At 46.2% G+C, this 124,646-nt stretch overlaps 5 protein-coding genes, 2 long non-coding RNA genes and 1 other non-coding gene across 21 annotated transcripts; 3 read left to right on the forward strand and 5 right to left on the reverse strand.

The window, feature by feature from the left end:
- Positions 1-18,723: 18,723 nt before the first annotated feature.
- LOC123034602 (histone H2A-like) lies at positions 18,724-20,304 on the forward strand. The gene has a single exon (XM_044452069.1). It carries the CDS (start codon positions 18,754-18,756, stop codon positions 19,225-19,227), a length of 474 nt encoding a protein of 157 aa, XP_044308004.1. The 5' UTR covers positions 18,724-18,753; the 3' UTR covers positions 19,228-20,304.
- Positions 20,305-27,800: 7,496 nt separating this feature from the next.
- Positions 27,801-33,164, reverse strand: LOC123034509 (protein ANTAGONIST OF LIKE HETEROCHROMATIN PROTEIN 1-like). 2 transcript variants are annotated; one of them, XM_044451904.1, is made up of 3 exons: positions 32,787-33,164; positions 31,948-32,032; positions 27,801-29,974 (listed from the first exon to the last, which is right to left on the reverse strand). In XM_044451904.1, exons 1-3 carry the CDS (start codon positions 32,868-32,870, stop codon positions 28,596-28,598), a joined length of 1,548 nt encoding a protein of 515 aa, XP_044307839.1. In that variant the 5' UTR covers positions 32,871-33,164; the 3' UTR covers positions 27,801-28,595. The 2 variants fall into 2 exon arrangements, with proteins under 2 accessions (XP_044307839.1, XP_044307840.1); XM_044451905.1 differs by having other exon boundaries at positions 31,948-32,055; positions 32,787-32,840.
- Positions 33,165-38,869: 5,705 nt separating this feature from the next.
- On the reverse strand, positions 38,870-60,070 carry LOC123034436. 4 transcript variants are annotated; one of them, XM_044451781.1, is made up of 6 exons: positions 59,930-60,070; positions 48,957-49,132; positions 48,707-48,820; positions 44,927-45,514; positions 41,730-41,801; positions 38,870-39,518 (listed from the first exon to the last, which is right to left on the reverse strand). In XM_044451781.1, the coding sequence occupies exons 2-6, from the start codon at positions 48,988-48,990 to the stop codon at positions 39,076-39,078; spliced, it is 1,251 nt and encodes a 416-aa protein (XP_044307716.1). In that variant the 5' UTR covers positions 48,991-49,132; positions 59,930-60,070; the 3' UTR covers positions 38,870-39,075. The 4 variants fall into 4 exon arrangements, with proteins under 4 accessions (XP_044307716.1, XP_044307713.1, XP_044307714.1 ...); XM_044451778.1 differs by lacking the exon at positions 59,930-60,070 and adding an exon at positions 52,127-52,472; XM_044451779.1 differs by lacking the exon at positions 59,930-60,070 and adding an exon at positions 51,850-52,012.
- Positions 59,602-59,690, reverse strand: TRNAY-GUA. Its single transcript is given in 2 exon segments — positions 59,602-59,637; positions 59,654-59,690. It is a non-coding gene; the product is annotated as a tRNA-Tyr (tRNA).
- Positions 59,974-89,472, forward strand: LOC123034437. The gene is made up of 3 exons (XR_006416753.1): positions 59,974-60,147; positions 63,496-63,627; positions 88,674-89,472. It is a non-coding gene; the product is annotated as an uncharacterized LOC123034437 (long non-coding RNA).
- Positions 64,223-106,911, reverse strand: MGAT1 (alpha-1,3-mannosyl-glycoprotein 2-beta-N-acetylglucosaminyltransferase). 10 transcript variants are annotated; one of them, XM_044451771.1, is made up of 4 exons: positions 106,232-106,469; positions 105,128-105,632; positions 99,175-99,260; positions 64,223-68,901 (listed from the first exon to the last, which is right to left on the reverse strand). In XM_044451771.1, the coding sequence occupies exon 4, from the start codon at positions 68,838-68,840 to the stop codon at positions 67,491-67,493; it is 1,350 nt and encodes a 449-aa protein (XP_044307706.1). In that variant the 5' UTR covers positions 68,841-68,901; positions 99,175-99,260; positions 105,128-105,632; positions 106,232-106,469; the 3' UTR covers positions 64,223-67,490. The 10 variants fall into 10 exon arrangements, 9 of the variants coding, with proteins under 9 accessions (XP_044307706.1, XP_044307708.1, XP_044307705.1 ...); XM_044451773.1 differs by lacking the exons at positions 99,175-99,260; positions 106,232-106,469 and adding an exon at positions 106,838-106,911; XM_044451770.1 differs by lacking the exons at positions 99,175-99,260; positions 106,232-106,469 and adding an exon at positions 106,607-106,690.
- A 4,423-nt stretch (positions 106,912-111,334) lies between these two features.
- On the forward strand, positions 111,335-117,177 carry LOC123034592. Its single transcript, XR_006416798.1, has 2 exons — positions 111,335-111,391; positions 115,994-117,177. It is a non-coding gene; the product is annotated as an uncharacterized LOC123034592 (long non-coding RNA).
- A 2,359-nt stretch (positions 117,178-119,536) lies between these two features.
- On the reverse strand, positions 119,537-120,694 carry LOC123034417 (carbohydrate sulfotransferase 5-like). Its single transcript, XM_044451740.1, has one exon. It carries the CDS (start codon positions 120,692-120,694, stop codon positions 119,537-119,539), a length of 1,158 nt encoding a protein of 385 aa, XP_044307675.1.
- Between the last annotated feature and the right edge of the window lie 3,952 nt (positions 120,695-124,646).

The raw sequence follows: 124,646 nt of genomic DNA on the forward strand, positions 1-124,646 counted from the left end.
GGTTTAAGTTTACCCAAGCACTTCTGGAGGCAGTTCCTCCTGGAGCTGATTCCTCTGTCTTTGCCCCTTTCGTGAGGAGAAGTGCTTCAGGGAGGTTTGGGGAGACCAGAGTGTCTCCATTGCTAGATTAAAGGATGCATAACTGTCTTGGGGTTTTTCCCAAGCTATAAGGACAGAAGCAAAGGGATTTAGGGCAGAATCCTGTGCATGCTTGGATAGATAGCAGTCTCCAGCCAGACTTAGAGGATTGCTGCTGTTTAATTGCAAGTATTTAATGGAAATTGGCTCTAGATTAAGCAATGTGACTGAGAGCCAGTGTGGTGTCCTGGTGAGAGTGTTGGACTGGGATCCAGGAGATTCCCTTTCACTGGCGTGAATTTGGGCCAGTCAGTGACTCTCAACCTAACCTACCTCACAAGGTTGTTGTTTTAAGGATAAAATGGAGTAGAAGAAGGCAATGTGAGATGCACTGAGTTGCTTAAAGGAAAAAAGATGGGATATAAATATAATAAATATGTTGGCTTTGCTAAAGTCTTAACTTCCTTTTCCCCTTTGTTTGTATCTGTCCATGACAGAATGAGACACAAGCTGAGAGACAGAAGATTGTTTTTGAATTCCAACTATTGCAGCAGTATTTGAATGAAAAAGAGCGATGCCAGCTAGACAAGTTGAAAATGTTGGAAAGTGAGATAGAGAAGGCAAGAAAGGCTTATGCAAGTGCATTTGATAATGACATATCTTCCATCAATGATTTGATTCACGAGATTAAAGAGAAGGCTGGCCAATCCGTGAATGAATTTCTGGAGGTAAGGCTAAGATTCAGATTCAAAATGTATCCAAGCATAATTTAGGATGCAGTACATTTCATCTACTCAGTGCATTGTCCCAAAGCTGGTAAGTAGTTGTTTAAGTTGAAAACACCCATTGGTAAGTGATTTCTAGCAAGAAACAATGAAATCATATACTCAGAAGTAATCTTCTTGAATTGGGTGGGGTTTACTTCCAGGTTGCTGCCTGTGATGGCAGCAGTAAGCCAGAGGAGCAAAGGAGTCGGAGCACCATTTTTGATACACCTTATTTCATGTCGTGTAGCACATGGAGGAATGAATGGAATGTCAGATCTCATGGTTTTGAGGACAAGGAAACCAGTACACTTACTACAGTGAATGTTAAAGAAATCCTGATTCCTTGGCAATTAATCATAAGGTTTTAGACTTTATTTCCATCTTCTGCACATGACTATTGATTGCAGATCCAAATGCATAAACAGAAGTAATGGGTGAGTTTAGTCTGTAAACATAGATACGTTTTAAAGCCAGTTTTAAAGCACTCATAGATGGAACCAGCTGTGACTCTCTTTGGAGGAATTCCCTAGGACAAGAGCTGAGAAGGTCTTTTTAGTGTCCCACAAGCAAATGATCTCAGTTGCAGGCCAGTAAGTAAGGACTCTAAAGATGTTCCTGCGCATGGGCAGGTTTGTGCAGGCATTTCACTTACTGTACTGACATTTGCTTTTGTTCCTTTTTAGGACATTGGAAGCTTATTAAACAGGTATGTGACCTTTGTGATTGATCCATTACCTGTGTTGTGTGCAGAGTGTTTGTGTATTTAACTCCATTTTTGTGATGGCCCCATCAACTCTTGTTCTGTAAGGTAGCTATGTTGGCATAAAAAGAGAATGGATGAATGAATGAATGAATGAATGAATGAATACATTCATGGGTGCTTTTTCTTCTATTGCAAGTGATACGTGGAATTGTAACTGCAAGGGGTGTCGCACCTGTGTTGCTCCTTCCATGTCCCATCCCTGCATGACCTAGCTAGGAAAGGATGAGTAGTTATTAAACCTGCCATTTGAGCAGCGCCTTTTGTTTTCTTAAAAAACAAAAACCCAAATGTTTAAATTTCCACTAGCGGAAAGGCAGGTAAGGCAAAGCTTGTCCTGCAGAGGTGGGCCTGAGCACAGAGAGTTGGGTGAGCAGCCTTGTGCCATCCGTTCTCCTGCCTTACTTGTGGAATTTCACCGGGACGCTGGGTGATGCCCTCTTCCGCTTACAACAACCAGCTTGAGTTCCCCATCAATTCTTCCGTCTTTTCTCTTACCTTCAGAAAATTTATTACGGAAAAAAGGTAGAATTGCTGCATGAGACCATCTCATTTCTAAAGCTGAGAAACATCTATTTGATAAGTGTTTGATGATGATGATGATGATGATGATGATGATTACATTTCTATGCCGCCCCTTGCCGAAACCTCGGGGCGGCTTACAACACGATAAAATACATTGAAATACAATAGCACATAATAAATTACCATTAAATACAAAAATACAAAAAATACATTGATTTACAAATATAAGATTAAATTTATCAGTATAAATTAAGTAAATAAAAATATAGGAGGAGAAAGAGAAGGAAGAAGAAGTTGCCCTGGCCAGATCATATGTTTTAACAATTCAGATGATGTTTAAATAAAAAGGTCTTTACCTGGCGCCGAAAAACCAGTAACGACGGTGCCAGGCGGACCTCTTTGGGGAGTGAATTCCATAGGTTGGGCGCCACTGCAGAGAAAGCCCTCCTCCGGGTACTTACTCTCCTAATTTCTTTCATGGAGGGTTCCCGGAGAAGGGACTCTCCCGCAGATCTCAAGGGGCGGTCGGGCATATACGGATGTAAGCGTATATGATGTCGTGGAGAAGTTTTGCAAACAGTGAGTGAGCACACTGTGGCAAGTCCTGGTGTGGAAGCAGCCTTGAGCTTTGGCCACCTCTCTTCCAATGAGGCACTGCTTTTTTAAGTATAAGAAGGTCATCACTATTGAGTGGAAATGTCCTTGGCCAAACTCAGATTGAGCCATTGAAATCAATGGGGCTTAGATGCCATTTATTTTAAAAGTCATTTCTAAATATGGCTAAGCCTGGATCTAACCCTGCCTGATAAGCAAGGAATTGGATTAAAAAAAAAGTGTTGGGAATTTTCTTTCTTTCTGGATCCTCCTTTTTCCTACTAGGTGTAAACAGGGAAATTTTCAGTTTCTGCCCGTACCTGATTCTACAGACATGGACAGAAGGCTCAAGCAACTGTCTGAAGAGAATGGATCTTTGAAAAGTACTTTGAGGAAGTTCAGAGGTAAAAGAAAAACTTAAATTTGATTTCTGGGAGCAAATCTGGTGTGCTAATCTCTAGGTAGGATAACTGCTTTTTGCCTTTAATGGAAATACAGCAGCACAAAGGTTTTCTCATTGCTAAGAAAAAGCCAGTGTGGCATAGTGGTTAGAGTTAGTGGTTAGGACACAGAAAATCCACTTTATGGTCTCACTCAACCATAAAGTTTACTGGGTGACTTCGGGCCAGTCATTGGTTCTCAGGCTAATCTACTTCCTTGAGTTCTTGTGAGACTAAATGGAAAAGAAGATATAAACCACCTTAAGTCCCTTGAAATTCTCCTCCCCTCATCACCATTTATATCCCATCTGGAGTGGAGGAGTGCTATGTAAGCTGCCCTGGGCTCCTTGCAAATGGAGAAGAAAAAAAGGCATGATACAAATGCAATGTAACAACAAGAGGGAGAGAATCTAACACCAAGGAACCCCGACGTCAGATCCCCACTTAGCCACGAAATGCTGGCGATAGTTCTTGGGCATATACCAGCCTGGCTGTGTAGAACTGTGTGATGTACCTTGCTAGCTGTCAGCTTGGACTGCCACCACCTCCAAATTTAATTTTTAAGATTAAGAAGATGCAATCTGAGGCCAAGCAGATAGCAGGAAGGTACTTTGCAAAATCAACTTTAATTGGCGAGGAAGGGGAGACATGACAGAAGTGTACAGAAGTATGCCTGATGTGGAGGAAGTGAAGAAGGCGCATTCCTCATTCTCTCATCATATTAGAACCTGAGGACACCCCGATTCCATCTCTGATTGGGAAAGATTCAGGAGAGCACTTCCTGACACAACACATAGTTAAACTATGGGATTTGCTTCTGCAGGATGGCCACCCAGTTCGGACAGATTTAGAAGGGGATTGGATAAATTTGTGGTGGACGATGCTATCAGTGTGGTGTAGTGGTAGAGCATGGGACTGGGACTCAGACTATCTGGGTTCTAGTCCCCGCTCAGCCATGGAGCCAACTGGGTGACTTTGGGCCAGTCGCAGACTCTCAGCCCAACCTACCTCACAGGGTTGTTGTTGTGGGGATAAGATGGAGGAGGAGAATGATTTAAGCTGCCTTGAGCCCTTTGTAGGAAAAAGGCAGGTTATAGATCAGAAAATAAATAAATAAATATTAGTGGCAACTTGTCCTGACAGTTATATGGTAGCCCAGTGTCAGAGGCAGGGTGCCTGTATGCAGCAGCTGCCGGGAACTTGGGTGGCCAGGTGCAGCTGCAGGTGTGTCCAGCTTGAGGGCTTCCTTTGGGGCAGCTGGTTGGCCACTGTGTGAGCAGGATGCTGGAGCAGCGGGACCCCTGGACTGATCCAGCAGGGCTCTGCTTATGCTCTTATACTCTTCAATTCACTGCCTAGCCAATGCCATGACTCTTGTAAGAAGCATCTCTATACTCACACAACACAGGTGTTAGGTAAACTTGGTATTTTCCTTTTATAAGATTCTCCACATTCCTTTGGTCACTGCTTTTGGCCATCCCAGGTGGCTTAGATTCAATGAATACCATCCTTGGATGGTCAAAGGAAAGAGCATAGGTATTTGGGGATTTTACAAAACAAAGTAAGGAAGGTACCTTATGTTGTCACTTGGGACAGCAATTCTACAAGTAGTAGAAGATGAGTATCTGCCACCTGAAGATGGAACTTCCTTCTTTGAAAATTTCCTTCCCAGCATCTGTTAGGGAGCACCACTCAGTATGGCTTTGGAATCCCAAAGTTAATTACTTTTAATGGCAGAAATGGCTATATTTATCTTCACTTTAGTTCCCTGCCTCTGTTTACTTCTCTGCTATTGGCAAAGTGAAGAAGTCCCAACCTGTGTATTTCACCCAAAGTCAGGTATGAATCTCAGCACTTGCTATATTTAATATTTTTGAGCCATTACATTTTCACTTGTTCCAACAGTCCTCAATGTACCCCCAAACCTGCCTGATTCCTAGTAGAGCAGGGGTGGAAAATATGTGGCCTTCCAGATGTTGTTGGACTGCAAGTCCTGTACATCAACATGGTCAGTGTCCAGGAATGATGAGTGTTGAAATGCAACAACATCTGGAGGTTGAAATGCAACAACATCAGATCCATGCAGGTCTGAAGTTCTTCCTCCATCTTGTCTTAAGACGGATCATGCAGACATCCTTCTTCCCCTCCAGCTCCCAACCTGCTTTCTCTAACCTCTTGTCTCACAAAGATCAGGAAAAGTTTTGAAAGTTTGTTCATAGTGGTAGGTTGGTCCTGTTAAAGATATTGTCTGACCATGAACAGAGGACTCCGAATGGTCATGGAATACTGGAATGGTCAAGGATGACCAGACAACATGGTTTACCAGTTACTGAGTCATCCCAGTGGGACCCCAATAGTCATCTAGGGGTCAGACTAGATGGCCCTGAAGACCCCTTCTAACTCATTCTGTTTCTGTGTTTCTATCCCAGCAGAATCAACAGACCTGTCTATTTGCAGCTTGAAGTTTTACCATTTATTTTTCTCTCTTCCCCTCCTAGAGATCATGTTGAAACCAGAATGGATAAATGGTAAGCCTTGACTCCTGGTTTAGATGTAAAAGCTGCCATTCAACCTGATTTGTCTGTAACAGGAGCAGAGGGAGCAAACTGGACCAGGGCAGCTCTGCTCCACAAGGACGTTTGTCCTTGCCTTTGCTCCCCTAATCCAATTCAGCCCCCTTCCCCAAGTCCCAGGAGCTAAATAGCTCCTTGGGGGAATTAGAGTGGGGAAAATGATGCCTATAGAAGGGGTGAACCATCCCTTTTCCAGCACCACTGACCCAGTCCAGATTAGCGGCTCCTCTCAAGTTTTGAACTACAGGTGGGAGAGGCAATCATGCCTCTTTTACATCTGGTCTGTTTGACCCATCAAATTGACTTTTTAATATGAGGGCAATTCTACATGATTGCTTCCTGGAATGGGTTGCTGTTAGCGACTGTCCAGTTGGCATAACCTGAAGACTCAGGCTTAATTCCCAGGGGAGATCCTGCACAACGTGCCAGGGCTTGGGTTGTGTTGTGTTTGTGTGTGCTCGGATAAGATTCCCAGGTGCGCGCGAGAGATGGGTGGCTTTGGTGGGAGTGATGGCTCAGACTCGGAGGAGGGGGAGTGGAGAGCTGAGCCAGCCGTGGCTCAGATACTGGCTCAGATAGATCCATGTGGTTCGCACTCTGATATTGGAGGTGTTGAGACTAGCGAGGCCCCTGTTGCCCAGACTCTCCTGGCGAGCCAGCCTGAGCCGGCTCTGGAGCAAAGCACTTCAAGGACACCCGCTGAGCCCCTCCCACTCCTGACAGTGGGAAAGAAGCCAGTGGAGAACAGGCTGGGGAAGTGTTCTGGGGAGCAGAACTTGGCTCCCCAGCAGATGTGGACGCCAGGACTGTCGACACACCTGCTGGCTAGCGCGGTCTAATTAGGGGGTCAGGGGGAAGAGCGTCAGCAGGCCCATAGTGCGCCTCCCTCCAGAGACCAGCCCCAAAGGGATAATAAGCAAAGCTCTGGGTGAAGGGGGGCAGAGCAAGGGAGCAACGTCCTAGATGGCATGGGTGCTTTGAGGCTTGTGAATACATTGGCTTCTGTGTGGAATAAAGACTCTTCCAATAATGGCTGAAGTGCCTGTCTCGTTCAGGAGGGGACTCCTAGCTCAGAACAGCTTGACCCCTCACTCGCACTCACTCCCATTTCCACTTGCTAGGTGTGTCCTTCCCCGGCGACGTCATGGACGGGGACGTTCAGGCTATGGCTGCTGAGATCCAAGCATTACGGGACGAGGTGGCGCGCCTCACGGCCGAGAATGCCACCCTCCGAGCGGCTGCGGCCGTCGCTGCTCCTCCTCCTCCACCGCCTGTGCCAGCCCTGCAGCTACGGAGATGCCCCGTCAAGCCTCCGGCTAAGTTCGACGGGAATCGAGACCACTTCGCCGCCTTCCGGGCTCAGTGCGGACTGTACATGCGCATGCGGCCGGAGGATTTTCCCAATGAGCAGGTGCGCGTGGGGTTCGTGATCAACCAGCTGACGGGGCCCGCAGCCCAATGGGCGACCATGCGCCTGCTGGCAGATGATCCTCTGCTGAACGATTGCCAAGCTTTCCTCACCGCGATGGGCAGGTTTTTTGGAGCTGAACTGCGCCAGGAAATGGCAACCCGCGAAGTACGGCGTCTCCGACAAGGCAAGCAATCCGTGGTGGATTATACCATCAAGTTCCAGTTGCTGATGCATGACCTGTGCTGGAACGAGGAGGCCCTCATGGCCCAATATCGGGAAGGGCTGCGCGGCGAGATCCTGGACGCGCTGGCGCGAACGCCTCCTCCCCAGACCCTGGACGATCTCATGCGCACATGCCTGCAAATCGACAGCCGGCTGGAGGAGCGCAAACTGGAGCGCAAGTCAGCTGGCTCCCTGTTCTCGTTGGCGGCCACTCCCGCGACACCACAAGCCGCCTTCTCTCCTCCTCCTGCCAGCTGCTTCCCTGAGCCGGAACCCATGCAGTTGGGAGCAACTAGATTTTACCTCCCAAAAGCTGAAATGGATCGCCGCCGAGCCGCTGGACTGTGCTTCACTTGCGGCCAAAAGGGGCACTTGGCTCAAGCCTGCCCTTGGAACAAGTCGGCGGAAAACTACCAGTCTCGCTGAGCCCCGCAGTGCTGGGACCCGCACAACTACCCACCCAGCCCTCCCCTCCGCAGAATCCGTCCCTACCAAACCGCCTGTTGCTCTGCAAACCCCTCGGCATTTGGAACTACCGACTTCAGCCTTGATAGAAGCAGAGCCTCAGCCTCCTTTAGGAACACGGACTCTGCAGTCCAGGATTCTTTCCCAGCCTTCCCTCTGCCCAATCCCCTTCGAGCTGGTTCCATCCAAAGCTGGCCCTTGCAAGGCGGGCCTCTGACTTTCCACACTGGTAAGCTCCAAGAGCAAATTACCTTCCTTCTAGTGAAAAATTTACAGTACTTGCTGGTACTGGGCTTGGGCTGGCTAGCTAAGCATAATCCACAGATACCGTGGGGGGAGGGCCACGTATCCCTCCCCTCCACCATTTGCATTAAACAATTTTTGTCAGTTTGCAACCCAATGCCTCCCTTAAATGCTTCCCTTAAGGAGGCCTCCTCTCCCCTTCCCCTGAAGCCTTGCCCCCTCAATTCCCAGGATTTGGGGGCTGTTTTTAATCCAGAGGAAGCTGAGCATTTGCTGCCCCATTGCTCTTGCGATCTGGAAATCAATTTGATCCCCAGAGCCCCTCTCCCAGTAGGGAAATTGTACTCTATGCCCTCCACTGAACTGCAAATATTAAAGGAGTTCATCTCCACCAATTTGAAGAAGGTCTTCATCTGCCCCTACTCCTCTCCCATATCTGCTCTCCCCCACCCCAATATTCCTAAAAAGAGCAATGAGAAGTATGTATGCTTGGATTATCGAAAATAGAACACAATTACCATTGCAAATAAGCATCCGATGCTTTTGATCTCAGAGATGCTGAACGCTTTAGCCAGGTGTGCATCTTTACAAAATTGGATTTGCGAGATGCATGCAATCTCTTTCAAATTAAGGAAGGCCAGGAGCACCTGACCACTTTCCGTACAAGATACGGAACGCGTGCATTTCTAGTGATGCCTGTCGGACTCACAGGGACTCCTGCTCAGTTCACCCAGTTTAGGAATGAATTTTTTCATGATTTTCTCGATAACTTTCTGATTGTATATTTAGATGATTTATTAATTTTTTCCTGGGACCCTGCCACATATGTTCAACATGTTCAGTCTGTCCTCCAAAGGATGAGAAAAAACCAGCTCTCAGCTAAACTTGGGAAGTGTGAATTCCACTTCTCCACCTTAAATTACCTGGGGTGTCAGATATCTCTGGCTGGCTTGAAAATGAATCCAGCTAAAGTGCAAGCATTCCTGTCTTGGAAACCATCCCTGCACAACTCGAGTGAGTTGCAAGATTCTTGGGGTTTGCCAATTTCTACGATAAATTCATCCCAAGCTATTCCCCTCTGACTGCCCCTTTGACTGATCTTCTTAAAGGGAAAAAGAAGCGATTTTTCTGGTCTGCTGCGGTGAATGGGGCTTTCCAGGCTTTAAAAAAGCATTTTGCCTCTGAAACACAGTTAAATCCATTCTAACGCAGAATTTCCCTTTGTTATTCAAACAAACACCTTGTGCCATTCATTCCTGGAAATTAATCCCTTCTGAGCAGAATTACACCATTTGGGAGAAGGAACTTTTGGCTATGAAGTCTGCTTTGGAAATCTGGTGTCCCTTGCTGGAAGGAGCTGCCTACCGCCTGCTCATTCCAACTGATCACAAGAACCTTGAGCATTTTAAAAACTGCCAAGCTCCTTTATCAGTGGCAAGCGCAGTGGGCTTTGTTTCTCGCCATTTTTGCTTTAACATTGCCTATATTCCTCTGTCTCAGAACTTGCTGGCAGAGCCTTGTCCTGCAAGCCTGAATATTTTGAGGCTGGAGAGCCTCACCCTGCTCTGGCCCCGATTCTGCGCCCCAAATCCCTGGCTGCGAGTACTGCCTCCTCTTCCTGACTGGACGACCTGGGTAAACTGGGGGAACTCACCCCCAAGAGGCACCTCCACCTCCTGTCCTGGTGTGGGGGTGGAGGGATTTGAAGTTCAGGATGTTTTAGGCTCACGCTTCTGTTGTGGCACTTACAATATTCGGTTGACTGGAAGGGGTTTGGCCTGAGGAGTGGAGTTGGGAGCTCATAGAAAATATCCATGCCCCTACCTTGATCAAATGTTTTCATTCCTGGTTTTCCTGAAAACCTGGGGGAAAACAGCCTTTGAAAGGTGAGTGGTGTTGTGCTTGCACATCCTGTCACACTTCAGGAGTGCTCATGGGACATTCCCCGTGCCAGTGGCACTAATGATTCATCCTCATCCGATTTTGAGGATGAGATTGGAGGATGAGCCTCCAGCTGTGGTTCGAGGTCCTGGGACCCAACAGGAGGTGACAGTGGGAGAGATTAGCCCAAGGGCAGGTGGGGGTACGGATCAATCCCACCCCAGGAATGTTGAGTCACAGCCCAGGAAAGGGGACGTTGACTTGGGGAGCTCCTCCAATGGAGATCCCCCGCCCCTTGAGGAGGGGGACCCGGTGCCTGGCCACCATCACTAGAGGGAAGCCCAGTTAGGGACCCAATGGGAGGAGCAGAGGCGTTTTTACAGTGCACCTCCTCCAGGGTGTGACACAGACGAGCTCATAAGGAGAGCTTTGAGAAATGAACCGTAGATGAGATTCAGTATTCAACTTTGTGTGTGCCCAAATACTTGTCTATGTTTAATAAAGCATACTGTGTGTATGGCTGATAAAGATCATTAAGCAAAGAAATGCTGGTGAGACAGATACTGTTCAGAGGGAGAAATATGGATCATGACAAAGCTTCAAGAAAGACTCTAGATGGCGTGAACTTCTTGGTGAATGAATTGGTTGCTCCTTTCGCCAGTGGCATAATGCAGTCTTTACTAAACAAAACAATTGTGTTGATTTTCAGTGTGTACAGAAGGATGAATGGCTGCATCCAGCCCACATATTGGACCACAATGATATTGGCCATGTGAATTAACATGTATTGGTGTAGTTAGGAAGCCAAAATCAGTGTGTCGAGTATGAGGGCAGCTTGTGGCATGGATTGAAAGGATCTTGCAGTTGCCTTATCAAGTCCTCATCTTGCAACTCAACTTGCAAATCCATTCAACTCACGTTCTTCATATACCAGTTTTTTTTTAAATGTGTATCAGCTTCTATTGTTCCTGTAGTCCCCTTTCTAGAGAAATGCATGCCATTTCAAAACCTGGTGCCTTACCTTACCAATGCAACAGATCCAGTCAAAAGAATATTGTCTTGAATTGTTCTGGATTATGTTTCACCATCACACTTATTTTCTTCGAGAAAATGTAATGCTGGATTGGGAAAAAGCCTATCCCCAGTACATTGTGTCCAAAGATCAGAAAAGTGTAAGCTGGGGAGATGGCTTTAGTTTCCCCTTTAATTCACAACCAAGAAGGGTGGAACTGTCTGCAGAGCTTATTGTGGTGCCATAGAGTAGGGAGTAATAGCAATATAACATTGCATAGAATTGTACCCTTATTTTGCAACCCCTCTGCTGGGGGATTTCCTCCAAAGCGGCTTCAGAGAAGAGCTTTTTCTCTATACCCAGGAAGGCAGGGGAAAGAGTTAAATGCCCCCTTCCTGGCAGCTGTGAGGATGACAATGGTCAGACCTGCTTCTCAGCTGATGCAGTTTGCCTTTTAAAAAACCTTTCCATCTCAAGGCATATTTTCTAGGGATTCCACCCTGGGCCATTGGATAGAATGCAGTACTGCCCCTGTATTTCTGCTGTGCCCATGGGACCAAGTGGTGGCACAATAGGAATCTCGTGGTTCCTAAAGCCACCCCGTTTCAGCTCATCTCTGGATTTGCTTTCACTGGCTTTCTGTCGCAGCAGCAGTGGGATCCTGATGCAGCCCTTAGTTTTCCCATATAACTGTTTTGTACCGCTTGCCAGCAGTGCAACTTCTCATGCTTGTTATTTTATCATACTGCTTATTATGACTTGATATCATTGTGTTTTTCTGTAATTTCATTGTTTCATCAATAAAAATCTTGAATACTCTCTGTTGACTTTAACAATATTGTCACTTGATCTCAGTTCATGTTTGTGTTGAACTAGGCAACCTAGAGAAATTTTACAAACTTGTCCGCTGAAACTGGAGCTCAGGTTGCCTGAGTTGTGATCAGCCAATACTCTGTTTGTTGTATTTAGAAGTTTCTACAGAGTTAGCCTTTTGCTGCTTCTCTTTCCAGGGAAACATTTTCCATGAAAGCTGTCACCTTTTGTCAATTATTTCTTCTAGGAATTCGCAGGTGGACTTGCATGAGTTTAAAGAAATGATGCAGTTGTTTATTAGGCCGTCTGATATTCATCTCCCCTCCCACACACTTAATGCAGGTGGTGCAGTGTTTAGAGCATTTTATTAAATGTAATCAATCTGATTAATTACTTATATGTGCAGTCCCTGCTTGTGAGCTTGAGGGGGGAGATGAAGAGAAGGTGAAGGTGTGAAATTCCAAGACAGGATAGTAGCTAGAGAACTGTTCCCTTCCCCTTGAGTTCTCAGTAGGCTGAATCTTTGTTTCCAGAAGATTCTTTCTCTGAGTGGTGCTAGGTAGCATTTATTGATTAGATTTATATCCCACCTTTTCTCTTACAAAGAAATAAAAGTGGCTTCCATAATTCTTCTCTCAATTTTATGCCTGCAACAACAACCCTGTGAGGTTGATTGGGCTGGAAGTCTGCGACTGGCCCAAAGTCACCCAGTTGGCTCCATGGCAGAGCAGGGACTAAAACCCAGATTGCCAGAGTCCCAGTCCCATGTTCTTAACTACACTGCACTGGCTCTTGGGTACTGATCTGAGGCTCAGGCCTTCCAAATTTTTACAGGCCAATATATGCGCTAAAGTCTCGGTGCATTGGACCCTTTCTCCTAAGGACATCTGCATTTGTAAAAGCAGATATATGGACAAGGGAAAGGAGGGCATGTGAACGCAGGAAAAAAACCTGATACACAGTCTCTTGTGGAACCCCCAGAGACCTTTTGCAGAGCTCCAGGGTCCCCCACTTGGGGGAAGCCTGCTTTTGCTGCTGGCCAAAGTCCCTGGCAGGGGAGAGGGTCAGCCCAAGATAGATGGCTGGGGGGCTGCCTCAAGACTGTGGGCTCCTCCTCTCGCTTCTCCCACGGGTGGCCTCAGGTCTCCAAGCCTTACTTGCCTTCAGAAGCCACAAGACCAAACAGGCTCCCTAACAGCTCTTATCATGACCCAGTCCAGGTCTATTTAATGCTTAGACCTGTTCATACGTACACCGTCTCTCATTTCTTCAGTGGGAGTGGTAGGGTGACCAGATGCAAAGGGAGACAGACATTTGTTGTACCTCAAACGTAGCTTAATATTTAAATACCTCCTGCTGCAGTTTCCTCTTCTACAGAGCTGCACAGTGCAGAGGCACATCCTCAGGGCCACCCTATTAGAAAGTGATCCTCTCTCTCTCTCTCTCTCAGGAAGGCACTGTTCTCTTGCATCCTGCCACTCCTCTGAGAGGCTTGGATGACGGGTGGGATGATGGTGTGGGTTTTAACTTTAACTTGCTTTGAGGTCGGGAGAGGAGCTCTGCCAGGGATTGCAATGCTTGACAGCACCTGTTCTGAAATGAATCTATCTGAGCACTATGGTAACATCCAAGGTCGTCTTCCAAATACCATTGAGAGGGTGGTAACAAGGGAGAAGAGCACCCCTGTCATTGAAGGAATGTTCTGAGGCTGCACCTGGTGCCAACGATTTGGTAACTCCAGTGCCAGAATAAAGTGGTCCTCAGCTCTTTTCATGGTACTTAATGGCATGATGAAGCACTTGCATAAGTCATCTTAATAGGTTTAGCTTGTACTGAAATTATGTTACAGCTATTGTTTTAAAAATGCACATATTTTATCCTGAAAGGAGGGTTAGACAGAGAGTTAGTAATGGGCCCAAAGTGAGCTTCATGGCCAAGTGGAAACTAGAACTCCGATCGCCCAGGTCCCCAGTCCAGCACGCTGGCCCCTGCACCACACTTGCTCTCAGAGCAAATAAAATACCCTTACAAAATTTCAATAAATGAGTAAAGCCTTTGTCAGTACAGAGCAGGTGGGAAACATTTGACTTTATTTGATAGGTTTTTGGAGATCCAGGCTATTCGTTGCAAATTTCTGAGAAAAGGAAGTTGGATTTATAGTCTAAAGTCAACTTAATTTAAATATCACATGGTAAGGTTGCCAGCTACTGGCTGCAAAAGATGAAGAGCAGAAAGAATGCTGGGTCTTTCAGAATGTGTTTAATAGATCTCTCAGTTTTCAACCAGGTCGGATCTCATATTTCACTTTGTCCCCTCCCCACTTTGAGGATACTAATTATTTGGGATACGGATGGTAGAAATCTAAGTGCTTGTAGAAACTGGGAGACATGCAACAAGAAATACATGGAGTACAGGACTGTGCTGAATATGTTCATAGATGGGATGATCAAATAAAAGAGAAGCAGAACTTGCACCTTTAAAAGGTGTATAGAAGAGGACATTTTAGCAGGTATAGCTTGTCATGCAAACAGCAGGTGCTGAAATTCCTCCTGTGCAACTATTAAAAGTGCAAGAGCTCTGCCCATTCTTTTTGAGTCTGCTCTCTTGGTCTTTGTAAAAAAGTGGGCAGTGGCTCCCAACCGGATCACAAGCAAATGGGCTATATTACAGTTCCCTTACCCCTGTTAACCAAATGCTCTGTCCTGGTGTGCTTATGCCCAAAATAAGCAAAAGGGGAAGGTTGGTTTGTTGTAAGATGTATTTTTGAGAATAACCGGCTGCCAACAAATCATTCCAGGTGGCGCACCTGGGCAGTCCCCAGTTGACTCTTTTATACATTGATCATTAAAGGATTACACGTAGCACAGTTAACACTTTCCAATAAGTTACGGAAGTAAAGTTACAATGGCATGATCTACCCTGCCTGCACTCCAAAGAGAAAGAAGATGGCTCAAAGGAGGAGAGGAAAATAGGGTGTTTTTCTGGGGAAGAGGAGGCAGATGGGCTGGGCTGGTGTGAATTGCCCGCTGTTCGAACTGCTGTTATCTGTCAAGTGCCAAGTAGCTTTCTCTGGAATGGTGCCTGGTTAGTGTCAGCTACATTTCAAGAATGCACACGTGCTGATATCTAGAGAAAAAGATTCGTTTTCTGGTCCAGCTATATGTTAATATTTGCATGATTATACCTGTGTAAGTTATCCCTATTGAATTATACATTATTATTATTATAACATTTCTATGCCGCCCCTTGCCGAAGCCTATCACCTAGTAATTTTCAAGCTCTTTCCCTTTTCCTCGGGAGCTGCCGCGTGACGTGGTAAAGAAAAGCAGCCGCTTTTTTCTGCCACGCTTTGCTACCTTTAATAACACGCGTTATTAACGTAAGTACCTCAGGAAAGCTTTTCAAACACGATATTCTAATCCCAGGAAAAGCTACACCGGCTGCTTTTCTGCCTGAACTTGATTAGGCTGAACGAGTGTGGGGCTTCATATTAGGAAAGTGCAGCATAAAATAGGAAAAAACCTATTAGGGCGGAGACGATTTGACAGCACGCGTTAACAACAAATGTCACAAAAAGCCGCCGCCTCCACCAACAAACGTTTCCTCTCCGAGAGGTCGCCAGTCCTTTAATTGGCGGCCTTCTTAAGGAAAGAAGAAAGCAGTTCTACTCTGAAATCTTATGCGCTTAAGGTTAAGCAAAGCGGGCGCTCCTTTCACCCCTACGTAGGTGCGAACAGCGGGCTGCGGCTGCTTGAAGTCTTCTGTCAGGCCCGGCAGGAAAGGGGGCGTGGCCCGAGGAAGTTCGCCCTACAACCAGGCGGTATTGGTGCCTTTCTCATGGGGCTCCGAACAACGACCAATCCCTGACAGCCCTTTGCACCGGGGATTGTCGACCCTCTCGCCGCCAAATCGACGGCCTGTAGAGAGGAATGATTTGCAACGCTAGCCTGCCATGGTATAAGAACGCAGGCTCTGGCTGTGTTGTCGGATCGATTCCCCACCGCTCCACTCGCTTTCGGTTCACAGAGTTCCGTTACTTGTAACAACATGACCCTTGGCAGAGGGAGAGAACAGGGAGTAATCCAGAGTCACCTCTCAGTGCTAAGAACTAACCAAAATAGGTATTGGGCTCAGTAAACCGTGAAGATGTGCTTTGTATGGTGTTACGTATAGCATGGCATGAAATCGTGGACGTTAGCACAAATCCCCCCAATACATTAAAATCAATATACTTGAAATGGGGATTTATCGCAAGGTGTTACAAATTGCAAGGACTGAGAGGGTGAACGAGAAAGAAGTATGGAAGATAATGTATAAGGATTGCTAAACTAAAAAGCTCGCTCCTTAATTTGTGATATTTTAACTGGCCGTGGTCCTAATAAAGAGATTGCCCTACTAGAGAGTATGTACTACCTTAAATTAATATAGCAGGCAAAATTCGTTTCCCTATTTCCAGCCGCTGTCACAAAACAGAATCCCAAGTTTACCAATAAACATCAGGGAAAGAAATGAAAGTAAAATGAGACTTTTACTAGTGGGTATCATCAACTTGGACAGAATCTGCTTGGTCTGTGAGAAGAGATCAATGAGAGGAGTCCAGAGGTAAGTGAATGCAAGCATATACCCCTCCCCGCCCCATGCACATACTTAATTGCTAATCTTGATCAGAGATAGCATCGCAGAATTTTAAGTCCAATCCACGCTTTTCTGGGATGAAACTAATTGAAAACAGTGGGACTTAACTTGTAAAAATGTGCTGCATTTGATTCAACTGAGTTCATAGTTATTAAGAGTCCCGTAGGACTATCAAAGCAGTGCATATGTTCAGATGATGATGATGATGATCTCTGTGGCTTAACTATACAGACACTGTGGTGTTTACATAAGCAGCATTCTTGACTTTGCCCTCATCCCCACAATTCTCCCTCTGTTACATTGGAAATTCAGCTATCTCATCCCACAAAATATTTGTGAGGAAAAGCAGAGACAGTAAGCAGCATCTCCTGGGCATTTAAACTTCTTTCTAAATTGGTCTTTATTATATTTTATTTAAAAGATTCCTGCCACCTTTCTATAGCACAACCTCTGAGTTATGATCGTGCTATAAGTAATAAGAGGCTATTGACACAGCATGTCTGTAGTCAAGCCAGGATTTTCTCCTTAAAGTCAAGGAAGAAATACAGCAGTAAGTGCTAAAGGAATACAAATATTCTGGTACCCAAACCTCATTATTCCGGGCATGAAAGAAGAAGAGAGGAATTGTGCCTGAAGAAATCTTTCAATGGGGGCTGCGGGGAGAGAACGGTGATGTCAAAGAAGAAAAACGAGAAGTTATATAAGAATATAGAATAGGAGATACGAATGTCCATTTGATTTTTAAAAACCCGCCACTCTAGTGTTGGATCTAAGAATATGTGAAAACTGCTGTTCCTGGCTGGTGCAAGGGTGCAGCAGGACAGAGGCGGATGCAGGACCATATTTCAATCGAGTTGTGCAATGAATCCACACTTCCTTACACAGTTGTGAAAATACAGCACCATCATAAGCATAGGATCAGAAGTTTCAGCGGCGCCAGTAAATATTTAGCATTGCAACCTAAATTGCAGCCACTTTCTATACTTATGACTTAAGTATACAATTTAACAGTAGGAATGTTCAGTTTGCCTTCTGACAGACAATCGACACAGGTTAGATTTGAAATCTTCTCAATTTCAGACGCGCAAAGAGCTGCTCAGGAGAATCAAATCAGGCACGTTAGACACCTCCTACGATGCAACCCTGCACGCCATGTTTACTAGGAAATTGACTCCCACGGTATTCAATGGGGCTTATTATTCCCAGGAAAGTGCCTATGCAATCGCAGTCTATAAACGGTATAACTAAAAATGTGATAAAACAAAGGTAATCAAGTTCAAGTTAATTTAACCGACACCACCAGAGCTCAGTTTAACAGAAAGGGAAGAATAACGCTGCGATTCGAAGCACGTTTCCCTGTGAGTCAGTGGGGCTTACTTCTGAGTAGGCAGGCACAGGTTGGTAGTATATGGTACAGAGCATGCCTACTCAGAAGTAAGCCCCGTAACATAATTAACGTTTGATCTCACTGAAGGTACAGCGTCGGATATATTCGCATCTTAGTCACAACTAAGTTTTAAAATGAGGAGTTCTTTTTGTCGGCGCGGTTAATAACCCTCCTTTTATTTCGGCACATTGTGACTGGCTGGGTCTTTGAACCACGAGGACTCAGAATGGCTTCCCGTGCGACGGAACCTCCTTCGGGGCCTATAAACGAGGGGGCCGGAAAGCGAAAAGGCGGGAAGGCGGGAAAGCGAAAAGACGGGAAAGCGAGCGGCGCCTGCTTGCCGTTTCCCGCGCTGCCCGCTGAGCGCGCACTTCGCTTAAGCCCCGCCCCCGCCAGTTTCGCCCACAGCTTGTGTTTCTTCCATCCCAGAAAGCGACGTTCAGAACATATTGCAAGGAATTGTCACCAACAAATTGCACAGCAGTTTTATGGCAGGACCCTTAGTGCTTTCATGCACGGGAGATTCTTAAGGAAATGTTTTGGCTGGAAATTGTATGGGCATGAAAACCATGCAAAGTATTTTCAGGTCTCTCAAGTACAGTAGAGTAGGTGTAAAAACACATGCGAAAATAGATCTTTGTGTTAGAAAAAACAGTGCAAAGTACCCAATACTGGAATCAGTAACTGAACAGAAGGAGTTAGCTTTTGTTCTTCTCCTTTCTTTACAAAAATATATTTTAAATTGCTTCCAAAAAACACGAGGGTCTCTTGGCACTTTTGACAATCACCTTCTCTTATTGGTTAAAACAGGATCTCACTTTCTATTGGTCTATAATGTTCAACCAATCACGGTAAGAGAGGCTCTGTCAAGAAATGTATAAAAGCGGTCCAGTCCAAGCGCGATTTACGTTCTTTTCCTCGGGAGGAGACGCGTGGAGGCTTCGGAGATGTCTGGTCGCGGCAAGACCGGCGGGAAAGCACGAGCGAAGGCGAAGTCCCGCTCTTCCAGAGCAGGCCTGCAATTTCCTGTGGGCCGCGTTCACAGGCTGCTGCGGAAGGGGAACTACGCAGAGCGGATTGGCGGCGGGGCCCCGGTGTACTTGGCTGCGGTGCTGGAGTATCTCAGCGCGGAGATCTTGGAGCTCGCCGGCAACGCCGCCAGAGATAACAAGAAGAGTCGCATTATTCCTCGGCACTTGCAGCTGGCGGTGCGCAACGATGAGGAGCTCAACAAGTTGCTGGGGGGCGTTACCATCGCGCAGGGTGGCGTGTTGCCCAACATCCACGCTGTCCTGCTGCCGAAGAAGACGGAGACGCTGCACGCGGGCGCCAGCACCAAGCCGACCACCAGCATGAGCAAGTCCGCCAAAGTGCCCAAGGTTGCGGTCAAGCCCACGGCCGCTCCCGTTGCCGTTCAGTGAGGAGAGCGAGCAGCCGCCCCGCCCCGGGGGACAATACTGAGACCCAAAGGCTCTTTTCAGAGCCACCGACGCCGCCCTAGAGGAGCTGTTGCGCTGCCTTGGCTCGGACCACGTTCGCTTGGCAAGAGCTGAGGAAGCAAAGTCTTGGTATTGGTTCACTGCAATAGCTCTGCTTGGGTATGTGCACATTTCCCCTTGCGACAAAAAGCTGTGCGTGCGTGCATTCGTGCTCATCAAGGAGTTCCACCCTTGGCTGTCACTAAGTATGAAGCTCTTGATGCACGGAAAAGTAACACTTGCTACACGCTTGGCATGCCATAGGGCCTTCCTCAACACAGGACAGGAGAATGGCTTTACTGGCATGTTAGGTATTTTAACTCACTCAGTACATTGTGCACCTGGCTAAGTGTAAGCACAGCATGCTTTTGAGGGGGGATGCGCATGCTGGATCAAAGCAAAGGCCTCCTGGTATGGTGTCCTGTTCACGGGCTGCATAGGCATCCTAGCCCTGATGCTAGAGGCAGCACATGGCCATCCAGGACCAGCAGTGGTCGCTGGCCTTCTCGGAACTTTTCCATATAGGGCGTGTTTCCAGTGCTGCTGCATCTCCAAAGACACTACAAGCACATAGGTGCACAATGAGCTTAAAGCATAACTGCCATGGTGAGAGAGAGGCGGCTCCCTGGATGTTACGCTGAAACGCCCTCAGCTCCAGCTGGCATAGCCAGTGGTCCAAATGAGGTGCACGGCCTCGCAGCAGGAGGCCCACATGGCTCCAGCACTAGGTCCGTCGTTCCCCCAAGCTGTAGAAGGGAGACTTGCATTGCTGAGGGTAAAACTGAGGCAAGGATGCTCCCTTTCACCTCCCACAATTCCAGGGGTCATGTGTCCTTTACACTTGCATGCAGTGACGTTTCCCCCCCTAACCCTGTTGTTGAGGTCATAAGCAAAGATGAGAGCTTTGAGAAAGTATTTCAATGCTTTATTATTTTCAAATTAAATAATTAACGGATACAATCTAGTGATTAAGAAAATGTTCCGCCTTCTTTGCCTGCAATACCATCAGAAAAAAAATTCCTTCATGTCTCTTGCTACTAATGACTACAATGGTTCTTCTGTGTCTTTTAAGAGCTACCAGCTTACACCAAACATTCCTGTCGGCTCCCTTACTGGTACTGATCACAACACAAGCAGGCGGGTCAGTTTTGCTACCGATCTGAAATAGATACCAGGTTTCAAAGTCATAACTTTACTTCAGTCCCCTTCTTCAACAGCATGAAGAATGGAAAAACAGTCTCTCCTGCAAAAGCAGCTGGCGCAATCAAGTCACTGGAGTTGGCATTAAAGAATGCGGCCTGCTCATTCTCATAGTCCACATAATCACGGATTCTGCGGGTCCCTTGGAGCAAGAGCTGAGGAGAGCTGTGTTTTCAGAGCCCAAATCCCCTCAGCTGGTTTCATTGTGATCTTACCTTTCCTGCTGACACATTCCTTAGCAACACCAACAGCCCGTTTTCCACCCCCAGCTTCTCTCCCTGCCACCCAGTAATGTCTCCCAGAAGTAAACCCCTGAGCACCAAGCACACAAGGCACAGAAACAAAGCGTCAAGAACTAGGGGCTCGATGAGAAAGCGAAGGTTTGTGCTTCATGCGCTCTTGATTCCGGGACAGTATTAACTTCGCGTGTGCAGGAGCTGGATCCAGAGTCACAGTTGCTTGTGGAAGGAGAGACATAACATGTGCTAGAAGCAAGCACAGAGAGGAGGCCCATGGCTAGCCCAGGAGCGCCCGTGATCCAACCGCTGGTTAATGGTATTGACCACGCTCCGGGGGAACACTTCCCAACTGTCCCCAGCCTAGTGCCTTCCAGATGTTTTGGACTTCAGCTCCCATTGGCCCCAACCACTACGGCCAGGAGTGCTAGGAATAGCTGTACTTACATCTAAAGGGCGCCAGATTGAGAAAGGGTGCATTATTAGATGGTACAGAGCTGGGCAATGAAAAAAGTTGAGCTCTAGTTGTCTGGTTAATATCTGCTTCGATATGGAAGCTGTCCTCAAAAGAAAAAAAGTACTCCAACACCCTCTGGTGGCACACAATTTAAGATCTGCAATACATAAACATATGAAAGAGAAACCTTGCTTAGGATTTAATTCACGCATACATCCAAACCGGAGCCCTACACAGAACAAGGGGCTGGACAGGGTCACTGATTTGGCCCTTCCAGCTTTACTGTTCTAGGATTGTGATCTAATGAAGCTGAACAGTGGTGGAAGTTTTAGGACAAAGTACTCCACACAGTGCAGAGTTCAGCTGTGCAATTCACTGCCCCAGAATGAGATGACAGCACCGATTTGGAGAGCTCCCACAGGGGATTTCTAGCACACACAGGAAAGGGCTGCAATACTCTGCAGGACTTACTTCTGAGTAGAGGTATAAGAATGCACTGTCGCTGTTCGCTAGATAGGGCCTCCATCTTCAGAGGCAGTGCTACAAATGCTATTTCTAGGCAAAGGCAGAGGAAGAGGGGTGCTGCTGGTGTGTCCCTCCGTGGGGGTCTGTCCAGGGGCATCTGGCTGGCTGTTGTGGGGAGACAGGACGCCAGGCTAATTTTCAGAGTGCGGTTTGATTCATAGCAGCAGCTCTGTCATCACTAAATGCCAGTGCCTGACTCCTGCACGGATTAAGTCCGCCCTGTCATTCCGCCCACTTGTGCCCCCCCGTCTCCTTAACGAACAGCTTGCCCCGTATGCTCCGTCTAGTCCGTGCAGTGCCAGCCCCGAACCCACTGCACGCAAGGCTCGCGAGCTGTGGCTGTGCTTCTAGCCAGCTTAGGACAAGGGGCTTCCCGTCCCAAGGAGATAAGCATATCCTCACTGCCGATCTCTTTGGATCAACGTGCTGTTAGGGACACAGGTAGGGAAGCCTGAAAAGCTGGCACCTTTCCTGATCTGCAGGAAAGCGTTCAGTTGACGGCTGTCGGACTGGGGCTAGCGCTGCAACGCCAAAGTGGGGGTCTGGTTTTTTAAGTGCCAGGTGCACTACTAACGTATTTACAGAAAATCAAATCCCACAGTGTTCTGTAGGGAACTATTCCCAGGTTAAACATACATAGAACTGCAGCTATAACTTCTTTCTCCTGTTTTGGGGAAAGTTCTGATCCACTTTTTAAAAAACCAGAAAATTAAGTGGTTTCTACATTTTCCATCCCATTCATTTACTGTTGTGGCAGACCAGGGCTACACACTTAATTTCTCATATTTCAGCCCCAGATATTTACCTCTTTCCACCTTTGGATTCAATGGCAGTGTCTCTGAAGGAGGGAAGACACACAGATCATGTTGTGCTTTAAGTTGTACTTTCCTTCTGCTGGTACTTAAGTTACTAAATATAAAAGATGATCCATCCTCACACTAGGTTTCCACCTATACTAAGAGTGTAATATCATGATCATGGCATCCGGTCCTATCACTTCCTGGCAAATAGATGGGGAAGAAATGGAGGCAGTGACAGATTTTATTTTCCTGGGCTCCAAGATCACTGCAGACGGGGACTGCAGCCAAGAAATTAAAAGATGCTTGCTCCTGGGGAGGAAAGCTATGGCAAATCTAGACAGCATACTAAAAAGCAGAGACATCACCCTGCCAACAAAAGTGCGTATAGTCAAGGCTATGGTTTTCCCAGTTGCAATGTATGGCTGTGAAAGCTGGACCATAAGGAAGGCTGAGCGCCAAAGGATTGAGGCCTTTGAATTGTGGTGCTGGAGGAGACTCCTGCGAGTCCCTTGGACAGCAAGGCGATCAAACCGGTCAGTCCTAGAGGAGATCAACCCTGACTGCTCTTTAGAAGGCCAGATCCTGAAGATGAAACTCAAATACTTTGGCCACCTAATGAGAAGGAAGGACTCCCTGGAGATGAGCCTAATGCTGGGAACAATAGATGGCAAAAGAAGGAGGGGATGGCAGAGGATGAGGTGGCTGGATGGAGTCACTGAAGCAGTGGGCGTGAGCTTAGGTGGACTCCAGGGGATGGTGGAGGACAGGAAGGCCTGGAGGAATATTGTCCATGGGGTCGCAATGGGTCGGACACAACTTCACAACTAGCAACAACCCACCCTGCAGGAAATGTTCTGTGGCACGACCAAAATGTGTACATGTAGCTGGATTCAATACATGATACGGCCTTTACTGCCTGATTGGTGAGAAAGAAAAGTCATGCAACTTTGAATGATGCTTTGAAGGGAGCCCACTCTCCATGCCCACCTCCAGAGGAGATAAGATGAAGAAGAACTAGCCCTGTGGGGTACCCAGAATCCTCACCTGTAGCAACTTACAGGCTGAAAGTTCGCACAATTTTTCCATCTCATTGATTTGCTTTCTGATACTGATGCTTTTATCACTGAGTTTGACCTGTTTGCTATTGATGTCTGTTTTGGCAAACACTGTTTTCTGAATTTCCTGCATCTGCTGGATGAGCTGCTTTTACTGCTGTGCCATCTTTTCCAGTCCTTCCTCCATAATTTTCTGCAAGAGAGAAAAAAGATCCAAGTCAGAAAAGGAGAGCACAAGTTATGTGCATCTGGCTTTCCTACATAATTCAAAACAGTTTATAAACTGCATGTAATAGAACCAGGGCTGGAATGCAGGAGGTCAGAGGCCTGAGTTCTAGTCCCCACTTGGCCATGAAGATCACTCAGTGACTTTGGCCACTCACTCACTCAGCCTGACCTACCTCACAGGGTTGTTGTAATGATAAAAATGGAGCAGATGAGAAATATAAGCTGTGTTGGGTTCTTGCAAGAGGAAAAAAACGATATAAATGCAGTGTAATAACACACTATGACACTGAATAAAATCACAAAAACACAACAAATGGCAGAATCAACAGATCAGAATGTGGCTACAGCTAATTGAAGACCATAAAGCCTACACTGAACTGGACTATTTCAACAAAAGAATTGTATATTGAAAGGCTTCCTTATGAAGTTGGTGAGGAGGGTTCAACCTGGGTAGCAATTCGGAATCTTTAAAGCTTCTGTGGATGCACCTAGAGCAGGGCTTCCAGCCTGGGGTGCCTGCGCCCCCAGGGGCTGCCAGGTGGCATTTCAGAGTGTGGAACAAAGAGGAAGGCTATGCCATGATTTACCAAACATTATCCTAATAACATTATTATTTTGTTTGCATTTGAATTCAGTTCTCTTTTGTCAATCAGGACAAAATCAAGGTATCGCCTGAATCTACAGGCAGATTTGTGGGTTGGAATCGGCAAGAAAGTTCTATGTTTTGACTAAATTGTGAATGAGAAGCAGGAACACACAAGTCATTGATTTTATGTTGACGATTGGGATTGGTTTTACTGTTTACAATTTGTTCTAATTACTCCATTTGAATTAGAAGCTTTTTTAGTTCAATTATTTCATTCACAGTACTGTATGTAGTTCAAAAATTAGAAATTTGACTTCATCTTCAACTGTGATATTACTTTTGTAGGGGGTGTGAACAAATCATACGTTTTCTAGGCATGCTGTGCATAGAAAAGGTTGGGAACCACAGGCCTAGAGTTAAAATGAAAACTGCAGTCCCTGGGCACATCTAACGTCCTGTGTGCTTTGGTCCTCAGAAATAGTGGCGAGGACAAAAAATGTACACATTGCAAGTAACCACACAGGTGAGATCAAAGGGGAAAGGATTTTTGGCTTAGGGACCATCCCACTTCCAGGAAACCACATACATCCTATTTTACTCATTAGAAATCAAACAGGGTGAGTTAGAAGAATAGCAACAGGGGCATTTTCATGGCAGCAATCTTTGCACAGGTGGCCTGGGCCACTTTCTATTTACCTATAAACATGCATCCTACATTTTAATCACAAAGCCTCCGACTGTTATAGGACAAGCTGATCCAGCCAGTGACGCACCACCAAATGTCTTGCATCTAAATATGGGAACCTGGGTGCTCTTTCTGTATACTATTTGATGTACAGATGCTTTCATAGTATTTGGTACATTGGGCCTGTTTGATGGAAAGATGGGGATCAATTTTGTAAATAAATTAAAAATAAAAACTCCTAGTCAGCATTTATGCTCTGCTGAGGAATTCCTGGCTGGGCCATGCCAAGTTACCAGACCTCATGAAGAGTGGAAGCACAGGGGAGAAAGAAGCGGGGAGGCTGACTGGCTGCCAGCCATGAAGACCCCTTACTCTCCCCACTGCAGTGCTATCAAGGGAAGGCACAAAATAATTGGCAAGGGATTGTATTAGCCGGGAAAAAAAAAGGGATAAATAGAACTTTTATAGAAGGGTTTGGCATAGAGCGGGTACATGGTCTTAGTGCGGGTTGTGAGCCCCGTACAAATTCCCTGGCAACTTTTAAATGCGCCTTTGAAAGCACATGCATGCACAAATATTGGGAAGGTCATAGCAACAGGCAGTGCCTTTGTTCCCCCAACGCATCGAAGCTCTTCAGTCTCTTCTTGCTGCCCTTGCTTAGCTAGCAGCAATGCATAGATTTCGTCCCAAAATGAGAGATAAGGAGATGAAGTATTTGAAGAGAAAGGAAGCAGGAATGATGGATCTGGATGTCCTAGAAGCATTTCTATATTCCATCTTAGCTGGACTTGCTTCACAAAAGCCATTCCTCTCTGCAAGGCTGTTGGGTTGCCCACCGAGAGCTCGTTCTAACTCCTTTATCAGAGAATTAATGTGCTGAAATGTGCAGAAAAAAATATTCATTCCTATCCAGACTGCTGCTAAAGGAACAGGGGCGGAGACTAGCGGAGATATTGGCAACCCTAATAAGCTAGCTTGGGAAAGAAATCCCCTCTAGTTGCGGAGTCCTAAGCTATACAAGTAAAGAACCGAGAGTGGGCTTCCCAAAATACTTAGATGTTTACTTTTAAAGCTGATGCAAGGGGCCCTCTGCTTTTGGGAAGGGGTCACAGCTCAGAGCCTTTGTACACAGAAGGACCTCCTTGATACAAGCGTTGGCCTCTCCCATTAAAACGGTGTGCAGGCCTCTTGGGGGGACTACATTCCAATTTGGGGTGCAACTTGCAAGAGGAGCAAGGCCGGAGGCAAAAGCACCAGATATTGCAACCAATCGCAGTTTAATGCTCCTAGGCCTGTAACTAAGCCTCAGGAAAGGCTTTTCAGTGCTCTAGTACAGGGGAAGGCCCACCAGATTTGAAAGCTGGAGAACCATCAACCCACTGGAAGTTGTGGGACATGGGGCAGAGCAACCTGGAGAAAACCTGGGAGCTGCCTTGAGATCCCAAGGACAGATGAAGCCCCCAAACCAGAGACTTCCCACCCCTGTGTTAAAAAGGACCAAAGCAGGGGCGTTAAAGACATCCTCCTCTGAAATCCTAGGAACCGCTGCCAATCTTCGCAAGGAAAAAAGCTGTTGCCACACCACCCCCCGCCCTTCCTAAAAGGGTCATCACATACCTACATTTAGGTAGGAGCATCAAGCAAGCAAAAGCCCACACAACTGAGCAATGACCCTTCAAGCCAGGATTTACTATGTAGGCCTTCCCCAGTCTACTGCCCTTCAAGTATGCTGGGGGAACTCCCATCATCCATGTTCTCTGGGGATGATGAGCCTTGTGCTCCAAGACATCCAGCGGGTGCTGTAAGCTTGTGCGAGAGCAACCCTATCCTCCCCTGGACATGCTGGCAGCGTCCTCCACCGTAGCAGCTGCGTGACCCTCGTGAGCGTTGGACTCGACACCCTCCGTGCAGAGCAGCACGTGGCCTCCTACGCAGAACAGACTCGGCGGCCTCTCGGGCAACTCGCACAGGCCAGCCCACCGCCGGGACTGTCTGAGGACTCCCGTGACCCTCCCCAAACACCTGCTGGGTCCAATTCTGCCATGTGAGTGGCAGTAGGTATGAAATTGCATTTTGTGTCGGAAATGACCTTTCCCCCATTGACTCACCTATTAGTAGCTGCATGTCTAATAGAAGTTCAACAGGTGTGGCTTTTTACTATCTGCATCACTATGCTAAAGAAAACCAGACCATTTACAGCTTTTATTAGTAGAGCCTCAGTCGAGAAGAAAAAGCTAGCAATTCCATCTTGTAAAAAGAATCATAAAAGTTTTAATAACTGAAATTTAATCAGTAACTACATGATGCCCAAAATGGGACCAGTGGGAAGATGGGCATCTTATCTTTTGTGATCCAGCAGCAATGTATCATCGTTCTACTTGCTGTCTCCAGTTTGTGACTTCATGCAGGGCTGCAAAAAGGGGGGGACTCACAGATGATGTTGGACTGCAACTCCCATCAGCCCCAGCCAGCATGACAAGGAATGACAGTAGTTGCTGCCTCCTAGGAGTCATTGAAATATCACATGTTCTGCTTTAAAGTAAGCATTTTGGCTAGAAATTCCAGTATTTTAAAGGCAAAGGCCTTGTTTTAGATAATTGCAATTCTGTAAAACATAATCATGTCCCAGTTTCTTCCAAAAACCCCAAGTAATCTTTGGTTAAACCTTCATTTATTCTAGCTCCTTTTTTACTAATTTGTGCATCCTGGGGTAATGATTAAGAGTTAAGAAGAAAGAACAAACATCCAGGTTCGAGCCACAGTTTATTACAGAATTTGATCCTGAACCAACATGAACTGAATCTTATTTCTAGCACCCTTCCTCACAAAGACACATCAAACAAGTGTGAAGGGAGTGTGTTAGACACAATTAAAATACTGTAATGTTAAAATAACATTAATTCCAATTTTCCAGTTTTCGGATTTTGTAGCACCACTTAAAGTAACTCACTCCCGACCCATGTTCTTTTGTGGTTGCTGTTGTCCCAGTGGATGGAGAAATCACATCCTCAATTTGCCATCCGCCTAATAGTGGGAAAGGAACGGGTAGCTTCCAGCATCGATGCTGGTTCCATTGCCCTTGGCCACCATTTAAGCCCAGCAGCCCCGGAAGGGGTTCTTCAGAGCACACCTTGCCATGAGACTCTTCAACCTGGAGCAGTGGCCGCTTGTGGAGCCACCAGCCACAGTGTGGAAGGATGAACACAAGCGCTGCAACGATTCTCCAGACAGAAGGAGCAGGAGACGGGGCATGCCAAGGGCGCACAACTCATGGCCCCCAGATTTTTGGTCTAAAATGCACATCATCCTTCACCATGGGCCATGCTGGCTAGGCTGACGGGAGCTGAAAGGCAAAACATCAAGAGCACCACGAGTTTCCCCCTCCTCGGTTACTTGAAATTTTACTCCAGCTTGTGCAGGGAAGAGACTAGACTACAAAGTGCCCTGTCCAAATTATGTGAAATGTGAGATGTGAGAAATGTGGCAGATCTTCTTCCCAGAACCTGCCAAAAATGTCAATTTTGGGAGGAAAGGAGGATTCAGCTTTGCTTTTCCCGTGCTCTCCTTTCCATGTATGTGCTGAAAAGATCCCTGATCTCCCGGGCACGGGGGTTTGACACATACACGGGCTGGCGCTCGGGCTGTTGATAAGACCTTGCGACGGATCTCACCACCTCCTCCCACCCTTCCTGGAGGGGCTCCCCCTTGGCCTCGCAGATGTTGTGCAAGATGCAGCAAGCCACGATGACTCTGGGGGCGTAGCGTTCCCGCACGTCCAGACGGGAGAGCAGGCACCGCCAGCGGCCCCGGAGGCGCTCGAAAGCGTACTCCACCACGGCTCGGCAGCGGCCCAGGGTGTCGTTGAACAGCTGCTTGCGGGTGTCCAGGTGGCCGCTGTAGGGAGTCATTAGCCAGGGCAGGAGAGGATAGGCGAGATCCCCAAGGATCACCGGTTTCACTTGCTCCCCCTCCATGTCCAGGACTGTGCTGGGGCCAAATGTGCCTTGATTCATGGCACGGAAGATGGGGGAGCTGCGGAAGATCCTGGCGTCGTGGACCTTCCCGGACCGCCCGGCGTACACATCCGTGAACCTGCCTTCGTGGTCCACCAGTGCCTGCAGGACCATCGAGTAATAGCCCTTGCTGTTGATGTACTCCGTTGCTCTGTGGGCGGGGGCGATGATGGGGATGTGCATGGCGTCGATGGCCCCGATGCAGTGGGGAAAGCCCTTGGCTGCGAAGCCGTTCATCGCCCCCTGGGGACTGGTGAGGTGCACCACGTGGTGGTACACGTCGTAGAGTGCCTGGCAAACCTCTATCACGATCCTCGAAACCGTGGACCGTCCAACGCCGAAGCACTCCGCCACGGAGCGGTAGCTGTCCGGGGTGGCCAGCTTCCAGACGGCGATGGCCAGCTGCTTCTCAACCGTAATTGGGGCTCTCATGTTGGTGGTCTGCCGCTCCAGGACAGGCCTCAGCATGTCGCACAGCTCCATGAAGGTCTGCCGGCTCATCCTGAAATTCTCTCGCCAGAGCGGGTCATCCCAGTGCGGCAGGACGACCTTCTCCCACCATTCCGAGCGCCCCGGTTGCACCCAGAACGCGCGTTCCATGATGTAAAGCTCATCTATGAGCCCAGCGAGGACCGCCGGGGACTGGAAGAGGCAGGAGCACATCATGGTCCTCAGGGAGTCTATGCTGGACTCCACGACGGCCCGGAGGCGCACGGCCGCTGCGTTCTCCACCATCTGCTCGAGCGCGTCCAGGTCATCGTGGTCTCGTCGCTGAAACCTCCGCCGGGTCGCCAGCCTTGTGAAAATGCGCGACTGGATCCCTGTGACGGTCTTAATGGCAGCCACCGCAGCGGTAGCCACAGTGATGGCAGCAGAAGCCACTTGGTCCTCAGCAAGTGGCACCCCTGAGGAAGAGAAAAGAAAGGAGAGCGCTTTCAGGAGCACAAGGAGCTGCAGAGGCCGGACGATTTGTCCATCTGGCTCAGTAACTACTTCACGGCTCTCCAGGGCCCCAACTCTTTCCATCGCCTGTTCTCTGATCCTTTTACGTGGGGGTGCCAGAGACCTGAACATGGGACCTCCTCCATGCAAAGCAGCTTCTCCGCCTCTGAGCTACCGCCCTTCCTTTCTGCATTTGCACATGTTGGCCTAGGCTTGCTTTTATTGCCCTTGAACAATCTCATCAGCTTTTACTGCCTGGTTCAGAAGAAAAGGTCATCTTATTTATCTCTTATATAAATTATGTGCAGGACACTGATATCCTCCCCCAGTGGGCATAATTCTCTGTCTACCCTGGATAGCTTCTGGAAGTACCTTTACCGGTACAGCCATTCAGGCTTGAAGTGTAGTGTTGTTGTTAAGTTACAAGATGCAAGACCTACTCCAGATATCAAATTCCATTATTGAACAGTGTGAACATAGAATTGTGGATTCTTTGGGAAGCAAAACACACAAGTGGCATCTGAGTGGTGCCACTTCCAAATGAGAGGAAAGGAAAACCAGTGTGTGAATACCGCTCAGGTACAAGGAGAGTTTTGTTTTTAACATTCAGGACTAGCAGTAATGGAAATACACCAGGTTAGCTTTTGAAACTTCAGAAAGTTTAGAAAAAATATCAGGAACATTCACACATTTGATTCCCTGCTTCTGGTATGCAATGCTACCACCCAGGAAAAGCTGCCACGGGTGATTCCTCCGGGTGTTTTTCTAGTTATAAGTAAAGATGAGGAGTCAGACCAAGAAATGCCAATTCGGGCACAATCCTATGCATGTTTGGCCAGCAAAAAGTCCTACACTTCCAAGTTTGGAGGGTTCCAGGCAGCCACGTTGGGTGGTGCCCTCCCTCGCTCAAAGCTAAGGCAAAACCTCCCGCACGGCACTGCTACCGTTTCCACAGTTCGGAGATAGGCTGGGATGCCACTGAAAGCCTGGGAAGAAAGCAGGAGCAGCCATGCTTCCTGCTGTCTTACGCGTTTGCACACGCGCAGAGTCCACAGCGGCCAGAGAACTGCAGAGCTGACAGGGGCTGTGAAGGTCGTTCAATCCAGCTGATGCTCATTCCTAAGCCTGACAACCTCAAAATCCTTCAAATCCTCTCCCGCTGCACCAAAGCACACGTCTTTTAGTTAGGGTTGGAAAAAAAACCTAGCCGAATCCATTCCTCTAGTATTCACGGACTTCCTCTTGTGCTTAGCCTAGTCTTGCAAAGTGAGTCCAGCCAAGAAGTCCACGAACACTCGCAGAAATAACTGGCAGCCTTCTTCTGTGTCAAGCCACTGCAAGCGGCACAGAAGAGGGACACTGTCTGCAGGCAGGTGGGCTTCAGTTCTGGCGAGTTCCATGCGGCCAACCTTTTTCCGTGTCAAGTCAGCAGCTGAAAAGGTGGCTGGATGTGGTGCAGAAGGGGATGCTGCTCACAGCTGTGCAGGGCTCCATTCCTGCCAAGGCCCATGGAACTGCTCAGCAGCATCCCTCTCCCATGCCAGGTACTGGGGCTCTTTGAGATGCTGCACCTGCAGGGCTCAGTTCCTGAAGAATGCCCCATGACTGCTGGACACACGCACTAGCAATGCAAACTCAAGGCTACTGCAAACGGATTGCTCATATTTTCCTATTTTTAGTCTAAAATGCTTTCAAACAGCGACACATCCAGTGATATTCTCCTCTCTTGTGAAATATGCAACTTTCTTGTGCAATTTGGCCTAGTTTGAGCCAGAGGATTAAACACTTTAGATACAGCTGAAGATCCAGTGCACCAGAAAGAAAGTCCCTAACATGGGGTTAGTTAACCCACCTCCCCCCTGACAAAAATCAAAGCCATTATTTACATGGTTGCTGTTAAAATGTTCTTGATTATAGACGCCACCCAGTTCCTTACCTAAGCTGGTGTCTTTTGGGATCTGCCCTTCCCCAGAGTTCTGGGGATCCAGCTTGCATCCTTCTTTCTCCATTCTGTATCTGATCTCAGGTCAGAAGACAAGAAATCCTAACCAACAGAGAAAAGCCAAAACAAAGGGGAGGAGTGACAGATTGCAATGAGATTTATGGCTCAAACTTTGTAAGAAGGTACAGGAAGGTTGTAAGCATGCAAACATGAGCCGTGCAGGAGAATTCTGGAGATGTTCATTTCTGAAGGATTGTAGCTTTGCACTCAAAATGAAAAGTTTCCAAACGTTTTGAAATGCTCTGAAACAACCATAAGACTTCTCTCTTTCTCCCCATGGTCAAAAGTATAGTCAGAATCTCTCTGCACATTTGCTGTATGTGTAGGATAGCCAGAGGTTTTAAAAGACCAGTTTAACAGTTGTGTGGTGTAGAGGTGGGCAGAAAGCAGATCGCCAGATACTTTAGATTGGACTTCATCTCCCAGAAGCCCTAGTCAGCACAGCTAAAGCAAGGATGGGAGCTGAAGCCCAACGGTCGGCTTGTTGCCCCTGCTACTCCTGAAATCCCCTCCTCTGCACAACTATTTGTTAGTATTTATTTAATCAATTTATAGAATGCTTGATTGTATAGAAAAGACACCTCAAAATAATTTGCAACAAAGAAGTTTTAAATAGAAAATATCTGGTTAAAACATGTGAATACAGAGCATCTCAGCTAGAAATGCAAAACCAAATCTAAAAACTTCCCATCAGCCCTAGCCAGCATAGCCAATAGTGGAGGAGGATGGGAGTTGCAGTCCTAACAACTTCTGGAGTACCATCCGTTCCCCACCTCTGGTTTAGGCTTCCAGTCCAGACAATACCGGGGCAGGTGGGCCAATGATTCGACTCGTACGAAGGCCCCTTCACATGTCATACACGTTCCTCGAGAAAATGCGGAGATTTAAACGAACAGAGTAGGAAAAGCAAAACGGCTCTTTTTCGCGGCTCCACCCACAGTGGAGGCAGCCTCGTCTGGCCGTGGCGGCGCGCGTCCCTTCGACACCCTGCACTCGCAGCCGGGGGGGCCGCCATCGCCGGTGCCCCCCGGGAGCCGCCCGGTCGCCTGCACGAGCGGACCCGGGGAGACCCTCGATCCTCCGCCCTCCTTGCTCCTGCGCCGGCGGCCCTGCTGGGGCTGCAACCAGAGGCCGAACGGGGCCTGCCGTCGCCCGCGCAAGGTCTGGCTTGGGCTGGGCGAAGGCGGACCAGCGAGCCGCCCGCAGCCAGCGGCCGCTCCTCTTCCTGCTGAGGCCGAGCCGCAGATCCCCACGTGTCAGCTCCCTCGGGTCCTAAAGGCATGCGCCTCACGTTCACCTGCGCCCGCCTCTCTCACGGTCCCGCACCAACGCGCTGTTCTTGGGCCGCGACGAGGCAGCGCTGCCTTTGCGCCTCGCTGGGGATGCGGGGCAAGGAATCCCCGACGCGCCCGTTCCCTCGGAGAGGCTCCTGCCTCGCCGCCGCTGCCACCGGCTACTCTTGCTGCTCGGGGCCGCGGCTTGTTGGCTTGCCAGGCAGCCGGGGAGTGAAGGGGCGGCCGCAGCGTCGCAGCCTCTTCTTCTGCACCACCTCTTTGGTCTGGGCCTTACAGGCCCTGACACTTTCACTGGCAATCGAGTTAAGTTAGCTTAGGCTGCAAATTCTAGACACATTTACCTGGGGAGTGAGCCCCACTGAATTCAAACAATATACATTTCAAACTTCTGACTTGTATAGGATTGCGTAGTTAGTCAGGATCCGGCCCCTACTGCCTGTGCTACCTTCTCGCTTCATTTATGTCACGAACAAAGCCAGCCCTGCCTTTAGACAGAATGAGGCAACTACCTTGGGCAAAGGTGGCAACCTCCTGGCTCTTTCGTTTGAGGACTGAGTTGTGCAGCTAACACACAACTTGTGCTGCCTACCTTTTGCTCAGTTTACATCTGTGACTAATTCTGCAGAAGCGTCTTCATACTGGGCTCCTATGAAATGTTTCAGTGAAAAGTGGGATGTTATTGAAGCTTGTCTGCAGTGAGCTGCATGTATTCCCAGCATGTATAACTGGGAAGCCTGGTAGTTAAATTCTTGAAAGTGAGTAAATGTACAAATCTGGACCGACCTAGGAATGGGTCGGGGATGGTTTTTCTGCATATTTATTGTATTAGGATGCATTCTAGCTTTTCAGACTATAAAGAAGGCCAAGAGCATATTTGGATTATAAGAAGAGTATGGGCTGCTAAACTATATGCATACACCAACAATGGAAAGCTAACATTGGTCATGCTGGCCCGGTTATGATGGGAGAGGCCCAACCCAACACATCTAGCCCAGCAGCAGACCAAGGAAGGCTGACATAAAAATCCCACTTCCCTCCACTTGCAGCGGCCTTGTGTTCTCAGGCAGCAGCTGCTGTGAAGTAGGAGCAGCTGGTTCATGCACCTCCCGGAAACAAAAACAGCTTATTCCCTCAGGCCAGTCTCAAAAGGTGTCTGTCTCTGCTATTCTGGGGACTGAGCAGTTTCCCACAAATAGAGGCAGGTGGACTAGTCCCACAACGCTCCCAACGTCTGCCTTCTCTTCTTATGGAAAGGATGACACTGACCATCATGGTTTTATCATCCAGTGACAAGTAGGTCACTCCAGCTGCAAGCTGGGAACCTGTGATGCTGTCACGCAGTTCCCCCTTTGGGTCCCTGTAGGCTTGAATCTTGTCCATTGTATTTATTTATCCATCCCTCACCACTACATCCTTGTTCAACCCCCCCCCCCCCCCTTTCCTAAGGCTCATTTCAGAGATAATTTTCAGCCCCATCTTTCATCCCTGCCCCCTCGGCCCTCTTCCACACCCCCCAGTCCTACCAGCTGCACCCATCTTCTCATCAGTACACATGAAGATCTTCTCCCATTCAACCTAAGCTTCAATCCTTTGCAGCTCCTTATTAACATTATGCTACTGCCGCTTCCCATTCCAGTCAGAACACTTGCTGACAATCCATGACTTTTTAGGAGCTCAGCCAATGGCTGGAGGGCATTTCATGCAGTTGCCTCATTTAAACCTATTACATGCAGTTCCCAGAATGGGCCTTAAAGCTACTCTCAAATAATTCAGTGCATGAACAGTGGTATAAGAAGAAGCCACTTCATTTAAAAGAAACTAATCCATTTTGTACATATAGGCTCACCACATAGGCTTGATTTTTACCATGCCACTGGAAACAGCTCAGAATAAATGTTTGTCTTGCATCTATTGGGGCTTGGTGCTTTTTGTAGGGCGGAAGGCAGGAAGACAAAGTTTTGAGTAGTACTCTGTGCCACTGGAGGATCACAGGACTGTCACAAGGAATAAAACCAGCTGTACCATGACGATGGGAAAGGCTCCATTCTGAGTGAGGACTCCCATGCAGTGACATTGAGTGGCACTAACTTCAGGGCAGGCAGAAATCACTTTATAGAAATGCTTAATTAATGAATAGAATCTGCTGCCATATAAGATGTGGAGATGGTCACGGCTTGACAGGTTCGAGACGGGAGGAGACACCTGCATGGGCCAAAGGTCTGTCCAAAGGCCTCATCTGTGGGTGGAGCTGCAGTAGTTCAGTGGAACCACCAGCAAAAGTTTCAGAGGCTTCTCAGAGCCAGCAGGATAGAAACAGGACACCAGACTATCCTTGCTTAAAAATACAGGCATTTAAGTTGTTGGAGGATATTAAGTACTACACAAAATGGTTAGAAATAAAAGATTTTTGAAGTTGAGAGATCTCTAAGCCTCAAACAAAAATATTTTGAAAAGTGTAGTAAGGCAGGCAAGTTAGGATCTTTTAAGTTGGATGAAGAACAGTCTAAAAGAATAATACCTCCAATATATTTATCAGAACTCCAGAGATTTACACAAAGGAAAGATGAGGTGATTAACAGTTTTGTGTTCTTTTTCAAAGAAGTATTAATCCAAGGAATCCTCCAAGTGATAAAATTCAAACTTATCTAAAATTTTGAAACTTTCCTAAATTATCTTTGGAACACACGGAATTTCTGACGCTTCCTGTACTGTGCAAGAAGTTTAAGCTTGTATCAATATTATACAAGTTGTACAGAATTAATATTAATTAGTTGTATACAATATGGACTAGATGAATGTTCAAGAGGACACCTATGGTTTATATTGTTGGTTGCAGCTTAACGGCACATCTTACTTTCTTACGCTCTTCCTACACCCTCAGCCCTTCCCAAATGATTCTATTTAGGTTCTTCAGCGATGTTATTTTGGAATAATGTGCTTTGTCCAAGGGCCAAGCCTAGCCCATAAAAGAGCAGGCATTACGACCCCATACTGATATTTTACCAAGGTTCTTGTCTCTACATGCTGTTAGGTTAGTCCTTTGCAGAACAGTGGCCTAGAAAGAGGCAACGCTCCTCCAGACATTCCCACCTAGGAAAAGGTGTCTTAATCCCCACTAAGCAGCATGGCCATTCACTCGGCCTATGCACGCAGCCTTCCCAGCTCAGATTCCTGTTTTGCAAACTGCATTTCAACACATTCTAGCAGGGGTGTTTACCTCATAGAAACAGAGCTAGTCAGAAGGGGTCTCCCGGGCCATCTAGTCTGACCCCCAGCTCTGCTCACGACATGCCCGCCATGTGCCTGTCCTTCTCTCTCTGCTTCTATCATTACAGTCATTGCTCTCAGACTTTTCTGCCAGTTCAGGTTGGGTATAATTAGAAAAGAAAATAGAGCAACCGCACTGGTAGTGCCCTCATGCAAAGCTATGGAACAACCCACTTGGAAGAATGTGTACAGTTCTGGTCGTCATACCTCAAAATGTGATTTTAAAGCAGGAGAAGGAGCTCAAAAGGGAAACCTGGATGATCAAGGGACTGGAATAGCTCTCCTGTGAAGAAAGGTTACAACATCTGGGGATTTTTAATTTAGAATAAGTGCAAGGTGGATGTGATAAGTATAAAAATATGCTCGGTGTGAAGAAAGTAGATAGGGAGGCATTTTCTCCCCTTTCTATTAGAGCAGAAAGTCCTTTTAGGAAGCCAACAGGTGAGAGATTCAGGACAGAGAGGAAACTCTTCCATGCTGCCACAGAAAGCAGTGATCGCCACCAGTGTGGGTGGCTTTAAAAAGGGCAAATAAAATTCCTGGAGAAGGCAGGCGATCAGTGGCCACCAGTCCTGATGGGCCTATGCTCTGGCCAGTATTCAGGTCATTATGAATGTACTTCACTAGCTAGGAACACGAGCAGGGGGTGCTTGCACTCAGGCCTGTGTGTGCCCCCAAGAGGCCTCTGGCTGGCCAGTCTGGAAACACAGTTCTGGACTGATCAGGCTTTTGCCTCTTCAGCTCCAACATGGGTAGGAATTTGTTCTCTGTCCAGGACCACATCCCCTGGGGATAATGTGTCGGAAGCCTTCCTTTACGACTGCCCTCTCCCTGCCCAACAGCCTGCCAGGAGAGGGATGTCAAACTCTTGCCAGAGGCTTTTGGAATTGGGCCAGGGGTTGCCCACATCTGTTCTGCACCATTTCAGTCTCATCCTAGCAACTCTGCTGTGGAAAGATCCATGAGTAAGTCAGAGGAGACTTTCAAGTTTAGTGTAGTTGTCTTGAGGGTCAACAACTGAGAGCAGGCGGCATGTGAATCTCAAGCAAAGATGGTTGTGAAACATCCTGCTCGCCAACCCACTGAGACAGACAGACAGGAAAGCTCTGGACAGTGTACATATTACATTTGAGAGCTGCTGTGTCTTAGTGGTTAGAGTGTTGGACTGGAACTTAGGAAATCCAGGTTCTAGTCCCATTCAGTGACTCTGGGCCAGCCACAGACACTCAACCTAATCTACCCTTCAGGGTTGTTGTGGGGTAGCTTAAGCTGAGAGTGAAAATAAATACATAATTCATTTAGATGATGTATTTATTTAATTCATGGTGTAGTTAAGAGTGCAGGACTGGGACTCAGGCAATCGGGGTTCTGGTCCCTGCTCAGCCATGGAGGTGACTGGGTGACTGGGCCAGTTGCAGCCTCTCAGCCCAACCTGCCTCACAGGGATGTTGTTGTGAGGATAAGATTGAGAGGAGGAGGAGAATGAGGTAAGCTGCCTTGAGTTCCTGGGATATAAATATTACAAATAAACCATATTGACTACAGGAATGTAACACTGTTTGCTTCTGCTGCCCTAAAGCTAAACATATTAGGAAGTAAGCACCATTTTGTTGCAGAAAGAAGTAATACATACCATATATATTGATGTATAAGACAACCCTTGAAACCAAAAGTAGCAAAGCAAAAACTGGGGGTCATCTTATACACCCGACATATGACACACCAGAAAAACAGCCCAAAATATTGACCTCATACTATACACAAGTCACCTTATACACTGATCTATATGGTATTTAAAGTAAAAATACACACTAATCACCCCCAGAGATTTTTTTTTTCAGAGGAAGCCTTGCACAATGGGCAGCATTAGCCCTGATGGACGCCAGCAAGCCAGTGCCAGCTCAGGGGTTCACACCAGCCTGTTTGGTCCTGCCCTTGTGGTTATTAGTCCCAGGCCTAGAAGCAGCAGCAGCGCTGACGGTGGCAGCCCTTCTGCTCCAAGATGGTTCCAAATGCATCACAGGGCTTCCCATATGTGGATCCGGATTTAAGCTGGGCCATTCAGACCAGTGGAGGTGGTCTTTCCGCCCCTCCTCCTTCCTGGAACAGCACTTGCAGCCCCCTGAAAATGCTACCCAGGTATTTGGGAAACTCTGCTTGCATGGGGGGCGGGGGCTGTGTAGGAACTGGGAACCCCCCAAAATCAGGTGGAAGGACCTCCACCAGGGAGCCCTCCCTCTTGCATAATGTGGCGCCCACATCCAATACTTCATCGTCACTGACCAGATCCATAATGCAAAAAAACATTCCTCCTTTAATTTTTTCTCCTCCGTTTTGTACAACTGAGCAAATACAATCATTTCTTGTAAAAAGGATGTTAAATTCCTGAAAAATAAAGCCACAACCCGTTACAAACAATCCCACGATGTCCTGCGTGCTAAGCCAGCTACCGACAATCCCTCGGCCCTCCATTCCCAGTTGAAGCTGCACAGCTCCGGAGTCACCTCCTGTACCGGGCCCTGGCAACACAGCGCCTGGGGACCCCCAAGCGCAAGGGGGACGGCTCTGCCGAATGGCTGGGCTGCCCAAGCCGCGGAAGCCGGGCGTGCCGGGTCAGTGCTGGAGACACGGGGGCCTGGATCTCAGTCTGCTTTCGCACGAGCGACTCCAGCAGTTCTGTCTGGCGGTTCATGAGGGCAATGATCTGCTCAGTGTCCAGCCGGTCCCGCTCACGGTCTTCCAGATCGGCCTTTACGTACTCCCCAAGAGCCGCCAAGATCCTGTCAGTAGCCGCTTGGACTCTCTTGTCGGCTGCCTGAGTGATTTCAAGGGCCACGTCCTGCCGGTTTTTCCTTTTCCGCTTCCGGATGTTGGCCAGGCGCTCAGCTGCGTAAGACCGTGCAGGATCAGGCAAGGGGTTTGGGGAGGGGGTTGCAGCCCCATCTGAAAGAGAGGGGGCAAAAACAAGATTAAGTTTACAACCCTTAATTCAGCACACTGACCTCAAAGGGTTTGCTTCTGTGTAAACATGCTTAGTTAGGATTGCTCTGGGCAGTTGTCCAAGCCAGCACAGTGCTTGTTGAAGTGTAAGTAGCACTCAGTCCAGATGTCGCAGCAAACCATGGTCTGGGTTTGAGTTTCCAAACAGGCAAAGCAGGAATTAGAGTAGCTCACCTGCTGCTTCTCCATCTGCTCAGCAGAACCGTGGCAAAGGTGGAGCAAAAGCCATTAGTTTTTCTGAATGCTCTGAACCACTTGGGGAAATTAGATAATTAACTGAACTGGCCATCTACTGCTGCTTCTAGAATACTTAAATTTTTTGGGAAGTTTCACATTTTGCCAGCTTTTTTGATGGACCTAATTTGGTAAGCTGAACTTAACTGTGGCAGGTTGCTACTGCGGGTGGGTCAAGGTACTGAATTCAACCTTCCATGCAGCCTTGAAGCATTTTCCGGACAGCTGCCAGTGCCAGGGAATCCACGCAAGGGAATGAGTTGGCAGAGGAGAGACAGGCTGCTTTCTGTCGCGCCTCCACTGTGTCCAGTGTGGGGATGCAGTGGGCACACTCTGACCCTCTTCTGCCAGCCCCCAGCAGGCTAGCAAAACGATTTGCAAGCTAACAGCTTTTACGGGCTTAGTTAGAAGACTGCTTTAAAGCCTTAAGGCGCATGAGAGCAGAGTCACTTCCAGGACCAGCTTCTCCCATATGGACCTACCCTAGCACCGGCAGTCCTCCAGTTACAAATAGCTGAGTTACAAGCAACCCATACTTACAAACTGCCATAAAGCCTATTCATTTTTTAAAATTGCTGCAGCAAATCATAATCACCATAGAGAGAGAGGAAGTGAAAAGGGAGAGAGGGAGAGCCTCCAAAGCATCACCATGGAGAAGGAAAACAAAAGGCTAGAAAGGGCCTTCCTGCCCCAACCTTCAGGAGAAGGAAATCTCTCCAGCATTCCCTTGCCATAAAGAGGAAGCACTGGTGAGTTGGGAGGGGGGGCACTAGTGATATTTGTGGTTTTTCCACCTTCATGGGGGTCCTGCACCCCATGAATGTGGAGGGCCGGCTCGACCTACATACAAATTTGACTTAATGATGAATTTCCATTTTCTCATGAATGGCACTTGTTTGTAACCCAGGGACTGCCTGTACCCAGATTCCTGTGTCAGAGGCCATCTTGTCCTGCCTCCTGAACTGAGACCCAGGGAAGCGCCTATCTCTGAAATTGTTTCCCTCCAGCAATCATCTTTCCCCTCATGTTAGTGCCAAGTAAAGACTTATTTGCTCAGACCTCAGCATGTTTTAGCCTTGCTTGATACATTTTATGGGGTTCTCTCTTCTCTTCTGCTCTTCTTTCTTCCACTATTTTATTCTATTTTTTTCTGGGTGCATATTATGTTAATTAATCTTTAAATGGAAGGATCGCTTTTGGGAAGTGTTTTGAAGTTCACCTCAAAAGTGAAACAGCAATATTCGAAATAAATACAAATGATAGAAAAACAGTGTAGCATTTCAAGAATGAAATAAGACAATATTTAATTATATAGAAAACATAGCGAACTATGATTTCCTCTCTTTGGAGAGCTGCAAGGAGGTCACCTGACCCAACCAATGCTCAGGGCAGAGCAGCAGTGGCACTGCCGGGCAGATGGGGGTCGGATCTGGCATCACACCAGACCCAGCAAAGCTATCTCAACCATGGTGTTGCCCGATTGTCTGAACCGAGCCATAGCATCATGTATGGACATCGGCTCATATCCACCCCTTGTCAGCAGGCTTGTCTGTAGCCACCCATGTGGTCGTTTGTGGAAAGAAAGAAACACCCCCCCATAACCCAGGAACAAAGATTTTACACAAGCTAGTCTTTTCCCTTCAGTTGGACCATAAATGACTAGTTTGGTGTAGGCAGGTGAGCAAATAAAGATTACTGTGAGCTACTAAGTGCCCTGGACTTATTCCCAAAGTTATCCTCCCACCCCACCTTACTGTAAACTTCTCAGGTGTGGCAAAGGCCTTTTAAACATTCCCTTTCTGTCACAAGACCACAAATATGCAGCTTCGGGAAGGGACTGTTATTTGTCCCCAGCGATCTATTTACGAGCCTGAGCAAGAGACATCGTGCCTTAACACGCAGGAACGGCCATGATCTTACCCACTGTGGAGGCAGAGCTGCCTGGTTTATCGCAGGAAATAGGTGGCGGTGGGGGAGCCGGACTGCAGACTTCTGAAAAGGGAGACACACAGTCAAGAAATCCAGAGCTTGTCAGATTCAGAATGATGCTCACTGTATTACTCCGGAGGTGCGTCCATGTTTTATCCTCCATGCCGGAGAAGTTTTCTGGAGTGCAGCAGTTTGAATTACAACATATTTATTAATTATATTTATGTCCCTTCTTTTTTCCTTCCAAGGAACCCAAGGTTGCTTACATAATTCTCCTTCTCCTCTTCTCAGTCTTATCCTCACAACAACCCTGTGAGGTAGTTTTGGGTGAGAGACCACAACTGGCCCAAAGTCACCCAGTTGCCTCCATAGCTGACTGGGGACTAGAACCCAGATCGCCTGAGTCCCAGACCTGCGCTTTTAACCACTACATCACACTGGGTCTCTCCAGCCACAGCAAAAATAGATGACACAGCATGTGGTGTGTCTCGCATGACTCCTGTACTAACCTGCACCACAGGCCCCTTTGCAAATACTTACACAAAATTAAGGATTATTTCATCCCCCACATTTTTCTCTTAAGTGGTAACTCTTATAAGCTGCAATTCTTATAAAGAAGCAAAAGGAATATTAAGATATATTCCAAGAAATTCCTGCATTAAATTTCCATCAGTTTGATTGAAACAGAAGCATTCAGATTTTGACTGAATCTTTAATTAACCTAGGAGACTGTTATGGGAAAGATTAAATTTTCCCAGCTGAATTCAGGAAAGCAGTAACAAGTACATCAGTTTAAAAAGTTGGGGAAAACATAGCTGTTTATTGGACTACTGTGCACACAACAGCTGATGTGCACAAACATGAAATCCTGTAATAAATAAATATTGTTAAGACATATTTCAATATTAAAATAGTACACCTGCAAAAGAGAAACCTTGGGAACTTAAGTCAAAGTTCTCAAAAACAATGATAGGAAATGAAGTAAATGTATCACCCCAAAGTTGGGAACTTAAGCTGGAAAAGATAAAAACCAATTGTTAGAGGAACTCTATTTTGTGGGAAATATAACTAAGCAAATAGATAAAGAATGATATCAATATGTGAGTTTCTCATATTTAAAGGGATTTTGGAACCAATCATCCATTATCACAGGGTGCAACATTAGTCCTCCTGAGAGACAAACCATCTGTCTCAGCTTTACTTCTCCACTCCATTTTGTTTCAAGATGAGAAATGTCAGTGGATAAGATGTTTTAAAGTACAATCCTATTCCTGTTTAAAGAGAAAAGAGGCCTCCAACTCCAAGCATGCCAAGCCAGCCAAGAAATTGTAGGACTTTTTCTGTCTAGGTGGATTGTGCCCTTCATCTTGAAAGGAAATGCTCCTAGAATTCAGCTTTAAAATCTTTCAAAATGTGCTTTGTTTTTAGGTGCCTCCTTGTATGTTATCCATGCTGTGCTCTTATATTCCCTGTGATATGCAAATGTGTGTGTAAAAAACACACCTGATCTCAAAGTCCTTTATCTGAATGCTAATACTAGGAACGTTGTACACTCACACATACCATGGTGACACTTTGGGAACAGGGCAAGTGCTACATTTCCTTCCTGATCCATTATCACTATAAAGCAGTCTTTAATACCCCTCGACAAGAGCAAGTGCGTCACGATACATGGGGACAAGGGCCAATGGCAACACCAGCCTGCTACCATCCGCGAAAGTGACCGTCGTGGAGAAGCCACACGCGTCCACACGTTACGGCTGCATGAAGAGCCCTGCAGATCCGCCAGGCATCCACCTGGGGCAGCATCCTGTCCACGCTCTGGCCAACCCGTTTCCCACAGGACTCCTCAAGCAGGACCTCAGTGCAACGGCCCCCTTCCACCCAGGTGCCCCAGCAACCCGTGCCCGTGGGCAGGCTGCTTCTGGCGCTGGAAGCGGCATTTGGGCACCAGGACAAGTAGCTGTGCAGAACCTTTCCCTCCAAGAATGTGTCCGATCCTTTCAAAGCCACCTGACCTGGAGGCCCTTGGAACGGAGGACTAATTCAACCGTGTGTCGTGCGAATGAGTCCTTCCTTTCACCTGTCTCAATCCCCCACCCATCAGCTTCAGGAATGGCCTTTATTCCACCTTTCTCCACGCCACGCCAAATTTAGTCTGGCTCTATCAAGTTCCGCTTTAAGCTACATAGTCCCAGGTGTTGCAATCTTTCCTCACGGAGTTCCTCCAACCACAAAATCATTCTAGTTGCCCTGGGCTGCAATCTTCTTGACTCTGCGATCTCTCTTCCTAACCTGACACGGGCTTCCAAGTGTGGGTGCACCATGGATTTGTTTAAGGACTGTAAGATCTCAGCAGCTTCATTTTTAACTCTTTATCCAGTCGTAGGCAACCTGGTTCTGCCTTTTCACCAGCTGAGCCAACTCCACCATCCCAAGCTGTCTCTCTCGGCGACTCCCTGCCAGCTCCAATCCCGTCAGCATATACAAGGAGTCTCTGTGTTCACAGTGTGCACAGCGAAGTGGAGAGGAGAAATCATCTGCTTCCCGGATGTTCTGGTCTACACCTCCCCACGTACTTTTCCAGCAGCTATGCTAGCAAAGCTTGATGGGGCTGGTGGCCTTCCACATGTTTCAGCCTACTAGAGGCTCACATGATTCATATCCTTCCTCACCTCCAAGTAGTTCAAGAGGGTACATATGGTTCCTTTCCCATGAGTTACCTTGAACCGCGTCTCCCCAGCCCAAATCCCACACTCTAATGGAGGGACGGTGCTTTCCAGATCTGTTGGACTTCAGCTCCCATAACAGCCATGCGGCATGGCCAGTACTCAGATTATAGGAACGGTAGTCCAAAGCACCAAATTGCCTACCCCTAGTCAAATTGCTACACTCTGCTGGCTCTTCTGTGGCACATTCGAGGGTATGTTACTATCGTGGCAGCTTTACTCTGATGCAACTAACAGGGACAAAATGCCATACTGCAAAAGGCATTCTGAAAATGCCACCATGTGCTGACGTTTTGCAACAAAGGAGCAGTTTTATTATTGCCTTGGTTTAATTCGCTGGAACTTGCCTTGGAACCCTGTCCAGAGGAAAGGCAAAATGCGCCCCTCGTAAAAAAGCCAGCTGCATCCACACAGGAAAGGCTGGCCAGGGCACCTGAGGCTCCCAAACGCACCACTTACCCACTGGGAGGCTCCCTGCCATTTCATCAGGGGCTTCCTCCTTGATATGCGACACGGGAAAGCCATTGCCCAGGCCGGAAGCATCAGCAGGTGACTGTGTCCGTAGCGCCAGAAGCTCCCGACTGGCTGGGCTGCATGCGTCGGTCCTCTCCGCCAGGGCTGCCTCCTCCTGCTCCGTGCAGCCCTGCGGTGTGGGGTCTGCTATGGAGGCCCCACGGTGACTGAAGGTGGGCAGCCTCTCTGGGGGCGGAATGTCTGTGTCGTTTGCCAGGAGGTGATCGAGCCGGTCATAGAAAAGCCAGGCCAGATGCCCTTTTCCGGGAGAGTTGTTGGCCTTGGCTATCCGGTAGTCCCTCTTCAGCGTCTTGATCTTGGAGCGGCACTCCAGTGCGGAACGCTTGTGGCCTCTCTGGGCCATCTTGCTGGCGACGACCTGAAATGTTTCGATGTTCCGGTGCCTTCTCTGGAGCTCCTGCTGGATCTCCCGCTCCCGCCAAATGACCAGGAGGTCGATGACCTCGGGGTAGGTCCACGTGGTGCCACGGTACTGCCTGTAGGGCGTAATTGCAGCATCTGGAGATTCGGGAGCTAGAATCAAGAGGGAGCGGGGACGGAGAGGGGAAAGTTAAAGCAAGTTAAAGTTAAACACAGCCGCTCGCCTTTGGTTAAGAGACCAGAGTTAGTGTCCCGGTTCAAGAGAAGCGAGTGAGGGGAAGACCACATACCCTCTTGCTGCAGAGAAGGACCACTTGGATCTTGGGCTGTCTCTTTCCCGGGAAAAACTGGACTGCAGAAGTGAGGCCTGCCGCCAGGCTCCAGCCATCAGGCAGAGGCACAGTAGCTGAAGGTGCTTTACGCTAGATTAATTGCAAGCAGAGAATTGCCTCTGACAAAGAGAAGCTTGCTTTCCTCCCCCCAACACTGGGTGCTGCCTTTACTGAATCCTGACTCATGGATCCATTTAGCTCAAAGCTGCCCACTCCAAGCGGTAGGAGATTTTTCCAGCTGCACCTGGAGATGCTGGGGATCCATCTGGCCCAGGAGAGGCCTTCTGTGGGAGCCATGGGTGCTCTCCTGCGCCAGCTGCCCTGGGGCTTCAGAAATCAAAGGAAGGGTAACCTCTGGCTTCAGCTACCAGCCAAAGGATCAGGGCAGTTTGGCTTGTTCTCCTTTGAAACCTAAGCTACCTTGGGAACTGTTTTGCGTAAAGGGTGGAATGTGCATTCTTGTGATGAATTAGAAAAAGAGCAGTCTCTGGATGAGCGGGTGAAGAAGAGTTATAAGCACTTCTCTCCTGGTTTTGATGAGAAGTGTCTAAGGCAAAAGACACCTGGGCTGTTTTGCAGGTGAAGCCCCAAAGAGGTTTTGGTGGTAATTTGCCTACAGACGAATGGAAGAAGCACTGACAACTGCTGTTAAAGAACCTGTAGTAAATAATTAATCAAAGCTGAGCAATAAACTAATGTTGCCTTATTAACCCATGAGCCTTAAGATACATTAATACTACATCTTGAGGTTCTAAGCATTCCATTAGCCTCCCTAAGCTGCTTCCATCCCAGCAGGTTGTTATATAAACATGTTGATTTACAAACTGGCACTGGAGTTTGCTTCCCCCCCCCCCCCGCATTATATTGCTTTCTTTTACTGTGAGCCTGCAGGCAGGGGCTATATTTTTAATTAATCTGGATGCTATTTTTTAGCTGGAAGACAGAATAAAATTAATGCTTTAAATACTAGACAAATCATTTATCCAGGTTGCCCCTTGCCCTACACCTGAAGACCTCGGGGTGCTGTGCGGGGCATTACCACTCTCGACTCTTCCCACGGCCCTCTCAGGTAGATTGGCTGAGCAAAGGTGTCTGATCCAAGGCTAGCCCAGTGGGTTTCGCACCTGAATGGTGTGTGTGTAAACCTGAGTCAGTCCACCCCATCTGCCAAGCCCAGGATCATCTACTTCAAGGGACAGTCTGATCTTTTGAGGTCTTTCCCAATCTTAGCAGGAAAAGAATCAGGGACCTTCTATACACAAAGCCAGGAAGTCTCTATGACTGTGTCTTCCCAGGGGCTACAGATCAGTGGCAGAGCCCACACCATCCCTGCAAAAGCTCCCTTCCTCAGCTCCCAGCACCTCTTAATAAGATTGCTACAGGCAGGCACAGCTGGGGAAACCTTCTGCCTGGGATTTGGGAAAGCTCCCACCACTCACAGTGGATTGGAGAGGACCTCCAGTCAAGGCCATGCTCTTTACTACCCCTGGGTGGGGAACGGATGGTTTTTGGACTGTGGCTCCAGCCATGCCAACTGGAAATGGTGGGCCTACAACTGGCTCAACAAAGCGGTAACAAACACTGAATCGGATCTGCAAGATTTCCACCCAAAGACATGTTACGTGTGGAAAACTGAAGCAGAAGAAACTTCCTTTCTTCAAAAGGGCAGACTTTTAAAACCCAGGGATTCAGAGGTGTAGTCTATGCAAGAATATACATTACTGTGAACACGAATATTATTGCACCAAATAACCAGCAGACAAATAATCAATCTTAACCTTGTTTGGAGAAAAATCACATCTTCCAAACCTCCAGGCAAGGCATCAGCCAGACTGCAGGAACGGCCTGCCAATAATCCAGACATGGGACACCAGTCTCCAAAACCTCTAGCCAGGAGTCCACAAATTTATGCTGGGTTCAAGGCCAGCCATTCTTTCTGTCGAACAGAGGCTCTGCTTCCTTGCTTCCTTCCCACTTTGCTTAAGAAAGGCTGGGGATGTTGGGGGGAGAGGTCCAACACAGCCAGGGAGCATCAGTTTGGGGAAGGCTGCATGAAATCTTTCAGATTTGCAGCCAGGCAAATAGGGGTTTGCGTTGTGTGCATTTTCAGCACTGCAGCCATGGGAAGGTGAATGCTTACGTTGTACATACCCTCCCGCCTGCTTCCATCTCCAAGGCTTCAATTCTGCACAAGACATACTCTGGAACAATTTGGGGAGCAAGACACTCCAACTCCTTCCACAAATATGTGACTGTGTGGCAGAGTATATGGGGAGGCTATTCTCCTGGGCGACAGAATTAAATTTCTGGCCACTGCTGGTGGCTCTCCACTTCTAACCCACTGGATGGACTGTTACATCTCCTTGCAATGATTATGCATCAGTGTCATAATAAATGTGGGAAGTGCCAAGCCCAAGCAAGGACTTCAACCTGGGGGGTGGATTGTCTCCAGCATGTCCTGATTAAAGCAGACCCACTGAAATGAGTGAAACTTGTTAGATTCACATGGGACACAATCCCCATCCAAAGCAGGCTTGGTTGCTTGCTTTCTGAAGTGCACCTGCCCCATAACTGATCCCAGTGGATCCCAGTGTATAACTCTTAAGTTTATACATAACCAACAGAATCTAACACTATATTAAGTCATTTAGTGCAGAGGTGGACAGAAGGTAGATCAGGATCTATGTCATTTGCTATCCAACAGAGGGAGATAATTCTAAATGAAAAAGGATGAATGTGAGAAAAGGGAAAGATGGACCTATTCAGCTATACTGGATCCTACACGACCAGCTCAGTTTTCTCAGCACTCACTGGTGGACATATGTAGATTTTGCTGGAGTGGAACACTAAGCGGGCCTGCCGTATGCAAAGAGCACATTTAAACATGTACAAGCTGCAAAATTTCCTTCAAGCTAAGGAACCACAACCTCTGCTCAGGAGAGTGACGATTTCATGTTTTGGAAAGCATGGCTACTCCCGCCTCCATTGCTTTCATGTTTAACCGACTCCTCACCTGACTTGCTTCCAGGTAGGATTCGCCTCGCTCTAGCAGCTTTCTCATTTGGGATCCATGGCTCTTCCCCTGGTTCAATCTTACAGATAAGCTCTGGTTCATCAGCAGGCAACCCTGTGCAGAAGTGAACAAATGAGGGACAAGACTAACTTTGCTGGCAAATAAAGCCATGCTTGAGAAGGAGATGCTGCTCTTCCTGTGCCCAAGAAACAAAAAACTTCATAATTACTGCAGGGTACATGGTTCTTACCCAGCAAGGCCACAGTTCCATAGTTGTTCTGCATGATGACAGCCCCAGCACAGAGTTCCTTGGCTCAGGCCCTGAAATGTTCCCTGGTGAAGTCCAGCACTACTCTTGCAACAATTCGCACCATCCAGAGCAACACAGAAGGTTTGGGGTTTCCTCCCAGTTTTGTTCTAGGAACCCTAAACAGAAATGCAGAGAAATTGAGAGTTATCTGGCAACATCCAGCTTCCTAGCAGTATTAAAGCTATGCAATTACAGACCTACCCACTGTGTCAATGAGAGACCACTGAAGGACCAACATAAGGTAGATACAGCAGAGGTGGGATCTGTTGTAAGCCGCCCCGAGGCTTCGGCGAATGGGGCGGCATAAAAATGTTTTAATAAATAAATAAATAAAACTTGTGGCCCTCTAGATGATTTTGAACCACCTCCCATCAGCCCCAGCCATCATGACCAATGGATAGAGACTTCTGTGGTCTGGCACCATCTGGAAGGCCACAGATGACCAGATGCTTCCAGGGCTCTAGCCTCATCCTTGGGATGGCAGCTCCAGAGGGGAGCCCTGGTTGGAAGCAGATGGTCCAGCAGAGCTGTTCAGCAGTGGTGCAGTTGCCTCAGAGAGTGGCAGGCTCTCCATCCATGTCAGTAGAGCCCTGGCAGTCCCCTCTCAGAGACGCTGTACTTGCACCTGCCTTGAGCAGAGGCTTGGAGTGGATGAGCTCCAAGGTCCCTTCCAGAATACCTTTCAACAATCTTGCTGCAGCTAAGCAGGCCTGCTCGGTACCTGAATGGAAGACTGCCTGAAAATACGCCATACTCCGCTTTGACTTTCAAGTAGATGTGTAACATCACAGATTCAATTGCTGTTATTGATTACATTTACATCCCGCACTGCCTCCAAGAAGCTCAAGGCAACAGCCTTGCAAAAACCTGCTCCAATTGGACTGGGCAAAGTTACCCAGTGAGTTTCATGGCTGAAGAGAGAGCTGAGCCTGAGCTAATCTTCGCCCAGTCCAGCCATCTAAGCTAATCTTCCCTGACCTGGTTCCCTCCAGATGGGTTGAACTACACCTCCAGACTCTAGGATAATAGCCGTTGTAGTTGAATCTATCCGGGGGGTACTGGGTTAGGGCAGGATCATTTACCCATCACAACACACTGGTTCTCAAATGAATTAAGCAGCAGAAGCACCAACTTTATCCATACCTCCAGTGTTGTTGGGGCTGAAGCTAAAGCCCAAGAAATCAAAGGTGGACATCCAGTCCATTCCCCTACCCAGAACAGTGGTGCCATCTGCCTGCCAGCCCCACAAACCAAAAATCCAGCATAGCACGAGGGAGGCAGAAAACGGAGGCACTGCAAGAGTTGTTTCGCTTCCCCAAGCTCAGAAAGCTCAGGTTGTTTGCAGTTTTTGGTTTTGTTATGTTTTAACCCCAGGCACTGTTTCAAAGCACTAAGAAAAACCCGCAGAGCTTGTCTGAACAGAGATCACTAAAAGCGGGGGGTAGGGGGGGGACGGACGGACAGAGGAGGTACATGTACATTGAGCAACAAGGGCTCCAGCACAGCACCTCCGAGCCTCTGAAAAGATTCTTGTCTTTGCTCAGACCCCATCTCTCATTGGGAGGGGGCTCAAAGCAGAGAGCTTTATGGATGTTTGCACGGGTTCAAAAGCAAGAGCAGATTTAGGGACAGGAGAATTCAGAGTGGAAGGTAGAGCACTCCATTGCCTTCCCCATCTTGGACCACCAGAAGTGCCGGACTAAAACTCTCAGCATCCTCTGAGCCAGCATCGCAACTGGTCGTGCTGACTGGAGATGGGTGCTGTAGTCCAACGCGCCAGGCTGGGGAAGCCTGCTCCATGCAGCATTTGAGGAAAGTCCACCTCAATAGTAACAGATCATTTCAAGTCCTCTCTAAGGACAGTGGCATAACCAAAGCACCAATGGTTACAAGGCGTTACGAAAAGCAAAGCTGGAAATGCGACAGGCTGGCAACAGGATCAGTTCCAGGCAGCTGGGGGCGAAGCAGCAGTGGTCTGTGCCGTGCACCCTCATCTCTAACCAATTAGCCCAGCAAAGTCTTGCAGTACTTCCTTAGAAACTTGCAAAACCTGTTTCACCAGACACCACAGTGTAGTAAAAGAAATGGATGCATGCACATCACAGCAGGCTCTTTTAAGAAGCTTCTTAAAATGTTCGTTTAAGAAGCATCTAGTGCTACTCGTGATAGCAATACGAATCAGAACACACAATACAGGGAAGAACCGGTGGGATGGCAGCAAGGCTTACACTGGAGTAAGTTACACTGAACTCAACAGGGCCTACTTCTGAGTAAGCATATAGAAGCTGGCCCTATAAAGTCATCAGAGAGTCAGTCAGAAAGGGGAAGTAATTTAAGAATTTCTTTAAGTAAATTCAAAAAATAGGAACAGGAACTCATGATTAGTTTCCTCATCACTTCTGTTTCCCCCTTCTCCTGGATAAAATCAGTTCAGGAAACCCACTTGGGTGAATTTATTCCAGGATTAAGTAGCACCAAAGATTGCAGTTGTGTACACGTTTAGCTTGGGCGAAGTCTGGATGAGCGCAAGTTGACTTACTTCTGAGCAGGCATGCACAGGATTGTACTATAAGCAGCTGTTGAGCACGACTACCAATTCCATTTAGCAATGCAGTTTAAGCAACGCAAGAGATTTTACTCCCAGCTTGCCCAAACTAGCAATTTTGGTGGGAGAGAACCTCAGCAGCAAATCACCACTTGAGTCCCAGCGTGCCGGAGATCTGTTTCTTTCGGAGCGGCACTCGTGAGTGTTTATGTGTGCGCCAGATCCGGTTCCCTTCCTCATCGGCTCTTAAAAGAGACTAGATTTCTGGCTCCCTCCATCGCCCCATACCGTTTACTCTTCTGCCTGCTCCCCTCTCCTCGACCGGCGGGTTACCGGCAAAATTAGGAACAAGAGTTACAGCTGTGCGGCCTGCAAAGACAGAACTCCCCGCAGAGTCACCGCACGTGAGAACACGCGATCAAGAGAGAAAAACAAGCTGCATACACGCGATTCTTCCGTGGGCAGCCAACCAGCGCGGCACTTCCTGCTGGAGGAAACGCTGGGTTAGCAGATGTCAAAGATGACTCACGCTTTGCCCAACTCCTCCTAGGTCCTAGAGACGTACCTTCTTTACCCCCTCTCGGTAGGGATTTTCAAGTGGCGAGGAAAATAACCTCTCCAGGGTCCCCGATCCTGAATGCGCTTCTCTTGGGAAGAAATTCCGTGGGTTGTGACTGCAGCGGCTCCGCCACGGCTGTTGCGAGTCGAGGCGAGCAAGTGAGTCGAAGAAGAATTGAGCACGTCCACACACACCGCAAAACGTAAAAAGAGAAAAAAGCTCGGACCAGTTTTAGCTGTCGTGGCTTCCCCTGCAGGGAAGCTTGGAGGTTGTAGTTCAGGGAGCTGCTGCCCCTCGCAGAGACGTTCTCTCGGTTACCCCTCCGAAACTACCATTCCCAGAGTTCCCCGGGAGCAGCCTTGACTAGCTAAACTAGTTTTGGAACCGGTTTGTGTTTGTAGTGTAGATGGCGAGAGGAACAGTCGGGGACCAACGCCTTGAAGTGGGGGGAAGCGGTGAGGAGCTTTTTGGTTCCTTTCTGGGATACGCATTGATGAAATGAAGGTCTTGGAGGGTGCGCTTGTGGGAAAGCTTAGCATTAGATGAAATTCTGTTGCAGTGGCTTTCAGAGAACCAGGAAGGTGCGTACAATAGTAATGCTTTGAAACAAAGTACATTCGTAGGATAGTCAGAAGCAATCATATGGCATTCAGTGGGACATCATATGGTAATCACATGGCATTCAATGGGACATTCCCAGGTATCAGGTTATCCTTGGTTGCAATTCTATAAAATAGCATAGCATCTGTGGACAGGACTGCAACCCTGAGCTGCAATCCTAACCATACTTACTAAGTAGCCTTTCTCTTTGAACTCAGTGGGACTTACTGCCGAGTAAATATGTTTGGGATGGCCCTGCAGAGCTGCAATCCTGTGCATATTTATTTGAGACTTACTAGTAAACATGCATTAAAATCAGACTATTAGGTTTGCTGAGGGCTGTGATTTTTAAAAGCCCTGATCCTGTGCCTTTAATAGCACCCTCCCTGCCAGACAAATTTAGCAGGTAAATTGCTCATCATCACATTTTTATAATAAATTTATTCCCACTCCAGAAAAAGATGTCCCTTTGCTTGACGACTTTGTTGAATGTGTGTGAAGTAAACATCCTGACAGGGTTTTTTTTTTTATAATGGCAACTTGACATTTAAAAAACAACAAAAAATGAACTTGGCAGCCTTGTGAAAACACTTCATCATTGCATGACTGTAAGGCATCTCTATTATGCCACTGTTCAAATCAATTTAATAATAATTCTCTCTCCACAGGGAATTCTGGGAGTTGTAGTTGTGACTCGAGCTAGAGGTCTCTGGCAGAATTCTCAGCACCCTGAGCAAATGGCAAAGACTTGCTGAGCCTTGAAAGCTGCAATATTTAACCTGAGTTTTGTGGGGGTGGGGGGTAATGTTCTTCCCTGCTCCAAGTGAAATGCTCTATCCGGTCTGTCCCGTTGGCTGTTGGGGGCCAGCAAAGGCACCAGCAGCTAGGTCAGATGGGTTAGTTAGTACCTGGGAGAGAGAATGCAGACGAGTCCAGCAGGTACAGCCAGAGTGATGACCTCCTCCACCAGAGCCCCGGGACTAAGAATGAGGAAGACAATCAAGCAGACAGAGACTTGATCATTTTTTTCTTCTCTTTGACAGTGTCTCCTTTCATGCTAGATGTGTCAGTGCTAGTACCTCCTTGCAAGATCATCCAAAAGCCAATTCCTCCAAAGCTAAATGTTCCCTTTCAGGTGGGTGAGGCTGAGCTGTGCAGTCACAAGCAGGTGCACCTGAGTTCCAGGGAGCACTGATCCTAATCCATCAGGCACCTTCTACACGTACTGTTGCTCTTTGCAGAGGAGGCAGCCATATTCGTGTTAACACAATGAATCCTAGAATAGCAGAGTTGGAAGGGGCCATGAAGGCCATCGAGCCCAACCCCCTGCTGTTGCAGGTCACCAATTCACACCATCCCAGTCAGGTGGCTGCCCAGGTTCTTTCTGAATGTCTCCAGTGTGGGAGAGCCCCCCACCTCTCTAGGCCGCTGGTCCCACTGCCGTATTGCTCTGACAGTGAGGAAGCTCTTCCTGATGTCCAGCCTGAATCTGGATTGTCGCAACTTGAATTGATTATTCCATGTCCTACACTCTGGTATCAGCGAGAAGAGATCTTGATCTTCCTCTTTGTGACAGCCTTTGAGGTACTTATAGAGGGATATCATGTCCCCCCTCAGTCTTCCCTTCTCAAGGCTGAACATGCCCAGCGCTCTCAGTCTCTCCTCATAGGGCAGCATTTCCAAACCCTGGATCATTTTTGTTGCCCTCCTCTGGACTCTTTCTAATGCTTCTGCATCTTTATATCTTGGTGTCCAGAGCTGGACACAGTATTCCAGGTGAAGTCTGACTAATGAGGGGTATAGGGGAACTACTGCTTCTCATGATTTGGAAGTGATACTTCTAGTAATGTATCCCAAAATAGCATTTGCCCTTTTTATGGCTGTTTTGAGCCTCTGCACATCAAGACTGGCAACGACATGACTGCCCGCATGAATTGCTTGTGGCAGCAGCGACTGAAGCAGGAAGTGGTGCTCAAGCAGGGATCTGTATCCTGCTACCCGATGTGACGTGTGCTCTAAGGCAGGGCGGGGGACTCCTCAGTCAGTAGCTGTGCTGACTGGGGCTGATGGGAGTTTGAATCCACTCACACGGGTACGGTTCCGCCAGGGGCAAGCCGCTTTGCTTTCAGATTCTGTGCATGGCTTGCTTGGAGAGGATGGGGAACCCTCAGTGGCTTGCATACACGGGATTCCAGGTGTGTTCTCTGGGTCTTCAGCAAAAAAGATCAGGTAGCAAGTGATGGGGGTGAAAAACAGCAGCCCTCTGCCTAAGAGTCTGGGGTCTTGCCATCCAAGCAGGTGATCCCACCATCTTGCCTCATTCTGCCGCATGCTTCAGCCAGGACTGGGGTCTGTTTTCGAAGTCAGGTCCCAACCAGCAATAAAGGAAACATGCTTCTTTTTATTAGGAAAAACAAAACATCTTTTCTCCCTCTGGACATGCAGTCATCCAACAAAGCTGAATGGCAACAGATTCAGAAGAGAGCAAAGAAGATACTTCTTCACACAGTGAAGGAGAAGGGGCTGAGTAGGCATCCAACAGAGCTCTCTCGAGGCATGCAATACTTCCAGTTGCCCTGAGGGTTGCTGGGAGCAAGAAATGGACCACCCCACCCCCGTTATGGCTAAGGAACATTTGCTGAAAATAAATCGAATCATTTTTACACTTTCCAAAATCTTTGGCCCTTTGTCATAAGATTTCCCTCCTCCTCATCCCATGGCAAATGCTGTTGCTAGAGAAAGAAACATACCAACTGACTTGGATCAGAGGAAACATCCCTCTAGTTCTTGCATTCAGTTTGCAAGGATTGTCTTCCAGGTACCTGTAGGAAGCTCTCAAGTAATTGTTAGAGAAGTGCAGGCTGGCTTTTCTTTGAGCCATTTCTTTGCCAAATGGCGTACACAATGCACATTTCGATGTGGACATTACTGAAGAAACCAGTTTGTGCCCTGGATGGTAAACTTAAGGGCCAAGTTTACATTTTAAGTGACAGGTGTTGCTCCCTGATGCATATAAATGACAGGAACAGGCACACTGCACTCTGGATGGGAACATTTGCTCAGATTTGGGACTCCTAGAAATGAGAGGGACCAGGAAATATTACATTTTACCCTAGTCAAGCAAGGATCAGCATTCAAACCCAGGTTATTCCCATGGCTACTTAAGTGCTTACTGGTGGTGGCTGCAAATGCACCTCAGAGGCATGCAATTCAAGCCGTCTACCTCCACTTCCCTGTCCTGCCCCCTTCAGGACCTGCGCCAGCCCTGTTCCACAGCTCTGCTGCCATGCTGGAGAAATCCAGACAGGGCCCATGTTGCCTGCCCCAGTCACACCCCTCTTCTGGTAACTGCAGAGCCATATGTCCCAGGAGCCTGTAATAATATCAGGGCGTGCAAGCACTGTCTAGCACACTCCCTGCCAAGTGTGGAGAATCTGGCAAATTCGCCCCAGCAGATAAATCTTCGACTAATGGAAACAGGAAATATTTTCTCTCTCTCCATCACAGCACTGCAGGAGCTCAGCCATATTCCCTCACGATGTGCAAAAGGGTGAAAAGGAATCCCTCTTCTGGGTATGGACCAGTAGATGCAACTGCCTCCTGCCCCTGTCCGCACCATGCCAGAATGGTTCTTTTCTCTGTATCCCTACACTCAGGTCCACTCATTGAAATGCACTGGCAAAAGATTCAGGACTGGCAAAAGGAAGTATTCATCACTGAATGTCTTTTGGACTTCAGTTCCACCTTAAATCCGCAGAGGGGAATGTGTGGGTGTCCAGACAGTGCTGTGTTCCAACTCCCACCAGACCCTGACAGAAGGGTCAATGCCAGGGATGTTGGGATCTGTAGGGCCACAGGTTTCCTGTTCATGCCTTAAAGGGCTTTTAAAAGATTAGACAGATTAATGAAAGGCAGGTCCTTCTACAATACCAAAGGATGCTCTGTGTACCCATACAGTATCCCTGTGTTAATATCACTTGTTGAGACTGAACAACAGGGGACAGGCAGTATCTTCGTGTCCTGCATGGGAGCCTCCAGATGCTTCTAGCTGGCTGCTGTGGAGAGCAGACAGAAGGTTGAAATAAATGAATTTTGTTTCTAGCCAGAAGCACCGTTCTTACTAAGAGTAAAAGCACAATCCTGTGCAAGTTCAGGGAGAAAAAAGTCCTGCCGTGCTCAGCACACTCCACCCAGCCATGGTATTGAGTCAAAGGCAGAAGAAGAGGAAGACCAAATCTGAGGCGGATTGATTCCATTCAGGAAGCCACGGCCTTAAGTTAAGAAGAGCTGAGCAGGGCTCTGCAATGCAGGATAGTTTTGGGGGGGGGGGGGGGGGCTAGGATGACCAGAAAGTGGAGATGATGTAACAAAACTATGTTGGAGGTGCCAACTCTGCTCATCCCCAAATGTGGAAGAAAATGCCTCTTCTGACATGATAGAATGTGATAGAATGACAAAGAAATGGGTCCGAAATCAAATCAAACCAGAGCTTTCCCTAGAAACAGAAAGGACAGAACACGGGCTGTCATACTTCAGACACATCATGAGGAGGAGAGACTCCCTGGAGAAGACAATCATGTTTGGGAAAGTCAAGGCAGAAGAAGAAAGGGAAGACCAAATATGAGATGGATCAAATCCATCAAGGAAGCCATAGCCTCCAGAATGGAAGAACAGACTGGAGCTGTCATGAATGGGGCATTTTAAAGGGCTTTCATTCATAGGCTCTACATGGGGCTGCCCTTGAAAATGGTCCAGATACTCCAGCTAGTACAGAATAGAGTGTCCAGGCTGCTGATGGGGACCGGTCATTATTCTCACATAAGGCCTGTCCTCTACAAGCTCCACTGGCTTCCAGTTGAAGTCCGGGTCCAATTGAAGGTGTTGGTTTTGACCTATAAAGCCCTGAACGGCTTGGGACCAGGATACCTGAAGGAACGTCTCCTTCCTTATACGCCCTCACACCCTTTAAGACCTATGGGAGAGGCCTTGCTCTGGAAACCCTCCCTGAAGGAGGTAAAAAGGACATCTACTCGGAGTAGGGCCTTCTCTGTTGTGGCGCCCAGATTGTGGAATGCGCTCCCCGGAGAGGTTCACCTGGCACCGAGCTTATATTCTTTTCAGCACCAGGTCAAAACCTTTTTATTCAATCATTATTTTAAAAATTAGTATCTTAATGTTTTAGCAGTCACTTCTGGTTTAATTTATTTTACTGGTTATATGTTATTTATTATACTGGATTGTTTTATTGTATTTTGATTTTAATGATTGTAAGCTGTCCTGAGATGCTGTGCATAAGGGATGGCATATAAAAGTTTTAAATAAATAGGGTCATCATAGGTCAAAGACAACAGCAGATAACAACAACTAGGTGTGATGCATAACCAGAAAACAAAGTATATTTTTAAAAAATGATGCATGCAGTCGATTAAAGCTCATAATCACTCCATTCAGAGTAGCTGAATGCCTTAACAGGTGTTGGTTGGCTGTGTCTAATTCTTAATGTGTTTAAATAATATTCACAACCTTTCATTTGCATTGTGGGTCAGTTAATAATTTTTAAAAGGTCTAATCTGCGGGAGAGTCCCTTCTCCGGGAACCCTCCATGAAAGAAATTAGGAGAGTAAGTACCCGGAGGAGGGCTTTCTCTGCGGTGGCGCCCAACCTATGGAATTCACTCCCCAAAGAGGTCCGCCTGGCACCGTCGTTACTGGTTTTTCGGCGCCAGGTAAAGACCTTTTTATTTAAACATCATTTCAATTGTTAAAACATATGATCTGGCCTGGGCAACTTCTTCTTCCTTCTCTTTCTCCTATATTTTTATTTTATACTGATAATTTTAATTTTGTATTTGTAAATCAATGTATTTTTTGTATTGTTATATTTAATGGTAATTTATTATGTACTATTGTATTTCAATGTATTTTATCATGTTGTAAGCCGCCCCGAGGTTTCGGCAAGGGGCGGCATAGAAATGTTATAATAATAATAATAATAATAATAATAATAATAATAATAATAATGCACATAGCAAAACATTCCAGTTATCAGCCTGTCTTAAAAGAAAGTCATATGGAAATTCTAGTCCATCAGGCTGTGATGGAGAAGGCCATCCCGTCCTTGAACGTTGTGACCTGGCCAGTGGGATCGCAGCCGTCGCTGGCATTTGCTAACAAGCGAAACCCGGTATTCTCGACCCGCGCAAAGGCTCCATCCCTGTGAAACTACATCGAACTTGGCTGACCTAAGACGCAGCAGCCGCTCGAGTTGCCCGGCCGATCGCATCATCCAATTACTGCGCTCGATCCTTCCGCATCCAATCGGATAATCTCATTCTCGTTTCAAGGAGCCAATCAGAGAGCTCCGTTCCAGCGTTTTGCACGGAATGTTCCTGACTCGTTTTTTGTTAAGAAAACTCTCCTTACCTTACAGCTAATATTATATACTGTGTTGTTTCTTTTGGTTTGAGAATACGGAACGCAATGGTTGCCGCATGGTCTGAAGATATGGAACGCAATCCTCGTAGGTACTCGGAAGTTAATCCCACTAAATTCAATGGAGCTTATTCTTCAAGTAAGTAAATGTGGGATTGGAACTAAAAAAAGAGTAAAATTCACAAGCACAGGATCAGCAAGTAGAGCCTGGTGAAAATGCTTCTTTGCTCAGAATTATAGATTGTGGTCGAGAAAATGGGGCTTTGACCCAGTCCGATGTAAGCATTTCTGGATGCTTGCTTTGCAGCCCATGCCACGAGCATTTAATAACATTTTTAAAAATAAACATTAAAAAAAAAATAAAAATACAGATTGGTTTTTTCTTTTCATAGGGGTTAGAACTTTTTATTTAATTATACTCGTCCGCGAGTGAGACGGAAAAAAAACTTGTCCTTCGAGCCGGAATCGAACCAGCGACCTAAGGATGACTTATGAGGTAACTCTACAGTCCTCCGCTCTACCAGCTGAGCTATCGAAGGTACGTGACGTTGGCTCTCAATCACAATGCATAAGAACCCTTGCCATGAGATACTTGCTATTTTTTTCTATTTGCAATGAAAAGTAAACCTAGGCCATCTCTATTGATTTAATTTCCATGTCATGGATGTTTAAATCCACCCATGATGTGCAAACTGGACCAATTTAATTTGGATAGGGACTTTTTCACAGACAAAGTGGATACGTGTCATGCAAGCGAATCCGGTGCGTGTTTACTTACAAGTCCCTCTGTCTGTGGTTGGGCTTAGGAAAGCGGGCGCAGGATGACAGTCGTGCTGAACCCGTTGGGCTGGGTGAGGGATCCGTCCCATAAAGGAAGCCCACGACCTTGAGTGCCCAAGCGGTGAGCACGGATGTCAAGGACGGGATACCTTGGAGGGCGTTCGTTCATAGGGTCGTGTATGTCGGAAACGACTTGACGGCACGTCGCAACGACAGGTGAAGGTCAAGACTAGGAATCGTGCCCCAGCCCCGCTAGTGTGGGTGGGGGAACGGAAACACGAACCGCAGGCAGGGGTTTCTCCGCGGGAAAGTCCTGCCTGTCCAGTAAAACACTTGTCATGGCGAGCAGGAGGGTTAATTCGGTGGAGTCTGTAAGGATAAGCTGAAGTCAGGATTGTCTTGGACCCTGTCCGGCCGGAGTAACATTTTTAAAATACAGAGAGAGCGCGGCTGCTTGGCTCAGCTTGCTAACCGGGGCAGCTGGCTGCCATTCCACGTTTCTGCCACACGATGGCATCGTGGATCACGACGAGCCGCTCGGCTTTTTCCGACAGGAACTCGGAAACCTCAAGTCTTACGACAACTTGGCATTGCCTTGTCTCAGGCTGCAGAATGCCTTTGCCCCCCCCCGCCCCCCCCCCGAGTGGAAAGAGGTTCGCTTTACACAGGAAGGAGAGTGTTTGGTCATTCCTCTTCGAATTATTACGCAATGATTAAAAGCGCTATTGTTAATACTCCTCATTAGAATTACTAAGTTTGTTGGCCACTCTGAGAGTCCCCGTGAGAATTAAGTATCAATGTAGAATAGAAGTTGGGCCCGCAGCGAGAGGTTGCAGTCTATCCTTCATGTAGTAATATGTTACAACATGCAGTAAGAGAAGCACTTCCACCCTGGGTTCTTGCCACCGAGGACTTTTTCACTTCTCTTCCACCTTAACCGGATGACAGCATATTGTCGTCAGTCCTCCTTGAGCGGTTTTTAGGAAGGCGGCTTAGGTTTGTGATTTAACATTTGTCTCTGCAAAAACCGGGCTTTCCCAAGTGTTGTGATGATCTCGATTTTGTTTCTCTGTGTTCTTGCTTCCACTCCATTGCTCCAAGAACTCACCATTTGGGTTTGGTGTTAGTGATGAAATTAGTGAATTTTTCCATTAACATTTAGCTAAAAATGGTTGATGCACTACCATTTTCTTCTTTCTGCAGCAGGGATAGTACTAAGAAAATACATTCATTTTCTATGGCTTAATATCCCTCTTATTCTGTCAAGTGACTAAACTGGTGAAATTATGGCTCTGGTAGGGAGTGTGTGCCTCAGCAGGGATGGCATAGCTAAGTGGAAGAGCACCTGTTCTGAACGCAGAAGCTCCACTCCTGAGAGCCGCTGGCTTCCTTCACTGCAGCGGCTTATTTTTAAATGGAGAGGAATCATTTTATTGTTGCCCTCCTTGAACCATTTGCTGATTTACTTCAATTTATCCAGAGATCTACCAAATAGAACCGCTCTTCTGCTTTCTGCTTTCCCCCAAGAGCTATCAGGAGCCCTTTCTGCACCAATTCAATGGAGCATTTTAATTGAATATGCATGCTTGCATACAAAGCCCAGCTCAAGCTACCCCAATAAAAATGGAATTTGTGCAGGCATTTCACATCTTGGGGTATGTACACACAAGAGGGCTCACCCGAATATAAATTTCTCTTTCTTTCTTAGAAGCAAATGGAATTTTAATTCCACTTACTGGGACTAATCAATAAAAATGCAATACTTTTATAAGGTCAATGTATTACTTTGCTTCCCATAAAACACACATACTGGTCAACCTCTTCAGATACAGAATCATTTTTAGCTTCAACCTGCAATAGGAAATCTACTTTTAGCATTCACTTCTACTCATGTGAAAATGGGGGGGGGGGGGGAGGCCTACAAATGTATGCCAGGAATTGTAGGACTTTATGCCCAAGCATGTGTAGGATTGAGGCTTTAGTTGCTTGTAACTTTCCCATAAATGGATTAAGACTTTATCCTCACTAAAAAGCAATGCAACTAACATATAAACAAAAACAGAGGGACTGAAACTAATCTCCCTTCTATGATTGGCCATTCCAAGCAAATCTACCAGACATGCCTTGCGTTACTGTACTTGTGAAACATTAGATTCGATTCAAAAAGACTTCCCATGAAAAATAATTCCTTGATACATTTTCCTTTCCTTTTCGTCTTTCTTAAACTGCCCCCCCCCCCGCCACAATCCAAATTACATAAAAATTGTAGTGGTGCTTCAGGTGTAGTATGAGGTAGCTAAACCATTTTATATCAAGCAGATAGTCACAAGAGACCTACATGGGGCGCATCATTAAATGAGTCTAAGTCAAATCCAAACTTGGTGATACAGTGATGACTTGTGTTCCTTCCTAGTTCCCACCACACCACTCGGCTAAATATAGAACTCTCCTTTGGTTCATTTCCCCTTCTCGGGAATTATTACAGCCTCCCTTCAGTTATATGCCATTGCAAAACTAATTTAAAAACTAGTCTTCCATTCTATAGCTGGTATATATTTTCAACTGCCTGGGGTCTTGAGATAAGATGGTAGAATAGAAAGTTTGGAAGGAGGGGAAGAAAATTGTGTCATGGAGCTGCACAGCTCTTTGGATCCCTTTTGCTTTCTCCTCCATGGTGCTCACAGAGAAGAGCCGCTCTCGGTCCTGCACCAACATTCAGCTGTGTTTATTTAAGAGATACAGAGTCCTGAAAGCAGGCGGACACAGGATATGATCAATAACGTTTAATTCAATGCTTTTTCAGGAGGTGGGGGCACTGGCCTAGCCTGCTAGCTCTCCAGATCATTACCCCCTGCCTACTTCTTCTAGTCATATCTTTCTGGTTCTCCAATGCCAGCTGATACTTCTCCTGCTTTGACAAATATTTTAAGAAAATTGCAGCAGCTGGAGGGAAAGAGGCAGAAGCCTGGAAGGCACAGAGGAACAGATCTTTCTGGGAAGAAATAATGGAAATGATCTCACAGTCAAAATGCAGCCAACTCAGCAGCAGGCCAACGATTCATCATTATCCTGCAGTAGCCTACAAACCCTACCACCAATTTATTCAACAGCTGGCAGAAAAGTTTTGTTTGTATGTAGGTGTACCAGCCCTGGGAGGTTTTCAGAGGAGAAACCAGGATTGCCAAAGTCTTAGAAGGTTGGTCACACTCTTTTAAAAAAGCAGCCATTTGTAGAGTTAAGCACCTTTTCTTTTCTTCATTCAAACATGACCGGTTTTAAATAAAAGGAAGCCTCCTGGAGCTTTGTTTAACAGTTGGATTGAACTATGCAAACTCACATGTGATGGGCTTGTTTTGCATAAGTGCCAGGATTGCGAGGAACGGGAGTGTGTTGGTGGTGTGTGCAGAGGACTTAGGAACCATCAGTAGGGAGTGTTTAAAGAACAGGGAGAGGTAGCTGCACCACGTCACAGTTGGCCAAGAACTCGTCCAGATGAATGTTCTGCTCTGCAGCAGCTTCTGAAATTGCCCGCCTATCTAACTTCAGCATACTCTTAATTTCCAGAACCTTGATTTTACACTGATAAACACTCAACATGACTTGCAGTTGCTCGTATGAGTTTGGAGATTTACCCATGGCTGCCAAGCATGCTGATGTACAGTCCTCGCTCCGAATGGAATACAGCTCTGTTGAGAGGTAGGCTGCCCCTGGGCCCATTCCCCTGGCATGCAGCAAGAGGGGAGGGCAAACACTGGGACTCTGCAGGACTGGGACGCGAGACCCGAGTCCTAGTCCCCGTCCGACTGTGGCGCTCAGTGAGTGCCTTTGGGTCAGTCACTGAGTCTCAGCCTAACCTACCACACAGGGTTCGTGCCTGAGGATAAAATGAAGAGAACCTTGTAGGTTGCCTTGGGTTCCTTGCAAGGGGAAGAAAGGCAGGGCAGGAATGAACTGATCATTTGTCTGTGAGAAGCTGGCTGGCTTAAGGAAGGAACACTGCTCTAGGTCAGGGACGCACAACCCTTGTTCCCACCCGCAGTCTTCGCAGCAGCTTCTCCAGTGTTCTCAATTCATATTCTTCACTAGAAGCAGAGGAGAATGATCCATTGCAGGATCGCTACAACGTGTGTGCATAGGCAGGTCGCACCCCGGGATCACATGTAACGCTGGCCTAAACAGATCTTTGGTCTGACTGGTCACAACAGCAATTTGTTCTTTCCTGAACTCCGTCTAGTTAAAACGCCAACTATCAGGCATGAAATGACTCAACTACATCAAAGACACAGGTGTCTGAAAAGGACCGGCTTTTATTTTTTTGTGGAAAATAAGTTTTTGCATCTTTATTTTTTTTTCACCAATTGAATCTGGACATAAAAACAGCATCTCTGCATCCAAAACCTTAATTCAATGATCCCAAGTTTTCACAAGCTTGTCTTCAGTTGGAATTTCAAGAGAGACAGTTCGATGGAGGAGAATGGGGCTTGGGAAAGAAGGGGGAAAACTGCAGCTGCTGGTGGATTCTCCCTAACTGACCCAGCACCACACAGGATCTCAGCCGATCTCCTTCCATTCCCTTCAGCCAAGTCACTGCCTGGAATGGAAAGGGAGGTGGGAGCACTGCAAGTGAGGACAGAACGCGCACACAGATGCCATGCCACAGGAGGGAGCGTGGGCAGAGCTGGGATGGATGAGCTTCAGAGATCCCTGCCCTCCAGTATACCGGCTGGGAGTAGAGACAGGAAGAACAGGAGAAGCCTTCAAGGCAGATTGCTTGTGCAGGAATCACTTGGTTAGAATACTGTCCATCCGCTGGTAGTGGGGAAGGGTGGGCAGGTGCGTGAATTCCTCAGAGTCCTATAGGTAAATGCTACTAACTTCTGCCCAGACAAGAAGGGCAAAGGTGCAGGCAAGGCAGATTTCCAACAGCCATTTCCTTTGCCTCTGCCCCTGAAGACAGGAGGAGAAAGCAGATGGAGACAGAAGAGCTGTCTTCCTCCCCTTCCTCAGTAGCTGTCTTCCACTGGTAAGAGGTGTCCTCCTTTGAGGTGCTCCTTCTTATGCACCGGAGATAATTTTGAGACAAGGAACATATAGCAGAAAGCAAGAACAACCCTGGAGTTGTTTTCTGCTTTGATGTTGCAGCCCATGAGTCTGATTTTGAAAGGAGGGGTTAAAACTGGTTGAGAAATCCAGAGATTCCAACTAAAAGCCAACGGACCACCACAGGCTCTCTTCCATCCTCCCGAGGCAGCATTTGCACATGTACACTTCAAGAAGTTAGGCAAGAGAAGAGAGGCCATGGTGGATCTCTGCCTTCCATAGATACTCCCATCCATGTTCTGTACAAGTTCTACCTTACTTCCTTTTTCCAGAAATCCCACAAATCTGGGAAATATATAATTTCATCCCACACAATGAAGTACTTCTTCACTGTGCCCCTTCCTCACAAAGGATCTAAGGTGAACAAAAATATCAAAATCTCAAGCTAGAGGATCTGGATGAACAGTCCCCTTCCTTGAGCAATCTCAACACTCTGCAGCAATACTGCTGTTTTCCAGAATGTCAAAAACACAATTAAGTAGATACGTCAGGCCATTCAGCACCCGCAAGGCACCGTCTTCCGCCCTCCCATCTGCATCAACCACAAGCACAAAGAGATGGCAGGAAACCCTCCCACACTCATTTCATTGCACTCGACCACAGGAAGGGAGTTCTTTCAGTCCGATTCAAAAGCAAGATAAGCTTTCCTCTTCCATTCATCATGGAGGCAGTATTATGTCTTAAAAAAGAAGAGACACAAAAGTAATATAGCATCCAAAACAAATAAACAAAATACTACCCTTTGGTGTGGTAGGAATTTTGGCCAAATGAGGTCTGAAGTCCCTTCTGCACACCCGCCTTATGGAGAGGGTCTGGCACAGCCGAGCAACACGGGAAGAACGGGGACGCGCAACTCTGTACCACTGAATAAGGCTGGGCTCCTCTGCCAGGCCTGCTGCTTCAGGGGTTCTTCCCCGCCGCTCCTCCCACAGACGTGGCTGCACCAGTGCCAATCTAGCAGCCAGTGGAACCAGCCATGAGGAAATGCCACTGGGGAGCGAGCAAGCACGGCCGCGATGCTCGACTGAGGAAGGAGGCTCCCCCACAAGGATAATTAAGGCAGCCTCAGGGGACCGCTCTCCTCACTTTCGGGAAGAGCACGCGGCATGCGCAGGGGGCCACAAATTGCCTTGCCTTCCCCTTAAACGTCCCGCAGCTGGTATACGATGGTGGCGATAGAACATACCGACGGTGAGTACGGAGGAGGACAAGCCAATGGCTGTGCCAGCTTGGGATGCTGGGACTTGCAGTTCAACACATCTGGAGGGCATTCGGTTGGGGAAGGCCGCTTTAGGTTGCCTGTCAGAGCTACCTAAAGGGCTTGTTGACAGGAAGCTCTTTGGGCAAGCAGCGGCTGGAGATGCAGAGCGTCCCAAACGTCTGTGACTCAGTGTCAGGCTTTGGGATGGGGATAGCGGGTGGCAGAGAAGAAAATGCCCATCGCACTCCTCCTATGACTTCACTTAGGTTTCAGTTAACGGACCTCGACATGGAGCTATAAAAGGGAACATTCTCTCCGTTCAACATTCAGTTCCATTCTCTCCCCTTACTTTGCACAACTGCTCAGGCAAGTCCTGTAGAAGGGGCTCTTTCCTCCCACTTCACCTCACGTGAGCAAGTGACATTCAGGTGTATCTATCAATGTACAGATCTGATCTCCATTCCTCCATGCAACAGGATTAAACAATTAGGTTACCCAGGACACCCAAGTAAAAAAATGGCCAATATGGTCAATAAAGATGGTCCTTCTACAGGGGTCCACCGATCATCTGAAGGCGCTTCCTGCCTTTGAGGCCTGCATCTAGCAGATGCCAAGATGAAAACTGAACAGGTAGCAAGAGGCGAGAAAAGGTCCTCATGTCTGCCCTCGAGCTTGAGCGTGCAGAAACTGGGATCCAATCAAGCCAAACACGGCACATCGGCAAGGTACAGCAGCATAAAAGGAATTTAATAACTCCCCCATGTTTGCTTGCTTGCAACGACATACATGACACGGGTGAATTATTAAGCTCCCGGCAGACCTTACCATGTGGCTAGTGAGCTGCATTTTGCTAGCTGGATCATAACATTGCACAAGTCTGCAACAGCTCACTGAAGCTTAGAAAACCTCAGTAGGTTCCTGCTTTGGTTCAGCACTGGCTTTGACCTCAAACTGCACTGATCTGGAGACGCCACCAAGGATCTGATGAGTGGACAGGCCACCACGTCAAAGAGGAAGAGAGGCACTGGAGGACAGGACTGAGCGAGCTTGGACTGCTCACCTTCTTGTCCTCTGTTGCGGCATCAGAAAAACCATCAGAACCTGCCCCTCCTCCCTCAGCATTTTAAGTGCACAAAACAACTCTCGTTCTTGGAATGCACTCGAATGCCACACAGGAAAAAAAGAATAATCAGAGTTTCACCCCACCCCAAGCCCCCTTTCCCTCCTAGGGTCCAGCATGCTGAAGGATCATCGGCTGCTAACTCCAGCTGGGATCATAGCCTGTCCAGTCAGAAGGAGGTGCTAAGTAAACACGGCGGCCTCGGTAAAGAAAGCTGACGATGCCCTGGTAGCCGGCACGGGGCACGCCTGACTTGAGGTCATCCATGACACCCAAGGCTTTTGCAAAGGCCTTGAAGGAGTCACGAGTGGTGTACTGCACACGGACAGTGCCCAGCTCCCGGTGCTGGTTGCCCTGCAGCTCCTCCACCCGCAGCTCAGGGAAACTGTAGACCTGGGCCAGGAATGAGTGCTCGTACTCATCCTTCTTGAGGTAAGAAAGGTCCATCTGGGTGAAAGGCACGAAGCGGTCGTTGAGCTTGATGAACTTCAGGTACTGGTCAAAGAACTGACCGTGGCTCACGCCCTTGCGGCCAAAAGTCATAGTGCGCGACACTTCGGGCCTGATGCACGAACGGCCCTGCCGCTGTTCAGGCTGTCGCATCCAATCATCCCAGAAGGCCTTGGGCCACTTGGGCTCCAGCTCATCCCAGAGGTCGGACAGCAGAAGCCATCCCAGCCCAGGGAAAAAGTCTGTACGGTAGAGAAGCTCTGGGTGGGCAGCATCCACCATCTGTTCCTTGCCATTGTCGTTCCAGGCAGAGATGCACCAGAGAGTCGGGTCAGCTATCAGGAGAGGAAAGGCCGCCTGGAAGTACTCAAAGAAATCTGGCGCTACTTCCAGGTCATCCTCCACTACAATGGCTGCTTGGTACTTGAAGGTCCGGAAGACCTGGCTCAGGGCCCAGCGATAGTGCCGAGCAATCTTATAGTAGCCCTGGAACTTGCGGTGGTCAGTGGGCACAGGGATATCGCTCAGGTTGGGTTGCTTGATGTGCATGATCGCATCCCCATAGGCAGCAATGACCCTGGCTGTCTCCTCGTGCCCACAGTCTTGGCTCACAATGATGGGGAACCGCTCCTTCGAGGGACGGTAATGCAACAGCTTGTCTAGGCAACGGCGGACTGTGCTGCGGTCACAGGCGATCACCAGAACTGGTAAAATAGCATCTGGTGAGATCTGGCTGCGATGGGACAAGGAGGCAGCCGTGGGAGGCTGGGCAGATGCCGCAGCTGACAGATGGAGCCGTTCGGCCTCATTCGCCTTTCGTCTGCTCCAAAGGGCACTGTAGCGGCGGATCTGGTTCAAGAGGGCCTTCTGGCGCTCCAGCTCCACCTCAGCATCCTGGGCCAGTCGGATTACCTCTGCAGTAAGGCGGCTGTGGTCGGAGAAGGACTGCGGCCTAGTCCACAGGAAGAAGAGGATCAGGGCGTTCCAGGCCACAAAAAGCACCACGCCCCAGAGAACCAGGCTGCTTTTCTTCAGCATCCTTCACAGGCACAGGCCTCTACTCTGTCTTCTTGTGCTCGCCCCTCCAGTGGACATTCACCTGGAAAATGCATGTGAAGAAAGTGTCAGTGAACTGCAGCAAGCCACCTCATTGGTTTCTCCCCTTTCCCCTACCCCTCCAGTCTGGTTTTTTTTTAAATTCATGGGATCCTTTACATTTACTGTATTTGTACACCATCATTTTTCTTGCAAGGAACCAAAGGTGACTCACACGGTGGTTCTCCATCTCCACGTTTCCCCTCACAACACACCTGTGAGGTAGGCTGGGCTGAGAGTCAGTGACTGGCCTAAAGTCACTCAGTGGGCTCCATGGCCAAGCAGAGAGTGGCACCCAGGTCACCAGAGTCCCAGTCCTGCACGCTTTTCACTAAACCGCACTGGCTTTTCCCAGTGTTTTTCAAAGTGCCAAGTCAGGTTGGGGTTTGTTAGAGAAGACACGGAGTGGGAGAGCCCTAAGGGTCCTACTTTCTCAGTGGTTCCCATGAACTATATCGCAAGAGAAGCCTCCAAGAGGTATTTTGCCTTGATCCACGATCTACTTGTTGGTCCCATTTTTAAGGCTAAAGAAAGTGAAATGAGGTTACCTTATGTCAAGGAATAATAAAATGACAGACATATGTACATGTTGGGTGCAACTGAAACATAAAACTTGATTTAAAAAACCAAACCAAACCAGCACTAGAGAAGATGCTGCAGCCATCCAGGTTAACTTAAAATGAGATACTCATAGGATTTTGTTTGCTTGCACCTGCCATAAATGTTCAGTGGGAAGCCTCCAGCAGGCCGTCCACAACCGATCCATTGCAGACCATCAGCCTGCAGGGGAAAACAGTCAGCTGTGAGGAAAAGGTGCTGCAGCCAGCAATACAAAGGCATTCTTCTCACCACGTAATTTAAGTGGCAGTGCAAGCAGGTCCACCTGTGTTACAGGGACACATACCATTTTTATCAACCCATCTGCATTAGAAACTTGTAGATTACAAACTCTTCCTGAGCCAAGCCGCTCTCACCCTAGCACCAGAAAACCATGAGTGAAGGCTTCCTGTCTCCTCACAGCAGCAACCTTTCCCAGTGTGGTGCCTTCCAGATGTACTGAACTACAGTCCTTCCATTATCTGCAGCCAGTACAGGCAGTGGTTTCCTACCGTGGATGATGGGTATTTTATGTGGGGAAAAAGCATTCCCACCCTATGCCCACCTAGGTGGGAAGAACCACTTCTCTGCTGTGAGATGCACGGAAGAAGGCCTGCTGGCAGGACTGCCACCTGTGCGCTCCCAGGCAGGCGACCAGTGGCAAGGTCCCTCTCCCACGCGCTCACCCTGCGCCACTGAGTTCCCTTGCTCAAGACCACCCATTTCCACCACACCTCCCTCGGCGGAACCTCAAGGACTTGCGTTCCAGAACAAAGGAAGTGATGTGAGCTTTTACACGCAAGGCAATTTTGCGTTACTGTTATTTACATAATTTATTTGGAAAGCAGAATTTGATCTTTCTGGAGAGCAAAGTATAAGAGCTCTTCTTTCAGGGAAAAAAGGGCTCACTGGAGGAAACCAAAGGACGGAAAGGGGGATAGCTAAGCACGGCCTGGCACCAGGCCTGACCCAGTACTGCAGAATGGTGTCTACTGTGTCCAGTGGTACAGATCAGACTGGGGTGAAGTAAAGTCAGATTACCTGAACTGGTAGGGCTGAGAGCTCAGGGCACACTTTAAAAAAAGAAAAGAAAAGAAAAGAAAAGAAAAGAAAAGAAAAGAAAAGAAAAGAAAGCGCTACTCGAGTACTGGTGTTTCACAGCTGTAAAGAATTAAAGAGCAGATACTCAAGATGGCTTTCTAATCAAGAGTGGTAGTTTTTATTATGTTGTAAGAGTTCAAGAACACCTATATTCAAAATATACCTCAAAAGAATTAACCAAGAAATTGTTTAAGAAGCAACTAATGATCAATTCAGGCTCATTTTCTGCAGGCAGTCCTACCTGGGTTAGTCATGGGGGTAACACTGAAGCATAAACCGCACGCCCAATTTTGCTCTGACTTGCCTCTTGCTTGAGGTTTCGATATTGTTTTTGAGGCAACCTTTACCACTTTAAGTGCTAAAGTGAACAGGAACCTCAACTCCCATCCAAATGGAACACTGTCTACCAGACAGCGTTAGTGGCAATTGCATTGCAGCAGAAGGGCTTCTGTGTTGCTAGACTACCGCTCCCAGCTCCCATTTGGCACTTAGCAAGGATGAGTGCAGCCTGCCCTCAGCAATGGGTCCGGTCACAGGACCTAGTACACTCAGCATAATCATTTCTGGCCACGTGAGACCCCGCTGGAGCAAAATTAACCAGGAGTTCCTCCAGAGTAATTTGGGTCTGATTTGTTTCTCTTATGCTGGTGGTCTGTAATAATATTTTGAATATTGCTTGCTATCCTGAGTGCTATTGTAGTAAGTGGGTTGTATATATTCTAAAAAACAAATGAACAAAGAAGGTATATCACAAGTGCGTACACGGAAGGAAGTTCTGGGCAGAACTGCTGTAGAACCAAAACTTGTTTCAGTAAGAAGAGATGCAGACTATTAAATAGTGTTAGTTTTCACATGCCAGTTTCCTGTGGCATCATTTTCTAAAGTTTGTGGCACCAGCTGTAATCAAACCCTCAGATTCATCCTGATCAGAACTCTCCTGTCAAATGTTAGCAGGGTCGTGTTTGAGTCCCCATTAATGAGGAAACTGAATATACAAGCCAGCTACACAACATAACAGAGCTTGTATCTCCAGAGCTGTGGCTTTCAAGAATCTGAGAGTGTACATAAGAATCTGCGAATGGCATGGATCAATACCCTCTAATCCAATTCTTCATCCTTCATGCTATAGGTCTGTAAATCCTTCCTCACCTCACCCAGCTCTGCAAGTGATTCCCAGACCTGGTTGGTCCCTTAGGACACTAATCCTCAATCCCTTAATCCTCTTGACTCCATTTTGGCCCCTGCTGCTCTTCAGCTGCATTAGTAGTCTTCTTAATCTTCACTCTGTAAGAGTCCTGGCAATATACTTATTGCTACAGGTTTGTTATACCTTCTTGCTGAAGCTTGCCAGGTTTGAACAAACCTTTAGTCCTTTTGAGATTCTGGAATCCTCACCAAATGGCTATCTGTTGGAGGTACCCATTATCTGGTCATCTCTGTAGAACTCTAAAACAACTGCTGCTTCAAACAGTAGAAGAAAGCCCCATAATATTACACTGGATTCACCTGCCCTGGGTTGAAGTGTGACAACCATTTCTAGAGTGGAGAAAAAGGCCATTCCATACAGCACCATTATCAAATAGTACCATTCAAACACACATACGTGCACATAGTATGAATGACTTCAAAGGTTATGAAATTTTCCTCTAAAATTCCAGGGCTCTCAATTTGCATTTAAAAATCAACTATGTTCCTAGCCCTTATGATATGAACAAGTATCATAAGGCTATTAGTGTCTTGCTGTTTTCTGATTTAGAGACGGCTGTTCCCTTTTCAATTCTTCCCCAGGGATTTTAATACCACTGTTGCTGTCACAACAGATTGGCAGACTCTGCCAGTGTGTCATTCTGCATGTGGCCACCTTGTTCTCTCAGAATTCAAAATTTTTCCAAATCCTGCATTTTGTTTCCTGAAGTACAAAGCTCATACAGTATTTTTCTACATTATACGCTCATCCTTTTCCTGATAGAGAGTAGGGAATGATGTATGATGCGATATAGGTAGTAGTTGTTACAGGGTTGTTGTGAGGATAAGATGGAGAGGAGGAGGAGAATTACTTAAACTGCCTTGAGTTCCTTGTTAAGACAGTCTCGTAAACAGGCCTACCTCAAACAGCTAAGAACCTAGACAAAATAAACATCACCCAGAAGAACCTGGAGTAGTAGGTTTGAAAACAACCTATAATTAATTAAGGTCATGGGGTCCTCACACGTTTCTTGAGAAAGGGTTTTTATCAGTGCCTCTTTAAAGAGCAGGAAATGCCCTCTCTACAAAAAAATATCTGGCAGGAGAAAGTAGTACTGCTGACAGGGCTAGCTGCATCATCCAACCAGTTCTCTGTGATTCAAGCCAGAGTGGCCCCTTCATTTAGGATGAACCCATGAATTACAAATGACCTGGCAACAAGGGGAAGTAGTGGATTTGGCAAAGAGAGTTCCCAGAACTGGAACAGGAAAGTGGGGGGGGGGGAATCATTATTTGATGTTTAGCTTCTCTTTTCTCTCTCTTCTAATCTGGCATGCCAAACTACCAGTGCCACATCTTGCTCTCACCCACTACTCCACAAAAATAGGACAAATGATGGCCACAAACCCAACTGGACTAGCCAACTGTTACAGTGCCAAACAGGTCTTCAGCCTCTTTAAAAACAAACTAGAACTTCAAAAACAAAACTGAAAAGTAGCAACCTGCAATCACAATAACTCAGTCCCCCAGGCACTCATTGCCAAAGGGAAACAAGCAGAGAAATTCTACTCCCTAAGTTAACACTATTCTCACTAGAGCAACAGAACAGATACTCATGTCCTGGGCTCTCACCAGTCACATTCAAGCTACCTGCATTTCTTCATGACTGCTAGGGATTACAAACTTCAGGACCTAATTCTTTACCAGAGGGCAGATTCTGCAGAGATGTCTACACAGGAAAAGAGTTCTGGATACAACTTCAGAGTGCCTGATGAGTCTGACTAAAAGTACTGTCAGAAAGAAAAGGTTGTAATGGAACCTTTTCTTTCAGATCTTAGAGAGACTGTTTCCCCCTGCTAAAGGCAGCACAATTCCCCTTTAGAACAGGAAGTTGTCTTTTTCTATATGCCTTGCAAAATTAAGATTAGGTAAATTTAGAAGTGGGGAATTTGCTGACACTCAGAAAAGAACTCCAGCACTAGTAGCAATCTTACAGAACTTTACAACAGACTTCCGAACATGACTGCTGATTTCCCAGAATGCTTTCAAGTGAACAAAGATGACGCAGGCAAAGGTGGAACTATGGTCTTGGCTGCAAAGCATGCAAATGTGTGAGGCTCTTGCAAGGGTAGCCATGTTATAGAAGGTGAAGTGAGGTTAGAAGCAGTCACCAGTTTTTGATTTAGTGAAGCAGAGAGATAGGAGAACAATTCCTCATACACTGAAACTTATAGAGCAGGGTTATATTTTGTATTCCATTCATGGTTGCTGGAAACAAAGGAACGAGCAGCCAAGCAGTGCAGAAGCTTGTTTTATAGGAAAACCTCATCTGACAGCAATGAGCAGGTCTGAAAAGAGGACCCTCGACCAAGGCAAGCTGTTACTTCCCCAGCACTGCCCACAGTGGCTCAGCTTCCTACCCCTGGGCTCCATAGATTTGCATCGTTATCCAACAATTCTCAGTGTAGATGGATAAGAGCCATGGGAACAGCCCTAGGTCAGTGGTTAAGTGCATGCTTTGAATACAGGAAGTCCCAGGTAAAAACTCTGGTGCCTCCAATTGGAAGGACCTCTGGGCTTGGAAAGACACAAGACCCTGCAAAACTGAAGTTCCTTAGAGCAGAAGGAACTGGTCTGACTCATTGTAAATCAATTTCTTATGTTCAAGGCAAAAAAATTAAGAGGGAGTAAAGGGAACATGGGGATGCAGGTGGTGCAGGGTTTAGACTGCTGTGCTGGTTGATCAAAAGGTTGCCGGTTCAAATCTGCATGGCGGGGTGAGTTCCCGTTGCTCCGTCCCAGCTCCTGCCACACTTGCAGTTCGAAAGCATGCAAATGCAAGTAGAGAAAAAGGTACCACTTTGGTGGGAAGGTAACAGCGTTCCGGGCACTTCGGAGTTTAGTCATGCCGGCTACATGACCACGGAGACTGTCTGCGGACAAGCGCTGGCTCCCTCGGCCAGGAAACGGAGATGAGCACCGCCGCCTAGAGTCAGGCATGGCTGGACTTTAATGTCAGGGGGCAACCTTTGCCTATAAAGGGAACATGAGGGACAAAGGTAGTCCTGCTGAAGAACCACTTTCACACGTACTGTTTGAAAGCATTTCCTAAATTTCTCCACAACCATGGTTTTTAAACTGTGAGGCAGTTCCAAGAGGCAGGGTTTAAGAAAGTTAGAAATCTGGAAGAGAGTACAAAGTTAGTTTGTTTGTTTATATTTCCATTTCCATACCAGCAATTACTTAAAAAGTCCCAAAGCAGCTTACAAAATCACAGGGAAGAACAGGACTGTGAGGCAGGCAGGTCTCTCTCGCCTCTTTAGTCAAGACATCGTGTGTTGAATTGCCTCATCTCTCACAAGAGGATCTTTACAGATCCATGCTGGATAAGGGTTGCCTTCTCCCAAGTTCACTGCATTGTCTCAGTCTGATCTGACAAGAGCTGTGTTGTCTTCCTGCATGTTTTATTCTATTCCTTTTCTAATGCCAGTGTTGAAGTAATGCCCCACTGAGATTTGTACTGTATGCAAGGGCTTTTAAACACACTGCTGTAGAACAGATGGTAAGCACTGGGTGGGAAGCGAAGGTAGGATATGCTAAAGGAGAAAGTTAAAAAATGTGGGAAACTTAGCACATTCTTAAGACATTACAGCTGGTCTTGCAGACACTGGATGGTGTGCAAATGCTTGAAGCATCTCCTTGTGCCAGACTCAGGAAGAACACTGAGCACAGGGCCAGATTATAGAAGGCCGGCAGCAGCAAATGCCCTAATAAGGAAGTAATCCAAAGACATAGGAAAATGTTACCTAGAACGTTACCCCACTGACAAACACCCCCTAAAATATATGGAGAAGCTCAGGCAGAACAGAGTCCATTCCTTTATCTTATAACATTACAATTCTAGCCGATATGAATTAACTCAAACACAATAATTTGGATATTTTAAGGGATCAAATTCAGGATATCTTACAGGAGAAGCAAAAGAGCTCTAGCAGTGAGACAGAATAACCCCCTGCCTTGATATACTCCCGGAAGCTTACATTTGTTCTCTAAGCATCTAGTAAATCTAATGGTGGAGGAATGAGAGAGGAGTGGGGGAAGGAATTACACTGCACACACATGTGCATGTGTGCATGCACTTTTACTAGTGGGAAAGCCCTTTGCTGAGTTTGTTTAAAATATCTATCCTATGCTCCTATAGGATCAGAACAGTCCCCTCTATCATCAGATACCACCGCCATTACAATGCACACTGAACTTATTCCACTCTGCCAGAGCCCTCCAATAGGATGTGTTTTAAGAACAAGTCTACCACCACTGGGATGCCAACAAGGAGTCATTCAACTCCTGCACCTTTTTCTGCCCTGAGAACCCCCTCTTCTGATGCAAACTTTTTGCCTGATTCACCCTACTCATCTCCCATTCGAGCTTTCCAACACCCCTTTCCTTCATAAGGTGAGATGACCAAGTATATAAAGGCACTCAAGACAATACAATTCCAAATTGATTACAAACAGCTCCAGAGGGATCTTTCTATACTGTCTGAACAGGGAGCAGAATGGCAGATGAGACTGAAAAAGTAACTGTCCATAGGACTAAAAATCTTAATGGGGTATAAACTGGCTATAATTAGCTTGAAAAAACATTGTGGGATCCTAGAGAAAAATTAAATGAAATGTTTGCTCAGCAAGTTGTGTCAGCAAAAAAAAAACAAATTAAAATTGCAGTCCTACTCGTGCTTAAACAGAAAAAGGGCCTACCAGTCCCAGCATCCCCACTTACCCATGCTAGCTGGGGAATGCTGGATGTTTTAAGACTTTTTTCCTGTTTAAATATGCAAAGGACTGTGTCCTAAATGTTACTACCTTCTTGGAAGGAGACTTAAAATAAGAACAGCAAGCATCATAGTCCTATTATATAAAAGGTATATGGGCAATACTGTAAATACTGTGCAGAGTTCTAGTTGCCTCATCTCAAAAGGATACTTCTGAACTAGTAGAATTTTTTTAAAAAAATAGAGAGGGATTGGAGCACCAACTCTATGAAGAAATACTGAGATATTTGGAACTGCTTCAGTTTAGGAAAAAAAAGCACATGGAATGTGACAGGTTTATGAGTGGTTGAAATGTAACAGCTGGATTCTCATATGTACAACAGCAAGCGCAACAATCATCAATATTGCGTAGTGTTGGCCCACTGAGGACAGACAAAACTGTATCACATAAGATCTAATCTTAAGAAAAAATATGAGGATAATGGTTCCTGGTCATGCTGACTGTCTGCTGCCTCCAGGTTCAGGCTGGAAAAGACAAGCTGGAGGCTGCTACTGCCCTTGTGTCCTATTTATGGGCCTCTCATAAGTAGCTATTTGGCAGCTGTGGGGGGAAAAGGAATGCAGGACTAGGTAGGCCTCTGGTCTGATCCAGCAGTGCTCTTCTTATGTCTATATTCTTAAGATTTGGGGATGGCTAGTAATTTGTGATGGCTTTTAAAAGGATTAGACACATTCAGGAAAGAAAGATCTAATTGCTATTGACAATGGCAGCTCAACTCAGGAACTCCAGTCGTTTTCTGAACAACAGATGCCTGAGGCAAGCAGGAAGGCATGGCTGTAGCCAAGAATCAATGCCTTCTTAGGGAAGGATATAAAGTGGCCACCAGAATAGGAATGGGGAAAGACATACCCAGAAGGCTGATTCCAACCATGAGATTTGGACATTAGCTGAATTCTAGTCATCTGCTCTTTTCCTTTACTTTATCACAGCAGCTTAGCTCTCTGAACTGAAAACCTAATCAATACTGCTTAGTTACTTCCTGACATGTCATTATCTTCCTTCCTGCCTTCAGCTGAGAGAAAGACAAATCTACCCACTAGTGACTAGCTTTTGACACTACCATTCTGCCACAAATTGTTCTGTCTCTGCCTTCCTTGCAATTCAGAGATACAAAAATGGGAGAATTGGGGAAAAACAAGGCAGACTACCTAAAAGAGAAAGTCTTTATGTTTGAACATTTCAGGGCAAACTGCTGCTGTGTACTTTACAACTATGAACAAATCTACATTTCTTTATATGTTTCAATACTACTGAGAATGTAGATTATGCAAGACAGAACACACAGACAAGCAGGTCTGGGCAAAATCAGCCATAATGTCTAAATTCTGGTCTGCCTGGTATTACTTTATTCTTAAAACAGAAGAAACTAACTTTGGGTGACAGCCAGCTGCACAGCCTCTGGGTAACAAACAGTGGGAGTGATCTGCTACACCTTTTCTTTGGCCAGACTCTCCATAGGTATGCCCTGCTAACATATCTGTCCAAATGACTTTGCTTTCCTAAAATTTTCAGCTGAAATGGTTCCCAAGGTATAAATTGTCAGGAAGTAACTCCACACACTGTCTGTCCCATGACTAATAATGAAGCAATAAAAGCAGAAGTTAGGGTGCATGTTGTAACACTTACACGGACCAATAACACGTCATAACAACAACTACCAATTGCAGTATGATCTGTTCTCAAAAATGCATATAGAATTGCAGGGTTAGTATGCAAGACAAGCTCACTCATCTCACCAAACACAACGACCTGATTCACACAGTTTCTTGTTTTACCCCGAGTTCATCTGCCAGGCAACAGAATGAAAAGGTTTCCCTTTTCATTTCCTAGGTTATTAGTTACACTCCTTCACCCATTTCTTTCCTGTATCCTAACTGCCTTTGGGTACCAAATTACTGACATATAAAGAAGCTGGGCTTTGGTTTGTTTTTTGCCACCTCTCTTGCCCATTGCCTCTGTAGCCTGGTGAAAACAGCACACAAATAACCCTTGATTCTGGATTTGCATGCAACAATAACCCACAACTTAAACAGCCCACAGTTCACAACCCAACAACAAACCATGGGTTCTCCTTCTGGGTTATTCATACTTAACAACCCATTGTTAAGCCATAATTTCAGAATTTCCCATAATGACAACTCGTGTTTCAACAAACCATGGCTATTCATACTATTGCTTGTTGTTACGCATAAACAAGAACAAAGTTTCATCATCCACTGCATAATACATGCTGGTTTCAGACCAACATTACCTCCTGACACTCAAAGGTTGAATATGGATTGTCAGTGAATGATGGATGATTGCTGAAACATGTATTATGTTGACTGAATCCAGCTGTGCTAATAATCCATGGTTTAACCATGAACAACCCATGAAGAAAACCCATAGTTTGTTGTTGGGTTTGAACTGTGGGTCGTTTTTGGTTTATTAGCATGGCTGGATTCAGACAACGAATAACCCATGGTTCAAAAACAACCATACTATCATATTATCATACTATCTGAATCCAACCACAAAAAAGAGAAGTAGAAAAGATTTCACAGATTTGAGAAAATTTCAGCTAACCAGGAAGTTTCCATATGAGGTGAGATATTGTCCTGAGAATGTTTGGCCAAAACCAAACATTGGTTCCTCATAATTGGGCTGAGTAAGCCTCCCTCAGGGTTACCTCATGTATTAACTATTGCTCCTAACCAAAAGAAAACATTTCAAACACTTAACCAGATCTGGAGAGAATTAAAAATGCACAAGTCTTGAATCACTGTGACTTACAGGATTCATCCCCCACTGTCTTGGATTTTCAAGTTTCATGAATATCAGTGCATCAGGCTGGTTTTATGCCCAATGCTGAGCAATGTCCCCCCCCCCCCCCCGCCCACGTCATCCATACACAGACATAGCAGAATCCAGAATCCAGGAGCTATAGACCACAGCAAGCCCTACAGCCCCAATTACTCACCTGCATGACTGAAGCAGAACCAAGTCAATGAATGAAAATTCTTTCTGTACAGTAGGTGGCTTCCTTAGCACAGGACATTCAAATAAGATGGAATTCTCCTAGCTCTACCACTTTGCTGGACAAATATCATGAAATATTTGTTCTTAAGAAAAAACGCGGGCCTGTTTGACACAACACGTATTTAAAAGGAAGAGAGGCCTCCATTAAACTACCAAGAGCAGAGGTCAAGGCAGGCCTGACCAGCAAAAGCTGGGTCTATCCCTGGTCTAATAGCATACACTGCAACACCCCAAACATTCATCAAGCTGTCAGTGGAAAGCTTGTGGCCAAACTAGTTTGACTGCCCAAGGTTGAACTTCTGTTCTGGTTTAAAAAAGAAAGGTGGAAGGTCAACATATCCCCGACATTCTCAGCTTAGTGTGGCTACAGCTCTGCCCACACAAAGAAAATACTGGCCCCCAAAATGAATCTAAGAATACACAACAGTAAGTTTCTCGGACAAATTTCTATGAGTGGGGTTTTTTTTTTTTTTTTTTGGTTTTTTTTGGTACCGGAGGTCCCACATTCACAACTGAAAATTATTATTATTATTATTATTATTATTATTATTATTAGAACATTTCTATGCCGCCCCTTGCCGAAGCCTCGGGGCGGCTTACAACACAATACAATACAAAAATAACAATATAAAATTAAAATTAATAATATAAAATAAATAACACCAAGTATCAGCCCCAGTATTTGCTTCTGTAACCTTCTAGTGAAAAAAAAATCCCTTGATGAAAGTGGCTAATACTGAAGTGTTATTCTTTATATTAGACATACATACACCTCACTTTGGTGTAGCTAGATTTTAGCTCTAGGCATACTCAGAATTTGCAGACTAGAGTAATAAGAACAGCAACTATTCAGGGTTTGATGGTATTTGTGGCATTATACAATTCTTCTCCTATGAAGTAGAGTACTCTACCACAATCTGGATGCTAGCATTCCTCCCTTTAAATAGGAAGGACACACAGTAATTGCAATCCACCAACATGAGCCATAGCTAAATCTGTGCCTTTCCCAGTGGACAGGGATGGAGGGGAGGGGGTTGACTGTGAAAGTTAAATAACATCTATTTATCTTTCCAAATGCTTATGGCTGTAACTAAGGAGGTGTGTTCCCTCCTATGCAAACTGCAAAGTAACTGAGATGGATCCAAAGCGTCACTGAATAACATGCAGCTAGCCCAGGAAGGGGGGAAAGAATAGCTCGATAATAACACTTCAGAAGAGCAAAAAGCGCTCAGATCTGAATCATAAACTAAGTCCAACGATATCAGCACCTACTGCCAAAATGGCTCAAGTCTTCATTTCCTGTTAAAATTGGACATATGACTCTTGCAAAAAAAAAGTATCAGGTAAAGTTTCTTCACTGTCAGAGCAATACAACAGTGGAACCAGCTGCCTAGAGAGGTGGTGGGCTCTTCCAGACTAGAGTCATTCAAGGTGAAACTGGACAGCCATCTGAGTGGGATGGTGTAATGTGGTGTCCTGCAACAGCAGGGGGTTGGACCTGATGGCCTTCATGGCCCCTTCCAACTCTACTATTCTATGATTCTATGAAAGATCAAAGGCTATCTCAAGCAAATGAACTGATAAACAACAAAATTAACATATTTGACAAGAGGTATGTTTCAAACACAGCTGAAAGAAATTCTTTAGTCAAATTCTATATCCATCCGCCACTCTAAGTAGTGGCTCTGATAACCCATTGCCCTGTTTAAAGGAAGTAAATTCTGTTTTTACACTTTAGTGACGCTAAATATCATGTACAGGGCCTTTCAGCAAGTCAGTGCAGTTGCAAACTCATGATTATTGGTGCTTATATATATAGTACAATATGACAGAAACACCTTCTTTCACCCTGAGTGTTATACTCACAGCAACTGGGTACTGCGCTCGACTCCCTTGATTAGCCTGGGAGAACACTGGAGGCTGACTTATCCTGAGTCTGGTACTGTCAACACTAACTAGTTTTTCCTGCTCGAACTGGAGATTGAGGGAACCAAAGCTAGGACCTTCTGCATGCATTACTTCTACTAATGAATCCAACTTCTTTTAGAATTGAAGGTGACAGCTTTGATGATGAGATGATGATGACGAGATGAACAGCATTCAAGTTTATAAAATGCCAGAATAGAAGGGTAATGTAAAGTCACAAACAATACACACAGTTTTAACTCTGTAGTAAGTAGAAAATATCAGCAATCAATCACAGGACAAACAAGCAACACAGGATATCAGCACCACCATCTTTTGCCTTTGAACTTAGACCTAATTACAGCTTTATGCACAGTGTTCAACAGGCTCAGTAAGTCTATTAAGATAGCGCAGCCTACTCCATCCTGGCACTTCACAATTCCAACCCCAGCCAACATGGCCAATGGTCAAGAATTATGTGACTTGCAGTTCAAAAAATCTGAAGAGCAACAGGTTGAGGAAGGCTCAAAGTTGTGCCACCCCATGTGACAGCCAGACACTAAGAAAGTGTGTAAGTATTGTGAATGGCATCCTGTCTATACGCCACCACAACGGCTCCCACTAGAAGTAGGCGTGGAATATATAAGCCAGTTTCTACCCCTTTTAAATCTCTTGGATGGTAGAAAGCTGTGAAACAACAAAGGCAAGAAACATACAAAGCAATTCCTTTTCCTGAAAATTATACTAAACAAATTCCAAAACTGTAGTCCACCATCTAATTGCTTGTAGGGTATATACTCATACTGCAAGTGCTTTGGGATATTATATTAGATCAAGTACAGACACAAGAGCCAGTGTGGTGTAGCAGTTAAGAATGTGGGACTAGAAGTCAGGCAATCTGAATTCTAGTCCTCGCTTGGCCACGAAGCCAACTGAGTGACTTTGGGCCAGGCACAGACTCTCAGGCCAACCTACCTTGTAGGGTTGTTGTGGGAATATGGTTCAGAACAGCAGGAGGAGAATGGTGTAAGCTGCTTTGAGTTTGTATAAGAAAAAAGGAGGTTATCAATCTAATAAATAATTAAATAAGACAAGAGGCAGGGCTGCCATTTGTTTAAAAAAAAGTACATGCATGTATGTGACACAGCAGACATGAAGAACACTCCTAAGTCTGAAATTCTGTGATAAGATAAAATTTCACAAACACTACACAAATATATATCTACAGTTCGTGTGCAGTTTTTGATTACCAGACAGGAAGCATACATACCCATGCACACAGACATAATACATGGATACAGTCACTGTGCACCAAGTTCATTACATGTACACATGCACACACAGAACTACCAGTAAAAGAAATGAATCCATGCATTTTAAGTCACTCAAGGGCCTCACCACTTTATAAAGCTTGCTTGCAGAGTACTTAGGTTCCTCATACATACAAGGCCAAGGTTCTGGTGTTTAAGAAGTTCAGCTTGCATAACTGGCATTATTATCTTGCTGTTGCCACATGCATAGTGCCAGCATTTCTCTCTCAAGCTCTGAAAGCCAACACATACTTCTGCCTTCCTCAGGTTTATCAAGTCCAGCTTGGGATACAGCCCTGTGCTGTGACATGAAGAAGGCCAGCTAAAGAACACCCTGCTGCGACTACATTCTACCTTTACATCTCCTCTGTCCCGCTCTCAACAGCCAGATTTCAATGTTCTGAACTTGCCTTCCGTCTCTCTAGTAGGCTTAATCGCTTGAAAAATCTTTCTGTCAGTATCCAATTTCCAGCTGTGGCAGGGCGTAGTAAGATGCCGGCACTCTGTCAGATCTGTTTAGGGGTACAGACGGAGAAAACAGAGCAGCATGCTGCCCTGAACAAGTTTGAAGACTAAGTGCTGATTTCACTTCCCCCAGGGAAATCAGGAAACATGGCCCCTCCCTTGTAGGAGGAAAGAGGGCAGAGTGAAGACTGCCACAGGGCGGACCTTTGTATCAGGAAATGAGGGCTCCTCTCCCTTCCAACCTGAAGAGGGAAGCCTTAATGCCCATATGCCCAGAGCCACATGAAAGTGGGACAGACAGCAGGATGGATTTTTGAAAAACTAGCAAAAGTTCAGAGAGTCTAAAGATAATGGGACAGGATTCTGAAGCATACATTCTATTGTGTTTCCAGTGAGGCCACTGAAGCCGCTGCATCATTACGGAAAAGGTGAGGGCCAGATTCTGATCTCAGTTACTGTCATTTCCTTAGGCACAGCAATTCTACCGAAGTCAAAATATGGATCAGATCCTGGTCTCTGCTACGGAAACATACCAGGTTTCTGCATTTATGCCAACTTAACAGCCCTAATATGGCTCTCTCTTGGGAGTGGAGAGAGTTTGATATGAGTACCAGTCAAGAAGCTCACTCCAAGGGTAAAAAAGGGGTTGCTAAAATACTGAGAATCAGCTCTGGAAGAAAGAACAGCTTTCCCGGAGATGATTAGCTAACAAAGCAAGCAAAGTCCACAATGAGCTAATTTCTGCTGCCACTTTTCTCCACAGAGGCGTGTTAACCATTAACTATTCTGTTCTCAGCCAGCTGGTTGCCTGTTTCTGCTGCGTAGGTTAGAAGCAGAGCTAGCTTAGAAATAAACAGGATGCAGAAGAGGGAGGGCAGAACTGTGAGGAAATTGTGAGAAATATGCCACCTCCTGTGCATTAGAGGTAGAGACATCCCCCCAGATACACAGTCCTGTAACAGGCGAGAAATGAAGGTAGGAGGAGGAAGCAGTTGTATGATCTCAGGCAACTCACAAGCCTGAAGGAGAAAGGAAGAGAAGAAGCGAAGTGTCACCTGTGGTTAGGTCTGTGCTTTGATCTCCCTCACCAACACCATGAGGCTGTGAGAGAAGGAGAGAGACTGCTGAAGAGAAAGGCAACAGGGATACAGTGGCATGTGTCCTGGAGCTCTGCAACTGATAGATTTACATGCAGCTTCTAGGTTTACTTTCAATCCTCTGCAAAGGGCGGGGTGGAGTGGAGTGGGGTGGGGAGAGACAAGAGGAAAAAACCCACATCTGCTGCACTAGAAGAAACCAATGCAGTAAAGAAAACAGGATTCAAATTTGCATAGAAGACACAGGTTAAAATCTCTGCTTAGTCCCTTTGCAGTACCTTGTTCTCCAGTATGATGATGTTACACATTTTATGATGTTATTAAGACAACAAATCAGACCATAGTGCACTTAGAAGTACCACACATAACACCAACAATAGAAGCATTTATTGGATTATTTGGCTCAAGTTTGTTTCAAAAGATCAAGGCTGCAACTGAGCACAGGGTGAGCCAGACACAAAATCAGGACCAGATCATCCAATTCCATCCCCACCACAGCTGCCTGCTCCCTAATCGAAAACAGAACTCTATCCCTGGCTGCCTGGTCCTCTGCAAAATTAGGCAGAGGGGAGGGAAAAGAAGCAGAACAAACCTAACTACTCCAGAAGAAATGAATTTCTAGTGAACAGTTAGAAATATGGAAGGAAATAAATGACGACGTTCTAATCATAGCAAACAGAGTGTTTTAGGGTGGTTTCCTGTGCAGGCCCCAAATAGTCACAGACCCATTTAGCTGGAGCATAGTTCCTGTAGCATGGTGTCTGCTGTGGAAACGATTTCCACAATTCACAGCAGAAAGTGCTGGGAAGCTAGAATCTGCTCTCTCCAAAGACAATGCAAATACAGGCTTGGTACATGCAACACAAAGCAGCCATGGTGAATTGTCGCCATCTGACCCCAGCACATTTTCTGCAGGACAGCTTATTTTTCATGGCCAATCCACCTTGAGAACCCATGGCTTATTTTAGGGTTTCTGTTGTCTGCAATGGTTTGTGTGTCTTCAGAACCTGACAGGGTGATTTTATCGTGGGTTGCCAGGAACAGCTACAGAGCCAATTGGCAAGAATGGCAAAGCCATTGCTGAACGCTTTCCTGGTTACACGAGTGACTGTCCTACAATGCTGAAGTGGCACTTTGGAAGGACCGACTGGGGTTCCAATGTTTGCTTAATTTTACTGTTGGTTTTTCACAGGTGTACAGCTCTCTGACATGCCTAGGCTAGCCTGGTTAATCGCCTTGTCTGTTGCAGTGGTCAGAGGAAGGACAAGGCTGCATACAGGCCAATGTGCATGCATATGACAGGGCCCAAAAGTCCAGCTCCAACCTGAAAAACAACTGGAAAAACACAGCAACCAATTATAAACCAAAATGAGAGTAGAGATATCTTTCCAACAGCAATGTTGAATTGACACTTTTTAGTGCCATCTTTTCAACACTCTCACATTTCTCCAGCTACCCCAGAAAGGAGAGATGCAACCCCTCCCCCTTTTCTTGGCTATTTTTTTGGAGCATTCACTGATGGGTCCCTGGCAGTTTTAAAAAGCTTCAGGAATATACACAAATGTAATGCCCGGGGGGTAAATGGAGGGGAAATTTGTGCACCTATAACAACAGCATAGTTAATGCAAGTTCATGAATTTCCCCTCCATTTACTTCCCAGGTATCACATTTATGCAAAGTTCTCCCCAATTCACTTTGTATCCATTAAATTTATGTATGTTTCTGCTTTTTTAAGCTGACAGGGAACCTCAGTTCCACAGCACTAAGTGCTTCGTAAAGATCAAGCTGCATAGTATCTTCCCTTTCTGGCGCAGGTAGTTAGTTGGAAAAGTGCTAAAAAGATGGACAGTGAGAATGTAATTTCCAAACTAAAAAACCTGAGGGGATTATATTGCTAAGGGGGAGATATACCCAGACAAAAACCTTTTGATGCACTTTCTGTTGCTTTCCCTCCTGCTCTTACTGGTGCTTTTTGATACTAGGCACTTAAGCCCTGGCAAATTAGTCTGTATGCAAGTCCTATCTTTAATAACTGAAACGGACAAAGCAATTGATCAGGCAAGACTATACATACAGGACAGTCATAGTCTAGCAAATACAGCAGAATGAGAAGGGCTGGAAATTTCACCAGTCATGTAACAAATAACTGTTTTTGAGCCTGAAGATGTATTCTGTTATCCTTGTGCAGTGCTAGTTCTTAAGATTTTGGGAAGAGAAACTGGCAAGCAACAGACTGAGAGCTCAGTTTGGCCCACTGTGGCTTTCCAGAAGGCTTCCAATATAGATGCCCCCCCAAATTAAGCAACTCAGTCATTTTCTTCCCTGAGACACTCAAAGTATTTTCCCGCTGCTCTCCCTTTTCCCAAGGTCTGCCTGTACGAACAGCAAGAGAGGCTTTGGCAGCTTTCTCATCCACCTCATTTACTCCCGTTTCTTTATGTTTTGGCTCATGTAGGGGAATGTGCAGCTGTGATACAATGTAAGGGAAAAACTCTTCCAAAGTCTACACTGCACATTGAAGAGAGTATTAAAGAGCCATTGGCCATACATTGTCTTGTAGTAATCTGGCAGATAGAGCCAAAACAGCTTTTCCTTCAACCCTTGCTTCAGTCCAAAATGTTAGGACGCTAAACGAGGCTTTAGTATTTTTCAAGTACTCTCCCCTGCAGTTCATTAGGCAAGATTCCTTTATTCTGTCCACAGTTTTAGAGGACAAGGATTTCTGATTGGCAAAGAGAAGACACTGGTAATGGGGAACGAGCATCAAGACATAAAAGGTGGCTCCACATTCAGATCAGCACCCAAGTTTAAAACTTACAAATCAGAGTGCCTGTGCACTGTAAATACAGAAGTTGTTACTGGCATTGTAAACTCCAGTGTGACAATGTACTAGGATAAAGTTGATCCCAGGTTTACCTCTCCGTTTCACTTGGCCAAATACAAATCAAGCCTTCAAGAGAACAGTCTTCTGGACAGGATGAATGCTACTACCTGGAGACCAATGTGCAGCTTGCACAGAGTTAGGCAGGCAGCAGTGAAGTCAACCTTGTTCACAGGTGTACAAAAACATGCCTTCCCTTGAGACTCCAGGATCAGGATGTTCTTGCCCAGCTGCTTTCCTCCCAAAGCCAAACTCCCTTCCCCTGACTGTCAGCAGCCAGAACTAGGAGGATTATAAAATCTATTTTGTATTTAAAGTGGAAAATGAAGGCTGGAAACACTCCTGTCTAAACAGGATTGCATAGGGAAGAATGGAGAGAAAATAAGTAAGTCTAGAGGGAGTATTTCTAATGTTTTGCAAAGTGGTTTGGTTTGCTCACTGAGTGGAATGAAATGATACAGCGCTTTCTCATCAAGAAGAAATAGGCCTAAGGTGGAAAGAAGACAATGGTTTCATATCTTGTGCAATCAGGGCTAAGAAATGCTGCCATGGAAAGAGAAAGAAAGCTATGTGGGCAGTGATACCTTGATGGAAGACCCAAGGAAGGAAACTTTGGTTTTTAAACCTACCTGCACAGTTTTGAAACTTTTAAGTATGGCACGAAAACTGGGTTAAGTGGAAAATATGCAAATATGATTCTCAAACAGTTAAAGCTTGTGACAGGTGCTGGACATGGTGACCGTTATATGGAATATACATAGCCCTTAAGCATATTTTGTCTTTTAAAGAAAGTGCCAAGTCCTACCAAGCTTAAGGTTGAAAAGGGTGGGATGAGAAATTTGAAGGCCACAAGAAATTAAGCCTCTTTCCCTCTTCCACACTATCTGCCAATAAAGCCCTTCTGTTGTTCATATAGGGCAAAAGGGGCATTCTATGGAAAAGAATGAACTGATACAGGACTGACATAAAACATGACAACATTTAAAAAGGAGAATATTTGTCTTCCAGAATACTTTGGCTAACCTGATGAATGTTCATCCTTCAGAAAAAAAAACCCTTCCAAGGGAATCAGAATTTATTTATTAATTTGTTTAAAAATGGATGATTCTCTCCCTCAGTGCAGATGTTATACTAGCAAAATACTGTTATTATGAAGAGTCACTGATCTGAGCCTTACATAGAAATTTAACATACTGTAACTCTTGCATTTCATGGACCTTTCACACATTTATTATTTTCTTCTTCATACCCATTCACACACCAGCAAACTGAGAAAATGTTTCATGCATTGATAAAGAGTGTTCTAGCCCATTAAAGCTTATGTCACGATAAAACGTCTAATCTTTAAGATTTCATAAGATTCTTTATTGTGTCTCTTGTAGGTATTGCTGATTTTAACGCAGCACAAGATGACAACTCAAGATTGGGAAAGCAGAGAGGGAATAAAGAATGCAGGCTCTCTCAAGACATGGATGGATTTTTAAAAGTGGTGGCTACTTAGTTCCAGTACATGCAGCACCTCTGAGAACAAGGACTTAGCTTTTAATTATGAAGGGGACTTGTAGCGAGTCAAATCATTGGCACTTCTAGATCAATACTATCTGCACTCACTAAGAGTTTGTTAGGAGTTAAACAGGAATCTTTCCCAGCCTAATTTGGAAATGTTAGAATTTGACTCTGGGTTCTTTTGTATGCAAAGGATGTGGTCTTCTACTCAGCTAAAGTTCCAGGAAGATCTGCAACTATCACTAACACTTTTGTAAACTTAATTATTGGTTTCTGTAATGTGTTTTGTAAGACTGCCTTTGAACATTCTTTAGAAGCTTTTGCTATTGCAAAAGTTTGCCCTTACAGATGGCTGCTGACAGCTTATCAGTCCAGTATTATCTGGGCCCAGTTTAAGGTGGCAGGCATCTTAAAAACCCCTTATGTGTAGCTGAAGGAGTGGATTATATTATCATAGAATCACAGAATCATAGAATAGTACAATTGGAAGGGGCCAGAAGCCCTTTGGGTTCAACCCCCTGCTATGGCAGGACACTAACTTACACCATTCCATTCAGATGATTGTCCAAATGCTTTCTGAGTATCTCTAGTAAGGGAGAACCCACAACTTCCCCAGGTACTAGGTTGCATTGTCATACTGCTCTGACAGTGAGGAAGTTTTTCCTGGTGTCTAGTCTAAATCTGGACTCTTTTAATGTAAATCCATTATTCCATGTTCTGCACTCCGGGAATGGATGAGAAGAAATCTAGTCCTTCTTCTTTGTGACAGCCTTTCAAGTACCCGTAGGGTACTATATCAATCCTCAGTCTTCTCTTCTTGAAGGTGAATATGTCTACTTCTCTCAACTTTTCCTCACAGGGCTTTGCTTCCAGTCCCCGAATCATCCTTTCTGCATTTTAAAAAAACTTAGGTGCCCAGAATTGGACACAGTACTCTAGATGAAGTTTGACTAGTGCTGAGTAGAGGGCAACTAGGACTTCATGCTTCTGTTAGTGCAGTCCAAAATAGCATTTCCCCTTTTTGCAGCTGCATCACGTTGTTGGCTCATATTTAGCTTGTGATCTACAACCCCACGATTCTTCTCAGTTGCAGTAGTGTTGTGTCAAATATTCCCCATCTTGTAGCAGTGTATTTGGTTTTTTGTTCCTAAGTGGAGGACTTGTCACCTATGCCCAGTTTGGGAATGTGCCATTGATGAGCACTCTTTGAGCCCGATTTTGCAGCCAATAGTGGATCCACCTTATAGTTGCATGATCTAGCTCACATTTTGCCAGTCTGGTAATCAGGATGTCACGGAGCACTTTGTCAAAGTCTGCTAAAGTCTAGATAATGTACACAGCATTCCCACTGTCCATTTGGGAGGTTACCACATCAAAAAACGAAATTAGATCAGTCTGACAGAATTTGTTCTTGAGAAATCCATGTTGGCTTCTAGTAATTACTGCATTGTCTTTGAGGTGTTTGCAGACTGTTTTATAATTTGCTCTAGAATTTTTCCAGGGCTGATGTCAGACTAACTGGTCTATAGTTCCCAGGTTCATCTTTTGGGGCAACATTAGCCCTTCTCCAGTTCTCTGGCATGTCTCCTGTCTTCCTTAAATTTTCAGAGACAATACCTTATTTATTTATTTATTTTTTAAAAACATTTCTATGCCTCCCCATCGCAATAAGCCTTGGGGCGGCTCACAACATCAAAAAAAAAAAAAAAATAACCATACATTAAAACCCCAATACAATAAAACCCCAGTGCCATAAAACCTCAGTGCATTCTTGGCTAAAAAAAAAAAAAAACCTAGTTAAATAAATAAATTGACAATTAAAATAAGTTTTAAATAAAAAGGTCTTAGCCTGGCACTGAAAAACAAATAATGATGGCGCCAGGCAGACCTCTCTGGGGAGCGCATTCCATAAATGGAGCGCATTCCATAAATGGGTCGCCACCGCCGAGAAAGCCCTCCTCTGGGTACTCACCCTCCTGATGTCATTCACAGATGGTTCCCAGAGAAGGGTATCTGCTGCTGACCTCAAGGGGCAGGAGGGCATATATGGGAGCAAGTGTTCCTTTAAGTATCCAGGTCCCAAGCTGTTTAGGGCTTTATAGGTCATAACCAACACCTTGAATCGGGCCCGGACTTCAATCGGAAGCCAGTGGAGCTGATGGAGAACTGGGGTTATATGAGAACAATGCCCAGTCCCCGTCAGCAACCTGGCAGCTCTATTCTGCACCAATTGAAGTATCCGGACCGTCTTCAAAGGTAGCCCCATGTAGAACGTGTTACAGAAATCTAATCGGGAAGTTACCAGCGTGTGTGTCACTGTCACCAGGCAGTCATTCTCTAGGAAGGGACGCAGCTGATGGATCAGCTGAAGCTGAAGGAAGGCGCTCCTCGCCACCGCCGTCACCGGGGCTTCCAGAGACAGCTCCGGGTCGAGGAGCACTCCTAAGCTGCGAACCCTGTCCCTCAGAGGGAATGCAACCCCATTTAGGACAAGGCCCAAGTCCCCCATCCCAAGGTCCGAGCCGCCCACCAACAGGACCTCCGTCTTGTCTGGACTGAGCTTCAGTTTATTGGCCCTCATCCAGCCCATTACCTCAACCAGGCACCAGTTCAGCACAGCCACTGCCTCACCTGGATTGGTAGAAAACGAGAGGTAGAGCTGGATATCATCAGCGTACTGATGATTCCGCAGCCCACACCTCCTGATGACCTCTCCCAGCGGTTTCATGTAGATGTTAAAAAGCAAAGGGGACAAAATGGACCCCTGCGGAACTCCATGGCATAGCTGCCATGGCGCAGAGCCATAGTCCCCCAGCACCACTTTCTGAAATTGGCCATTGAGGTAGGAGCGGAACCACCGCTATGCGGTGCCTGCAACTCCCAATCCCGCCAGCCTATTCAGAAGGATACCATGGTCGATGGTATCGAAAGCCGCTGAGAGGTCCAGGAGCACTAACAGGGACGCACTCCCCCTGACTCTCTCCCTGCACAGGTCATCGTGCAGGGCAACCAAGGCAGATTCAGTGCCATACCCGGGTCTGAAGCCGGACTGAAATGGGTCCAGATAATCAGTTTCATCCAAGAGTGCTTGGAGTTGTCCTGCCACCATCCGCTCTAGTACCTTGCCCAGGAACGGGATGCTGGCCACCGGTCTATAATTGGCGGCCACCTCTGGATCCAGGGATGCCTTCTTTAGGACTGGCCGGACTACCGCCTCCTTTAAAGGGGCAGGAACCTGGCCATCTCTTAAAGAGGCCTTGACCACCTCCAGGATCCAGGTCCCAATCCCATCCTTGGCTTTCTTAAGTAGCCAAGCTGGGCATGGGTCTAGTAAGCAAGTGGTAGGACGTACTTGTCCAAGCACCTTGTCCACATCATCAGGCCACAACAACTGAAATTCATCCATTAATTGTGGACTCAACAGCGTCAATGGCAACTCCCCAGTGAAATCTGATTCAATAGCAGAGTCAAGCTCATGGCGAATCTGAGTGATTTTCTCCCTAAAATGCTTGGCAAAGTCATCAGAGCGGGCCTTCGAGGGTGGCATCAGATCTCTCTTTGGGCCCGGATGTAACAGCCTCTGCACCACCCGAAAGAGCTCTGCTGGACAGCATTGTGAGGAGGCAATGGAAATGGAGAAGAATTTCTTCTTCGCCATCCTCACCGCCACAGCATAGGCCCGATAATGGGCTCTCAAGTGTGTTCAATCAGAATCATCCCGTGATCTCCTCCACCTACGCTCTAGACATCTCCCAACCTGCTTCATCGCCCATAATTCAGATGTATACCAAGGAGATGAACGGGCTCTGCCAGGTGGGAGAGGACGCTTGGGAGCGATCGTGTCTATAGCCCTGGTCATCTCCTCATTCCACAGTTCAACCAGGGCATCAACAGGATCACCAGACCTGTCAACCGGAAAATCCCCCAGAGCTTCCAGGAATCCATCAGGATCCATCTGGCTCCGGGGGAGGACCAATACAATCGGGTCCGCACACTTGCAGAGGGAAAGGCCGCTCTCGAGCTCAATCCTTATGAGGAAATGATCTGACCATGACAAGGGTGTCAAACTTAAATTCCTCACCTTCAGATCACCCTCTTCCTGCCCCGTCGAAAAAACCAGGTCCAGAGTGTGTCCACGTTCATGGGTTGGGCCTATGATGTGTTGAGACAGCCCCATGGCCGTCATGGAGGCCATGAAGTCCTGAGCCGCCCCGGTTAGAACCGTCTCGGCATGGAAGTTGAAGTCCCCCAGGACCAACATCCTGGGAGTCTTCAGCACCAGGTCCGAGACGATCTCCGTCAGCTCAAGTAGGGAGTCTGTTGGGCAGAAGGTACACCAACACGGTACACTTATAATTCCTTTACTCATAAAAATCTACAGGAAAGGCTCTTTCCAAATACCATCTGTCCATCAAACAAAACCCTTCTGTGAAAAATATGGGGCACTCTAAGAGGCATACTTCAACTGTAAAAATGCTCTTCCCTCAGAAAGCTCACCAACACCCAACTCTAGAGAAGAGTTTGCAGCCCAGTTATGCCATATTTTCTAATACTGGTACTTTCCTTCCAAAGAAGGCAAAATGAAATTCTTAAAATTAATGATATACATCAGAGGCAGAAATCTCTTCCTATTATTCTAAGAAAATCTGAGTGATAGTGTCCTTTTACCATCCATTGTCTTGCTTCATAGCCTATCTTTTATCCTCTAAAAGGACTGGTGACAGATACTTTCCCTATATATAAAGGGCATCTGCCCTGCCTCCAGCCTATTTGTATAACAGCAAGAGAGAGGGCTACAGACAGGGTGCAGAAGGTTAAAGAGAGCTGGAAGGACGTTCTGAAGTTTTTCTTTCCACTTTCAAGTAACCATAGCTAGGTATATCACCCAGGGTGAGCAAGTTGTGGTTACTCTTAACTGTGGCTGGCTTCTTGGAAAATAACTTTAAAGAGTGATTTATGGATATGACTTCTTTAAAAGTACACATGATTAACACTAACCACCCTTTGCCAGGGTTGTATGACACAACAAGCTAATCAAAAGCAGTCTCTGAAATCCTCTCCCAAGCTACACAAGTTGAAGGCTAAGCTCTTTCATGCTCCACTAAACCATAGTTTGCATTATATCTTAATGCACCCTATTATATGCTAATAAGGCATGTAAAATATCTGCTATTTGGTAACTCATGCTAAGTTTCTGTTTGAGCTTGCCCTAATACTGAGCTGGCTTTCTGCTATCTTTTAAGGATCTACATCTTTTAACAGAATCAAACTGTGATGTGTGTCTTGTATGGATGGAGAATTTTGTGAGCATCAAGCGGTACAGAAACAGTGTTTCCTGTGCCAGATGACTATGGGCAGTTTGCCTATTTCAGCTGCAAGTAAATTACTACAATCTGCATACTATTTTCTTCAGTCTGAAAGCTACCAAATTAATGTTCAGTTAATGCTAAGTCGGGAATTGATTACTTTTATCAGTCTGTGTAAGAGTTGTTCAAGTGTTTTATGTTTTTCACAAATGAGGTAACTATTTTAAAACAAACACTTGTCTGAACAGGTATCTGTCCATGTCTTCAGTGTTTTCTCCTAAGATGGTGATGCTCAATTTGCAGGCTGCATTTGCTTCTTTCTGTACTTTGTTCCACCTATATCCAGCAGCTGCCTCTCTCGCACATACACCAACTGCAGGAGATATTTGAAGATGAACAGATGCATGCACAAAGGACACTCATCAAAAAGTGGTAGGAACATCATGCCTGTTGCAAGGAGAGAACTGGCAGCAGCCTACCACTGTGACAGGGAAAGAAAAAAAAGATCAAACTGCAAATATAGGGCAGGGATTGTAAAAGCACCTGCTTTTTTCTTTTTCAAAAGGCAGAGATAAAGCTGTTCAACATGTTGAGTCATTTAAAGATTGAAATCTAAAGAGATAAATTTGGCATTTTATTCAGCTTGAGAATCTGAGCCCTTAAGAAACCACCAAATTGCCTTTCTTACCCTAGCACTAAAAACTTAGGTGTGAAATTCTTGATACACCTTTTTTTAGAAACTGAAGTCTGGGTTTTACTCAATATAGGCCACCCAATTATACATTTTCAGAGTTTTTCTTTACAGCTTCAGAAATGGGAACATTTAAAAAAAAAACATCAAAGCAAAGTATTTCAGATTCTGCTTGAGATCACCTACCAACATTTCTCCACAGCAGCACCTATGGAGTGTTCTAAGCCACCCAACAATACAACAGGGCTTTGTGATCACACAATGACATACTACATTTTCCATGTGATTATTAGAAGACAAGTTTTTCACTAAAGCCATGAAATCCTGAAATACATTTGGAACAAAAGCTTATACCATCAAGATTCTGTCTCACCTATCTGAGTCTAGCCTGCTTGAGTCCCAAACAACTGACAGATCAATTGTTAACTGCCAGCTTTTTTTAATGGTATCTAAATATTCCATGTACAGAAAATGTTTGCAGCAAGTGTGGCATTGATTTTTATGGCATTATGGTGCTCTCCGATAAGAGTGGCAAGAAGGAAGGTCTCCATAATGCTTAACACTGCAGCAGTCAACACTACACACATTCCCCTTCCTTTATGATCTCCTACAACCTGCCTTACAATTCTTTCTCCAGAGCATCTGCCCTCTTCCAACTAAACTGTATGCCCCAACTTCTCTTACTGACATTTCCGAACAGAGACAAGGACAAAGGACTCAGGAACAAGACAGAAAACAAACACACAAGCGGTCAGAGACAAATACTGGGCTACTAACTACACAGAATTTTATTTGCTTGGCCAATTGCCATTATCAAATGCAAAGTCAGAAAGACCCAGTTAATCAGCTTGCATTATTATTGTACAATATTATAAGCATGCACTGAGGCATTATATTGAAGCAGTAGCTGCATTTGTAGTATAGTATACATACTTAGTGAAAATTTTACGCTGCAATTGCAAAAGCATGAAGTTGTACTCCTATACACTTCTGCTTCTCGAAGAGACAGACAGAGCTTGTGCCACTTTGCATGGTATATTTGGAGACCGCAAATGAATGAATCTCCCAGATGTGCAGCAAGTGCAGCACAGAGGCCAAATTTCTCTTCCTCGGTTGAGCAGCCATCTCATCCCAGTCCAGTAATACAGTTTTTCCATAAAATCTTGAATTAGATTTCCCAGTGCAAATTGTGTTCTTTTCATTGGCTCATTTTCACTGGAATAATTTCAGAATGCATCAGTAAATTTTCGGGTGACTTATAGCAGGGGTAGAAAACTTGTAGGCTGAAATATCTGAAGGGCCACAAATTCCATCAGCCCCAAGCAACATAGCTAATAGTTAGGGATGGCAGGAATTGTAGGCCAAAACAAGTTGCCCACCTTTGCCCTAGAGTAATCTAATGTAGCATGTTTTCTTGTATTTAGCAAACAGAATTTTGAAAGTAGCCCTTTTTTGTCCCAATACACCACAAGTATTTGACCTAAAATGTTTCAGCAAGAAAATTAAAGGATAAATTAAATTAAATTCAAAACACTTAGAATGCAATCCAATGAAACTGCCTGTAATCCTCCAAACTTGATGTGAACTACCAGAGAGCTTTAGCTCTAGATGGTTTGGGAAAGAGAAATCTTATGCACAGTGGAGAGAGTACAGAGGCAAAGGCCACCTTCATGCTCTTACCACCACACAAAACACTCAGCTAATTTTGAATAAGTGTGGCACCTTGCAGAGCAAGGACCCTGGCTGAGGCTCTACCAGGATACTGCATGCACTGGCAGAACTTGTCCCCTTCCCTCCCCACTCCCAAAAGCCCAATCGTGAGGATGCTCTTGCAGTCCCAGAGCCACAGTCAGCATGTGCTTTCCATGCTGGCTGCAAGGGCAGAGGAGAGCTTTCCAAGTTCAGAGTCCAAGGACAGAGCTAGACTCTGAATTACCATGCGGTCATCTAGACCAGCAGTTTCCAACCACAGGTCTGTAGACTGGCGTCAGTTCATGGGAGATTTCCTGCTGGTCCTGGGGGGCGAGGCGCATTTCACTAGCCACAGGCCAGTGCGAGGACTGGCTGTGTTCCACCACCTCTTTCTCAGTTGGCATCACGTTCACAGAGGGTGCACCGCTGCTGCCAGGAAAGCCAAGGAGGAGAGAGACGGCTCAGTGGGAGCTGACTGGGAGCCATAGTGTGCTGGTTTTGGTATTTTGCCCATTTGTTGACTTTTTTTTGTTTTTGTTTTTGGCTCAGTTTCTGGTTGTTTTGGAGAATTTTCATTTTTATGGTATTGTATTTGGAAACTAATACACAGAATACAGTATGGTGCCTTTTTTCTGCTTCAGTGGTCCCTGAGGTAGTTTTCCTGTTTTGCTGGCCCCCACCTGTGGAAAGGTTGAAAACCACTGATCTAGACAATCTAATGATCATATGATTGTGCTGCTCATGTGCTTTTAATGTTTTAGTACACATTTTTTAAAAGTGGAATAGTTGTAAACCTAAATACAATAACATCCACTTCCCTTATATTTTACTTATTTCTATACCACCCAATAACCAAAGTTATAACTGATCAGTTTATAAAGGTTCCTCAAACAGGACCATAATACAATAGAACCACCATTTAAAATTTTATTTCTGTTACGGGAAGGCCATACCAAACTTAGATATATTTTGAATACAGGCCCACCATACTGAAATATTGCCAATTCCTATATTAATCTATCCCATAGTACAAAGTTTGCTAGGTGAAAATAACTAGATATTTTACTATCACAAGTGACAAGACTGATGACTAGTTTGTCTCAACAATATTGTGATGTCACAAAATTATAACCCTATTCATGATGCAAGCCTATGCATTTTTATTCTGAAGGAAGTTCCTTGTAGCTCTGTGGAAGGTACCTGTGTATGACTATTGTCCAGCCTTATTGTTTACATTTAAGGAAAAAAGCAAAGGTACTGAAACCTTTGACACTAATTCTAGCAGTTCAAAGAAATGTATATGTGATTTGGATAATCACTGAAGTGTTTTAACAGAGTTCACCTCTTCTGCTAAAGTTGCTGAAGCACCTTCAGTTTCACTGTCCCTACTTACTAGCTCCATTTCACTCTGACGTATACATATATTTCAGTGACCTAGGTATATTCTCTTACAAACCTGCTAAGGATAATCACCTTTTCAGCATCAAATATAGACTTTGAAACTGCTAACCTTGCCTAATCCTGTATTTTCAAATGGCATACATTCACTTTTTATTAAGGAGTTTATAAAATGGAAAATTTTCCTTGAGGGGAACAGTACTGGCAATTTTCCCAGAAAAACTTCCACCCCATATTTGATAACATTTACAAGGCTATTGTCATCATAGGCAGAGAGAAACAACATCAGACTGCACAATATCCAGGCAGGTGAGGAAGGATTACTTTGACATAGGAAATACCTTTTTAGCATGCCCTCAACCGGAAGGAAGGAAGGAAGGAAGGAAGGAAGGAAGGAAGGAAGGAAGGGGAGGGGGAGGGAAAGGACCACACATTCCCATGTGAATGGTGAAGTGGGGAGAAAGGGAAGTTTGCTCACCCCATGCTTTCTGCCCTCTCAAAAAAAGATAGCATAAATCACAAACAGTCAGGAGTCAGAACTATCACCATCAACTGCATTTCTGATGAGCAGGGACCTTCATATTCATTTTTATTCCACTCTTCATCTAGGAGTTCTGAGGAACATACAGTTCTCTCCACCCAAATGCTCCCAACAACCCTATGAGATAACTCCTAAAGGTTGGGAGCTGATGGCTGGCCTAAGCCTAAATGTATGCAGTACATTTTTGAATGAACAAAACTTTGAAGCTAGATTTCTTTGATCAGCATATAACACAGCCATTATTCCATGCTGCTCTGGCAAGTTACTCTGTAAGAGATATGTGCAGGACTGAAGTCTACTGGCTTCTAGGAACCATTACTCCTTGCAGTTAACATAGTGTTGATATATTTAATATGTCTTTTAAAGTGTATGATCAACTTTAAACTTTTTTGACCATCAGTCCACATGTCAAACGTAAGTCTCAACATAACCAGCTAAGGTTACCAGATGTGCAGATCAAAGCAATCACTGTCAGGGAACAGCTATCTATACATGGCAATATATCCTTGGAAGGGCACATTGGAAGTGGCATGCTTTTCAAGAATACTTATAGCAGAAGAAACACCTCAACAATTTAGAAAACGGAGCATTGAGTTTGAAAATATTTGCCAAATGTAGATGCTGCATATAACAAACAATCTGAGGTATTATACTCATTATCTATTTCTACCCTATTAGATTCCATTAATCAAGTTATTTAGACTGCTTATTTGAATATGTCTTTGGGAATAAGCATCATTAGCTAATACCTTATGACACATAGATTCTCTAATCAGCTTCAGTTCAGACTCTGATCAGTTAATTGAACAGCCAGTATTGATCAACTGCATAAGAGCTGGAACAGATGAAGAGGAAAAGATCAGCAGCATAAACAATCATTTTTAATTTTGAACAATCATGCCCAAAAACAGAAACACTGCTGTTCTGTCTAGTAGCACATGCCAACATTTCCAAACATAAATCAGCTATCAAATTAGATACTCTAATCCAAGTAAAAAGGAAGCCAAGAAAAGACTATTGGTCATAATTCAAACCCTTGGAATTGAACATAAAGGCAGACCTATTTCAAAAATTCTGCATGAATGCCAAAATTATTCAGTGGAGTGAAGAGTTTTCCAATGAATTTTGTTAAAGGCTTTTTCAGCATCCAAAGACAGAATGGCAGCCTGATCTCTTCTATCAGTGTTTAAAGCTATCAACTCAACAATCAGGAGATGCAAAAGGCAGTGGGAGTTACCATGTCCCCTTTGTGGAAAAAGCTGGAGATTCTATGAAAAGGTAAAGAGTAATGAAAAATGACAATTCAACACTTAAAATTGAAAGAACTACATTGCCAGCTGGGAGATATTGTCCTCAGACCTTTCAGTGCACCTACCTTTGCCTTTTCCCCTGGATTTTTTGGCACTTTTCAATTGTAAATTTGACAATTAGCCTCTGGCAACTGTGAGAAAATTACTTTATACACAATCTCATCCTATCAATTCCCATGTATGTTACCTACTCCACTTCTTAAGCAGCTGAAATATATAAGGAACGTGACCAGAGAAGATCATTTATTGGAAAACAATAAGAGCACACTTGTGAAAGACTGACAAAAATTATAAACACAGCAGTGCAACATTCAGGAGCCAAAATAGACAGACAGACAGACTTCAACTTAAAGTTCCAAATTTTTAAAAGACAGTGGTAAATGAAAATGGGTAGAGATTAGAGAGGGGAGACAAGACAGGTTCTCTGGCAAAGGACACTCGATACTTACTGGAGAACTGAGGAGAAAAAGAAAGGGAGAAGAGCCCATACTGTACTGAATTGTCCTTGGGTATAATAACACTGCCTAGCTTATTTGCAGGATGCCTTAGCATGTTGTGGAAACATGGCCTGAGTGCTTGATAGCCACCAGCTTAGCTTTAAAAAAATATGGAGGAAAAGTTATACCAATGGCTATTAACCATAAAAAGCTAACTTCTGGCCAGTCACACATTCTCAATCCAACCTACCTCACAGGGTTGTTGTCGTAGGGATAAGATAAAGAGAATAATAATGGAAGTTGCTCTGAGTTCTTTAAAAAAGAAAAAAGAGGGATATAAGTAAAAGAAATAGAGGTAATACAGCTCCAAATACCAGCTGATCAGTGGCAAATCATGAACACTGTTCCTTTAATACCCTGCTTGTGGCTTCAAAGAGATATCTGGCTGACCTTTGTTGGAAACACAATGCTGGTTGTGATGGACCATAGGTTATTCCAGCAAGGCAACCATGATGGTCTCATTAATGGTTCACAAGCTTCTATCTCTGTTTTCCTAGACTGTACAAGGAAGGCTTTATCGCAACTTCTTCCTAGGACTACAAGGAATCTTTGGAGTATATTTCAGACAGAAATGCACGCATTGTTAAATCTGTTCAGCTTGTCTTCCATGGATTGTCAGGCATCTTTCATTCTATCATTTGCTCATTCACCAGAATTGAGGGGGGGGGGGTTTCCCACCAGAATTTTGTTCTACTTACATTAATCTCTATTTGCATTACAGGACTTATACAGTATGCTAACCTGTATTAATCAGTGCCAGTTCCTCCCAAAAGTGGATGGCAGATCTAGAAGTCTCCATGGTGCAGGTAAAGTCAACTGGAGATTCTACGGGTCTGTTTTACCAGACTCCAGACGCATCTGAATCCATTGCTGGTTTCTTCAGCATTCCTAATTATAAAGAATGCACACTCACCTCTATGATGCCTCACCCTGGGAAAGTGAGAGGTCTAATGCTGGAATTATCAGCCCACTGCCACTGTTTTTATTACACTGTACCCTCAAGGATGTGATGGTGCTAATGTTACTACTGTATGAACTGCCAGTTCCAGTTCCTGTGGCTATTTATGTCAACTGAGCTACCCTGAAATTGTAACAATATTTCTGCTATCTTACAAAGTAACAGGTCAAGTTCTTTTGAACCAAGTGAAATAATCAAATTAGCCCACACTGAGATACCTCAGCTTGTTTTCCCTCAGCTTCCAGCCCAACTCCTCTTCCAGCTTCCATCGAGCATAACTACCTCCTTCTCTTCCTACTGCTGCCAAAATCTTCTCAGAACCCCAGGCCCAATCTCAGCCCAGGAATAAACTCAACTACCATAAAGTACAACTAACTGCAGCAATAATTATTACATGGCTTTTAATAAATCAGCTGCCCATTTTGCCACAACCAGAAGTGTAATTTAAGCAACACTCTAGTATGAAATAGACTTACAATGCTTAGGAAGAGCGATTGGGCAGCTCAAAGATGGAGTGAAAAGGACAACTTCACTTACTAAAGTTGCCTTTTTCCAACTGTATGAGTAGTTTCTCATAATCTGTGTGCTCTATAACAGAGATTATAGAAGAAAGGTAAGCTTCTCCCAGATTCACCCCCAGTTTGCCTTGCAGCCTAGCCAGGAAGGCTAGTTCACTCCAGCTTCATGGCAAGGCAGATAGCCATGTGCCCTCCTGTTGAATTGACTAGCCATGCTACTGAACCTTTAAAACAGCATTTTCCAACCTGGCAGCCCCCAGATAGGTTGGACTACTCCCATCATCCCCACTCACTACCATCCTGGGGGCTAGAATTGATAGGAGTTGTAGTCTGATCTATCAGGGGGCTGCAGGGTTGGAAAAGACTGCTTTAAGGTAATACTGTTTCTTCATTGGTGGTTAGGTTCTCATTCGGATAATTTTAAGGACCCCAAACAGTAATGAACATATGAAATTGCGTCAAGATGAATGAACAAGAAATGCAGTCCAGTTGTTCAAGTACCTTGGCTGTTACTGTATCAAGTTTCATTTCCGGTGACACAGTAACTAAGTTCAAGATAACCTGCTATCAAGACAGTAATTCCAGACTACCCCTCATGCATGACATAGAGAATACTTGGAAATGTCAAAACTCCTGTGTTCACTTCAGTCTTTCCCCTCACTTAAATTAATTTTTCATGTGAAATGATCTGATAGAGAGACAAACATTATTAAGCACTCTTGCCTGACCCAACAGTAAGCTAAAGAAAAGCAAACACATTACTTCAACTAATCAGTGATGGGTGGAATTCAGTATTCCCAGTGAACACCCAGTGAAGGTATTTAGTAGCAGGTGCAACCAAAATATTTCACCTGTACTACAATCATAACCAACCTCCACAGAAATAACACAAGCCTCTGCTCTTGTTAGCTAGCATCCAACTACATGCCTAGCAGTTATCATGCTGCCTTGCTTACTGATATACATTTTAAACTCAGACAGGACTTGGCTTCAACCCATTCAGGCCAATGATGATCGAAGCATTAGTGACTGCCTGTTGGGCAGATATGGAGAAGTAAGCAATTTGAACAATTTTCCTTTATGTCTTCTCTGCTCCACTGGATTACTGAAATGGAATCATGTACATTCTCTTCTACTCCTGACCATTCAGTTCATTATTCAGTAGACGATTCTAGCACCTCCCCTTTTCCAGTTCAAAACTAAGCAATTTAACATAACGACTAAAACTAAGCACCCACTACACTGCAAAAGCTCCAATTCCACTCTGGGTAACTTACTGAACATTTTTGGGCTTGCTGTAGTTGGAATAAAATATGAAAACATCCACATTTGTTTAGGAAGCATATTTCTCATTAACCTGAGTAGGGATTTCACAAATCTGGAACACTTTAGCAAGGATCAAGGTGAGTACTGGAGGAAAAGGAGATCAGAGGCTGTATCAGAGGCTTCCCTGGAGGAAAGGGGCAGGTTCTTCAGAATCAACACTTGCACCAGAGAGTTTAAATAGATATTGCAACAGATAACATGAGCAGGTATCTAACAGCACTTTACAACAATACCCCCCTGCTTTACTTAGACTTATGATCTACTGTGCAAAGGAAATAATTAGCAAGGGCTCTTGTTCTACTATGTGTTGTGATGGTGCCTTAGTATAACACCCACAATAGCACAAGTGCCTTTGTCAGATAAGGTTAAAGAAAGAAGCCTGACTAATACAGGTTAGTAGCAATACTAAGCATTATCCTTCCCCCAGCACAAAACTGACTGAAAATCTTGAGTATGAACTCAAGTATATTAACAGCAAGGTTCATTCATAGTGAAAAGGAAGCAAATGGTATACAAATCCTACACAGTAGAATAAGTGCTAGTTGCAAAAACCTTTCATAGGAACTATGCAACTGAACTCCCATCTCTTTATCAACTGTATCCAAGGCTGCAATCCTACACATCAGAAGAAAGGGGTGCATAACCTCAGACCAGGGACCAAATCAAGCTCTCTTGGGGACCCCCAAATGGCCATGACCCTTTCCTTGGTCATCCCCTTTCTCTTGACCACCAACAACTTGGGTGGCTTCCCAGCATTTGCATTTTTCCTTCTCCATTCTAGAAGGCTGAAATGCCTTTCCTCAAGTGCAGTTACCAGCAGTAAGGGCTTAAAGCTAAGGTCTACTATTATACACTATTTTGCCCCTTTCTTGGACTTTCTCCCCACCCACTCCTGGAATGTGCCTTCTCTCGCAAGAGTTTCTACAACATTGAACTAGGCCTTTCGGCTGAAAGAGGTTCAACACTCCAGGGCAGACAGGCTCATTAGTTCTTACTTCTTCATAAGCACAGACAGAATTGCAATATCTGACTGACTTTGCAAGGGCTTTATAAGGGTTACTGGAAAAGTAAAATACTTCAGAATCACACTGTAGATACTAGTTCTAGTACCACCATTGTAGTATTGCAACTAACATAGAAAGGGAGGATATAAATCAACATAGAAAAATTCACCCCAAATAGGCCAGAAACCTCATAACCACCCTAAATAAAGCCACTTGACCTAATCATTGCAAATACCAAAGTGCCTCCAGTATGCCCAGAATACTTTACAACTCAGGTCCCCTACTTTCAGGAATGCAGGCCGCTTTGCATGAAATCCAAACCTGCTCCTGAAGGTGCAGATTTTGCAGACCTGCACCTTTTGCAAAGTTCAGCAGTATATAACCAATGTCTATGCAAATCTCTGGATTACTGCACTCAGTTGGTACAGGGAAGGACACAATTCTCATACAGGCAGCATTCAAAAGATGCTCACTTTCTTTTGCAAGAAGGTTCAAATATTTTGAGCAGGGATGTGTGAAACAAGTTAACTGCAATTACATGCCAAGAATTAATCACGTGAGTCAAATGTTGTTGTTAGTTGCGAAGTCGTGTCCGACCCATCGCGACCCCATGGACAATGCTCTTCCAGGCCTTCCTGTCCTCCACCGTCCCCCGGAGTCCACCCAAGCTCACACCAACTGCTTCAGTGACTCCATCCAGCCACCTCATCCTCTGCCGTTCCCTTCTTCTTTTGCCATCTATTGTTCCCAGCATTAGACTCTTCTCCAGGGAGTCCTTCCTTCTCATAAGGTGGCCAAAGTATTTGCCTAAATCTACTAAATTATTCTGTTTATTAGGAAAGAAATGAGAAACCCAGAGACAAGAACAACTATGAGTCAAAGGGAGAATCCTAAAACCTGCTCACAGATCCTGCCCAGCCTTCAAGAGACTCTAGTATTAGGGCTAGAATTCATTCCTTTTCTCTTGCATACTACACTGTACAGATAGTCCATAACATAAAAACTTACTTATTAGCTAAGAATATGGTTTCCATGAGTAACAATCAGAAAATTAAGAGTCCAATCCCTTCACAAGGTAATGAATCTCACCTGGAGGTGTCAACGCTCCAGAGATGTAGGAAGACCAACCTAAAGATCTCTCCTGGGGGAGGGGGGTCTCTTGGCACCCCCCTCCCCCTTCAAAGACTCTACTTTGAAGAATCAGTGCAGGTAGATAAATCAGGTCTTGTTTCTTCAGCTGTCTAAACCAATTTCTTTATGCCGCTAAAAGCAAGGGCAGCTTGATTTTCTCATCCCAGAATAATTCTCAAGTCTGTAAGGTTCTTGCAGAATCTTCCATCTCACAAAGATGTCCAGCCTTCACTACTCTTCAAGAACACCCATGGGTCACAATGCTCCATTGTTATCAGTATCCTTCGGCTCTTCTCAGATGATGTCCGTAAACCCAGTTTTACATTTTTCAGTGCAGTTTTTTTCCAAGTACAATCTTAAGAAAATCTAAGTTCTCTGCTGGATCTAAACCATCTTGAGAAGATCTTCTGGAAGGGGACACTACATTGCACTTCAAGTCGTTCCAGCTTCAGTCATCGTGCCTCTGCATGGTATACAAATCTGGATTAGAAACCACATTTCCACATGGCATTGACTATCTGTTATTATCTGGAGTATAACTGGACTTTTGCATGAAAGAATTGGTCAAGGAAAAGTACAAACTGAGCTCTAAAGGAGGGCAACTACCAAATCCCAACCCAGCTCAATCCCATCTTTAAGGAAAAAAATAAAATGCTCATATGCTCCACAAATATAGAAACCCAAATATTTTATTATTACCCCCCCCCCTTTCTTCATCTTGCAAGAAATCAAAGGTTTTCCTCCTTTCCATTTCATCTCACAGCAACAACTCTGTGAGGTAAGTTAGGCTGTGAGTAAGCGACTGGCCTATACAGGTTCACCCAGTGAGAATCCAGGCCTTTCACGTTGCCAGTCTTGCACACTAACCACTCAACAAGTGGCAAGAAGATGGGCTGTTTGGCATTGACCCCCCCCCGCCTTTCCATACACACGGGTAGACATACAGAACATATATACAAGGCTGGAGAAATCCTCTGCTTAAGATTCTGGAAACCTGCTCCCATTTAAAGGCAAAAAAACACTGGTCGTCCGATCCAGTATGAGGCCGCCTCCTGTGTTTACCTTTATATTACTTATGGCGTGCTGTTTACATACAAACACTCATGGGTGTACGGAGCGGATCTCTTCAGAAGGCCTTTCCTTACTCCTCCTCCGCTTCCTTGCTGAAGCGACTGTAGGGGCCCCCTTCCTTACTCTCGCTTCTCTCTTGCTAACCATGCGATTTAGGAAACGCAATAATAAATTCTATGGAGCGGACCACAGGCATTCCTCCCGACCCTCGCCGCCTCCCCAGGTTTTCCGCCTTCCTCGGGCGCTCCCCGCTGGCGGCGGCCCCGCTCCCCGCCCGCCTGCAAGCGGAGGGGAAGGACCGCCCCTCCCCCGCTCGCCTTCTCCCCGTCCGCTCGCGCGCTTCCCCCTCGCGCGCACTGAACTGACCGAGGGCAACGACTCCCAGCGCCAAACAGCACCAGAATTCCAGCCACTTCCGCCTGTCAGCGCCGGAAGCGAACCCATAGCAACCAGCTGTCCCGCCCCCTTCGCTTCCCATTAAGACCACGCCCCCTGTCTTGGCATAGGTCAAAAGTCAAGCGCGGCTTCCAGAGTTTCCATGGAAGCCACCCTTCTCGTCGGTGACCATTTCCTCCCACTGTCAAAGAGGAAGCGCACCTGGAGAGGGAGGGGGGAAATTAACGTTCGGTCACGGAATGGCCACGCCCCCTTTTCACGCCTGACGCGACAGAAGCGTTGCCTTCTCCTCCCTGGGAAGGGCGGGGTGTCAGGATCGAGGGTGCTATTCGCCTCTCTATGAGCGCCTACGTAGCGGCGTAAGAGCGGGAGAAGATCAGGAACACAGTTGCTCCTCCCTCCTCTCCTGCTCCAATCACGACTCCGCGGTTCCCAGCAGCCACGCCCACGCCGGAAAGCCCCGCCCCCCGCTCTCTAATTTTTGATCATTTGAATCCTCTTTCTTATGCCCTGTAAGGGCTTGGAACGGCCCTCTGCAGTTGGGATCTTCATTAAGCATGTTAGGCGCAAGCCACTTAACGGAGAGTATCTGTTATTCTCCTTCGCTAAGAATCGGTGCTTATTTCCCTCGCCTTAAGAGAACGCAGTCGCCAGGCTTCTCGTTAACTCCCTTTACAATTTGTGGAATTTGTAAAAAGTGGAAAGAGAATTAGGACAGAATCCTATGAATGTTTCGACGGGAAGTCCTACTATTCCTAGCATTCCCAGCGTGCTGGGAGTTATAGGCTTTTTCCCCCTGTGGAAACATGAATAGGATTGCGCCTTTACAATACAATCCTTCCTGTATTCAGTTTCCCTGGTGTAATCCTCAGTGGGACCTTCTTCTCATGAAAGATGTATAAATTTGTGATGTAAATTTATCTCACATTAGCAAGTAAGGAGAAAAGTTTTCTAAACTGCTTTTGCTTCAGACCCCCACATTATCAATGTTTTCTGGAAGTGGAAGAGTTAAGTCATACAGATCTTATGCTTGATTATTCAAAAGTAATTCTAGTTGCAAATGAGGCTCCTCTCAGGGAAGTGTGCATAGAATTGCAAGCTTAATTCAACAATAAAGTACTCCTCCCGTCCTGTGTTAGAAAGCTAGAACAGTCTAAAGGGATGATAAGGAAAAGGGGAAGAAACCAACTCATTCTTGGGGTCCATCTTGTCCAAACCCTTCTCAGTATAGGACTCAAAGCATTCCTGACAAATGGCTGTTCAGCTGTTCCTTGAAGGCCTCCAGTGTGGGAGAACCTACCACCTCCTTACAGAATCGGTTCCATTGTCATGCTCAGTTCTTCCTGACGTCCAGCTGGAACTTGGCTTGCTGTGACTTGAGCCCGCTATTCTAGGGCCTGTACTCTGGGCTGATTGAGAAGAGATCCTATACTTCCTCCTTGTAACAACTCTTCAAGTACTGGCACAGCGCTATCATATCTCTCCTCAGTCTTCTCATCCCAAACATAGCATTAGCCTTTTTTTTTGCAGCCACACCAAGTTGTTGACTCATATTTGCTTGAGAGCTACAACAATTCGAAGATCCTTCTTGCTTGCAGTACTGTTGAGCTAAGTATTTCATCTTAAAACGATGAATTTGGTTTCTTGTTCCCAAGTGCAGAATTCGCCATTCCTCCCTGTTAAATATCATTCTGTTATTTTCAGTCCAGTGCTCCAACCTATCAAGATCACTTCAAATTTTGTTTCTGCCTTTCAGGTATTAGCTATCTGACCCATATTTGTGTCATTTGCAAATCTGATAAGTGTTCCCTGCACTTCCTCATTCGAATCATTACTAAAGACATTGAAGAGCACTTGGCCCAGGGTTACTTTTCCCAAGTTTGAGCAGGTGCAGGGAAGAAAAGCCATGCCGGATCAGATCCATGCAAATGGTGACAAATCAGCTGCCCACAGGTTCCCTCAAGCAGGATGGGTGCAAGACCGCCACCTGCCCAAGCTCCTTAGCAGGGATGCTGCCTCCAATATAGGAGGTAGCACATAGCCAGCAAGGCTAGCAGCCACTGATAGTCTTCTCCCTCATCTGTCCAGTCCCTGTTTAAAAACCATCCAAACTGGCAGCAATCCCCACTTCCTGTGGCAGTGAATTTCATAGTTTAAATATGCACTATGAAAAGAACTACTTCCTTTTATCTGTCATAAGCCTCCCACCAATCAGCTTCAAGGGATGATCCTGGGTTTGACTGTTATGGGAAAGGAAGAAAAATCCGCTTTCTCTGCACCATGCATTATTTTAAACACCTCTGATCAACCCGATTCATCTTTTTTCCAAACTAAACACTTTCTGAATCCAATTCTGTAGCCAACTGTGGATCCATTAACCTCACAAACCTATTGGATTCTTGGTATACAACATCCCTGCCATTTATCTGCTTAATACCTAGAGGAGCCGCTGCAAGAAAATGTGAATTATTTATTTATTTCATTTTTCTATTTTCCAGCAACTGAAGCTCTCTGAGTGATTCACAAAAATCAATAAAAAGCACAAAATATAATTCAATAGCAATGACATAAGTTATTAAAATTAACATAATTTTAAATAAGTTGAGTAGCTAAAACAATTTTCAGTTCAACTAAAGCAACAAAGAAGTCACTCTCACTCTGCCATATGCAATGAAGTGCCATTGATACCATAGAAAAGAGAGCAAAAAGAGATGGCGGCACCAGGGGGACTTCAGTAGGGAAAACATTCCATAATCGGGGCCACCATTGAGAAGTCCCTCCCCTTGTAGCCATGCTCCAGGTCTCCCTCAGAGGTGTCAGAGGCTGATCATAGTGTCTGGATGGATTCAGGTCTGGAGAGGTGTTCCATCATGTAATACCAAGCTGTATGAAATTACAGCTGTTCAGCTGTGAATGAACTAAGGGTGTTTCTGGTGAATATAAGCACCATCTCTTCAAATGAGCTTTAAAAGAAAAATAAATTATGTATCCTCCCTTCCTCTCTTAATCCTTGTGTGTCATGTCTTAAATTTAGATTGTAAACCTGAGGGCAGGGATTGTCCTTGTAAGCTGCTCTTGGAGCCTTTTTGCCTCTAGGGCAAGGTTGCAGAGAGTGTAAATAAATAAAAACAAGACTCGAACAATTGGCATCCCAAACCACATTCAGTTGCAGCACTTGTGCTACAATAAACAATTTGAGCAGCTCATGCTCAAAGCAGATCTTTTATGAAGGTTAAAAAAAACCTTCCTTTTTAAACTTTCCCCTTCTGGCTCACTCCAGAGTGGTGTTGTTGATTTTGTTTAGAGTCTAAACAAACTTTAGACACTTCCCCACTTCCAATTTTAAAAGATATTTTTGTGATTCATTTGATATGCTTGTAGTTTTGCTTTTTATGCTGTGGTATAAATGACTTGTGCTGGAAAGATGCAAATAAATGTATAAAATTATATAAATATAATTAAGCTCCAAACTATTTGGAGCAAGTTAATGGTAATGCTGTAATGGATGGATTCTATCTTAATGCTATTTTATGGAGATTATGTTGTGCCATCCCAGGGACCACTTCAGGTGTCTGTTGGGTTGGCAGACTTTTGTTTTGCATCAACAGCCTCTATTTGGATTGTATGTGGGGTGGGGGAGGGGGCTGGAAAAGAAGGAGGGACACCCCAGGAATGGACCCCATAGTTCTTAGAGCAGGCAGCAACCCTTCAGCTTGCCACAGTTCCCTTCCAGTGGGAACCACAGAGTGCACTCCTAGAGTGGTTCTCCCTGCTTCCCCATGCCTTGGTTTGACAGCAAAAGAAGCTGGCGTCCATGTCATCAGACCAAGCTTTGGGTACTGCCAGTGCCTGTGAGCCAGAGGCACTATTTTATGCACCCCCAAAGCAAACTCAATCTCCAAATGTGGCTCTTTATCTAAACACTTGGTGTGGTGGGGACTGGGTTGAAATCAATTAGCTCAGTATCTGAGAAACTGTTGGAAGGAGGGAAATGATAACTCCAGGAAGGGGTGGGGAGGAGAAATGGAACAGGGGTATTTGGAAAGGCCACTCAAACTTGAATGAAAGTTGTCAGTGCCAAGGCACCAAACACTGAGAAGTTTATTGCTCTCCAGAATCCTGGTGATTCCATACCTCCTGCCATTCACCATTTACCAAACATTTACCATTTACTTTGTCGGAATATAGCCTGCAGTGAAACAGAAAAACAAAAATACCAAATATGCATTAAAGCAGTTGAACAAGTAAACTTTAGGCGTGTCGACTATTTTTTATAACGTTCCTAACGGCCACAAGTGTGTATCGCTGATAAGAATTCATTGTAAATTACAGGAGTTCAACTTCTTATAATCTGTGTCTGACTTTAAGTACAGAGGGATCACCTATATAGGCTTCATGCATGCTTAAAGTGCAAAAACGTGTTTTTGGAATGGGAAGAAGCTTGCCACAGAAGCTTAGTTCATTCTTGGAATTAAAAAGCTCATTATTCCAGAAGAGATGGCCTTTGCATAAGTGCTTCTTATTGTAAGCTGTAAGCCCAACTGCGCTAGGGAGAGGCCTTGCTGAGGTCATGAGCAGGAGCTATGACAGAGTCCGAAGCCGTTCAGCTGCACAGCTGTAAGTTCAAGATAAGGAACGAGAGCTCTTGTTGGACAGAAAGTTGTCCGAGTTATTCTTTGACATGACCGAGCAGAGAGATCCTGGAAAGGCAGGAAGGCTCTCACCTGAGCTCTGCCTTCCCTGTATGGCAGACAGGTAATTATGAGAGCTGAACTCCGACTGCTTTGTGGGCTGAGAGAGGCAGAATGTTCATTTGACTAATAAATACACTAGTCACTATTGCTATGCTTTTAACTGCACATGTTGCTACTATTATTGTAAACTTTTGTGATTCTCCAGTACTGTTCAAGCAATTAATAGAGAATGTGAGGCATCACTTTGTGGTTATCTGGCTTAAGGGGTGCTTCAGGAACCATTGCCCAGAAATTAATTCTTGAAATCCCAGACTCTCAGCTGGAACTGACACACCTCTTGCTGAGTGGGGTCTTTCTGTACAGCCCCTTTTTTCAGTCTTGTTCAGGTGAGTTACAGACACCTCTCTTCAGGGAAGAGAAATGATTTCCTGGATGTCCTGGGAATAGTTTACCTGCACCATTACAATAAGCAAGGTTATAGTGCATCATTAATTCTATTGCTCTGCTACATAAAAACAGATTCCATTCCTCAATACAGCATTTGTCTCGTTATCTGCCAATGCAGAAGTGGGCTAGCTGGGGCACGAGGAGTGTTCAAGCAGCAAAGGATGAAAAAGGAGGGGAGGGTTTTGCTTCCGTTCACTGCATGCTTCATTTGCTGATAAAAGTAAGTCTTCCCACCCATTCTCCTGCTTTACAGTGGAAGCCACGCATGGGCATTTATCACACATCCCCCTGTCTGGTTTGGCCCCTCGTGCCAGATGCTAGGGGAGGCTGCTGTCTCCAGTGCCAGTGGGGCTGCTTATATCTTCCAACATTTAGTATGAGCCTGGAAGGAGCTCTCTGTGGTACTGAACCCATCCGGGGTGGGGTTCAGGAGCACAAATCGCTTCTTGAAAGTTCAGAGTAAAATCTAGAGCAGGTAAGGTGCCCTGCTCACATTGGTGCTCCCAGCCCCCACTGGCAGAAGGGGGACGGGGTGAAGTTGCTATCTTCCCGCCCTACTTGGAGCTTCCTCAGGACACCTGTCTGCTCTGAGGACTAGATGCAAAATTAAGTAGATTGTTCCTGTAATCCAGCAAAATTCCAGTGAGAGTAGACAAAAGTCCTGGTGCCATTTGCCATCTTTAAAAATGAAACGCTTCTACAGCTTGTACTCAGATGAGTGGGATTGGCCCTTAGGCAGAGTGAGGTGGAGGTTGGGTGACATAAAACAGCAATGAAGTGTCATTTACTCATTTTATATTAATACTAATACCAATAATAATAAGATGCAGTTGAACAGCCAACTGAGAGGGATGGCTTAAACTTGAGAGTCCTGCACTGAACAGGAGGTTGGACCTGATGACCCTCTGACCCCTTCCAACTCTACTGTTCTGTGACTATAATAGTTTGCATTTTTCACCTGAAGAAAGGCATTTGTTGGATTTTCTGCTCAATTGTCGACTTGGCCAGCCTAGCACCTTGACTGGAGGGGAAAGTGCCATTTGCTACTTTCCCTCAGGTAGCGAAGTGTCTCGGGTCACCCCCAGGCACCTGGAGGGGGAGCTGCAAAGTGGGGGAGTGTGACTGTGCATGAGAGAAAACAGCGTGTGCCTGGCTGTTGGTCACACCGCACATCACGCCCACTGTATAGTGTGCAGTTAAGCTATTTTTTGTTTTGTTGTTTTAACTCAAGCACAAGTACACAGAGCCCTAATTCAGATTACGAACAGTGTGCACCGGAAGAGGTGAATTAAGCTCCCCCCCCATGCCTCTCCATGCAGAAATAAGGTGGTGGGGGGAGGACATCTCCATTAAGCTTAGCTGAAAACTGCGTTGTAATGTACTGTGCACTTTGTCCCATGCTGAGTGGTGTTTGTGTGAGAGCGTGGAGTACTTACAACCACTTTGGGTTCCTGCTGGTATGCTCCCCCTGGGGGTGGGGTTTCCTGGATGGCCTCCAACCTTCTGGCCCCAAAAGTTTTCCCACCCTTGATTGTGTTTATGATGCGTAGAGGGCATAACAGAAAAGTCAAACAATTCCCTCCACTCACATGTACAAGATGGAGCTACACCCAGCTGCAAGTGCTGCCAATGCAAACGCAAAGCATCTGAGGCAAAGCATTCAGCAAACAGGACAGCTTATTATGTTTCAAGTGTTTAACTTACAGGGTGGTTCAGGAGGTTGTGATGGCCTATGATGCCAGCATCATAACACTAACTATTGTTCTTTATATTTAATAACTGTGTGTATTTTGCATTTCTGGCATGTTTTGAAAAACTATTTGACAAACTTCCTTCTGATGATGGAATTAGAGTAGCTCTTGAGTTCCAGGGCTTTTTGGCTTCAAGAAAAGACAACAAAGGTGAGGTGGATGGGGCAGAGATGGGTTTGCAATCTGATTAACAGTTGGCTTTTTAAAAATGAGCAGGTAAATTTGCAAAGGATAGGCCTATCCTGTGATTAATCAATATAGCTAAATGGAACTTCCAAGTGCAGAGGCAGTATACCTGTGGATGTGAGGGACAAAGCATCACTTTCATCATGCCCTCTTTATGGGTGTCCAGAGCCACGGAGGACCTGGCTGGATTTTAGATGAACCTGGACTGGATCCAGCCAGGGAACTCCTATGCTTTTTCTGAGCAGCAGTTGGGTGATTGTGGGAGAGAGAAAGAGAGCTCTCCTGTAGCTTTAGTTAACAGTGGTGGGGACTGTTTGGACTGCATTGTACTCATGAGCCCCCCATCCGCCCCCCGCACGGCCAGTGGTGAGGAATGGTGGAAGCAGCCATCCATCAAGGGCAAGAGGCTTATACCTGCTGGGTAAATTACACCCCATGATTCTTCTCCTGAGAGGACTTATGCCAATTTAGTTGTTTCAAGAGGGAAGCAAAGACACAACATAGGCTCAAAACTAGTTTTTATTAGCAGGCTTCAGCTGAATGGTGGCAAACCACTGCCTTGAAAACAAAGTGGTCTTCACAGCTCTGCGGCACAGTTCAATAAACTTTTGTATCTTGGCTATCAGCGCTGGCTACCACCCTCCTAAAGCAGTTGTGAACCTCTCCACAGCGGTCAGTCGGTCAGGTCTTCTTTATACGGTCAACATATGGTCAGGTCTTCTTTATATGGTCAACATATGGTCAAGTCTTCTTTATATGGTCTAGCTCAACCTGCCTGGTCATTTTGCACATTGCTTTTGCTCACGGCACTAGCTTGCTTTGTACTAATGATTGCTGGGCTGCATTTTATCTAACATACCTACTTTAGTACCTGAGGGAAAGAAGAATTTCGGCCAGTACACCTTGTCACGCAGAGGTGGGAAATGCTGCAATTGCTTAACCAATGAATGAATATTGTTTGGTATTTGTATACCACCTTTCAGCAATCCCCACACCCCCACTATGGGTGGTGGACAATAAATACAGTATAATTTTAAAGTAAAATACCAAAAGCACCATTAAAAACAATTACAATGGCAAATAATTCAAAAAGCTCCAATGTAAATGTATCTTGACGCTCTTTGTAAAAGTGGGAATTCCCTCTTCTGCAGGAGTGGGCAGTGAGTAGATGGCAAGAAGTTTGGGACCTCATCCCCCAGTATTCCTGAGCTTTCTTGGCCAGGCAGGCAGAGCCTTCTTAGTGCTGCAGTCTAAAATATCTGGAGATCAACATACCGCCCACCCCATTGCACAGCATCTTGGCTCCCTTCTTAGCGGTCTCTGTAGGGTGCAGTTCCACTGATTCTGCCCTCAGTGGGCGGAAGCCCCTCACCTCGAAGGCTCTCAGTTATCCAAGGCAGGCCAGGAGGCGGAGCAGAGCAGGCTAGTGACCCTCACCTCCCATCCTGCATATTTGGCCAGATGGGCTTTCTAGTCACAGCACTTCAGAAGGGAGGGGAAGGAGGCTAGGAAAGGTTAAGCATAGCCAGTTTGGTATAATGGCCAGAGTGTTGGAGTGGGACTCATGAGATCTGGGTTCTACGCCCCATTCAGTTGTGAAGCTCACTGGGTGTCTTTGAGCCAGCCGCTCACTCTCACGTCTGACCCTTGGTTAAATTGGAACCGCCTGGCCTGCTGCTAGAACAACCAGCCCAGTCGAACAATTTAGCAGCAATCAGCTGTGAAAAATGCAGGTCCCTGGACATGTTCCTCCCTCTTGGCCACAGGTACTTCCCTTGTTTGCCCACACCCCCTTGAAACAATCTCTGGAAAGGAATTAGGAAGCCTGCCAGGGAAAGCTTCATGGGGCTGGCTCAGCAGCTCATTTGATGACAAGCTGTTTCCAAAACAATTCAGGATGAAACAGGTGCTTCAAAACAAGCAATCAGAGAACTGTGGATTTGGAGGGGATCCTGGAGGTCATCTAATTCAGGAACTTTGCAATTAGAGAAGGCGGAGGGCTTTGAGAGGGCTCTTTCCTCCTACAAGCAGTCTATAACAAACTTTAAGTTAAAAATATGCAAAAGTAAAGAGAATTCAGTGAAGACAGAACCTGCTCATGACTCAAGGCTCCCTTTAGGAACCAAATGATAAATGAACTGCAGCAGATAATGATGTGATTAAATAATGTTGTGCACACACAAACGCATTACCTCAGACATTGAAGGAGTGGTGCTGGGACGCCATGAGGAAGCACAGGAGAGTACAAAGTGTCTTAGAAATATTTGCTTTATTTACAGATGTACAAGAAGAGCAAAAGTGGAGGCAAACAAGCAGACAGCAACTGCTGGAGTCTGCAGCTCCAGTTTCAGGGAATTTTAGATAAAAACAGGTGGGCAACTACAGGAAGTCTGGAAACCAGTTTTGCTCCCTAGACATCCAGTCCCATCATCACGCTCTGCAGCAGAAACAAAAAACCTGGTTTGCCACTAAAAAGTGTATGTGACCCCATTAATGCTCTACTGCAATGGTCAAACATAGCTTGCAAGCAAAGTTAAGTTGACTCTTTTAGTGCAACAGACGGTTAAAAGTGTGATTTCCCTCCAATCCAAAAGAATTCAGGCAGTCTCCTATCTATCTATCTATCTATCTATCTATCTATCTATCTATCATTCCATTTATATGTCACCTACTAACAAGGTCTCAAGGTGGATTACAATAAAAAGTATAAACATATATAACAATAAATAAACAATAACATGGTTCATAAATTTAAAACCTTACAATAATAACAGCAAGCAGTGAAAGGAAGGGCAGGAACAATTGTGTAAAAAGGTATTAAAAAGGACCATTTTTGTTTGGTGCTGAAACAATAATAGAGACAGTGCCAGGCAGGCATCCCTAGGGAGACTATTCCAAAGGGAGGGAGCAGCCACCGAGAAGGCCCTTCATCTATTTGCCACCCCCTCACCTCTTTGAGAGATGGCACTTGCAGAAGGAGCTCCTGGGCTGATCTTGAGGGATGGGCAGGTTCATATTGGAGGAGGCAGTCCTTCAGGTAACTGGGTCCTAAGCTGTTTAGGACTTTATACGTCATAACAAGCACCTTGAACTGGGTCCAGGCAGTCATGAATGTCTCAGTTATAAATAATCCATACTTATGAACTGCCACAAAGCCTGTTAATTTTTTAAAAATTACTGGAGAAAATTGCCATCACTATAGAGAGTGGAAACAAAAGGGGAAAGAGGCAAACAATAGCAAGCTGGCTGTTTCTTGAAGTGTTGTCTGTAGTCATTAAGCAAAGTTAGGTTTGTTTTCTTAAGAACTAGATTCCAATCTAGTATCATTTTTGGCAAGACCAAATATGCAATGATAGACTCACTTATTATCATCAAGACAGCAAACTTCCTGCGATGTTCTTTCAAGGATGTACTTTAAAACCCCTGCTCAACTTTTGTACATAAACCCTGCCTCATGCATTTAGCCTGTCCTTTACTGTGCATTTATTTTTAAGGTTTTTTGGCCTTTTTCTTCTCAAGAACCCGAGGAAGCTTTCATATTCCTCCTCTCCTTTTGATCCTTACAAAACCCTGTGAAGTAAGTAAGGCTGAGAATCAGTGAGTGGCCCAAAGTCACCCCCTCAGCTTCAGGGCCAAGCAGGGCCCAGAACTTGGCTCTCCTCGGCCCAGTCCAGCACTCTCAACCCATTGCCAGACTCCAAGGCTTCATCCTGGAGATCTTCCCCAAGCACCAACCTGAAGGAGTCTGAAAGGGGGCAGCAACACTGGGCGGCACTGCTGGGTACCTGCTGAGGCCGGCTCCCCCGCAGGGGGGCTGCTGCCAATCTTCCTGCCCTCCTCCATGCTGTCTTCCCCCTCCACCTGCCCCCTTTGAGACCATGCCAGTGACAATCTCGGTTTTCAATTTGCAAGTTGGAAATAAAAACTCGGGTTTGTGGGAAGATCAACCTCTGCTGCTTTATTGTCCGGTGCTCCGGTACTTGCAGTCAGTCACAATAATGCATTACCAGGCAGAGGTAAACTCAACTGCACAATCTCAGCCCATGTACAGACACTTTTATAACCTGGTAGTCACTTACTCACATACAGATAATCTTAGTGCAATAGCATCCTGATGTCCTTAGGCAAGACATAATGTTCTAACTGATCAGAAACACTGTTAATAATAGGATGGAAAACATTGCTGATTGCTGTATTGATAGGTCAGTGTCTGATGGAGGAATCCTTCAGGAAGTCTGGTTTGACAAACAGACTCAGCAGGAGCTTGCCTCTGTTTAGGTGGGCCCATTCAGAAACAAATGAATGCCCTTATTTCAGTTTTTCTACAGCTGATAAGAACACAGGTATGCTTCTCAGTCTAGCTAAGGAAGCCATCTTAAGGCAATGGCAACAGTAACCTGGCTTGGAAAGCTGCTGCTTTGTGAGAAAGAGGTGCAGGTTTGATTTTATAACACAAAGGCACATATAAGCAACGTTTTTCTGCCAGGACTTATCTAAGTTTTCCCATCACCAGGAGTCACCAGAGCAAGGTGATAAGAGCAGCTTCTCTGCCTGTCTTTCACGCTCCCTCCGGGTGGTGCTATAAACGGGGTCCAGGGGGAGAAGGCAAGTGAACAGGCAGTGAGGACAGAACCGATGAAGAGGCCAACCCTCTCAGGTAGCAGCCCCTGCTATGGGCATCTTTTGCCCAAGGCCCAGCCACACGGCACGTTTTCTTTGAGGAGTTTGGTGCTTGCTCTGCTTTGACCACCAAATCATCCCCCTGAATGATGCTCCTTCAGCCTCAGGACTGGGTAGCATCTTGCTGTCCCAGTGGAAAGGGCCTGGTTTTTATTTATTTAAAACTTTCGTATGCCATCGCCACGTGCCTTGGCATCTCGGGATGGCTCACAGCATGTGGTTGCTAGGGGCAACTCTTTTGAACGTCCTTGCGACCCGCAGCTGGACAAATGGGCACAGGTGAGCAGAACCCAGTGTGTTTTCAATGGCAAAAGGAGATCACGGAGGCATTGCTTATGCCTGAAGCGCTGAGCTGCACGGGTTTACCACCTGAAGGATCCGCGGTACAGTCTGCTGCGCGTGTCGGCTCAGAAGTAAGTCCCACTGACTTAACTGATGCTCACTCCCAGGTATGTGGATACAGGAGTGCAAATGTATTTATTTTTCCCATTACTTTTGTCCTATTCCTCCACATGCTGTGCATGGCCTGTGTAGGCATTGTGCCCGTCATCCATTTTCTGTCTGTTGGTCAAGTGAGGAACTGACTTAGACCCTCCCTGTTCCAGCCTTCTAGATTGGCCTTCTGCAACCTGATGACCTCCAGATGTCCGGGACTTCAATTCTCAGCTTCCCCAGCCAGCACGGGCACTGGTTAGGAATGCTGGGGGCTGTAGTCCAAAATACCCAGTGGTGCCATCCCGATACAGAGGCCACTGCGGCTGTCTTTACATTCCTTTTCAACATTTTGGGCAAGCGGTCTTATAGAGACTGTCCTTACAAAAGCGGAGCACTGGCAACCACGATCCTCCCTTTCTTACAGAACCCAGCCTCTGTATTGGGATGGGGAATGTGTAGCTCTTGGCCTCCTCTCAAGAGCCCTCTGCAAGGAATCAGTTCAGACACCTGGCAAGAGCGATAGGTTCCTCCCCGAGTAGCTCACTAGCCGGGGAGTGAGAGAAAATCCTGTGAAAGAGAGAGAGGGAGAGAAAGAGATGGGATGATGCCTGGCTCTAGTTCTGTGCACTGGTAACTTTGGCCCCAACCTGCTTCTGGAGGGCCCCATAAACCCGGAGGCCTCTTCCACCTCTTCTTTCTCCCTTATATTATGTTTGTGGCCCTTTTTTTTGGCCCCTCATTTTTCTTTGAGGAAGGACAAGGTTCAGGCTCAAATCTCTCTGATCCTCCTCTGTTCTCACAGGTTTATAACTGAAGGCCTCCATAGCTTGCTTGCAGATGGCTTGGAGTTCTTGTACCTCCTGGAAGCTGAGGTGCTTCCTCCAAGCCTGGGAGACCATGTCGGCATTTTTCTGTATTCCCAAGGGCCCTGTGTTGCCACTGCCGGTGGGCCAGTGTGTTATGTTGTAGACCCAGGCTGTGAGTCTAGAGGAGAAAGTCAGGCCAGTGAATCGGTACCACTCCGCCAGTTGTCCCAGGGGGTTTTTCACCAGGTCTTCATAACGGGTCAGGAGATATCGCCCCCTCAAGGCCGGAGGCGGGTGTTGCAAGGCAGTGAGGTACATCTCAGTCTGGCTGTGGCAGATCTTTCGCATGACCCCTTGAGTGTCAGGGGTGACGTTGGCAGCGTTGCTGATGAGCAGATCATCAGGGAGAAGAGAAACCCTCTTCCGGGAAGCATAAACAGCTCGAGGGTCCCTGACCAAGTGGATTACATGAAGATGCAGGGAGGGATCTGTGAGGAGCGGATACAAGGCTTCCAGCTGGAAGATGCGTACAGTCTTCACTACCACATGGCTGTAGGTGGCACAGGCTTCTGAAATTTTCTGGAAGGGAGTGTGGCCGCACTGGGCTTCGCACTGCTCAAAGCTTACAATATCTGAGCGGCTGAAGGCTTTGCAAGCTGGAGGGGAACACAGGGCCCGGCTCATTGGCCACATGAAGAGGTGATTCACCTTGCTAGGATTTTCAATGTAGGCGCAAAGGGGCCTCATGTCACAGAGAAAAATGGAACGCAGCAAGTCCCTCAAGGACCCCTGGAGAAGTTCAGGATTGCCCCAGGGCATGCGCTTCCACACATGCTTGGCCGGCTCCATCAGGTAGAAAACCTCTGGGTTCTGGCTGAAAAGCTGCCCCACAAAGGTGGACCCAGAGCGCCAGCTGGAGAGGATGAGCACATGGGTCTTGGGTTGAGGCCGAGCACCTTGCGGGGGCTCTAGGCTCCTCTGGAACAAGAGCAAACCGAGCAGGAGCAATGCCAAGACCAGGAGAAGCTGGATGCTGGTGGTGAACTTTCGAATGCGCATTTTGCCAGGCTGAAGAAGGGACAGAGACTGACAAGAGTTAACTGCAGACAATTCTAGAGATAACCAGAGGAGCAGAATACTGTGGGAGAACAGACTCTGTGCCCAACACTTTCCAGCTCTACGGTTGCAACAGATTTTGGATGCCAAGGCCCTACCAAGCATGAGGTCAGGCTTCTCTGTGGTGATTCAGATCATTTACATAGAAACATAGAAACAGAGCGAGTCAGAAGGGGCCTCCCGGGCCATCTGGTCTGAGCTCCGGCACCAGCCAGCTCCACTCACGACAAGCCCACCATGTGGACATCCAGCCTATCCTTGAACACCCGCACCGATGGGGCCTCAACGACCTCTCGTGGAAGCCCATTCCACACCCTCGGGGTCCTGACTGTCTGGAAGTGCTTCCTGGCATCCAAATGGAACCTGGGTTCCCTGAGCTTTGCTCCATTGGAGCGTGTCCTGCCTTCCTCTGCAGGGGAGAACAGGTCTCTACCCACCTCCGTGTGACATCCCCTCACATACCTGTATGTCGCCAACAGATCCCCTCTGAGTCTCCTCTTCTCCAGGCTGAAGAGAACCAGTTCCCTCTGTCTCGCCTCATATGGCATCCCCTGCAAACCGGCCACCAACCTTGTGGCCCTACACTGCACTGACTCCAACCTGGCTATATCCTTTCTGTAAGGAGGGCCCAAAACTGAGCACAATACTCCAGTTGCAGGCGAACCAGAGTCGTGTAGAGTGGTAGTAATACCTCTCTTGATCTAGAAGCCACACTTCTGGCTATGCAACCAAGGGTGGCGTTCGCCCTCTTGACCACCACATCACACTGCTGACTCATGTTTAGCCTGCAGTCAACCAGTACCCCGAGGTCCCTTTCACAAGTGCTGCTCTCCAGCCACTTGTCACCTAACCTGTACTTATGACACCTCTTCCTATGCCCCAAGTGCAAGACCTTGCACTTATCCACATTGAACGCCATCCTGTTGTCTCCTGCCCACTTCCATAGTCTGTCCAGATCCTTTTGGATCTGGAGTACCTGCTCCTCAGTTGTGGCCACTGCTCCAGTTTTAGTGTCGTCTGCAAATTTGATCAGCAGACTGTTCACCCCTTCTTCCATGTCATTTATGAAAAGATTAAACAGGATCGGCCCCAGGACAGAGCCCTGGGGGACCCCACTTGTCACTGGCCGCCATCCCGATGATTCCCCGCTAATGGTTACCTTCTGCTTTCGGTCAGTCAACCATGCCCTAATCCACCGGACAGTGCTTTGGTGTATCCCAAAACTCCTCAGTTTCTCCACCAGGATATCATGGGGCACTTTGTCAAAGGCCTTGCTGAAATCCAGGTATACCACATCCACTGCATCCCCTCCATCTAGCCATAGGAAAACCTTGTCATAGAATTCCACAAGGTTTGTCTGGCAGGACCTGTTTTTGCGGAAGCCGTGTTGTGTGGCTGTCAGCTTCCCTATCACTAGATCTCTCTCTATTATGAGCCTTTCCATTGTTTTTCCTACAATGAACGTAAGGCTAACCGGTCCATAATTCCCCATGTCCTTTCTACTACCCTTTTTGAAAATTGGGACCACTGATGCCACCCTCCAGTCCTCTGGAACTTCACCCGTTCTCCACGAGGTCTCAAAAATGGAGGCCAGCAGGCGTGAGAGAACCCCTGCCAACTAAGTACTCTCGGGTGTAACCTGTCAGGGCCTGGTGCCTTTGTAATGTCCAATGCCCTGAGGAGCCCCTCGACTTCAAGGGGGGTGACTCTAATCTGTGCCCCTAAGTCCCCAGCCTCATCTAATCTCCTATGCGGATATCCCCCATCCTGCTTTGGGGAGAACACAGAGGCAAAATAGTCATTTAGCATCTGTGCCTGTACCCTCTGATCAGTCACTGGATCTCCTTCCTCCTTATTTAGTGGTCCCACCACTTGTCTCCCCTTCCTCTTCCTATTTACATGCTGAAAGAAGCCCTTTTTGTTGCTCTTGATATTCTTGGCAAGTTTCAGCTCGTAATCAGCCTTAGCCTTGCGAAGAATCCTTCTGCAACGGGCCTCCTCCACCCGGTATACCCTTTTGTCTATTTGCCCCAGTACCCATTTCCTATGGAGGTTCCTCTTTCGTCTAATCCCTCTAACCACCTCGTTTCGCATCCATGGCGGCACTCTCCTCCACCTCCCCACCTTACTGACTAGAGGTATCATCAAGGCTTGCACCTCCAAAATCTCCCTTTTGAGTGCTATCCACCCCTCCTCAACTCGCTTACCTTCCAGTAACCTATCCCAGGAGACTTTCCCCAGTCTGGCCTTCAGTTGGCCAAAGTTGGCCCCCTTGAAGTCCCAGCTTCTAGTGCTCGACCTGCTGCACGTCCCCAGTCCCCTGATCTGAAAGCAAAGAATGGAGTGATCACTCACATCCAGAGCTCCCCTAATCTGTACTTCATCTATCAGCTCCTCCCTATTGGTCAAGACCAAGTCAAGGATGTTTCCCCCCCTCGTCGCCTCTCGGACCCTCTGTGTGAAAAACCCTCCCTCTATAGCTTCTAGGAAGTGACGTGACCTGGCTGTCACCGCCAAGTGAGTCTCCCAAGTAATATCCGGGATATTGAAATCTCCCATAATTACTGTGTCTCTCCCCTGAGATATCCTTAGAATCTGGCCTGTCAGGACATTGTCCAGGGTCTCAAGTTGACCTGGAGGGCAATAACATACCCCCACTGTCAGGTCTCTTTCCCTGTCAAAACCCCTAAGTTTCACCCAGACTGCCTTTACCGAATCCCCATCTGTGCTGCATTCTATCTCACTGCATCCTATCCCTTCCCTGACATATAAAGCCACGCCCCCACCTCTCTTTCCCTTCCTGTCCTTTCTAAAAAGGTGATACCCTTCTATGTTCACATTCCAGACTTGCCTTTCATCCCACCAAGTTTCTATGATTCCCACCAGGTCATACCCTCCTATTCCCAGGAGAGCTTCAAGCTCTTCCTGCTTATTACCCATGCTCCTAGCATTGGTGTACATGCACCTCAACTCCTTCCCACTGCTTCCTTCCCTTGGAGTTCCCAGCCTCCTCCTTCCTCCCATCCTCCCTAATACCTGGCTCCTCTCTGAAGGAGTCTTGTCAGTCCCTGCAGTACCTCTAAAACCCTGCTCCCAGAGCCCTGATCCTCCCCCCACACTTGTCCAGTGCAGACACATTACTGGGGGGGCCTGAACCTCCCCCCCCCGACTCAGTTTAAAGTCTTCCGGACGAAGCTCGCTAGAGCATCTCCAAAGGACCTTTTCCCCATCCTCGTGAGGTATAACCCGTCCCTTGCCAGAAGTCCATTGGCAAGAAAACGAGTGCCGTGGTCGAGGAACCCGAAGCGTTCCTTCTGGCACCACACCCTAAGCCAGTCATTCACCTCGGAGGCCCTCCTGTCCCTTCCTGGCCCAAATCCCCGGACAGGTAAGATTGACGAGAAGGCCACTTGGGCCTTCAGCTCCCTGAGTTTCTTCCCCAAGGCCTCAAAGTCCCTGGTGGTCCCAACCACACCCTGCCTGGCCACGTCGTTTGTGCCCACATGGATCACCAGGAGCAGCTGGTGATCCCCGGAGCAAACAAGACGCTCCACTCTGTCCTTCACATGCCGGATGCATGCACCCGGCAGGGAGCAACCTCCCTTGTCTCCAGGTTGGGGCAGCACACCACCGGCTCAGTGCCCCTCAGCAGGGAGTCCCCAACAAAAATCACCTGCCGCTGTACCTTCCCGGTGCTGGTGGGCAGCCGTGCCCTGGCCCTGGCCTCTCCTGCAGCGGCCCCCTTGCCGCCTGACGTCCCAGGCTGGGGGTCCTGCTGGTCCCCCGAGGCCTCATCAGCCCCAGCCTCCCCAAGTGGAGAGAACCTGTTTCCCAGCTCCAGATTGGTACCAGGAGAAGGAAGAGGCTGTGCTGGCCTCCTCCTCCTGTGGGTGAC

Source organism: Varanus komodoensis, unplaced genomic scaffold (assembly GCF_004798865.1).
Source record: "Varanus komodoensis strain SLA01 unplaced genomic scaffold, ASM479886v1 scaffold6_4, whole genome shotgun sequence".
Taxonomy (NCBI): Eukaryota; Metazoa; Chordata; class Lepidosauria; order Squamata; family Varanidae; genus Varanus; species Varanus komodoensis.

Excerpts from the sequence above, each read along its gene's own strand:
- LOC123034602 (XM_044452069.1), top strand. The coding sequence starts at position 18,754 with ATGTCTGGTCGCGGCAAGACCGGCGGGAAAGCACGAGCGAAGGCGAAG.
- LOC123034509 (XM_044451904.1), bottom strand. The coding sequence starts at position 32,870 with ATGACATGTGAAGGGGCCTTCGTACGAGTCGAATCATTGGCCCACCTG. Across the intron at positions 32,033-32,786 it reads ACTGGAAGCCTAAACCAGAG|ATCAGATACAGAATGGAGAA; the intron begins GTGGGGAACGGA and ends TTCTGACCTGAG. Across the intron at positions 29,975-31,947 it reads CCCAAAAGACACCAGCTTAG|GGGTGCCACTTGCTGAGGAC; the intron begins GTAAGGAACTGG and ends TCTCTTCCTCAG.
- LOC123034436 (XM_044451781.1), bottom strand. The coding sequence starts at position 48,990 with ATGCAGAACAACTATGGAACTGTGGCCTTGCTGG. Across the intron at positions 48,821-48,956 it reads TGGAACTGTGGCCTTGCTGG|GGTTGCCTGCTGATGAACCA; the intron begins GTAAGAACCATG and ends ACTTCTGCACAG. Across the intron at positions 39,519-41,729 it reads CAGCTCTGCCTCCACAGTGG|ATGGGGCTGCAACCCCCTCC; the intron begins GTAAGATCATGG and ends CCTCTCTTTCAG.
- MGAT1 (XM_044451773.1), bottom strand. The coding sequence starts at position 68,840 with ATGCTGAAGAAAAGCAGCCTGGTTCTCTGGGGCGTGGTGCTTTTTGTG.
- LOC123034417 (XM_044451740.1), bottom strand. The coding sequence starts at position 120,694 with ATGCGCATTCGAAAGTTCACCACCAGCATCCAGCTTCTCCTGGTCTTG.